Raw genomic sequence first — 144179 nt, 5'->3', positions numbered from 1 at the left:
AGGATTAGATACACGGCTCAGCAGTCAGTATCACACAGGAGAGGATTAGATACACAGCTCAGCAGTCAGTATCACACAGGATAGGATTAGATACACGGCTCAGCAGTCAGTATCACACAGGACAGGATTAGATACATGGCTCAGCAGTATCACACAGGAGAGGATTAGATACATGGCTCAGCAGTCAGTATCACACAGGATAGGATTAGATACATGGCTCAGCAGTCAGTATCACACAGGAGAGGATTAGATACACAGCTCAGCAGTCAGTATCACACAGGATAGGATTAGATACATGGCTCAGCAGTCAGTATCACACAGGAGAGGATAAGATACACAGCTCAGCAGTCAGTATCACACAGGATAGGATTAGATACACGGCTCAGAAGTCAGTATCACACAGGAGAGGATTAGATACACGGCTGAGCAGTCAGTAACACACATGATAGGATTAGACACATGGCTCAGCAGTCAGTATCACATAGGATACGATTAGATACACAGCTCAGCAGTCACTATCACACAGGAGAGGATTAGACACACGGCTCAGCAGTCAGTATCACATAGGATACGATTAGATACACAGCTCAGCAGTCAGTATCACACAAGATAGGATTAGATACACAGCTCAGCTGTCAGTATAACACAGGATAGGATTAGATACACAGCTCAGCAGTCAGTATCACACAGGATAGGATTAGATACAGAGCTCAGCAGTCAGTATCACACAGGAGAGCATTAGACACATGGCTCAGCAGTCAGTATCACAAAGGATAGGATTAGATACACAGCTCAGCAGTAAGTATCACACAGGAGAGGATTAGATACACAGCTCAGCAGTCAGTATCACACAGGATAGGATTAGATACACAGCTCAGCAGTCAGTATCACACAGGAGAGGATTAGATAAACGGCTGAGCAGTCAGTATCACACAGGATAGGATTAGATACACAGCTCAGCAGTCAGTATCACACAGGATAGGATTAGATACACGGCTCAGCAGTCAGTATCACACAGGATAGGATTAGATTCACAACTCAGCAGACAGTATCACACAGGATAGGATTAGATACACGGCTCATCATTCAGTATCACATAGGATACGATTAGTTACACAGCTCAGCAGTCAGTATCACACAGGAGAGGATTAGATACACAGCTCAGCAGTCAGAATCACACAGGACAGGATTAGATACACAGCTCAGCAGTCAGTATCACACAGGATAGGATTAGATACACGGCTCAGCAGTCAGTGTCACACAGGATAGGATTAGATACACAGCTCAGCAGTCAGTATCACACAGGATATGATTAGATACACAGCTCAGCAGTCAGTATCACGCAGGATTGGATTAGATACACAGCTCAGCAGTCAGTATCACACAGGATAGGATTAGATACACGGCTCAGCAGTCAGTATCACACAGGATAGGATTAGATACACGGCTCAGCAGTCAGTATCACACAGGATATGATTAGATACAAAGCTCAGCAGTCAGTATCACGCAGGATTGGATTAGATACACAGCTCAGCAGTCAGTATCACACAGGATAGGATTAGACACACGGCTCAGCAGTCAGTATCACACAGGAGAGGATTAGATACACAGCTCAGCAGTCACTATCACACAGGATAGGATTAGATACACGGCTCAGCAGTCAGTATCACACAGGATAGGATTAGATACACGGCTCAGCAGTCAGTATCACACAGGATAGGATTAGATACACAGCTCAGCAGTCAGTATCACACAGAATAGGATTAGACACACGGCTCAGCAGTCAGTATCACACAGGAGAGGATTAGATACACAGCTCAGCAGTCAGTATCACACAGGATAGGATTAGATACACAGCTCAGCAGTAACTATCACACAGGATAGGATAAGATACACGGCTCAGCAGTCAGTATCACACAGGATAGGATTAGATACACGGCTCAGCAGTCAGTATCACACAGGATAGGATTAGACACACGGCTCATCAGTCAGTATCACAAAGGATAGAATTAGATATACGGCTCAGCAGTCAGTATTACACAGGAGAGGATTAGATACACAGCTCAGCAGTCAGTATCACACAGGATAGGATTAGATACACGGCTCAGCAGTCAGTATCACACAGGAGAGGATTAGATACATGGCTCAGCAGTCAGTATCACACAGGATGGGATTAGATACACATCTCAGCAGTCAGTATCACACAGGATAGGATTAGACACACGGCTCAGCAGACAATATCATACAGGATAGGATTAGATACACAGCTCAGCAGTCAGTATCACACAGGATAGGATTAGATACAGAGCTCAGCAGTCAGTATCACACAGGAGAGAATTAGACACACGGCTCAGCAGTCAGTATCACACAGGATAGGATTAGATACACGGCTGAGCAGTCAGTAACACACATGATAGGATTAGACACATGGCTCAGCAGTCAGTATCACATAGGATACGATTAGATACACAGCTCAGCAGTCAGTATCACACAGGAGAGGATTAGATACACGGCTGTGCAGTCAGTAACACACATGATAGGATTAGACACACGGCTCAGCAGTCAGTATCACGTAGGATGCGATTAGATACACAGCTCAGCAGTCAGTATCACACAGGATAGGATTAGATACACAGCTCAGCAGTTAGTATAACACAGGATGGGATTAGATACACAGCTCAGCAGTCAGTATCACACAGGATAGGATTAGATACAGAGCTCAGCAGTCAGTATCACACAGGAGAGGATTAGACACATGACTCAGCAGTCAGTATCACAAAGGATAGGATTAGATACACAGCTCAACAGTAAGTATCACACAGGAGAGGATTACATACACAGCTCAGCAGTCAGTATCACACAGGATAGGATTAGATACACGGCTCAGCAGTCAGTATCACACAGGAGAGGATTAGATACACGGCTGAGCAGTCAGTAACACACATGATAGGATTAGACACATGGCTCAGCAGTCAGTATCACACAGGAGAGGATTAGATACATGGCTCAGCAGTCAGTATCACACAGGAGAGGATTAGATACATGGCTCAGCAGTCAGTATCACACAGGATAGGATTAGATACACGGCTCAGCAGTCAGGATCACACAGGATAGGATTAGATACACGGCTCAGCAGTCAGTATCACATAGGATACGATTAGATACACAGGTCAGCAGTCAGTATCAAACAGGATAGGAATAGATACACGGCTCAGCAGTCAGTATCACACAGGATAGGATTAGATACACAGCTCAGCAGTCAGTATCACACAGGATAGGAATAGATACACGACTCAGCAGTCAGTATCACACAGGATAGGATTAGATACATGGCTCAGCAGACAGTATCACACAGGATGGGATTAGATACACAGCTCAGCAGTCAGTATCACACAGGATAGGATTAGATACACGGCTCAGCAGATAGTATCACACAGGATAGGATTAGATACGCAGCTCAGCAGTCAGTATCACACAGGATAGGATTAGATACACAGCTCAGCAGTCAGTATCACACAGGATAGGATTAGATACATGGCTCAGCAGACAGTATCACACAGGATGGGATTAGATACACAGCTCAGCAGTCAGTATCACACAGGATAGGATTAGATACACGGCTCAGCAGATAGTATCACACAGGATAGGATTAGATACACGGCTCAGCAGACAGTATCACACAGGATAGGATTAGATACGCAGCTCAGCAGTCAGTATCACACAGGATAGGATTAGATACACGGCTCAGCAGTCAGTATCACAAAGGATAGGAGTAGATACACGGCTCAGCAGTCAGTATCACACAGGAGAGGATTAGATACACAGCTCAGCAGTCAGTATCACACAGGATAGGATTAGATACACGGCTCAGCAGTCAGTATCACACAGGACAGGATTAGATACATGGCTCAGCAGTATCACACAGGAGAGGATTAGATACATGGCTCAGCAGTCAGTATCACACAGGATAGGATTAGATACATGGCTCAGCAGTCAGTATCACACAGGAGAGGATTAGATACACAGCTCAGCAGTCAGTATCACACAGGATAGGATTAGATACATGGCTCAGCAGTCAGTATCACACAGGAGAGGATTAGATACACAGCTCAGCAGTCAGTATCACACAGGATAGGATTAGATACAAGGCTCAGCAGTCAGTATCACACAGGAGAGGATTAGATACCCGGCTGAGCAGTCAGTAACACACATGATAGGATTAGATACACAGCTCAGCAGTCAGTATCACACAGGAGAGGATTAGATACATGGCTGAGCAGTCAGTAGCACACATGATAGGATTAGATACATGTCTCAGCAGTCAGTATCACATAGGATACGATTAGATACACAGCTCAGCAGTCAGTATCACACAGGAGAGGATTAGATACACGGCTGAGCAGTCAGTAACACACATGATAGGATTAGACACATGGCTCAGCAGTCAGTATCACATAGGATACGGTTAGATACACAGCTCAGCAGTCAGTATCACACAGGATAGTTTTAGATACACAGCTCAGCAGTCAGTATAACACAGGATAGGATTAGATACACAGCTCAGCAGTCAGTATCACACAGGATAGGATTAGATACAGAGCTCAGCAGTCAGTATCACACAGGAGAGGATTAGACACATGGCTCAGCAGTCAGTATCACAAAGGATAGGATTAGATACACAGCTCAGCAGTAAGTATCACACAGGAGAGGATTAGATACACAGCTCAGCAGTCAGTATCACACAGGATAGGATTAGATACACGGCTCAGCAGTCAGTATCACACAGGAGAGGATTAGATAAACGGCTGAGCAGTCAGTATCACACAGGATAGGATTAGATACACAGCTCAGCAGTCAGTATCACACAGGAGAGGATTAGATACATGGCTCAGCAGTCAGTATCACACAGGATAGGATTAGATACACGGCTCAGCAGTCAGGATCACACAGGATAGGATTAGATACACGGCTCAGCAGTCAGTATCACATAGGATACGATTAGATACACAGGTCAGCAGTCAGTATCAAACAGGATAGGAATAGATACACAGCTCAGCAGTCAGTATCACACAGGATAGGATTAGATACACAGCTCAGCAGTCAGTATCACACAGGATAGGAATAGATATACGACTCAGCAGACAACATTACACAGGATAGGATTAGATACGCAGCTCAGCAGTCAGTATCACACAGGATAGGATTAGATACACAGCTCAGCAGTCAGTATCACACAGGATAGGATTAGATACATGGCTCAGCAGACAGTATCACACAGGATGGGATTAGATACACAGCTCAGCAGTCAGTATCACACAGGATAGGATTAGATACACGGCTCAGCAGATAGTATCACACAGGATAGGATTAGATACACGGCTCAGCAGACAGTATCACACAGGATAGGATTAGATACGCAGCTCAGCAGTCAGTATCACACAGGATAGGATTAGATACACGGCTCAGCAGTCAGTATCACAAAGGATAGGAGTAGATACACGGCTCAGCAGTCAGTATCACACAGGAGAGGATTAGATACACAGCTCAGCAGTCAGTATCACACAGGATAGGATTAGATACACGGCTCAGCAGTCAGTATCACACAGGACAGGATTAGATACATGGCTCAGCAGTATCACACAGGAGAGGATTAGATACATGGCTCAGCAGTCAGTATCACACAGGATAGGATTAGATACATGGCTCAGCAGTCAGTATCACACAGGAGAGGATTAGATACACAGCTCAGCAGTCAGTATCACACAGGATAGGATTAGATACATGGCTCAGCAGTCAGTATCACACAGGAGAGGATTAGATACACAGCTCAGCAGTCAGTTTCACACAGGATAGGATTAGATACAAGGCTCAGCAGTCAGTATCACACAGGAGAGGATTAGATACCCGGCTGAGCAGTCAGTAACACACATGATAGGATTAGATACACAGCTCAGCAGTCAGTATCACACAGGAGAGGATTAGATACATGGCTGAGCAGTCAGTAGCACACATGATAGGATTAGATACATGTCTCAGCAGTCAGTATCACATAGGATACGATTAGATACACAGCTCAGCAGTCAGTATCACACAGGAGAGGATTAGATACACGGCTGAGCAGTCAGTAACACACATGATAGGATTAGACACATGGCTCAGCAGTCAGTATCACATAGGATACGGTTAGATACACAGCTCAGCAGTCAGTATCACACAGGATAGTTTTAGATACACAGCTCAGCAGTCAGTATAACACAGGATAGGATTAGATACACAGCTCAGCAGTCAGTATCACACAGGATAGGATTAGATACAGAGCTCAGCAGTCAGTATCACACAGGAGAGGATTAGACACATGGCTCAGCAGTCAGTATCACAAAGGATAGGATTAGATACACAGCTCAGCAGTAAGTATCACACAGGAGAGGATTAGATACACAGCTCAGCAGTCAGTATCACACAGGATAGGATTAGATACACGGCTCAGCAGTCAGTATCACACAGGAGAGGATTAGATAAACGGCTGAGCAGTCAGTATCACACAGGATAGGATTAGATACACAGCTCAGCAGTCAGTATCACACAGGATAGGATTAGATACACGGCTCAGCAGTCAGTATCACACAGGATAGGATTAGATTCACAACTCAGCAGACAGTATCACACAGGATAGGATTAGATACACGGCTCAGCAGTCAGTATCACATAGGATACGATTAGTTACACAGCTCAGCAGTCAGTATCACACAGGATAGGATTAGATACACGACTCAGCAGTCAGTGTCACACAGGATAGGATTAGATACACAGCTCAGCAGTCAGTATCACACAGGATATGATTAGATACACAGCTCAGCAGTCAGTATCACGCAGGATTGGATTAGATACACAGCTCAGCAGTCAGTATCTCACAGGATAGGATTAGATACACGGCTCAGCAGTCAGTATCACACAGGATAGGATTAGATACACGGCTCAGCAGTCAGTATCACACAGGATATGATTAGATACACAGCTCAGCAGTCAGTATCACACAGGATATGATTAGATACACAGCTCAGCAGTCAGTATCACGCAGGATTGGATTAGATACACAGCTCAGCAGTCAGTATCACACAGGATAGGATTAGATACACGGCTCAGCAGTCAGTATCACACAGGATAGGATTAGATACACAGCTCAGCAGTCAGTATCACATAGGATACGATTAGATACACAGCTCAGCAGTCAGTATCACACAGGATAGGAATAGATACACGGCTCAGCAATCAGTATCACACAGGATAGGATTAGATACGCAGCTTAGCAGTCAGTATCACACAGGATAGGATTAGATACACGGCTCAGCAGTCAGTATCACACAGGATAGGATTAGATACGCAGCTCATCAGTCAGTATCACACAGGATAGGATTAGATACACAGTTCAGCAGTCAGTATCACACAGGATTGGATTAGATACACGGCTCAGCAGACAGTATCACACAGGATGGGATTAGATACACAGCTCAGCAGTCAGTATCACACAGGATGGGATTAGATACACAGCTCAGCTGTAAGTATCACACATGATAGGATTAGATACACGACTCAGCAGACAGTATCACACAGGATAGGATTAGATACACGGCTCAGCAGTCAGTATCACATAGGATACGATTAGTTACACAGCTCAGCAGTCAGTATCACACAGGAGAGGATTAGATACACGGCTCAGCAGTCAGCATCACACAGGATAGGATTAGATACACAGCTCAGCAGTCAGCATCACACAGGATAGGATTAGATACACGGCTCAGCAGTCAGTATCACACAGGATAGGATTAGATACACAGCTCAGCATCACACAGGATAGGATTAGATACAGAGCTCAGCAGTCAGTATCACACAGGATAGGATTAGATACACGGCTGAACAGTCAGTAACACACATGATAGGATTAGACACATGGCTCAGCAGTCAGTATCACATAGGATACGATTAGATACACAGCTCAGCAGTCAGTATCACACAGGAGAGGATTAGATACACGGCTGAGCAGTCAGTAACACACATGATAGGATTAGACACACGGCTCAGCAGTCAGTATCACATAGGATACGATTAGATACACAGCTCAGCAGTCAGTATCACACAGGATAGGATTAGATACACAGCTCAGCAGTTAGTATAACACAGGATGGGATTAGATACACAGCTCAGCAGTCAGTATCACACAGGATAGGATTAGATACAGAGCTCAGCAGTCAGTATCACACAGGAGAGGATTAGACACATGGCTCAGCAGTCAGTATCACAAAGGAGAGGATTAGATACACAGCTCAACAGTAAGTATCACACAGGAGAGGATTACATACACAGCTCAGCAGTCAGTATCACACAGGATAGGATTAGATACACGGCTCAGCAGTCAGTATCACACAGGAGAGGATTAGATACACGGCTGAGCAGTCAGTAACACACATGATAGGATTAGACACATGGCTCAGCAGTCAGTATCACACAGGAGAGGATTAGATACATGGCTCAGCAGTCAGTATCACACAGGAGAGGATTAGATACACAGCTCAGCAGTAAGTATCACACATGATAGGATTAGATACACGACTCAGCAGACAGTATCACACAGGATAGGATTATATACACGGCTCAGCAGTCAGTATCACATAGAATACGATTAGTTACACAGCTCAGCAGTCAGTATCACACAGGAGAGGATTAGATACACGGCTCAGCAGTCAGCATCACACAGGATAGGATTAGATACACAGCTCAGCAGTCAGCATCACACAGGATAGGATTAGATACACGGCTCAGCAGTCAGTATCACACAGGATAGGATTAGATACACAGCTCAGCATCACACAGGATAGGATTAGATACACGGCTCAGCAGTCAGTATCACACAGGATAGGATTAGATACACGGCTCAGCAGTCAGTATCACACAGGATAGGATTAGATACACGGCTCAGCAGTCAGTATCACATAGGATACGATTAGATACACAGCTCAGCAGTCAGTATCACACAGGATAGGATTAGATACACAGCTCAGCAGTCAGTATCACACAGGATAGGAATAGATACACGGCTCAGCAGACAGCATTACACAGGATAGGATTAGATACGCAGCTCAGCAGTCAGTATCACACAGGATAGGATTAGATACACAGCTCAGCAGTCAGTATCACACAGGATAGGATTAGATACATGGCTCAGCTGACAGTATCACACAGGATGGGATTAGATACACAGCTCAGCAGTCAGTATCACACAGGATAGGATTAGATACACGGCTCAGCAGACAGTATCACACAGTATAGGATTAGATACACGGCTCAGCAGACAGTATCACACAGGATAGGATTAGATATGCAGCTCAGCAGTCAGTATCACACAGGATAGGATTAGATACATGGTTCAGCAGTCAGTATCACACAGGATAGGATTAGATGCACGGCTCAGCAGTCAGTATCACAAAGGATCAGATTAGATACACGGCTCAGCAGTCAGTATCACACAGGAGAGGATTAGATACACAGCTCAGAAGTCAGTATCACACAGGATAGGATTAGATACACGGCTCAGCAATCAGTATCACACTGGAGAGGATTAGATACATGGCTCAGCAGTCAGTATCACACAGGAGAGGATTAGATACACAGCTCAGCAGTCAGTATCACACAGGATAGGATTAGATACACGGCTCAGCAGTCAGTATCACACAGGATAGGATTAGATACACGGCTCAGCAGACAGTATCACACAGGATAGGATTAGATGCACGGCTCAGCACACAGTATCACACAGGAGAGGATTAGATACACAGCTCAGCAGTCAGTATCACACAGGATGGGATTAGATACACAGCTCAGCAGTCAGTATCACACAGGATGGGATTAGATACACAGCTCAGCAGTCAGTATCACACAGGATAGGATTAGATACACAGCTCAGCAGTCAGTATCACACAGGATGGGATTAGATACACAGCTCAGCAGTCAGTATCACAGAGGATGTGATTAGATACACAGCTCAGCAGTCAGTATCACACAGGAGAGGATTAGATACACGGCTCAGCACACAGTATCACACAGGATAGGATTAGATACACAGCTCAGCAGTCAGTATCACACAGGAGAGGATTAGATACACGGTTCAGCAGTCAGTATCACACAGGATAGGATTAGATACACGGCTCAGCAGTCAGTATCACACAGGATAGGATTAGATACACGGCTCAGCACACAGTATCACACAGGATAGGATTAGATACGCAGCTCAGCAGTCAGTATCACACAGGATAGGATTAGATACACAGCTCAGCAGTCAGTATCACACAGGATAGGATTAGATACACGGCTCAGCAGGCAGTATCACACAGGAGAGGATTAGATACACGGCTCAGCACACAGTATCACACAGGATAGGATTAGATACACAGCTCAGCAGTCAGTATCACACAGGATAGGATTAGATACACAGCTGAGTAGTCAGGATCACACAGGATAGGATTAGATGCACAGCTGAGCAGTCAGTATCACACAGGATAGGATTAGATGCACGGCTCAGCAGTCAGTATCACACAGGATAGGATTAGATACACTGCTCAGCAGGCAGTATCACACAGGATAGGATTAGATACACGGCTCAGCAGTCAGTATCACACAGGATAGGATTAGATACACGGCTCAGCAGTCAGTATCACACAGGATAGGATTAAATACACGGCTCAGCAGGCAGTATCACAAAGGAGAGGATTAGATACACAGCTCAGCAGTCAGTATCACACAAGATAGGATTAGATGCACGGCTCAGCAGTCAGTATCACACAGGATAGGATTAGATGCACGGCTCAGCAGTCAGTATCACACAGGATAGGATTAGATACACGGCTCAGCAGTCAGTATCACACAGGATAGGATTAGACACATGGCTCAGCAGTCAGTATCACACAGGATAGGATTAGATACACGGCTCAGCAGTCAGTATCACACAGGATAGGATTAGATACATGGTTCAGCAGTCAGTATCACACAGGATAGGATTAGATGCACGGCTCAGCAGTCAGTATCACAAAGGATCGGATTAGATACACGGCTCAGCAGTCAGTATCACACAGGAGAGGATTAGATACACAGCTCAGAAGTCAGTATCACACAGGATAGGATTAGATACACGGCTCAGCAATCAGTATCACACTGGAGAGGATTAGATACATGGCTCAGCAGTCAGTATCACACAGGAGAGGATTAGATACACAGCTCAGCAGTCAGTATCACACAGGATAGGATTAGATACACGGCTCAGCAGTCAGTATCACACAGGATAGGATTAGATACACGGCTCAGCAGACAGTATCACACAGGATAGGATTAGATGCACGGCTCAGCACACAGTATCACACAGGAGAGGATTAGATACACAGCTCAGCAGTCAGTATCACACAGGATGGGATTAGATACACAGCTCAGCAGTCAGTATCACACAGGATGGGATTAGATACACAGCTCAGCAGTCAGTATCACACAGGATAGGATTAGATACACAGCTCAGCAGTCAGTATCACACAGGATGGGATTAGATACACAGCTCAGCAGTCAGTATCACAGAGGATGTGATTAGATACACAGCTCAGCAGTCAGTATCACACAGGAGAGGATTAGATACACGGCTCAGCACACAGTATCACACAGGATAGGATTAGATACACAGCTCAGCAGTCAGTATCACACAGGAGAGGATTAGATACACGGTTCAGCAGTCAGTATCACACAGGATAGGATTAGATACACGGCTCAGCAGTCAGTATCACACAGGATAGGATTAGATACACGGCTCAGCACACAGTATCACACAGGATAGGATTAGATACGCAGCTCAGCAGTCAGTATCACACAGGATAGGATTAGATACACAGCTCAGCAGTCAGTATCACACAGGATAGGATTAGATACACGGCTCAGCAGGCAGTATCACACAGGAGAGGATTAGATACACGGCTCAGCACACAGTATCACACAGGATAGGATTAGATACACAGCTCAGCAGTCAGTATCACACAGGATAGGATTAGATACACAGCTGAGTAGTCAGGATCACACAGGATAGGATTAGATGCACAGCTGAGCAGTCAGTATCACACAGGATAGGATTAGATGCACGGCTCAGCAGTCAGTATCACACAGGATAGGATTAGATACACTGCTCAGCAGGCAGTATCACACAGGATAGGATTAGATACACGGCTCAGCAGTCAGTATCACACAGGATAGGATTAGATACACGGCTCAGCAGTCAGTATCACACAGGATAGGATTAAATACACGGCTCAGCAGGCAGTATCACAAAGGAGAGGATTAGATACACAGCTCAGCAGTCAGTATCACACAGGATAGGATTAGATGCACGGCTCAGCAGTCAGTATCACACAGGATAGGATTAGATGCACGGCTCAGCAGTCAGTATCACACAGGATAGGATTAGATACACGGCTCAGCAGTCAGTATCACACAGGATAGGATTAGACACATGGCTCAGCAGTCAGTATCACACAGGATAGGATTAGATACACGGCTCAGCAGTCAGTATCACACGATAGGATTAGATACACAGCTCAGCAGTCAGTATCACACAGGATAGGATTAGATGCACGGCTCAGCAGTCAGTATCACACAGGATAGGATTAGATGCACGGCTCAGCACACAGTATCACACAGGATAGGATTAGATACACGGCTCAGCAGTCAGTATCACACAGGATAGGATTAGATACACGGCTCAGCAGTCAGTATCACACAGGATAGGATTAGATACACAGCTCAGCAGTCAGTATCACACAGGATAGGATTAGATGCACAGCTCAGCAGTCAGTATCACACAGGATAGGATTAGATGCACGGCTCAGCAGTCAGTATCACACAGGATAGGATTAGATGCACGGCTCAGCACACAGTATCACACAGGATAGGATTAGATACACGGCTCAGCAGTCAGTATCACACAGGATAGGATTAGATACACAGCTCAGCAGTCAGTATCACACAGGATAGGATTAGATACACAGCTCAGCAGTCAGTATCACACAGGATAGGATTAGATACACGGCTCAGCAGGCAGTATCACACAGGAGAGGATTAGATACACGGCTCAGCACACAGTATCACACAGGATGGGATTAGATACACAGCTCAGCAGTCAGTATCACACAGGATAGGATTAGATACACGGCTCAGCAGTCAGTATCACACAGGATAGGATTAGACACATGGCTCAGCAGTCAGTATCACACAGGATAGGATTAGATACACGGCTCAGCAGTCAGTATCACACGATAGGATTAGATACACAGCTCAGCAGTCAGTATCACACAGGATAGGATTAGATGCACGGCTCAGCAGTCAGTATCACACAGGATAGGATTAGATGCACGGCTCAGCACACAGTATCACACAGGATAGGATTAGATACACGGCGCAGCAGTAAGTATCACACAGGATAGGATTAGATACACAGCTCAGCAGTCAGTATCACACAGGATAGGATTAGATACACAGCTCAGCAGTCAGTATCACACAGGATGGGATTAGATACACGGCTCAGCAGTCAGTATCACACAGGATAGGATTAGATACACGGCTCAGCAGTCAGTATCACACAGGATAGGATTAGATACACGGCTCAGCAGTCAGTATCACACAGGATAGGATTAGATGCACAGCTCAGCAGTCAGTATCACACAGGATGGGATTAGATGCACGGTTTTTATGTGTAATATAATCATTATAATTTGCTATAACTAACCACAGTTGGTTACTATGCCCGGGCAGCGCCGGGCTCTTCAGCTAGTACTCAATAAATATGGTGCACTTAATCTCATTTGCACCTTTAGGCTGTGCCCACGTTGAGTATTTGAAGTGTTGTTGCCGGATCAGACGCTTCACAAACACTTTAAATAAGCATCCCGTTCATTTTAATGCATTTTGACCTTTTTGTGCCAATTGATGCATTTTTTTCCGCATAGGAAACGCTTAGCGGCTAAAAACGCAGCATGCACATTATTTTCCACATAAGTTCGCGGTTTTAGCCATTTCCTGAGTCCAGAAGACGTGCGGAAAAAACTGCATCAAAAACGCGCGTTTTCTGGGAAGGAGTCCAGTTTTGTGTCAGGTTTTAAATGCTAATGTGGGCACACAGCCTGATAGTGACACTCTCTTAGGATACATGTTACTCTATGATGGCACTTCTGCACATAGCCACTAGATGGCGCTACATTTGACATTTGCCTGAATTTTTATATCTACACATGGTTTACACAAATTATATTTTCTTGTGGTAACTCTATACTATTTACCATTAGAAGCTGAGTATTTCTGTAATTATTTGTATGTATACATGATTGATTACCACTTCTGTCTCTGTAAAAACAATCCCCTTTCCGACATTGGGTGTAAATGTACTTCCTCCCTTTGATGTGGGCTCCGGCGGTGAGCTCACATCTTTTACGGCACGTCAGCTGTTTTAAACATCTGCCATTTGCCCCGAACAGCCTCTGACAGCGGCACTTCCAGCAAGATTTCCGGAAATCCCACCCATCGGTGACCTCGTCACCAATGGGTTGGCATGATAACCAGAGGTCTCCAGCAGACCTCTATGCTTGTCACTGCCGGAATGCTATGAGCGCCACCCGCTAGCCAAAACCACATGGACCAGGGATCGTCCCGCTGAACTCCTGCTCTCCTTTTAACATGTTCAAAACGCTACTCAGACAACACAGGGTGAGGGTAAAACAGTGTGGGCGATGCTTTATTGTACAACAAAACAGGCAGATAACACATAGAACAGTCCCAGCACAGGACCCAAGATGGAGCACATTACAGAGTCTCACCCTCCACTGACCCGCTGGGATAATGGCAGCTGTGACTTCAGATCTTCCAGGGTCGCTACTCCACCTGTGGCACACACACAGAGAGGAGGTAATGACAGGTGTAGGAAGATGACAGTCCATTGAGACTATGCAAGGTGCAAGGCCAGTTGATCCAAAGATCACAATCTGGCTTCTCCGAACGTATCCATGGTTCAGTGATGGTCAATGGAGCAGAACTGTTTTCTTCCAACCGAGGCTGAAAACCCCTAGGTTGTTTATTATAGAATGATAGATCCATGTCCCTTGTGATAATATGGCTGCTGTCCTGTCTCTTGTCCTTTGGATGTATGGATGTCTTGGCAGAATCTCTCTGGCTGTTTCTCTCTCTCAGTCTCTTTATACAGAGGCATGTAACCTATTTTTAGACTTAAAAAGTGTCCCTCATTCAGTATTTACATAAAGGGTAAGAATGGAGATGAGATTATTACATTACTTGATTATTTAAGCTATTTGCATAGTTTTTCCCTCTCTGCTTTATAAGTCAACAAACTGGCTCCATAACACAATGTATAATTAGCATATCAGCAAACATCACTAGTGATCAAGGATAAGGGAACGATAAAAGTCAATATTATCGGCTTACACAAGGAAAAGTCTGTTTTCTTGTCCAACTAGAAATCAACACTTAAATTTAAAGCCAACATACAGATAACATTCTATTATTCTTCATTTGCTAAAAATAGTCATCTGGTTAATTAAGATACAATGCTGTAAGTCTTCACAATGCCAAAAGTAAAAAAGTTTTTAAAAATATTAAAAAAATATAAAAGTTCAAATCACCCCCCTTTCACCCCTTTCAAAATAAAACAATTAAAAAAATCAAACATACATATATTTGTTATAGCCGCGTTCAGAATCGCCCGATCTATCACTATAAAAAAGAATTAACCCGATCGCTAAATGGCGTAACGAGAAAAAATGTCAAAACGCCAGAATTACTTTTCTTGGTCACCACAACATTAAAATTCAGTAAAGGAAAGACCAAAAGATCGTATCTGCACCAAAATGGCATCCATTAAAAAAGTCAGCTTGGCACGAAAAATAAGCCTTCACCCAACCCGAGATCATGAGAAATGGAGAAGCGACGGGTATCGGAAAATGGCGCAATTCTTTTATACTTTACCTAATAAAGAGGAGTTATTTTTACTGATACAGTGGGTATGGAAAGTATTCAGACCCCTTTAAATTTTTCACTCTTTGTTTCATTGCAGCCATTTGGTAAATTCAAAGTCATACTATCTATTCCTGACACTGGAGGGGCTTATAAACTTACACAGTATATAGTTTGAGGTGTGGGATCTGCCAATATGGGGCTAGTTTTCTGACTGTTTCGGATAATATGATACATGATTATAGTTTTTTTTTTCGTTTAGTCTCGCTTGAATATAGGTCAATATTAAATAGTCTCTTGATGAGTCGCCTTTGGTGAGGACGATGAAACCCGTACAAATGAAAGGCTTGGAGAGTGAGTGTGTATACGTCACCTCACCCTATATACTGAGATGTGGGGTACATGTTTTTTCTATTAGTCACCTTCTGACTAATCTTCAGGGGGTGAATTATGGGTATAGTTTTACATTTGGAATTCATAAGGTTTAGTTTTATCCTTTTGTCAGCAAACATGAGGAATGACAAGAGACAACCCATTTAAGAAGATTCAATTTTGGTTAAAACTATTCCAACATTATGAATATAAAAAAGGCTTCTCCCCTACGTGACGTCTCTGATGTTTATTAACAGTTGATTTCCAAGTAAAATATTTCCCACATTAAGAAAATGAAAATGGCTTCTCCTCTGTGTGACTGCTCTGATGGCGATCAAGAAGCGCTTTCTGGTTAATAAATTTCCCACATTAACAGGAAAAAGGCTTCTCCTCTGCGTGGGTTCTCTGGTGCTGAACATAACTTGATTTCCTGCTAAAACATTTCCCACATTCTGAGCATGAAAAAGGCTTCTCTCCTGTGTGAGTTCTATGGTGTTCATCAAGACTCCTTTTCTGGTTAAAACATTTCCCACATTCTAAACATGAAAAAGGCTTCTCTCCTGTGTGAGTTCTATGGTGCTGAACATAATTTGATTTCCTGCTAAAACATTTCCCACATTCTGAGCATGAAAAAGGCTTCTCTCCTGTGTGGATTCTCTGGTGCGTAACACAATATGATTTATTGTTAAAACATTTCCCACATTCTACACATGAAAAAGGCTTCTCTCCTGTGTGGATTCTCTGGTGCGTAACACAATCTGATTTATTGTTAAAACATTTCCCACATTCTACACATGAAAAAGGCTTCTCTCCTGTGTGGATTCTCTGGTGCGTAACACAATCTGATTTATTGTTAAAACATTTCCCACATTCTACACATGAAAAAGGCTTCTCTCCTGTGTGGATTTTCTGGTGCTTAACACAAGCTGATTTACTGATAAAACATTTCCCACATTCTGAACAGGAAAAAGGCTTCTCCCCTGTGTGAGTTCTCTGGTGGGTAACACAAACTGATTTATTGACAAAACATTTCCCACATTCTGAACAGGAAAAAGGCTTCTCCCCTGTGTGAGTTCTCTGGTGGGTAACACAAACTGATTTAGTGTTAAAACATTTCCCACATTCTGAACAGGAAAAAGGCTTCTCTCCTGTGTGAGTTCTTTGGTGGGTTACAAAATATGATTTCTGTGCAAAACATTTCCCACATTCTGAACAGGAAAAAGGCTTCTCCCCTGTGTGAGTTCTCTGGTGGGTAACACAAACTGATTTATTGATAAAACATTTCCCACATTCTGAACAGGAAAAAGGCTTCTCCCCTGTGTGAGTTCTATGGTGTTCATCAAGATTCCCTTTATGATTAAAACATTTCCCACATTCTGAACATGAAAAAGGCTTCTCCGCTGTGTGAGTTCGTTGGTGGGTAACAAAATATGATTTATGTGCAAAACATTTCCCACATTCTGAACAGGAAAAAGGCTTCTCTCCTGTGTGGATTCTCTGGTGCTTAACACAAACTGATTTATTGATAAAACATTTCCCACATTCTGAACATGAAACAGGCTTCTCCCCTGTGTGAGTTCTATGGTGTTCATCAAGATTCCCTTTAAGATTAAAACATTTCCCACATTCTGAACATGAAAAAGGCTTCTCCCCTGTGTGAGTTCTCTGGTGTCTAACAAAATTTGATTTACATGTAAAACATTTCCCACATTCTGAACATGAAAATGACTTCTTTGCTTTAGGAGCAGTTTGTTTTTTATTGCCTCTTTTGTGACTTTGATTTTCCTTAGTAGTCAGTAATGAATCAGAAGATGGGACCTGTTTCATAGGATCAGATGACAGATCTTTGCTGTGAATGGATGATGATATATCTGGAGTAATAGCAATCACTTCAGTTGTATCTTGTAGGATCTCAAGATCATCAGATTTAAAAATTGAAGATGTCAGCTGTCCCTCTGATCTCCTGGTACAGTCATCTAACATAAAAAGCAATTTTTTTAAATAAAATATCCTTGAGTTTTATATTTTTCAACACTTCTACTTAAAAAATGGCAAGCAATGTAAAAAACTTTATTTACCAAGATAATGACAGTTCACAGTCTAATTGAAAACCTTGTTGGATGAGCCAGTAGTGTGCGGTGTTCAACTGTTTGTTCATTCTGCCTCCCAAATCTTCTATAATAATAAATGCGCTAAGCAGCTTCCGGGTTGTAACAACTTCCGTCCAGTTGTAACTGGTGACGTCACAGCACACCTCTTGCCATGTTAACCCTCAACACACCACTCCATCTCAACACACACCTCCTCAACACACACTCCTCTCACCTTTCACCATCTCCACTCACATCCCCCCCTCTTTCACTCCACATATGACCCTCTCTCACTCCGTCTCTCATACTCACGCCGTCATCGCCGCTGCTCCATGATCCCCGACATCTTCTTCCGCCGGCACCATCCTGGATCCAGACGTTGTCCACGCTGGTGACATGTTCTTGCGGCGACGCCATCTTGAGTATCGCGATATCCCGCGATGAGTGAGAGAAAGGGTTGTATGTGGAGTGAAAGAGGGGGGACGTGAGTGGAGATGGTGAAAGGTGAGAGGAGTGTGTGTTGAGGAGGTGTGTGTGTTGAGGGTTAACATGGCAAGAGGTGTGTCACTATCCTCCCGATGCGATAGCATCGGGCCTTAATCTAGTATATATATAATTGCCTTAAATTGTCTGTCGTCAACTTCCATCTGGATGTCCCTGAATCCCACTATCCACTGCGCCGCACCGGACGTACGCCGACCGCTATTTTGGTACACATAAGTGATGCCGCTCAGATCCAGGACGCAGCTGCGAACCCGAACACCCCTGGGATCCCAGCTGCCGCTTGGATCCAGGCTGCCACTGCGATCCCGACCGCCGCTGGGATCCTGACCGCTACTGGGATCCCGGCCACCGCTCGGATCCAGGTCGCCGCTGCGATCATGAGGCTGTGAAAGGGGTGTAACAAGGGGGTATAAAGAGAGAGGTGTAATAAAGGGGGTATAATGAGAGGGTGTAATGAGGGGGGAGTAATGAGAGAGATGCCGCCGCCAGACCCCTGCCTGGACCCACTGCCTGACTACATGCGCCGGATCCCACCGCTGCTTGCCCACCCACTTCCATGCAGTCACAGTCACCAGGAAAAACTGTGACTTGAGGCCTGTGCTGGAGATTGGGTGCAGCCACCTTCTGGTGGCGCCGCACACCATCTCCAGCACAGATCGCAAAACACAGGTCTTTCCTGCCAGTTGTGACTGCATGGAAGTGGGTGGGCCGCCACCCCCAGCACCACAAAGCTGCCCCCATCGTGATGTTACTGCCCTCCCGATGCGATAGCATTGGGCACACATCTAGTATCAAATAAAAAGAAACCAATCAATGTTATGTAGGCGAAAATAATACCAATTCTCATCTCACCAAAACAAGTCCCCACTCAGGTCCATCATCTGTCAATGGAAAAACAGAGGTTCCCGCACTATTAGTGGCTCAAAGGCTGTTGAAAAGCAACAAGATTTCTATAAACCAATCCAGCAAAATCCGCTCTCACTTCGGAGTCTTGCAGTGTGCGCAAACAACATTTAGGCTGCGTGCACACGTTGCAGATTTTGCCGCGGATTTTTCCGCACAAAATCCACAGCGTCTTTGATGCCTTTTTGCTCCGGTTTTTCAGGCAGATTTGTCTGCGTTTTTGTAAGCTAAATAAAGATATCTTATTTAACAAAAAAAAAGATTTGTGATGTCATTTCTGTCCAACCTCCTCATTTACATTTGTCCAACTCACACTCCATTACACACAGATACATAGATAATAGATAGAAGGATAGATAAATAGATAGAGAGATAGAAGGATAAATAAATAGAGAAATAGATAGAAAGATAGATAGAAGGATAGATATGGGATATAGATAGGATAGATAGATAGATAGATAGATAGATAATAGATAGATAGATATGGGACAGATAGATAGATAGATAGATAATAGATAGATAGATAGATAGATAGATAGATAGATAGATAGATAGAAGGATAGATAGATATGTGTTAGATAGATAGATAGAGAGATAGATAGATAGAGAGATAGATAGAAGGATAGATAGATAATAGATAGATGGTGACTTCTGTCCTCAACAGGATAAAATTTAGACTTAGCAGGTACGTTCAGGTGAAACCATTCATCTGTTTCTTCAGTATTTTCTGTGTTGGTTGGAGGGTTGGATTTATTTTCCTTAATAAAGAAATGTCTTTTAAGGTTTAATTTCCTTATGAAAATTTGTAAATCTAAAAATAAACTAAAATCCTTAGGTTTGTTGGAGAGACAGAAGGACAATCCTCTAGATAGGAGGGATTCCGCACTTTCAGAGAGTTTGTAGTCAGAAAGATTACAACTATTAGAAGTTAATTCATTAGCGATGGAGGGGTTAAGGTGGTATTTTTCCTCTTTTTCTCCCTCCCCTAGTTCCTCTGTAGTGCTTTTTATTTTTACGGTTTTGGGTACAAAAAATTGATTCAGTTGGGAGTTTTTTATTGCCCGGGGTAAAAGAGGAACCGTCCCGGATTTAGAGGCATCTGAATGATCCACTACAATAGTGTCATTGGTGGGGCTGGTGGAGTGGAGGTATCAGGGTCGTCAGGACCTAATGAGATAGTGGTTAGTGAAGGTACCAACATGCTTGGAGTGGTATCATGAATGGATAACTCAAGAAGTGAAAGAGGGAGAGAACTGGACAGATCCGAATTAGAGTTGGCTCCTTTGGTCCAGATTTATTATTACCTCTCAGTGTCTTCGGGGCAGCAGTGGTTTTATCTTTAAATTAGATTAATTTGTAATTTAATCTTTTCTTGATGTTTCTTGGCTTCGGATAGTGTTTGAGAATGATTTGGTACAATATTTGTGGTATGTCCTGATGAAGGGGTCACCTGAACCCCGAAACACGTAGAATAAACCACGTTAACACCTCTACAATTTCTGGAATTCTTCTTGCAGCAGCGCGGGGATGATCCTTCCTTCCAATCTAAGTGTATAAGCACTGACAGTGTAGCAGGCATAGCCCGATGGGACTTGTAGTACACACAGCCCCGCAGACCGCCCAATGACCCCCGCACAGCCCCGACATATGCCTAATGACCCCCGCACAGCACGGCAGACCGCCCAATGACCCCCGCACAGCCACGGCGTATGCCTAATGACCCCCGCACAGCCCCGGCATATGTCTAATGACCCCCGCACAGCCCCGGCATATGCCTAATAACCCCCGCACAGCCCGGCATATGCCTAATGACCCCCGCACAGCCCCGCAGACCGCCCAATGACCCTCGCACAGCCCCGGCATATGCCTAATGACCCCCGCACAGCCCGGCAGACCGCCCAATGACCCCCGCACAGCCCCGGCATATGCCTAATGACCCCTGCACAGCCCGGCAGACTGCCCAATGACCCCCGCACAGCCCCGACATATGCCTAATGACCCCCGCACAGCCCGGCAGACCGCCCAATGACCCCCGCACAGCCACGGCGTATGCCTAATGACCCACGCACAGCCCAGCAGACCGCCCGATGACCCCCGCACAGCCCCGACATATGCCTAATGACCCCCGCACAGCCCAGCAGACCGCCTGATGACCCCCGCACAGCCCGGCAGACCGCCCAATGACCCCCGCACAGCCCCGGCATATGCCTAATGACCCCTGCACAGCCCGGCAGACTGCCCAATGACCCCCGCACAGCCCCGACATATGCCTAATGACCCCCGCACAGCCCGGCAGACCGCCCAATGACCCCCGCACAGCCACGGCGTATGCCTAATGACCCACGCACAGCCCAGCAGACCGCCCGATGACCCCCGCACAGCCCCGACATATGCCTAATGACCCCCGCACAGCCCCGCAGACCGCCCAATGACCCCCGCACAGCCCCGCAGACCGCCCAATGACCCCCGCACAGCCCCGACATATGCCTAATGACCCCCGCACAGCCCGGCAGACCGACCGATGACCCCCGCACAGCCCCGGCATATGCCTAATGACCCCCGCACAGCCCAGCAGACCGCCCGATGACCCCCGCACAGCCCTGACATATGCCTAATGACCCCCGCACAGCCCCGACATATGCCTAATGACCTCCGCACAGCCCCAACATATGCCTAATGACCTCCGCACAGCCCGGCAGACCGCCCAATGACCCCCGCACAGCCACGGCGTATGCCTAATGACCCACGCACAGCCCAGCAGACCGCCCGATGACCCCCGCACAGCCCCGACATATGCCTAATGACCCCCGCACAGCCCCGCAGACCGCCCAATGACCCCCGCACAGCCCCGCAGACCGCCCGATGACCCCCGCACAGCCCCGACATATGCCTAATGACCCCCGCACAGCCCGGCAGACCGACCGATGACCCCCGCACAGCCCCGGCATATGCCTAATGACCCCCGCACAGCCCAGCAGACCGCCCGATGACCCCCGCACAGCCCCGACATATGCCTAATGACCCCCGCACAGCCCCGACATATGCCTAATGACCCCCGCACAGCCCCAACATATGCCTAATGACCTCCGCACAGCCCGGCAGACCGCCTGATGACCCCCGCACACACAGGCCCATACACGCACACAGTCACCGCCCACACACATACACAAGCACACAGTCTCCGCCGACACGCCGCCCCCACTCTTCCCCCCCTCCCGATCTGCAGCGTTTCATCCACAGCAAAAACGCAGATGTTTTTTAGATCTGCGGTTTTGCTCCGGATATGCCCGACTTAATGCAAGTCAGTGGGTGCAGAAACGCTGCAGATCCGCACAAAGAATTGACATGAACCCGCAGCGTTTCCACGCAGATTTTTCTGCAGCATGTGCACAGCGTTTTTCAATTTACATTCACTTTCATGGTACTGTACAACGCAGCTAACCTTATATAAGTCAGTTCAGATATGGTGTACCAAGATGGCGTCTGTGTCTTCAGACAACACCCTGGAAGGAATCCTTGGAATGCAGAAGCTGAGATACTGGATACCATATATGGAAGTGAAGCTGAAATGGACCTATCATAGACTGACACTGGCTACTCAGAAGATTGTGTGACACCCATTTCCTGTCTCTTTGTCTTGAGAATAAACTTCAGCTGTGTGCAAGCCTTTACTGAGAAAGGAGTAGACATCTAACTCTGTGTTCAGTGTGACTCTTTAAGTGCGCACTCGGCCTATATTGGGTCAGGTGCAAGCAATCATATAGATCTCGCTTTAAGGGATCACCCTCACACTAATCCCAGGGGGTAGGTGGATCCTCCAGGTTGTAAGTTCTATAGAAAAGGGCTTTCACTGCCCAAAGTCATTTGAACAGTTTTGGGTGGAGGAGAATGTTGTGGTCTAGAGGCAAAATGGTGATCATGGTAATACGGCCGAACTACACCACCGATAAAGCAGCCACAGCCGGTGACTGAGAGGAATCTGTGACTTCTCTGCATTCAGTGGTTACTACTCACCTGGGTAGTCATATGTGGGAATCTCCTCTTTACACCACTCATCATCTCTCACATATGTCTCTGTAGTATTAATATGGGTCAGATCTTCACCCTGAAACAAATATTGTAAAAGTCACAGACAGATGGAGAAGTCCCATCTATGATCAGCTCTAATCCTGCCATCTCCACCGTCCTCATTACACAAGTATAAAACATATAATACTGGTGGATAAAACAAGACTGAGCACAAGACCTTCACAGCCGTCTACACATCATAGGGGAGATCTCCTGACACCTTCTCTCCATCTACCTGATGATCCTGAGGAGCACTGGGATCTTCTTGGTTACAGTCCTGTGGAAGAAGAGGACGGGGACATCTCTCTGGTGTTGTCCTCTTACTGGATAGATCTGGAGGAAACACATACAGGGACTGAATTCATTCTCTACATACAGATAATTATAGGCCGTGTGTATTTAGTCCTGTCTATTACCTGGTGATGTGAGGGGCTGGGGAACCTCCATTATGACGTTCTTGTACAGATCTCTGTGTTCTTCTAAATACTCCCACTCCTCCATGGAGAAATAGACAGCGACATCCTGACACCTTATAGGAACCTGACACATACAATAATACCGTCATCCCCCCGATCCCTTCATAGTGTTACTGTATAATGTCCCAGCATTCCCAGCAGTGTCACCTCTCCAGTCAGCAGCTCAGTCATCTTGTAGGTGAGTTCTAGGATCTTCTGGTCATTGATGTCCTCATGGATCAGGGGGTGAGGTGGAGGCCCCGTGATTGGGCTCAGGGGTCTTCCCCATCCCTCAGACACAGGGTCCTGACAGCGATCACTAGAGGTCTTCTTCACCACTGTGTAATCCTGGTTATGGAGAGACACATTAATAAATCTCACTACAGACATTCCCAGAGTCCTCACCTCTCCAGTTCTGTCCATCTGTTATTCCCATAGATAAGAATGATGTAATGTGACGTCATCAGAATCTCTCACCTCTCCAGTGAGACGGAAGAGGATCTCTAGGGTGAGGTGTAACATCCTCTCCGCCATCTTGTCTCTGTCCATATCCATCCTTGATGGGTAAATCAGGAAAATTCTCTTCTGTAGAAGATCTTCACTGTGAGGATCCGATATTGTAGAGACCTGAATGAGAAGAAGATGATCCGATGTAACATCATAAGAATCCTGTGTAATAATACAATGAGAGCAGCAATCTGCAGAGTCGGGAGATATGACTCTGCCAAACATATATATATACACATACACACACATATATACAGAATATATCTATATATATAATTTCACCATCAAAGAAAGTAAGGACTGAAGCACTCACCGATCCATATTGAAAGTCCGTAGTTTATTTGTAGCAAAAGTTTAAAACTTCATGGCCGGGAGGCTGAAGAAAGGAGTGAGTAAACTCTGATGACGGCCTATCAGCGCTTCCACGGGTCAGCTATACATAATATATATATCTATTTATATAATCGTCTAACTCTGTCTGTCTGTAACGGAAATCCCGCGTCGCTGATTGGTCGTGGCCGGCAGGCCGCAACCAATCAGCGACAGGCGCAGTGCGCAGGCGCAGTCCGGAATTTGAAGGACACACGCCACCGCTACCGTCGGGAGATCAGCGGCGCTAGGAGTCGGGAGACTCCTCTGGACCCTGGGTACCATAAACCTGTAAAAATAGAATTAAAGCAAAAAATAGTGATATACTCACCCTCCGACGGCCCCCGGAGCTCTCCCGCCTCTAACCACACAGCCGGCATCTTCCGTTCCCAGTAATGCTTTGCGAGAAAGACCGCTGATGACGTCGCAATCTCGCAAGCATCGCGCTCTCACGAGAGTGACGTCATCTCCGGTAATTCGCGCTAAGCATAACTGGGAACGGAAAATGCCGGGAGCGTGGAGAGGAAAGAAAGAGTCCGGGGACCGTCGGAAGGTGAGAATAACCTTTTTTTAATTTTTTTTTATTCTTTTTTACATGCTATCTTTTACTATTGATGCTGCATAGGCATCATCAATAGTAAAAATCCACACTTGTGGACAAAAAAGAATATTACTCCTTCTTATCCAAAATGAAGCGAACCACAATTATATTAAAAACATGTAACTTTATTAAACAAAACAGAGATAATTGTCTGCTGTTTTTTTCCCCTTTTGGGGTAGGTTATCAGGAAACAATGAATATGTAGCCAATTTTAAATGTCTTTATTTTGTTTAATAAAGTTACATGTTTGTAATATAATTGTGGTTCGCTTCATTTTGGATAAGAAGGAGTAATATTCTTTTTTACCCGCAAGTGTGGATTCATGTGTTGAAGTGCCTATTTAAATACTTGCAAAAAATTGTGGTTTCAATCAATAGTAAAAAGTTGATCACAATTGTCAAAAACACTATGCTTCACAAGTGTGACCAACCTGTCAATCACATTCCAAGCGATGCTTCAAATTGTTTGGTATGCGCTTGAATTCCGCGTGTGAAAAATGCATGTTTTCTGCGGCAAAACGCATGCGAATTTGGCCATATTCTAGAATACCCGATGCGTTAGAATTGGGCCACCATCTAGTATATACATATATTCGTCTAATTCTGTCTGTAACGGAAATCCCACGTCGCTGATTGGTCGCGCCCGGGGATGACACTGAAGGTGGAGGAAGATGGCGCCGCAGCAGTCCTCCACAGGAACTTCACCATCGATGTGCCCTGCCTTAACTTGAGCAGAGGAGGGCGAAAAAAACCCGTTCGGCAAAGGGCAAGCATAAGGCAGGACGCAGATACTGTTCAGAAGGAAATCTCCACACCGGCCGAACATCGGGTAGCGGTGACGTCACCACAAAGGAAGAAGATGGCGCGTGCAGCAGGCAGAGAGGGAACCTTCACCAGCGGTGTGCCCATGGAAAACAAGGTCAGATGAGGGTCCAGCCCCCCAGGTCTGCAAGGGGCAATCCCAAAGTCGATTCCAGAAGCCTTTCCAAAGCAATTTTCTACACCGCCCGAACATTCATTGCATTATTCTTAAATCTTCATAAATAAACTACATACATATTCTAGAATACCCGATGCGTTAGAATCGGGCCACCATCTAGTATAGTATAATTATATATATATATATATATATATATATACACACACACATTATAGCAGAGTCATATCTCCCGACTCCGGAGATTACATGCTGTCGTTGTAGGCCCAGACCAGATAGTATGGAGATGAATGAGGGAGACCAAAGTTAAAAAATAGACTTTCCTTCACTTAACAAGAACTTGATGAGAAGTATATACATCAGATGGCAGGCACAACACTTTTGCTGATTTAATAGCAGAATATAGCCGATCATGCACAGCACAAAAGCCGGTGTTTCCCAAGCTGTGTGAAGGTGCGGTAAACACCGGTGTAGCGCTTCTGATTGGCGGTAAAATCATCCCCGCCGGTCACAGAGCCGTGGTTCCCACGTTGTCAGAACACAGCATAACCGCTCAGCTGTGATTGGAGGTAAAAAGTTTACCTCCGGTCACTGGTGTCAGCTCTAATCCTGCCATCTCTACCGTTCTCATCACACAAGTATAAAACATATAATACTGGTGGATAAAACAAGACTGAGCACAAGACCTTCACAGCCGTCTACACATCATAGGGGAGATCTCCTGACACCTTCTCTCCTCCTACCTGATGATCCTGAGGAACACTGGGATCTTCTTGGTTACAGTCCTGTGGAAGAAGAGGACGGGGACATCTCTCTGGTGTTGTCCTCTTACTGGATAGATCTGGAGGAAACACATGCAGGGACTGAATTCATTCTCTACATATATTATATGCGGTGTGTATTCAGTCCTGTCTATTACCTGGAGATGTGAGGGGCTGGGGAACCTCCATTATGACGTCCTTGTATAGATCTCTGTGTCCTTCTATATACTCCCACTCCTCCATGGAGAAATAGACAGCGACATCGTGACACCTTATAGGAACCTGACACACACAATGATACCGTCAATCCCCCCCGATCTCTTCATAGTGTTACTGTATAATGTCGGTCTGTCATTCCAAGGATGTCGTTCTAAGGATAACATCTGAAATATGCCTGAAAATGACTCCCTTGCTCTAGATGCTTCATTATTATTATTACTATGCTTCACTATTACTATCACTCTGACAATTGATCTGCTTCATCCACAGGTATGTGTTCTGGCTGCAATACCATCATCACCCATCTTTCCTGAACCTCAATCACCCCTGTATCTGTCTGCTATCAATGGTATGTATCCCGGCTGCAATACCATCATCACCCCTGTATCTGTCTGATATCAATGGTATGTATCCCGGCTGCAATACCATCATCATCCATCGTTCCTGAACCCCAATCACCCCTGTATCTGTCTGCTATCACTGGTATGTGTTCAGGCTGCAATACCATCATCACCCAGCTTTCCTGAACCCCAATCACCCCTGTATCTGTCTGCTATCACTGGTATGTGTTCTGGCTGCAATACTATCTCCCTTTGCATTTCCTCTTGTGACTTTAATTAATCGTCTCCTGTGTCTGCATCCAGTCTCCCTGCTGCTCCTCCCTTTCTGATCACACCTGGGCCCTTTCATGTGCTGTTAAGTTAGTATAAATTCAGACTAAGAGGTCTGTCTGACCTCGGTCTGTCATTGCAAGGATGTTTTCTAAGGATAACATCTGAAATGAGCCTGAAGTGACCAGAAGGTATGACTAACTGCTGCATTTAGATGTACTAAATTTCTTTTGCCTTTTATATTACTCTCACCATGCTGACATACGCACTAACAGTTTTGGCTCCACTACTCCTCACTCTCCTTCGCTATCCGCAAACCCCATCACACGCTAACCAAATAATAATCTCTCCTTCCCTCTTGCCTCCCCACCTGACCTCCTCTGCTGACCTGCTCCTTGACCTCAGAGCTCTCCTAATAAAATACAAAACAAGCCACCCACCCTCCTTCTCCCACATGCTCTCCCTCTCTCTGCTTCTCCTCACTGCTGGCGATATATCTCTCAACCCTGGACCCCCACAGCCCATACCTCCCATTATTACCCCCTTCTATCGTTCCCAAATCAACACAAACACCAGAAATCTTTCCCACCTCAAATCCATGCCCTTGACACCCACCACCCTGCTCCCACTCTTTGGATCACTCTGGAATGCCAGCTCCATCTGCAATAAACTCCATGTGATTCACGACCTCTTTACCTCTCGTAATTTTTCCTTCCTTGGCCTCACCGAAACATGGCTGACACCCTCCGACACTGCCTCCCCTGCTGTGCTAGGTTACGGCGGCCTCCACTTCACCTACACTCCTCGCCCTGGCAACAGACATGACGGGGGAGTGGGCCTTCTCCTTTCTTCCAATTGCAGCTTCAACCCAATCCAACCTCTACCCTCCCTTATCCTCCCCTCTTTTGAAGTCCACTCTGTCCGCATCTACTCTCCCTCCAACCTCCAAGTGGCCGTCCTATACCGATCTCCAGGTCCGACCACTGCCTTCATTGACCAATTCTCCACCTGGTTCCTTCACTTTCTCTCTGCTGACATTCCCACCATCATCATGGGTGACTTCAACATCCCCATTGACAACCACCATTCAGCAGCCTCCAAACTCCTGTCCCTTACATCATCCTTTGGACTTACTCTGTGGTCCTCCTCAGCCACCCACACAGACGGACATACATTAGACCTGGTTTTCACCCGCCTCTGCTGTCTTTCTAACTTCACCACCTCCCCTCTATCTGACCACCATCTACGCACTTTCTCATCCCTGTCCTCCTCACCTGTCACCCATGTCCAGCAGCATGCGCACCCCCGCAGAAACCTCACACATCTAGACACTCACAAACTCTCTTACTCTATTCTACCACTGTCCTCCATATCTTCACTCCACGACACAGACACTGCCACTAGTTTCTACAATGCCACTCTTGCATCAGCCATCGACTCGGTCGCCCCTATCATGCATAACAGAGTGCGACGAATCAATAGACAACCCTGGCACAATAACACCACTAAAAAGCTTCGGCAAGCATTCAGAATTGCAGAACGGCGCTGGAAGAAAACGCATTCGCAAGACGACTTCACTGCACTCAAACAAGCAACACTTGCATTCAAATCTGCCCTCACCTCTGCTAAACAGGCCTACTTTACATCCCTTGTATCTTCCTTATCCCACAACCCCAAACAGTTGTTCAGTACTTTTAACTCCCTCCTCCACCCACCACTGCCCCCTCCAACCTCCCTCATCTCTGCCGAGGACTTTGCGCACACTTCAAAAACAAGATGGCCCAAACATGGCATGTCTTTATTGCTCAACCACCACAACCCCTTTACACACCAGACCAAAGCCCAAACCCCATAACCTCCCTATATAACATCACTGAAGGGGAGCTTGCTCATCTCTCCAAATCACGCCTCACCACTTGTGCACTTGATCCTATGCCATCTCACCTCCTCCACAACCTCGCCACCACTCTTATTCCATCCCTAAACCACCTCTTCAACCTATCATTTACTTCTGGTACCTTCCCTTCTGCTTTCAAACATGCCACAATCACGCCTATCCTTAAAAAGCCGACCCTCGACCCAATAGCCACATCTAGCTATCGCCCAATATCGCTGCTCCCATTCGCTTCTAAACTCCTGGAGCAGCATGTCCACGCTCACCTTTCCTCCCTCCTCTCATCTAACTTGCTCTTTGACAATCTACAATCTGGCTTCCGCCCCCATCATTCCACTGAGACAGCTCTGACCAGAATTACCAATTACCTACTTACAGCCAAATCTATGGGACAACACTCTATACTCCTCCTTCTAGACCTGTCCTCTGCTTTCAACACAGTTGACCACTGCCTCCTACTACACATCCTCTCCTCCTTCGGCATCAAAGATCTCGCCCTATCCTGGATTTCCTCATACCTTTCCAACCGCACATTCAGCGTCTCCCACTCCCACACTACCTCCTCATCCCACCCTCTCTCTGTTGGAGTCCCCCAAGGCTCTGTTCTAGGACCCCTACTCTTCCCAATCTATACACTTGGCCTGGGGCAACATGGAGTCCCATGGATTCCAGTACCACCTTTATGCCGATGATACTCAGATCTACCTCTCTGGCCCAGACGTCACCTCTCTGCTCTCCAGAATCCCAGAGTGTCTATCAGCCATATCCTCCTTCTTCTCCTCTCGCTTCCTCAAACTCAATGTGGACAAATCTGAACTCATCATCTTTCCCCCATCTCACAGATCTTCCTTACCCGACATTTCTATAACAATTGACATCACGCTTTCCCCCCTACCGGAGGTCCACTGCCTGGGAGTAACCCTTGACTCTGCCCTGTCCTTCAAACCGCACATCCAAGCTCTCTCCACCTCCTGCCGCCTCCAGCTCAAAAATATTTCCAGAATCTGTCCCTTCCTCAACTCTCAATCTACTAAACTACTTGTGCATGCCCTCATCATCTCCCACCTCGACTATTGCAACATCCTTTTCTGTGGCTTCCCTGCTAACACCCTTGCATCTCTCCAGTCCATCCTTAACTCTGCCGCCTGACTAATTCATCTCTCTCCTCGCTACTCCTCTGCTTCTCCCCTCTGCAAATCTCTTCACTGGCTCCCATTCCCTCAGCGTATCCAATTCAATTTACTAATACTGACCTACAAGGCCATCTATAACCTGTCTCCCCCATATGTCTCTGAACTAATCTTCTGATACCTTCCCTCACGTAATCTCTGGTCCTCCCAAGACCTCCTTCTCTCCTCCACACTTATTCGCTCCTCACCCAACCGCCTCCAAGACTTCTCCCGAAGTGCCCCTATTCGCTGGAATTCTTTGCCCCAACACGTCCGGCTATCAACCACACTCGGATCCTTCAGACGGAACCTGAAAACCCACCTCTTCAAAAAAGCCTACAGCCGGCAATGACTCCACTACCTCTTAACCACTACCGCAGATATCACCTCAACCAACACCGGAACTGCTGCAACCCCCCAACCTACTGTCTCCTTCCCCACCATCCTGTAGCATGTAAGCCCGAAAGGGCAGGGTCCTCTCTCCCCTCTGTATCAGTCTGTCATTGTTAGTTTGTTTACTGTCGGTGATATCTGTAATTCTATGTAACCCCTTCTCATGTACAGCACCATGGAACCAATGGTGCTTTATAAATAAATAGTAATAATGTCCCAGCATTCCCAGTAATGTCACCTCTCCAGTTAGCAGCTCAATCATCTTGTAGATGAGTTCTAGGATCTTCTGGTCATTGATGTCCTCATGGATCAGGGGGTGAGGTGGAGGCCCCGTGATTTGGCTCAGGGGTCTTCCCCATCCCTCAGACACAGGGTCCTGACAGCGATCACTAGAGGTCTTCTTCACCACTGTGTAATCCTGGTAATGGAGAGACACATTAATAACTCTCACTACAGACATTTCCAGAGTCCTCACCTCTCCAGTTCTGTCCATCTGTTATTCCCATAGATAAGAATGATGTAATGTGACATCATCAGAATCTCTCACCTCTCCAGTGAGACGGAGGAGGATCTCTAGGGTGAGGTGTAATATCCTCTCCGCCATCTTGTCTCTGTCCATATACATCCTTGATGGGTAAACCAGGAAAATTCTCTTTTGTAGAAGATCTTCACTGAGAGGATCCGATATTGTAGAGACCTGAATGAGAAGAAGATGATCCGATGTAACATCATAAGAATCCTGTGTAATAATACAAGTACTGGAGATAATAAGGGAAACATATGAGATTTATTATCTTACAGGGTTTAGTTTTCTCCCCTGACATCTACTAATAAAACCTATATATTTAGGCCACAGACAACAAGCAGTTTCCTCCTCGGAGTCGGCAGCTGAACATGTTCCTCATAGACTCATCTTCCATAACGTTAATTCTCGTCTCATTACCGACACTGGAATCGGCATTAGCAATACTGCAGGAGAGATTCATTACACGCGACATGAGAAATAACTCCTTCATGGTGAGGACGACATCTTCATCTTCTACTGCGGCTCTAGAGACAGATTTGGCCAGAGTCGGTCACTGCCTCCATCCCCACCGGCCGTCTATATGAAGGTTTCCCGTCTTCCCCGCACTGGAATCTTCTATCCCGTTAGATCTCAGCTCTGAGTCACACACAGAAGTTTGAGGCTTTTAGAAAAGATTTTTTGTTTCCACATTCAACGCGGACAGAAATGATCTGATCCCAAAGTCTCCATGTACAGTGATTTATGGGGTTTATTTCTGGCCTTAGGCTTTCCTATGTTACAAGAAAAACTCCAGAAAAAGCCGAAATTTAAATGTTTCTAAGGAAAATTGGCTCCAACAATTCTTGTAAGAAGAAAAAAATATGTAAAAAGCAAAACACATTTTATAGTTTTTAACATGTTAAACATTTATTAAAAAGAAATTAATCTTTTTGGGCCCCAGGACATAGATGTACACCGCAGGGACGGCACAGATGAGGCTGCAACAAAAACCCTGAAAAGCAAACATGGCATCTTAAGGCCCTTTTACATTTAGCGATGCACCAGCGATCCAACCAGCGATCCGACCCGGTCAGGATCGCTGGTGCATCGCTAAATGATTGCTAGTGAGCTTTCATACAGAAAGATCTCACAGCGATGCAGCAGCGACGCAGCGCACGATACTTACCATTCACATACAGCGATCCTGCGTCCTCCCGCCCGCCTCCACGCATCGCTGGACGTCACAGCAGGAAGTCTCAGCAGGAAGCGCCCGACGAGAAATGGAGCCGGACATTCTCGCGCAATCAGCGATGGACAGCGGGGGAGCCGGTCGCTGGTAAGTATCACACATAGCGATATCGCTAGCAATATCGCTATAACGTCACAAAACCGGTGACGTTTTAGCGATATTGCTAGCGATATTGCTTAGTGTAAAACCCCCTTAAGAAGGTGTGACAGAGTTCGGCTGAATGCCCCCCGCCTCCAAATACTCGATAGTATGGGGCGGCCTAGTTACTGCGATACTTACATGCCTAATAATGGGGTCTGGGCTGCAATGTATGAAGGTCTATTAGGCCGGGCCAGAGGCAGCGTCCAATAAGTTACCTTATAACGCCCCCATACACATTAGACTAAAGTTCCATGAAAGCACTGACTTCGGGGGGTTTGGCCGACCATATAATGTATTTGGGGGCCTCCCGACAGATGATGTCAGGGCAGAGAAGGATCCAGCATCCTGAATTTCAGAGGATAATCCGTCTGTTCTTCCTGTAGATAATCCTCCTCTAGAGGAGTCTGGAGGCGACTCTCTCATACAGACCACAGGAAAGCTGGAATATTTGTGTGTATGGGGGAGTCGGGAGAGATCGCCGTCTGCCAAATGACCGTTCAGCCAACTCTGGTCTCATGTGTCTGGGGCCGTTAGTATTACACTGACAGGCAGTGATGATACACGGCACTACAGTAGTACAGGGCATCACCGGAGCCATCAGAGGCTTGTATGTTGTATGATCGCACTGATCAGAGGGGTTTAAAAAAGGTTTAAAGTGGAAAAAATATCACAGTTTCATCAACAAGAAATATCCATCACTATATGGAAAGCAGAGTCACTGCACAATGTTAGTTACGTCACATCCATAACTACTTTATTATACTCTATTATCCTGTACACAGTGGAGTAGATAGAAATCACAGATCACACAGCAATAGCTGGAATTGGGCCCTCCAACGTAAAGAAAAAAAAATCTATCTATCTATATACACTGTTCAAAAAAATAAAGGGAACACTTAAATAACAGAATATAACTCCAAGTAAATCAAACTTCTGTGAAATCAAACTGTCCACTTAGGAAGCAACACTGATTGACCATCAATTTCACATGCTGTTGTGCAAATGGAATAGACAACAGATGGAAATTATTGGCAATTATCAAGACACCCTCAATAAAGGAGTGGTTCAGCAGGTGGGGACCACAGACCACATCTCAGTACCAATGCTTCTGGATGATGTTTTAGTCACTTTTGAATGTTGGTTGTGCTTTCACACTCGTGGTAGCATGAGACGGACTCTACAACCCACACAAGTGGCTCAGGTAGTGCAGCTCATCCAGGATGGCACATCAATGCGAGCTGTGGCAAGAAGGTTTGCTGTGTCTGTCAGCGTAGTGTCCAGAGACTGGAGGCGCTACCAGGAATAGGCCAGTACACCAGGAGATGTGGAGGGGGCCGTAGGAGGGCACCAACCCAGCAGCAGGACCGCTACCTCCACCTTTATGCAAGGAGGAACAGGAGGAGCACTGCCAGAGTCCTGCAAAATGATCTTCAGCAGGCCACAAATGTGCATGTGTCTGTACAAACGGTTAGAAACTGACTCCATGAGGATGGTCTGAGGGCCCGACGCCCACAGATGGGGGTTGTGCTCACAGCCCAACACCGTACAGGACGCTTGGCATTTGCCACAAAATACCAGGATTGGCAAATTCACCACTGGCGCCCTGTGCTCTTCACAGATGGAAGCAGGTTCACACTGAGCACATGTGACAGCCGTGACAGAGTCTGGAGATGCCATGGAGAGCGATCTGCTGCCTGCAACATCCTTCAGCATGACCGGTTTGGCAGTGGTCAGTAATGGTGCGGGGTGGCATTTCTTTGGAGGCCACACGATGTTGGGCTGTGAGCACAACCCCCATGGAGACACAATTGTGCCTTTACCTGGAGATAAATTCCCAGTGGGGGCAATTTCCAAAATGCAATAACTTAAGTGGGGAATTCAGCTCTTTTCACACTTAAGGGATCTGTATATGGAGTCTACAAACTACAGTGTGGAAATAAGGATTTGTTACGCTGACAATTTTGGGGCTAAAGTCACATTTTTGTGAGGAAAAAAGTAAAATTGTCATTTTTTCCTTCCACATTGCTTAAATTCCTGTCACACTGTCCGAATTCAGATATTGTCCTGTCAGAAAGGAGAATACAGGGAGCGAAAGGGTTAATAGGACTCACAGGAGGAACCGGCCCAGAAAGCAGAAGATCCAGGAGTGTCTGCCACATATATGACTGCTCTGTGCACAGGACCTGTGATGAGGTCACAGGAGGGGAGGAGTCAGGGGTCACATGATCAGGGGCCTCAGTGTGTGCAGGACTCAGTGTGCTGGAGCGCTCCCGATAATCAGCTGCGTGTGTCGCGCTGTGTGATAGTCACAGCACCTGCATGGAGGGCGACACATGCAGCTGATTATCGGGAGCGCTCCAGGGATCCGGGGTCCCGATGCAGCTATTCGGTAAGTGATATTAGCCAATAACAACTTCTCCGACGATATTCGCTCATCTCTAGTAATAACAGCTCAAAGAAATTCACCAAACTTTTCATTAAGATTAATAGCAAGACCCTATTAAATATTGAGCACCAGCGGGATGAAGCATTGACAGCGGCATGTAAAAGTGTGGGCGCCCCGGGTCAAAATGACCGTTATTGTGAGCAGTAGTAAGATGAAGATGAAATGATCTCTAAAAGGCCGAACCTCTAAGATGGCACATGGCCTTTGTATTTTAGGCAAAAATAATAATAAAAATATATAGAGAGACTTTTTGACAATTTCATAATTGCAAAAAGGAAAAAGGGCGATGCAAAACTTTGGGCACCCTTGGAGATTTGTGTACTGAGATAATTTTGATCAAGATTTCACACCTTAATTCGCTTGTTAGGGTTATGGTGAGATCACATGGTGACCAGGAGCTACAGTCTGAGGAAAGGGCTAAAAAGCCTTCACTAGATCCCTGTACAGCTGTATAATGAGACCCAGGCTTTATAGCGAAGGGACAGGAGTGAGGGTCTGTTCCCAGGAGCTACAGTCTGAGGAAAGGGCTAAAAAGCCTTCACTAGACCCCTGTACAGCTGTATAATGAGGCCCAGGCTTTATAGTGAAGGGACAGGAGTGAGGGCCTGTTCCCAGGAGCTACAGTCTGAGGAAAGAGCTAAAAAGCCTTCACTAGACCCCTGTACAGCTGTATAATGAGGCCCAGGCTTTATAGTGAAGGGACAGGAGTGAGGGCCTGTTCCCAGGAGCTACAGTCTGAGGAAAGGGCTAAAAAGCCTTCACTAGACCCCTGTACAGCTGTATAATGAGGCCCAGGCTTTATAGTGACGGGACAGGAGTGAGGGTCTGTTCCCAGGAGCTACAGTCTGAGGAAAGGGCTAAAAAGCCTTCACTAGTCCCCTGTACAGCTGTATAATGAGGCCCAGGCTTTATAGTGAAGGGACAGGAGTGAGGGCCTGTTCCCAGGAGCTACAGTCTGAGGAAAGGGCTAAAAAGCCTTCACTAGTCCCCTGTACAGCTGTATAATGAGGCCCAGGCTTTATAGTGACGGGACAGGAGTGAGGGTCTGTTCCCAGGAGCTACAGTCTGAGGAAAGGGCTAAAAAGCCTTCACTAGTCCCCTGTACAGCTGTATAATGAGGCCCAGGCTTTATAGTGACGGGACAGGAGTGAGGGTCTGTTCCCAGGAGCTACAGTCTGAGGAAAGGGCTAAAAAGCCTTCACTAGTCCCCTGTACAGCTGTATAATGAGGCCCAGGCTTTATAGTGACGGGACAGGAGTGAGGGTCTGTTCCCAGGAGCTACAGTCTGAGGAAAGGGCTAAAAAGCCTTCACTAGACCCCTGTACAGCTGTATAATGAGGCCCAGGCTTTATAGTGAAGGGACAGGAGTGAGGGCCTGTTCCCAGGAGCTACAGACTGAGGAAAGGGCTAAAAAGCCTTCACTAGACCCCTGTACAGCTGTATAATGAGGTCCAGGCTTTATAGTGAAGGGACAGGAGTGGGGGCCTGTTCCCAGGAGCTACAGTCTGAGGAAAGGGCTAAAAAACCTTCACTAGACCCCTGTACAGCTGTATAATGAGGCCCAGGCTTTATAGTGAAGGGACAGGAGTGAGGGCCTGTTCCCAGGAGCTACAGTCTGAGGAAGGGCTAAAAAGCCTTCACTAGACCCCTGTACAGCTGTATAATGAGGCCTAGGCTTTATAGTGAAGGGACAAGAGTGAGGGCCTGTTCCCAGGAGCTACACACTGAGGGAAGGGCTAAAAAGCCTTCACTAGACCCCTGTACAGCTGTATAATGAGGCCCAGGCTTTATAGTGAAGGGACAGGAGTGAGGGCCTGTTCCCAGGAGCTACAGTCTGAGGAAAGGACTAAAAAGCCTTCATTAGACCCCTGTACAGCTGTATAATGAGGCCCAGGCTTTATAGTGAAGGGACAGGAGTGAGAGCCTGATCCCAGGAGCTACAGTCTGAGGAAAGGGCTAAAAAGCCTTCACTAGACCCCTGTACAGCTGTATAATGAGGCCCAGGCTTTATAGTGAAGGGACAGGAGTGAGGGCCTGTTCCCAGGAGCTACAGTCTGAGGAAAGGGCTAAAAAGCCTTCACTAGACGCCTGTACAGCTGTATAATGAGGCCCAGGCTTTATAGTAAAGGGACAGGAGTGAGGGCCTGTTTACAGGAGCTACAGTCTGAGGAAAGGACTAAAAAGCCTTCACTAGACCCCTGTACAGCTGTATAATGAGGCCCAGGCTTTATAGTGAAGGGACAGGAGTGAGGGCCTCTTTCCAGGAGCTACAGTCTGAGGAAAGGACTAAAAAGCCTTCACTAGACCCCTGTACAGCTGTATAATAAGGCCCAGGCTTTATAGTGAAGGGACAGGAGTGAGAGCCTGATCCCAGGAGCTACAGTCTGAGGAAAGGGCTAAAAAGCCTTCACTAGACCCCTGTACAGCTGTATAATGAGGCCCAGGATTTATAGTGAAGGGAGAGGAGTGAGGGCTTGTGCCCAGGAGCTACAGTCTGAGGAAAGGGCTAAAAAGCCTTCACTAGACCCCTGTACAGCCGTATAATGAGGCACAGGCTTTATAGTGAAGGGACTGGAGTAAGGGCCTGTTCCCAGGAGCTACAGTCTGAAGAAAGGGCTAAAAAGCCTTCACTAGACCCCTGTACAGCTGTATAATGAGGCCTAGGCTTTATAGTGAAGGGACAAGAGGGAGGGCCTGTTCCCAGGAGCTACACACTGAGGAAAGGGCTAAAAAGCCTTCACTAGACCCCTGTACAGCTGTATAATGAGGCCCAGGCTTTATAGTGAAGGGACAGGAGTGAGGGCCTGTTCCCAGGAGCTACAGTCTGAGGAAAGGGCTAAAAAGCCTTCACTAGACTCCTGTACAGCTGTATAATGAGGCCCAGGCTTTATAGTGAAGGGACAGGAGTGAGGGCCTGTTCCCAGGAGCTACAGTCTGAGGAAAGGGCTAAAAAGCCTTCACTAGACCCCTGTACAGCTGTATAATGAGGCCCAGGCTTTATAGTGAAGGGACAGGAGTGTGGGCCTCATCCCAGGAGCTACAGACTGAGGAAAGGGCTAAAAAGCCTTCACTAGACCCCTGTACAGCTGTATAATGAGGCCCAGGCTTTATAGTGAGGGGACAGGAGTGAGGGCCTGATCCCAGGAGCTACAGACTGTGGAAAGGGCTAAAAAACCTTCACTAGACCCCTGTACAGCTGTATAATGAGGCCCAGGCTTTATAGTGAGGGGACAGGAGTGAGGGCCTGTTCCCAGGAGCTACAGTCTGAGGAAAGGGCTAAAAAGCCTTCACTAGACCCCTGTACAGCTGTATAATGAGGCCCAGGCTTTATAGTGAAGGGATAGGAGTGAGGGCCTGTCCCCAGGAGCTACAGTATGAGGAAAGGGCTAAAAAGCCTTCACTAGACCCCTGTACAGCTGTATAATGAGGCCCAGGCTTTATAGTGAAGGGACAGGAGTGAGGGCCTGTTCCCAGGAGCTACAGTCTGAGGAAAGGGCTAAAAAGCCTTCACTAGACCCCTGTACAGCTGTATAATGAGGCACAGGCTTTATAGTGACGGGACAGGAGTGAGGGTCTGTTCCCAGGAGCTACAGTCTGAGGAAAGGGCTAAAAAGCCTTCACTAGACCCCTCTACAGCTGTATAATGAGGCCCAGGCTTTATAGTGAAGGGACAGGAGTGAGGGCCTGTTCCCAGGAGCTACAGTCTGAGGAAGGGCTAAAAAGCCTTCACTAGACCCCTGTACAGCTGTATAATGAGGCCTAGGCTTTATAGTGAAGGGACAAGAGTGAGGGCCTGTTCCCAGGAGCTACACACTGAGGGAAGGGCTAAAAAGCCTTCACTAGACCCCTGTACAGCTGTATAATGAGGCCCAGGCTTTATAGTGAAGGGACAGGAGTGAGGGCCTGTTCCCAGGAGCTACAGTCTGAGGAAAGGGCTAAAAAGCCTTCACTAGATGCCTGTACAGCTGTATAATGAGGCCCAGGCTTTATAGTAAAGGGACAGGAGGGCCTGTTTCCAGGAGCTACAGTCTGAGGAAAGGACTAAAAAGCATTCACTAGACCCCTGTAAAGTTGTATAATGAGGTCCAGGCTTTATCGTGAAGGGACAGGAGTGAGGGCCTCTTTCCAGGAGCTACAGTCTGAGGAAAGGACTAAAAAGCCTTCACTAGACCCCTGTACAGCTGTATAATAAGGCCCAGGCTTTATAGTGAAGGGACAGGAGTGAGAGCCTGATCCCAGGAGCTACAGTCTGAGGAAAGGGCTAAAAAGCCTTCACTAGACCCCTGTACAGCTATATAATGAGGCCCAGGATTTATAGTGAAGGGAGAGGAGTGAGGGCTTGTGCCCAGGAGCTACAGTCTGAGGAAAGGGCTAAAAAGCCTTCACTAGACCCCTGTACAGCCGTATAATGAGGCACAGGCTTTATAGTGAAGGGACTGGAGTGAGGGCCTGTTCCCAGGAGCTACAGTCTGAAGAAAGGGCTAAAAAGCCTTCACTAGACCCCTGTACAGCTGTATAATGAGGCCCAGGCTTTATAGTGAAGGGACAAGAGGGAGGGCCTGTTCCCAGGAGCTACACACTGAGGAAAGGGCTAAAAAGCCTTCACTAGACCCCTGTACAGCTGTATAATGAGGCCCAGGCTTTATAGTGAAGGGACAGGCGTGAGGGCCTGTTCCCAGGAGCTACAGTCTGAGGAAAGGGCTAAAAAGCCTTCACTAGACTCCTGTACAGCTGTATAATGAGGCCCAGGCTTTATAGTGAAGGGACAGGAGTGAGGGCCTGTTCCCAGGAGCTACAGTCTGAGGAAAGGGCTAAAAAGCCTTCACTAGACCCCTGTACAGCTGTATAATGAGGCCCAGGCTTTATAGTGAAGGGACAGGAGTGTGGGCCTGATCCCAGGAGCTACAGACTGAGGAAAGGGCTAAAAAGCCTTCACTAGACCCCTGTACAGCTGTATAATGAGGCCCAGGCTTTATAGTGAGGGGACAGGAGTGAGGGCCTGATCCCAGGAGCTACAGACTGTGGAAAGGGCTAAAAAGCCTTCACTAGACCCCTGTACAGCTGTATAATGAGGCCCAGGCTTTATAGTGAGGGGACAGGAGTGAGGGCCTGTTCCCAGGAGCTACAGTCTGAGGAAAGGGCTAAAAAGCCTTCACTAGACCCCTGTACAGCTATATAATGAGGCCCAGGATTTATAGTGAAGGGAGAGGAGTGAGGGCTTGTGCCCAGGAGCTACAGTCTGAGGAAAGGGCTAAAAAGCCTTCACTAGACCCCTGTACAGCCGTATAATGAGGCACAGGCTTTATAGTGAAGGGACTGGAGTGAGGGCCTGTTCCCAGGAGCTACAGTCTGAAGAAAGGGCTAAAAAGCCTTCACTAGACCCCTGTACAGCTGTATAATGAGGCCCAGGCTTTATAGTGAAGGGACAAGAGGGAGGGCCTGTTCCCAGGAGCTACACACTGAGGAAAGGGCTAAAAAGCCTTCACTAGACCCCTGTACAGCTGTATAATGAGGCCCAGGCTTTATAGTGAAGGGACAGGAGTGAGGGCCTGTTCCCAGGAGCTACAGTCTGAGGAAAGGGCTAAAAAGCCTTCACTAGACCCCTGTACAGCTGTATAATGAGGCCCAGGCTTTATAGTGAAGGGACAGGAGTGTGGGCCTGATCCCAGGAGCTACAGACTGAGGAAAGGGCTAAAAAGCCTTCACTAGACCCCTGTACAGTTGTATAATGAGGCCCAGGCTTTATAGTGAAGGGACAGGAGTGTGGGCCTGATCCCAGGAGCTACAGACTGAGGAAAGGGCTAAAAAGCCTTCACTAGACCCCTGTACAGCTGTATAATGAGGCCCAGGCTTTATAGTGAGGGGACAGGAGTGAGGGCCTGTTCCCAGGAGCTACAGTCTGAGGAAAGGGCTAAAAAGCCTTCACTAGACCCCTGTACAGCTGTATAATGAGGCCCAGGCTTTATAGTGAAGGGATAGGAGTGAGGGCCTGTTCCCAGGAGCTACAGTCTGAGGAAAGGGCTAAAAAGCCTTCACTAGACCCCTGTACAGCTGTATAATGAGGCTCAGGCTTTATAGTGAGGGGACAGGAGTGAGGGCCTGATCCCAGGAGCTACAGACTTTGGAAAGGGCTAAAAAGCCTTCTCTAGACCCCTGTACAGCTGTATAATGAGGCCCAGGCTTTATAGTGAGGGGACAGGAGTGAGGGCCTGTTCCCAGGAGCTACAGTCTGAGGAAAGGGCTAAAAAGCCTTCACTAGACCCCTGTACAGCTGTATTATGAGGCCCAGGCTTTATAGTGAAGGGATAGGAGTGAGGGCCTGTCCCCAGGAGCTACAGTCTGAGGAAAGGGCTAAAAAGCCTTCACTAGACCCCTGTACAGCTGTATAATGAGGTCCAGGCTTTATAGTGAAGGGACAGGAGGGAGAAAAGTGGGGAAAGGAGCCAGAAGAGCCGGACTGCCCATCACTAACCTGCAGAGCCGCACTCCACATATATGGCTGCTCTGTGCACAGGACCTGTGATGAGGTCACAGGAGGGGAGGAGTCAGGGGTCACATGATCTCCGGAGTGCAGACCTCCATGGAGGCTTCTCCTCAGTCAGTGACATTCCCGCCATTATTTGCCCCTCACTACTGGCACAATTACCCCGCGCCGCCTTCTCTACACAGTGTTGTGTGTGGAATGTAACGTGTGATTTCTCTGGAGGGAAATAGACCCCACACAGGAGGGAATTCTCACCGGTTACCGGCCGTCTACTATATGGCGGCATATGATTGTGCTATCGACTCCACACCAGGAGCTAAAATGCCCAAATCTCTAATGTAACCGCTATAAGAGAAGATATAACAAATTTCCCCTAAACTCACACAGCGGAGGAGGCCTCACTTGGAGCAAAGTGACTCGCGCACAGAAAATCTATTCCCGGTTCTGTGATAAGTTATCGGCCGACAGGAAGAAGAAAGGTCTGAATTACAGCCCAGACTGGAGGAGAAACTGCAGGAGTCAGAATTGGCCAATCAGCGCTCTTCACCCCTATACTTCTCTACACAAATACAAGATATGAAATGACAATTAGACGCCATTCTCACCACCAGAACGGAGAGGCGCTAACTTGGAGTAAAGCCGCGTTTTATCACCATGCCAATAAGCCTAATAAGATGCCGCTCGTAAGCTCAGAATGAGAGAGTCACTGCATATAATCTCCTCTATAACAGACCCTAAGGGTCAGACCTCAGCCCACCCCGATGTCATGTATAGCACTTATAATGAATACCCCCAGAGTTTGTATTCCCCCCACAATCACCCCCCCTCACTACTGGAGTCATTCCTTCACACACTACATCTACCTAACCTGACTGAGTCCGCGGCACAACAACTCCATTTACACATCTCTGAGGAGGAAATAGTTTCAACAACCAAAAAACTAAAAAGAGGAAAGGCCCCGGGGCCGGATGGTCTTACAGCAATATATTATAAAAAATGCAGCGATGTGCTGACACCACATATAAAAACCTCTGTAATTCACTACTAAATGGCTCACAGCTGCCCCCTGAGCTCTACGTGGCGCATGTAACCGTAATCCCTAATCCTAAGAAAGATCATCTCACCACAAATTATAGACCTATATCCCTCTTATACATTGACTTCAAAATCTTTACATCCATTGTGACTAACAGGATCAATAAAATCCTCCCTCACCTCATCCATCGGGATCAGGTTGGTTTTATACCAGCGCGACAGGCCCCAGATAATATTAGGAGAGCGTTAAATATTATTCATACAACTAACCTACAGCGAAAGCGACTTCTCCTGCTTGCATTAGATACTGAGAGGGCTTTCGATTCGGCGTCCTGGACATATCTCTTTACGGTTCTATCAGAAGTCAGATTCTCCCCTAAACTTATAAAGTGCCCCCAATTGTTATATGATAGCCCTATCGCTTATGTAAAACCCCCGTCACCACATCCCCCTCCAATTAATATTCAGAGGGTACCAGGCAGGGCTGTCCTCTATCTCCGGATCTTTTTGCACTTGTAATGGAACCCATTGTGGAAGCAATAAGGAGAGATCAGAATATCCTGGGCCCTGAGAATATGGGAGACCAATATAAAGTCAGCCTCTTTGCGGATGATCTCCTGCTAACATTAATACGTCCCCACACTACACTCCCTCACTTGTTTTCCCTCCTTCAAGAATTTGAGAAGATCTCAGGGTTAAAGATTAACATTGATAAATCCGAAGCATTATTTGTAAATTTTCCTAAGAGCAAACTAATATAGCCTCCCATTTTGGGTTTATATACAAAGAACATTATCTAACATATCTGGGTATCAACTTAACAGCCAACAGGTCACCTCTGTTTCGGTGGAATTACTCTCCACTGATCCAAAACTTCCAGAGGGACCTGGATAGATGGGCTTCCTCAAAGTTATCCTGGCTCGGCAGAATACAGGCATTAAAAATGGTGTCACTGCCTCGCTTCTTATATCTATTTAGGTCCCTCCCAATTATGGTACCAGCCAGAACGTTCACTCATTTACACTCTGTGAAGTCTAAGTTTCTTTGGCTTGAAAAACAACCCAGAATTGTGCAAAAACTTATGTTCCGTCACAGAAAAGAAGGGGGTTTATCCCTCCCTAATTTTACACTTTATTACAAGTCGGCACAGATTGCTCCATTAATAAGTGCGTGTTCATATCCCAATAGTCCGAGATGGGTTATTCTGGAATCATTTCTCTCCAAACCATTCTCTTTATCAGGCCTAATGTGGACCACAGACCGACTTCCACGGGGGTTAATGAATGTGGCTCCTTTTACAGTCCACTCGTTGCTTCTTTGGAGGAAAGTCCGGTTTAAATATAACTTACAATCAAGCCCTTCTCCCCTGACAGCTATATTACAAAACCCCATGTTCCCTCCAGGCTTTGAGCCACAATTTTTTTCTTGGTGGAAGCTGAAAGGTATTCATGTACTTAAACATTTGTGTTCCCCATTTAATATCCTACTTGACAGACAGGAATTTGTTAAAAAATTTGAACCTCCAGCTAGGAAGGTAATGCGACTGAACCAGATCTTCCACTTTGTAAAGCAGATCCTCCCGAGCGGTACTACTCTCAGGGCAATGAGTTTTGAAAATAAATGTCTAAATGACCCTTTGGGCAGGGGAACGATCTCATTGATCTACTATGCTATTAATTCTCCAAAAGATGATAAAAAATTGAAGTATACACTATGTTACAGTGGGAGGAGGATTTGGGGTTTGAACAGTCAATTGATGAATGGTATCGTAGCTGTGACACCATATCAGAAGGTAGTCACCAGACTTCCCTTGTGGAGACCTCCTTAAAACTATTGCACAGAGTCTATTATGTACCGGAAAAAATTCACAGCATTTTTACTAAAATCTAGGGAGACTGTTTTAGGGGCTGTGGAATATCTGGTGACATGAGACATATTTGGTGGTCTTGTATGGTGGTTTCTGGGCTTTGGGAGAAGGTGAAGCGTCTGATAGCACAGATGTATGGTGGACCGGTTGATCTGGAACCTTTTACCCTTTTACTGGGAACCAGGCATTCCCAGCTTCCAGAAAGCTTTCAGAAGCTTGTAAACTACTTATGTATGGCCACTAAAATCCACATTGTGGCAAAGTGGAAGTCGCCCTCACTGCCAATATCTATGGTGAAAGAGAAGATGAACGACATTATGTTATTCTCATTTGTGGCCCCAGCGTTTCTTGTAGAATAAATCCCTTTCTCACACAGTCCTGTAGTAATGACTTTGTTCTTACGTTTTGTAGGAGGGTTCTTCTGACTCCATCTTATTTTATCAGCATAAGTGCGAGAGATGAGAGGCCGATGACCGCAGTTTTACCGTGTGTGTCCGGCGTCAGTTCTACAGTGTGAGAGATGCAGGGTCTGTGACCAAAGCTGGGGGTATACGGGTGTATACAGCATACACAGAGGGGTCTGTGACCGAAGCGGGGGGTATACGGGTGTATACAGTATACACAGAGGGGTCTGCGACCAAAGCTGGGGGTATACAGGTGTATACAGAGTACACAGGGATTTGCGACCGAAGCTGGGGGTATACAGGTGTATACAGTGTACACAGGGGTCTGTTACCAAAGCTGGGGATATACGGGTGTATACAGTGTACACAGGGGTCTGCGACCAAACCTGGGGTTATACGGGTGTATACAGTGTACACAGGGGTCTGCGACTAAAACTGTGGATATACGGGGATATACAGTGAACACAGGGGGCTGTGACCGAAGCTGGGGGTATATGGGTGTGTATAGCGTACACAGAGTGGTCTGCGACCGAAGCTGGGGGTATATGGGTGTATACAGCATACACAGAAGGGTCTGTGACCGAAGCTGGGGGAATACGGGTGTATACAGCATACACACAGGGTTCTGAGACTGAAGCTGGGGGTATACAGGTGTATACAGTGTGAGAGACGCAGGGTCTGTGACTGAAGCTAGGGGTATACGGGTGTATACAGTGTACACAGGGGTCTGCGACCAAAACTGGGGATAAACAGGTGTATACAGTGAACACAGGGGTCTGTGACCGAAGCTGGGGGTATAGGGGTGTTTACAGCGTGCACAGAGGGGTCTGTGACCGAAGCTGGGGATATACGGGTGTACACAGCGTACACAGAGGGGTCTGCAACCAAAGCTGGGGGTATACAGGTGTATACAGCATACACACAGGGTTCTGAGACTGAAGCTGGGGGTATACAGGTGTATATAGTGTGAGAGATGCGGGGTCTGTGACTGAAGCTTGGGGTATACAGGTGTATACATTATACACAGGGGTTTGCGACTGAAGCTGGGGGTATATGGGTGTATACAGTGTGCACAGGGGTCTGCGACTGAATCTGGGGGTATACGGGTGTATACAGTGTACACAGAGGCGTCTGCGACCGAAGCTGGGGGTATATGGGTGTATACAGCGTACACAGGGGTCTGTGCCCGAAGATGGGGGTATACGGGTGTATACAGGGCACAATGAAGGGTCTGCGACCGTAGCTGGGCGTATATGGGTGTATACAGCGTACACTGTGGGGTCTGAGACCGAAGCTAGGGGTATACAGCGTACACAGAGGGGTCTGTGACTGAAGATGGGGGTATACAGAGTACACAGAGGGGTCCACACAAACACGGCTCCGCTCTGTACACCTCGTACACACAGGGCTCCGCTCCATACACCTCGTACACACACGGCTCCGCTCCGTACACCTCCGTACAAACAGGGCTTCGCTCCGTACACCTCCTACACACGCGGCTCCGCTCCGTACACCTCGTACACACACGGTTCCGCTCCGTACACCTCGTACACACACGGCTCCGCTCCGTACACCTCGTACACACACGGCTCCGCTCCGTACACCTCATACACACACGGCTCCGCTCCGTACACCTTGTACACACATGGCTCCGCTCCGTACACCTCATACACACACGCGGCTCCGCTCCGTGCACCTCGTACACACACAGATCGGCTCCGTACACCTCGTACACACACGGCTCCACTCCGTACACCTCGTACACACAGGGCTCTGCTCCGTACACCTCGTACACACACGGCTCCGCTCCGTACACCTCGTACACACAGGGCTCTGCTCCGTACACCTCGTACACGCACGGCTCCGCTCTGTACACCATGTACACACTCGGCTCCGCTCCGTACACCTCGTACACACGCGGCTCCACTCCGTACACCTCGTACACACAGGGCTCCGCTCCGTACACCTCGTATACACACGGCTCCGCTCCGTACACCTCGCACACACACGGCTCCTCTCCGTACACCTCGTATACACACGGCTCTGCTCCGTACACCTCGTACACGCACGGCTCCGCTCTGTACACCATGTACACACTCGGCTCCGCTCCGTACACCTCGTACACACGCGGCTCCACTCCGTACACCTCGTACACACAGGGCTCCGCTCCGTACACCTCGTATACACACGGCTCCGCTCCGTACACCTCGCACACACACGGCTCCTCTCCGTACACCTCGTACACACACGGCTCCGCTCTGTACACCTCGTACACACACGGCTCCGCTCCGTACACCTCGCACACACACGGCTCCTCTCTGTACACCTCGTACACACACGGCTCCGTACACCTTGTACACACACGGCTCCGCTCCGTACACCTTGTACACACACGGCTCCGCTCCATACACCTCGTACACACGGCTCCGCTCCGTACACCTCGTACACACACGGCTCCGCTCCGTACACCTCATACACACACAGATCCGCTCCGTACACCTCGTACACACGCGGCTCCGCTCCGTACACCTCGTACACACACGGCTCCGCTCCGTACACCTCGCACACCCACGGCTCCTCTCCGTACACCTCGTACACACACGGCTCCGCTCCGTACACCTCGTACACACACGGCTCCGCTCCGTACACCTCGTACACACACGGCTCCGCTCCGTACACCTTGTACACACACGGCTCCGCTCCGTACACCTCGTACACACGCGGCTCCCCTCCGTACACCTCGTACACACAGGGCTCCGCTCCGTACACCTCGTACACACACGGCTCCGCTCCGTACACCTCGCACACCCACGGCTCCTCTCCGTACACCTCGTACACACACGGCTCCGCTCCGTACACCTCGTACACACACGGCTCCGCTCCGTACACCTCGTACACATACGGCTCCGCTCCATACACCTCGTACACACACAGATCCGCTCCGTACACCTCGTACACACACGGCTCCACTCCGTACACCTCGTATACACACGGCTCCGCTCCGTACACCTCGCACACACACGGCTCCTCTCCGTACACCTCGTACACACACGGCTCCTCTCCGTACACCTCGTACACACACGGCTCCGCTCCGTACACCTCGTACACACACGGCTCCGCTCCGTACACCTCGCACACACACGGCTCCTCTCCGTACACCTCGTACACACACGGCTCCGCTCCGTACACCTTGTACACACACGGCTCCGCTCCGTACACCTCGTACACACACGGCTCCGCTCCGTACACCTCGTACACACACGGCTCCGCTCCGTACACCTCGTACACACACGGCTCCGCTCCGTACACCTCGCACACACACGGCTCCTTTCCGTACACCTCGTACACACACGGCTCCGCTCCGTACACCTCGTACACACACGGCTCCGCTCCGTACACCTCGCACACACACGGCTCCTCTCCGTACACCTCGTACACACACGGCTCCGCTCCGTACACCTCGCACACACACGGCTCCGCTCCGTACACCTCGTACACACACGGCTCCGCTCCGTACACCTCGCACACACACGGCTCCTCTCCGTACACCTCGTACACACACGGCTCCTCTCCGTACACCTCGTACACACACGGCTCCGCTCCGTACACCTCGTACACACACGGCTCCGCTCCGCACACCTCGTACACACACAGTTCTGCTACATCCACCCTGTAAACCCCTCCTGACCCCACACAGAAACTTCCCCTCATCCAGCACCATGACAACCAGCACAGCAGAGTCCTACACACACTGAGGCCCCTGATCATGTGACCCCTGACTCCACCCCTCCTGTGACCTCATCACAGGTCCTGTGCACAGAGCAGCTGTAGAAATCTCCGGCCTCGGGGGTCTCACCAGACTTCGCTCTTTTCTTGCAGGGGCCGCAGTGGATTTCATCCCGGATCCATAGAGCTGAATAGAGGAGCGATGTTCCTTCACTCTGATGGGAATTGATGGTGACGTTTGTCCAACGTCGACGTTACCGAGTAAATCCCCCCAGGACTGCAGCCGGTAAAGACCCCGATATCCACAGGTGTCCCCTCTAATTGGGGGAAAGGGATAGAAAAGCCTCTTATCCAGAGGGGAAACCCTGTACATGGAGACATCGGCCTCAGATCTCTCCTGTCCTGTTCTTCCAGAAAAGCCTCAGACTTCTGTGTGTGACTCAGAGCTGAGATCTAACGGGAGAGAAGATTCCAGTGCGGGGAAGACGGGAAACCTTCATATAGACGGCCGGTGGGGATGGAGGCAGTGACCGACTCTGGCCAAATCTGTCTCTAGAGCCGTAGTAGGAGATGAAGATGTCGTCCTCATCATGAAGGAGTTATTTCTCATGTCGCGTGTAATGAATATCTCCTGCAGTATTGCTAATGCCGATTCCAGTGTCGGTAATGAGACGAGAATTAGCGTTATGGAAGATGAGTCTATGAGGAACGTGTTCAGCTGCCGACTCCGAGGAGGAAACTGCTTGTTGTCTGTGGCCTAAATATATAGGTTTTATTAGTAGATGTCAGGGGAGAAAACTAAACCCTGTAAGATAATAAATCTCCTCATATGTTTCCCTTATTATCTCCAGTAATTGTATTATTACACAGGATTCTTATGATGTTACATCGGATCATCTTCTTCTCATTCAGGTCTCTACAATATCGGATCCTCTCAGTGAAGATCTTCTACAGAAGAGAATTTTCCTGATTTCCCCATCAAGGATGGATATGGACAGAGACAAGATGGCGGAGAGGATGTTACACCTCACCCTAGAGATCCTCTTCCGTCTCACTGGAGAGGTGAGAGATTCTGATGACGTCACATTACATCATTCTTATCTATGGGAATAACAGATGGACAGAACTGGAGAGGTGAGGACTCTGGAAATGTCTGTAGTGAGATTTATTAATGTGTCTCTCCATAACCAGGATTACACAGTGGTGAAGAAGACCTCTAGTGATCGCTGTCAGGACCCTGTGTCTGAGGGATGGGGAAGACCCCTGAGCCCAATCACGGGGCCTGCACCTCACCCCCTGATCCATGAGGACATCAATGACCAGAAGATCTTAGGCCTCATCTACAAGACGATTGAGCTGCTGACTGGAGAGGTGACACTGCTGGGAATGCTGGGACATTATACAGTAACACTATGAAGGGATCGGGGGATGACGGTATCATTGTATGTGTCAGGTTCCTATAAGGTGTCAGGATGTCGCTGTCTATTTCTCCATGAAGGAGTGGGAGTATTTAGAAGGACACAGAGATCTGTACAAGAACGTCATAATGGAGGTTCCCCAGCCCCTCACATCACCAGGTAATAGACAGGACTAAATACACACGGCCTATAATTATCTGTATGTAGAGAATGAATTCAGTCCCTGTATGTGTTTCCTCCAGATCTATCCAGTAAGAGGACAACACCAGAGAGATGTCCCCGTCCTCTTCTTCCACAGGACTGTAACCAAGAAGATCCCAATGTTTCTCAGGATCATCAGGTAGATGGAGAGAAGGTGTCAGGAGATCTCCCCTATGATGTGTATACGGCTGTGAAGGTCTTGTGCTCAGTCTTGTTTTATCCACCAGTATTATATGTTTTATACTTGTGTAATGAGAGCGGTGGAGATGGCAGGATTAGAGCTGATCATAGATGGGACTTCTCCATCTGTCTGTGACTTTTACAATATTTGTTTCAGGGTGAAGATCTGACCCATATTAATACTACAGAGACATATGTAAGGGGTGATGAGCGGTGTAAAGAGGAGATTCCCACATATGACTACCCAGGTGAGTAGTAACCACTGAATGCAGAGAAGTCACAGATTCCTCTCAGTCACCGGCTGTGGCTGCTTTATCGGTGGTGTAGTCCAGCCGTATTACCATGGTCACCATTTTGCCTCTAGACCACAACATTCTCCTCCACCAAAAAACTGTTCAAATGACTTTGGGCATTGAAAGCCCTTTTCTATAGAACTTGTCACCTAGAAGATCCACCTACCCTCTGAGATTAGGAGACGCTGACCAGACGACACAGACACCAGACGGAGGCAGATTTTGGTTGCAACAGGTCCGAGTTTATTGGCCATCCTCCTGACGACCGTAGCCATACACCGCAGCTCCTTTACAGCTCTCCGTATTCAGGCCCAGGTACCTTCACCTTCCTTCTGTTGTAGTGACGTTCCTTGCGGATCTTTTGCTGGGGCTGCCCTAGGCCTATCTACCGCCAACGCTTCACCAGTCCAAGGTCGTCGTCTGTCCTGCGGTTCTTTGTGTCAGGTCCACCCCCTGACTGTCTCTTCCTGTCAGTCCCCTGGTCGAGCTCTCCACCATCGTCAGTCCTCCGTACTGAGTCTTCTCCTCCTGAGCTCCTCCCGGGACTAGCCTAGCCTGGAACCCTGTCCTGTCCTATTTATCCCCTTCCTCAGGAATTTCCCTCCTGGGTTTCTATCTCCCCGCCCCCATGACTAAGTATTTTCTAAAGCCCTAAGCTGCTGTCAAGTCCTGAACTACGCTCCCCCTGCCATCTTGTGGTCAAATCTAGGTATTGCACTCCTTTTCTATCTTCCCCAGCTGTTTCCCTTCTGTCATTGCCAATATCCATCTATAGTGCACAAACCGTCCCTTCTTCCTTCAGTCAAGTCTATCCTTCAAGTCACCTTCCCACACTCTCCGTTCCTTTGTGTATTGTCATCCCCGACAATCATACTCCTTACCTACGTTGTCCTGAAGCTTGTCCACCGTCTGTTGTCGGACTGGTTGTTGGGCCAAACCCGCCACACGTGGGGGGGGCGCCGAACCAAACCGGGAGCACCATGCTCCGAGCAGCCTACTGCTACCCGCCGGCGCGCACGGCACGTGACAGCTTCTTTCAGGTTGGCGAGGTCCACCCGGACTACTCTACGGCATGTACCTCCCACTGCTCTCCGTTTCTGTTACCCTCTACTGTCCGGAACACCATGACCGAGGCCTTTCGCCTACCAGGCCATCGCTAGCGCCCGCCCATCCTTTTAGGGTGTCTGTGGTGTCGGGGACCCACTGACGGACCACTGTCTGGCTCAATATCTTCCGTCTCTTTGTCCATCAAATTAAAAAGAGTCATGGTCGGTGTTTTTATCCTACCCTGTACCCGGGACCTGTTACACTTTTTTATACATACTACACATTAAATCAACTTGTTAGCATACCATTACCTCTACTTTAATAACAGTATGAGTAACAACTTTTCTTTTTTTCCCGTTTTTCCTTTTTTTCTTTCAACACATTTTAAAACAGAACAGGAATACTCCCCCTTCCTTTAACATTAGCACTTTCTCCCCTGCATCCCCGCTTGGTCAGGAGAAAACAATAAACAGCAAAACATAAAAACATTTTCCTTCTCTGGAACACGAAACTGTCCTCTAGGCCTGCACAACGGTGCATCGAAATCCCGGTAGTCCGGGCCATCTCCTGATAGCCGGTGTTATGCCAATAGTAGGGGGCTTCACAGCTGTGGAGCTCCCGGGATGCTGGGAGTGTCTTTGGGGGTTCCTTTTTTTACGGGGGCGCGTGGCCTTCGGGTTCGACGATCACGGCTACCGCATAATAGCCGCGGGGACAGTATTCTTTATAGTATGACACAAGTCCCCCTCCCGCAAAGCCCGGCCGTGACGGATGGAAGTCACATTAAGATATACCTTTTGGCCGGTTGCGAGGTCTCGAATGAACCCGTATCCCTTCTCCAGGTTGGTATACACGAGCCACTGGTGGATCGGAAAGCCACCATGCCTGCCTCTCCTTTTTCGTGGAGCAGGCTCCAGATCTCCCACTCTCGGGCCTTCTTCTCTATGACTTCTGCTACCCATACGGAGGGTCCGTAGTAGGCCACGGAGTTCGGTGGGAGGGATGCGGCCGGGGTCGAGAGCGGGGGAAGAGGCGGCCACAGATTCCGGCGGCCCAGCAGCTGCTGGGGCCGGACGGTGGGCAGGGGCAGCCGTGGGTCCCGGTGGATAGGCTACAGAGCCCAACAAGTGGGCCGCAGCCAGCTTCGGGAGTGAAGTGGACGCGGCCGCGGGGCAGGCCGCAACTGGAGTCGCAGACGGAGCCGGAGTGGTGGCAGGCTTCGGTGGATAGGCCGCCGACTCTCGGTGGAACGTGGCAGGGACGGCCACAGGTGGGTTCCGCACTGGCGACACAAGACATGGCGCCGCCGGGCAGGGTGGCTCGGGGACATGGGCAGAGGCGTCACTCAGCCCAGCAGAGGCCGCAAAGCCCTCTCTCACCCCATTGCCACAGCCTCCGGCAGGCCACCCCGCAACCTCCGATCTTCACCCCGCCATACAGCAGGGTTAGCCTCCAGGCTTTTCGGTCCCACGGGGAGGCTCCCAGGCGATGTCTTCGGCGGCTGCTCCAGCAGGGCCCACAGTCGCTCCTCTTCTCCAACCGATGTCTGGGGTGCTGTCAGTGGCTCCCAGGGGCAGGTCTCCCGATGAGATTTGACCTCTTGACGCCACTGCCACTCCAGGCGTCCGAGATTGCGGCAGCTGCAATAGGTCTGAGTTTATTGGCCGTCCTCCTGACGAATGTAGCCATACACCGCAGCTCCTTTACAGCTCTCTGTATTCAGACCCGGGTACCTTCACCTTCCTTCTGTCGTAGTGATGTTCCTCGCGGATCTTTCGCTGGGGCTGCCCTAGGCCTATGCACCGCCACCGCTTCACCAGTCCAAAGTTGTCGTCCAATCTGTACCCCTGGGGCCTCGTCTGTCCTGCGGTTCTTTGTGTCAGGGCCACCCTCCTGACTGTCTCTTCCTTTCAGTCCCCTGGTCGAGCTCTACACCATCGTCAGTCCTCTGTACTGTGTCTTCTCCTCCTGAGCTACTCCCGGGACTAGCCTAGCCTAGAACCCTGTCCTGTCCTACTTATCCCCTTCCTCGGGAATTTCCCTCCTGGGTTCCTATCTCCCCGCCCCATGACTAAGTAGTTTCTAAAGCCCTAAGCTGCTGTCAAGTCCTGAACTACGCTCCCCCTGCCATCTTGTGGTCAAATCTAGGTATTGCACTCCTTTTCTATCTTCCCCAGCTGTTTCCCTTCTGTCATTACCAATATCCGTCTAGAGTGCACAAACCGTCCCTTCTTCCTTCAGTCAAGTCTGTCCGTCAACTCACCTTCCCCACACTCCCTACAAGACCAGGTCCAGTCTTTCTGGCCAAACTTCCCTTTTATGAGCGACAACAGTAAATGTGCCGTGAGGCCAAGTGTGAATTTCTGTCCAATAGCAGCAGAGTTTCCCTTTATCCTGACTTTTACATTTGTATTAAAACCAACTAACTTCCAGGAGGATTGTGATAATCTACAGGACAAACATTCCACCTGTGCCCTGATAGATCTCTAAGCTGTGCGTGGCTGAGGGCTGTAATATACATTTATTCCCGCCTGCAGGAGATGTGTTGGCTCCAGCCCTGGTGTCATGGATTCACTCCACGTCACAAATTCCATTATGTTTTCCATCCTAAAGAATTCAGATTACTGCACAATCTTTCCTCAAATGAGGAGAACTAATAGTTTCTCTACTCTTTTGGTCAGGACTCACAGTAGCTCAAATAGTTCACCAGAAATGAGTGCAACTCTGGTTTACTGTTCTCCCCTCATATTTACTGTACATTGTTGTTGGGGATGTAAAATAAGTTTTTACTCTGTCTTTTTCTACATCTTCATTCTGTATGATAGTTTGTGGTGGGATCGGCCTGTCTCACTTATGTAAGTCTGTAACTCCCTGATAGTCTTAACAAAAATCTCTCCATCGCCTCTTCCAAATGCCAAAGGGCTAAATTTAAAGGGAACCTGTCAGCAGGATTGTGCTCAGTAACCTACAGACACTGTCAGGTCAGTGCCGTTATACTGATTACAATGATACCTGGTGATGAAATCCGTCTTGTGGTTGTTGTTTAATCTGTATTTGTAGTTTTCAGTTAATGAGATTCTCGTGCTCTGGGGCGGGGCTGTGGGCGGGGCTTTATGTGGTGCTCTGATTATATATTCATTTGTATTGGCTAATGACAGGTCGCTGACCCCTCACTGACCTGCCCCCCATTATTACATAATGCATATAATAGCATTGATATTATTGGTGATAATGCCTATAATATTGTGGCTATTGTGAGGCTTAGAAAAAAATTACATCCAGCAAAATGTCACCGGCGATGGCGGCGCCTGCGCAGTAGCATCTATCTCTTATCAGGTGCTTCTGTGGTGTCAGATGGCAAGAAGAATAGTCAGGTAGCTGGGTCAGAACCAGAAGGACAGAACACAGAATCAGAAGACACAAGAGTAGTCAGTAAACGGGCCACGGTCACAGCAGGGAACAAATACACAAGCCGCAAGCTGAGCACAGAGGACTGAACCAGAGGAGAACAGCGCTGTATCTGGCAGATTCCGGCCATGTGCTTTGCGCTTTAGTAGGGTGTGGTACTTTCCAATTGGCTGAAGTAGGGAGCAGATTACTCCAGCTGGACAGCAGGAACAGATCCCAGATGAGATTGGACACACCATATGCAGAAGCCCTAATATAACTAAATGACAGAAAACCAGAATAGTAGAAATCCCCATAAAGTGATTCCATTTTACAAATTAATTCACTGAGGGTTATAATCCTTAGGAGGAGTGAATATTGTGACTCCACAGCCACTTTCCGGAAATTAACACGCAGTGGATGTTGGAGAGTGAAAATTACACATTTGCCATTTTATTACCCAGCACATAGTGCCCAGATTGTTCTCCAGGAGACACCGCAAATTAAGTGGGTTCTTCTCACTATAATATTGCTAAATACAGGGATCCTAAATGTTGTTTGCGCACACTGCAAGACTCCGAAGTGAGAGCGGATTTTGCTGGATTGGTTTATGGAAACCTTGTTGCTTTTCAACAGCCTTTGAGCCACTAATAGTGTGGGAACCTCTGTTTTTCCATTGACAGATGATGGACCTGAGTGCGGACTTGTTTTTTGTGAGATGAGAATTGGTATTATTTTCGCCTACATAACATTGATTGGTTTCTTTTTATTGGATATTTGGGAGGCAGAATGAACCAACAGTTGAACACCGCACACTACTGGTTCATCCAACAAGGTTTTCTATTAGACTGTGAACTGTCATTGTCTTGGTAAACAAGTAAAGTTTTTTTTACATAGCTTGCCATTTTTATGGACAGTTTAAATAGAAATGTTCAAAAATATAAAACTCAAGGATATTTTATTAAAAAATAATAATTATTTTTTATCTTAGCAGATGACTGTACCAGGAGATCAGAGGGACAGCTGACATCTTCAAATTTTAAATCTGATGATCTTGAGATCCTACAAGATACAACTGAAGTGATTGCTATTACTCCAGATATATCATCATCCATTCACAGCAAAGATCTGTCATCTGATCCTATGAAACAGGTCCCATCTTCTGATTCTTCTGATTCATTACCGACTACTAAGGAAAATCAAAGTCACAAAAGAGGCAATAAAAAACAAACTGCTCCTAAAGCAAAGAAGTCATTTTCATGTTCAGAATGCGGGAAATATTTTATCCAGAAATGTAATCTTGTTATACACCAAAGAACTCACTCGGGGGAGAAGCCTTTTTCCTGTTCAGAATGTGGGAAATGTTTTAAATGGAAATTGTTTCTTGTTAGGCACCAGAGAACTCACACAGGGGAAAAGCCTTTTTCCTGTTCAGAATGTGGGAAATGTTTTAACCGGAAATCAGTTCTTGATAGCCACCAGAGAACTCATACAGAGGAGAAATCTTTTTCATGTCCAGAATGTGAGAAATGTTTTGCACAAAAATCACATTTTGTTAACCACCAGAGAACTCACACAGGGGAGAAGCCTTTTTCGTGTTCAGAATGCGGGAAAGGTTTTATCCAGAAAGGAAATCTTGCTAAACACCAAAGAACTCACACAGGTGAAATCTTGAAGCCTTTTTCATGTTTAAAATGTGGGAAATGTTTTAAACAGAAATCAGACCTTGTTATTCACCAGAGAATTCACACAGGAACAAAACCTTTTTCATGTTCAGAATGTGATAAATGTTTTGCACAGAAATCAAATTTTGTTACCCACCAGAGAACTCACACAGGGGAGAAGCCTTTTTCCTGTTCAGAATGTGGGAAATGTTTTAACCGGAAATTGATTCTGGTTAAGCACCAGAGAACCCACACAGGGGAGAAGCCTTTTTCCTGTTCAGAATGTGGGAAATGTTTCAAATGGAAATCGTTTCTTGTTAAGCACCAGAGAACTCACACAGGGGAGAAGCCTTTTTCCTGTTCAGAATGTGGGAAATGTTTTAACCGGAAATCGGTTCTTGATAGCCACCAGAGAACTCACACAGAGAAATCTTTTTCATGTCCAGAATGTCGGAAATGTTTTGCACATAAATCACATTTTGTTAACCATCAGAGAGTTCACACAGGGGAGAAGCCTTTTTCCTGTTCAGAATGTGGGAAATGTTTTACCCGGAAATCAGTTCGCGATAGACACCAGAGAACCCACACTGGGTAGAAACCTTTTTCCTGTTCAGAATGTGGGAAATGTTTTAACCGGAAATCAGTTCTTGATAGCCACCAAAGAACCCACACAAGGGAGAAGCCTTTTTCATGTTCAAAATGTGGGAAATGTTTTAAATGGAAAAGAAATCTTGATAGGCACCAGAGATCCCACACAGGGGAGAAGCTTTTTTCTTGTTCAAAATGTGGGAAATATTTTAACCGGAAAGCGCTTCTTGATCACCATCAGAGCAGTCACACAGAGGAGAAGACTTTTTCATTTTTTTAATGTGGGAAATATTTTACCTTGAAATCAACTGTTAATAAACATCAGAGTCATCACATAGGGGAGAAGTCTTTTTTATGTTTATAATGTTGGAGTAGTTTTAACCAAAATTGGATTTTCTTAAAAGGGTTGTCTCTTGTCATTCCTCATGTTTGCTGACAAAAGGATAAAACTAAACTTTATTAACTCAAAATATAAAACCATACTCATTATTCACCCCCTGAAGGTCAGTCAGAAGATGACTAATAGAAAAAACATATACCCCACATGTCAGTATATAGGGTGATTAAATAGCAATTTGTATAGCAATTTGGTTATGGACATTCTTAATGATGTTGATACTTATAGGAAAGTAACAAGTTACCCTACTAGTGTTTGTAAAAATGTATTGGAATCTTTTGTAATGGAGGGAGAAAATTTAGGGGTAATTAATAAAAAAAAACTTTTTGAATAAAGATTTTCCTGTCACTCTGGTGTTTTACGGTCTCCCGAAAATGCACAAACAAATTTTTCCCCCTCCATTTCGTCCAATTATATCGAGTATAGGATCACTTAACGAAAGTTTAAGTGTTTGGATTGACAGACATCTACAAACCCTAGTTTCCTAGGGGAGGAAGGTGCCGGACAACGGCCGTTTCGTGATTACTCACTTCTACGGGTCCAGGTGAGGGGATTAGCTAAAGGTCATTCCCTATATAGGATCACAGACCTTACTAATTAACATACATAGCAAGTTGTGAAACAAACATTTACAAAAAAATATATAGTTATACAATATACAGAGTGCAAGATACTAGTAAGGAATAAATCTTTCCATATCGATTTACAAGATAATCTATATTTTTACAATATCATAGGAAGATTATAATCTAAATAACTTTACATACAATTTTTTATATAACATTTTTTATAAAAATACTGATAGTCCCAAAGGACTAAACGACCGGATCGATCTATCAGTATTTTTATAAAAAATGTTATATAAAAAATTGTATGTAAAGTTATTTATTCTGTATATTGTATAACTATATATTTTTTTGTAAATGTTAGTTTTACAACTTGTTATGTATGTTAATTAGTAAGGTCTGTGATCCTATAAAGGGAATGACCTTTAGCAATCCCCTCACCTGGACCCGTAGAAGCGAGTAATCGCGAAACGGCCGTTGTCCGGCACCTCCCTCCCCTAGCATTCCTCCACGTCCTGCATGTCCACACATTTGATGGAATTTATGTGAAATAAAGACGCACAGTTTTTCAGCTACATCGGTGAGTGCTGCATATTTCTTCTTTTTTCACTTCACATTGAAATATTCATGTTTTTTCATGCAAGCACCTCCATTTTTTGACTGAATCATATGCCGCAATACTTCAGATAAAGAGCGCTCCGTCTGGTAATGTGGTGATTTGTGTGCCCTAGTACGCCGTTCACCTGTTTGCTCTTTGCTGGGATCATTCAACTTGTGTAATTGAACTGAGCACAGGGTTTATTTCACTCACTTTTTATCCATACAATGGACACAGATGAAAATATGGAGCTTTCTGATATGAATGCGGTTGAACAGGGACTTTTAGCAGGACGAGAGGATGCAATCGTAAGGAAGAGCTGCATATTATCAGCACAAGATCACTTGAATTTAAAATACAATCATTAGCTGAGAAATCCGATCATTCTGGACTGTAAAATCATTGAAATCATACACTGAATGCAAGAGAGTCCCGAGAGGTTTACGTATCTTCAAGGAAATTTCACAATTTCAAGATGATCCTATTTTCCAAAAGAAATGGACTGATCTCCTTCACCAATGTTCTCTCAATTTATTACAATTGGTAGCAGAGAAAAATGAGCAGGAGTATGATCATCTGACTGAACAGTTGGAGAAAGCGAAATCAGAATTAAAGTCACGCTACACAGAAAACCAAAATACAAATTTTTACAAAAAATTGGATAAAAATCTCGTATTACAACAAATCGATATTAAGAAGAAGAAAAAATAAAAGTTTTTGAGAGATAAAAATGACTACGAAAATAACATGATTTTTTCCTGGAATAAAAATCGTTCCTCTTTTTCTAAAAAGCGGAGATACAACATGGCTCATAAAAATAACTATGAAGGATGGACCACGGATTCGGACTCAAGTGTTGCAGACGATCGAGAGGACTCAAGCATGCTTACTTTTCCTTCTACCTCTAATAATACGCCCGCTTTAGGAAAAAAACAAGACGAGGCCGGAAAATTACAAAATCAAGGAAAGAAACGCAAGCAAGTATCATGGAGGAAATAACACCTCCAAGGACAATCTACGTATAATAAACCTTTCAAAGCGCCAATTATCCAGTGAACATACTGAAGTTCTATCTAAAGGCTTAAATTTTTGTATTCCAGAAAAATTTGATTATGTCGATTTTAGGATTGAATTGTTTAAAAGTATAAGAAAGCTACATCTTAAAAAATCTTTTTCCAGTGTTTCAGCTGCAGTTTCTGTTCCTATACATGAAGGTGAGAAACCTCCAACTATTGGTCCTTTAGGCTTTATGCTAAATTCAGATATCTGTCCCAGACAATTTTTAAGTGATGTTGAAATGTTAATGAGTATAACTGAACCGGATTTCTCCCTGGAATCAGTTAATTCCAACGAAGAAATACCAATACCTTTTAAAGGAGGAATAAAATCAAATTTCATGCCTCCTATATCTCCTGGGAACAGTATCGATCTTTTCCATGATATGGTCATCAAGGATGTAGAAGCTTTACTCTATCCCATGTCAGAAAAAAATTTGAGAGCATCTGAGATGAAAGCTTTGCAAGAAATGAAGGGATGGAGTGATACTGTTTTCAGGAGATCTGATAAAGGAGGGAATTTGGTTCTTTTGGATAAGACATACTATATACAAGATGCCGTAAATCACTTGAATGATAGTAATACCTACTGTATGCTAAATGACAACCCTTTGCATAAATATAAGGACAGATTAAGATCTCTTTTAAGAAAGTATGTTCAATTGGGGATATTATCAAAAAAGAGAGCAGAAAAATTATTTCCAGAATACCCAGAAATTCCCTATTGGTATAGTGTGCCAAAAGTGCACAAGTCTTTAAAAGAGCCTCCGGGTCGCCCTATAATGTCAGGGAAAACTCTTTGACTGAACAACTTTCACAATACTTAGACTGGCTACTAAAACCTTTACTGAAAGCTGTGCCATCCTTTGTAAAAGATTCAGGAGATTTATTGAAAAAATTGAAAGATTTCCATTGGCAACCACATTTCTCCCTTGCATCTATTGATGTTGAGAGTCTATATACCAGCATCCCCCATGATAAAGGCATAGCAGCAATAAAGGAGATTTTACACAAACAAATGACAGGATTTTATTTCCTTTATTATTGAGTCACTTGATTATGTTTTGACACATAATGCCTTCAAATTTCTGGATAAGTGGTATATACAAAGGGTGGGCACAGCAATGGGCACGCCAGTCTCTTGTGTCATACAAAGAGTGGGCACAGCAATGGGCACGCCAGTCTCTTGTGTCATACAAAGAGTGGGCACAGCAATGGGCACGCCAGTCTCTTGTGTCATACAAAGAGTGGGCACAGCAATGGGCACGCCAGTCTCTTGTGTCATACAAAGAGTGGGCACAGCAATGGGCACGCCAGTCTCTTGTGTCATACAAAGGGTGGGCACAGCAATGGGCACGCCAGTCTCTTGTGTTTATGCAAATTTATTCCTAGCACGATTTGAAGAGTTTTATATAAAAACAGCCCTAAATCCACACTTAAGACATTTACAAGCATATTTTCGCTTTGTGGATGATATTTTTATTATCTGGGGGGTTCTCTGGAAGAATTTGCAGATTTTGTAAAATACCTGAACAATGTGAACAGTGACAACATGCGCTTCACATTTTCATTTGGGGGAAACACAATAGATTTTCTTGATGTCAAATTTAAAATAAAAAATGGCTCTTTAAAAACAGAAGTGTTTAGAAAAGAAACCGCAACAAATAATTACTTACATTATAAGAGCGCTCACCCATTACACACTAAAAAGGGACTTCCATATAGTCAAATGCTAAGAGTAAGAAAACTGAATAATGATGAAACCATTTTTAATGAACAAATTTCTGAGCTGAAACAACGTTTTTTGCAAAGGGGATACCCTATGACTTTATTAAATGAAGCATATGAAAGGGTAAAAAAATTTTCTCAGATGGATTTATTAAAGGAAAGGACTAAAAAATTAAATAGTGTAGTCAAACCTACAAAAAAATTTAATTTTTGTTTCAAACATAGTGCAATGGATAGAGCAATACATGCAGCAGTGAGAAAACACTGGCATCTCATTGATGCAGAAAAAACCTCACACACAGATGGTAAATTAGTTCCTCAATTTGCATACAAAAGGGCACATAATATAGGGGATTTATTAGTACATCATAGACTTCGTCCCCCTCAAAAAAATTGGCTACGAGATTTATCAATAAAAGGAAATTATAAATGTGGTCACTGCAGATACTGTCATCTTCACCTGACAGGGAATTCTATACATTTCGGCTCTATGGAACATAAGGTACAAAACTACATTTCTTGTCAAACTAAATTCGTGGTTTATATTATTTTTTGTCCATGTGGTTATTTTTATATTGGAAAAACTATAAGACCACTTACGATACGTTTTGGTGAACACTATAGATCTATTACATCAGGAAAGGGCTCACTGCGATTAATTAAGCATATTCAAGATGTGCATAAAGCTAACCCAGAAATTTTGAGTTTTGCAGGGATTGAAAAGGTCAATTTTCCACCTCAAGGAGGCAACCATGACAAAGCTTTACTGCAACAAGAAGCAAAATGGATCCTGAAAGCGAACGCACAAGGTCCTTTGGGACTAAATGACCGGATCGATCTATCAGTATTTTTATAAAAAATGTTATATAAAAAATTGTATGTAAAGTTATTTAGATTATAATCTTCCTATGATATTGTAAAAATATAGATTATCTTGTAAATCGATATGGAAAGATATATTCTTTACTAGTATCTTGCACTCTGTATATTGTATAACTATATATTTTTTTGTAAATGTTTGTTTCACAACTTGTTTTGTATGTTAATTAGTAAGGTCTGTGATCCTATAAAGGGAATGACCTTTAGTTAATCCCCTCACCTGGACCCGTAGAAGCGAGTAATCGCGAAACGGCCGTTGTCCGGCACCTCTCTCCCCTAGCATTCCTCTAACGTCCTGCATGTCCACACATCATATTGATGGAATTTATGTGAAATAAAGACGCACAGTTTTTCAGCTACATCGGTGAGTGCTGCATATTTCTTCTTTTTTCGCTTCACATTGAAATATTCATGTTTTTTCATGCAAGCACTTCCGTTTTTTGACTGAATTATATACCGCAATACTTCAGATAAATAGCTCCATCTGGTAATGTGGTGATTTGTGCACCCTAGTATGCCGTTCATCTGTTTGCTCTTTGCTGGGTACATATTGGGCTGTTATGAAAGAGTCACCGTAGGAGGCAGACACAAAAATAGAAGCTACGTCCAGAAAACCAGAGAAGTTGGCAACTATCAGATTGCAGACCCCTGAACCTATCAACACAACTAGCAGTAGCCGTGGGGGGTTCCTACGGTGCCCTAGACCCCTCGATCACAGCCGGAGAGCTAAATAGCCTAAAGACAGAAAAGGAAATCTAAACTGCCCCAGAGCAGACCCCAAAGTAAAAGGCAGCCCCCAACATATAATGACGGTGAAGCAAGATGAAAAAACACTCACACAGATAGAAAGATAGGCTGAGCAAACAATGGGGCCCAAACTAACTAAACAGGACAGGAAAGGAAGGTTGCTGTCTGCAATCTGCCAAAACCCTATCAAAGACATAAGCCAACAGGCTGATATGGAAAAAGACCCTGAAGCAGCTAGGCTTCAAAAGCTATATCAGCACTCAGGTACTTTCTGAAGACAGAGCTAAAGGAATTCAGCTCACCCCAGCAGGGAAATCCAGAAAAACAAAGCAAAACAAAGTCAAAGCCAAAATGCAAAAGGCAGAGCAGAAAACTTAGCTTTAGAGGAGCAGGAATTCAGACTGGTCTCCAAGGATCCCACAGAGAAATCACCCGCAGGGCAGAAGGGCGTCGGCGGCCTTATATCCAGTCAGTCACTCCACTCAGCCAGTCATCATCACTAGGCTCAGGTGCTTGATAATCAGGCTCACTACCTTTCTTTACCAGAAGAGGGAGTTCATCGGGCCTCAGTAGTGAAGGGGAAAATGAACTCACAACATTGGGCCGTCTGAAAACTGAGTTTAGTCTAGGACAATTTGTCTGCACTACTAACAGCAGTTACAATACCAAACTAGGGCAGACCCTATAGGAGAAAAACACAAGAATTATACTGTATTTTCACATACTATCTATTCCTGACACTGGAGTGGGTTATAAACTTACACAGTATATAGTCTGAGGTCTGGGATCTGCCAATATGGGGCTAGTTTTCTGACTGTTTCGAATAACATGATACATGATTTTATTTTTTTCTTTTGTCCAGTCTCACTTGAATATAGGTCAATATTAAATAGTCTCCTGATGAGTCGCCTTTGGTCAGGACGATGAAACCCGTAGAAATGAGAGGCTTGGAGAGTGAGTGTGTATACGTCAACTCACCCTATATACTGAACTGTGGGGTACATGTTTTTTCTATTAGTCACCTACTGACTAACCTTCAGGAGGTGAATTATGGGTATAGTTTTACATTTGGAATTAATAAAGTTTAGTTTTATCCTTTTGGCAGAAAACATGAGGAATGACAAGAGACAACCCATTTAAGAAGTTTCAATTTTGGTTAAAACTATTCCAACACTATGAACACAAAAAAGGCTTCTCCCCTATGTGACGTCTCTGATGTTTATTAACAGTTGATTTCCAAGTAAAATCATTTCCCAGATTAAGAAAATGAAAAAGGCTTCTCCCTGTGTGACTGCTCTGATGTCTAACAAGAAGCTCTTTCCGGTTAAAACATTTCCTACATTCTGAACAGGAAAAAGGCTTCTCCCCTGTGTGACTGCTCTGATGTCTAACAAGAAGCGCTTTCCAGGTAAAACATTTCCCACATTCTGAACAGCAAAAAGGCTTCTCCCCTGTGTGGGTTCTCTGGTGAGTAACAAGATTCCATTTCTGGTTAAAACATTTCCCACATTCTGAACAGGAAAAAGGCTTCTCCCCTGTATGGATTATCTGGTGCTTAACAAAATCTGATTTCTCGTTAAAACATTTCCCACATTCTGAACAGGAAAAAGGCTTCTCCCCTGTGTGGGTTCTTTGATGGCAATCAAGACTTATTTTCCATTTAAAACAGTTCCCACATTCTGAACAGGAAAACGGCTTCTCCCCTGTGTGATTTCTATAGTGAGTAACAAAATGTGATTTCTGGATAAAACATTTCCCACATTCTGAACATGAAAAAGGCTTCTCCCCTGTGTGACTGCTCCAATGGCGATCAAGACGTGCTTTCCAGCTAAAACATTTCCCACATTCTGAACATGAAAAAGGCTTCTCTCCTGTGTGAGTTCTCTGGTGTGTTACAAAATGTGATTTCTTGTTAAAACATTTCCCACATTCTGAACATGAAAATGACTTCTTTGCTTTAGGAGCAGTTTGTTTTTTAATGCCTCTTTTGTGACTTTGATTTTCCTTAGTAGTCGGTAATGAATCAGAAGATGGGACCTGTTTCATAGGATCAGATGACAGATCTTTACTGTGAATGGATGATGATATATCTGGAGTAACAGCAATCACTTCAGTTGTATCTTGTAGGATCTCAAGATCATCAGATTTAAAAATTGAAGATGTCAGCTGTCCCTCTGTTCTCCTGGTACAGTCATCTGCTAAGATAATAAAACAAAGTTTTTTAATAAAATATCCTTGAGTTTTATATTTTTGAACATTTCTACTTAAACTGTCCATAAAAATGGCAAGCTATGTAAAAAAACTTTAACCCCTTTCTGCCATATGACGTACTACCCCGTCCATGTGCCCTGGGACTTAATTCCCAAGGACAGGATAGCACGTCAGAGATCAGCGGCGCTCACAGGGTGAGCGCCGCTGATCGCGGCCGGGTGTCAGCTGATTATCACAGCTGACACGTTAGCCCCTGGCACACTGCGATCAAACACGATCGCAGTGTACCGGGGGTTTAGGGAAGCATCGACAGGGAGGGGGCTCCCTCCGTGCTTCCCTGAGACCCCCAGCGCAGCGCGATGTGCTGCGCTGGGGGCCTCCTTACCTGCAGGTCCCTGGATCCCATATGGCTGCGGGGACCTTCAGGGGCCTGCAGGGAGGCGGCTTCGTCAGTGCCTGCAAAGCGCAGGCATGATGAAGCCTTGGGCAGTGCCTATGTGAGATCGCTGATCTGTCACAGCGATCTGTGATGTGTCAGATCAGCGATCTCACACATGACAATGATTTCCCCCCTGGGACAGTATAATAAAGTTAAATAAAGAAAAATAAGAGTAAAAATAATTTATAAAAAAAATCGCTAAATTTAAAAAAAAAAAAATATTCCCTAATAAATTCATTTTTTGGAAATGAAAAAAAAACAAAACAATAAAAGTACACATATTTAGTATCGCCGTGTCCGTAACGACCCACCCTATAAAACTGTCCCATTAGTTAACCCCTTTAGCGAACCCCTTAAAGAAGAAAAATAAAAAAATTATGCTTTATTATCATACTGCCAAACAAAAAGTGTAATAACGCGCGATCAAAAAGACGGATATATATAAACATGGTACCGCTGAAAACGTCATCTTGTCCCGCAAAAAACGAGCCACAACACAGCATCATCAGCGAAAAAATGAAAAAGTTATAGCTCACAGAATAAAGTGATGCAAAAATAATTATTTTTTATATAATAAAGACATAAATGAGGTATCGCTGTAACCGTACTGACCCGAAGAATAAAGCCGCCTTATCAATTTTACCGCATGCAGAATGGTGTAAACGCACCCCCCCAAAAGAAATTCTTGAAATGCTGGTTTTTGTTCATTCTGCGTCCCAAAAATCGGAATAAAAATCGATCAAAAATGTCACGTGCCTGTAAATGGTTCCAATAAAAATGTCAACTCGTCCCACAAAAAATAAGACCTCACATGACTCGGTGGGTCAAAATATGGAAAATTATAGCTCTCAAAATCTGGTAATGCAAAAACTATTTTTACAATAAAAAGCGTCTTTTAGCGTGTGACAGCTTCCAAACATAAAAACCGCCATAAATAGTAAATCAAACCCCCCGTTATCACCCCCTTAGTTAGGGAAGAATAATAAAATAAAAAAAATGTATTTATTTCCATTTTCCCATTAGGGCTAGGGTTTGGGTTAGGGGTGTGTTGGGGTTAAGGTTGGAGTTAGAATTGGGGGTTTCCACTGTTTGGGCACTACAGGTGCTCTCCAAACGCAACATGACGTCTGATCTCAATTCCAGCCAATTCTGCGTTGAAAAAGTCAAACAGTGCTCCCTCCCTTCCAAGCTCTGCCATGCGCCCAAACAGTGTTTTACCCCCACATATGGGGTAGCAGCCTACTCAGGACAAATTGCAAAACAACTTTTGGGGTCCAATTTCTCCTGTTACCTTTGGGAAAATAAAAAAATTGGGGACTAAAAGATCATGTTTGTGGAAAAAATATGATTTTTTTATTTTCACGCTCGGGCGTTATAAACTTCTGTGAAGCACTGGGGGGGTTCAAAGTGCTCACAACACATCAAGGTAAGTTCCGTGGGGGGTCTAGTTTTCAAAATGGTGTCATTTGTGGGGGGTTTCCACTGTTTAGGCACATCAGTGGCTTTCCAAACGCGGCATGGCGTCCAATCCCAATTCCAGCCAAAAAAGTCAAATGGCGCCGTTTCCCTTCCGAGCTCTGCCATGCGCCCAAATAGTGGTTTACCCCCACATGTGGGGTATCAGCGTACTCAGGACAAATTGCACAATAACTTTTAGGGTCCTGTTACCCTTGGGAATAAAAAATTGGGGGGGAAAAGATCATTTTTATGGAAAAAGTATGATTTTTTTAATTGTACGGCTGTACGTTATAAACTTCTGTGAAGCCCTTGTGGGTTCAAAGTTCTCACCACATATCTAGATAAGTTCCTTGGGGGGTCTAGTTTCCAAAATCGGGTCACTTGTGGGGTTTCCACTGTTTAGGTACATCAGGGGCTCTCCAAACGTGACAAGGCGTCCGATCTGAATTCTAGCCAATTTTGCATTGAAAAAGTCAAATGACGCTCCTTCCCTTCTGAGCTCTGCCATGCGTCGAAACAGTGGTTTCCCCCCACATATCAGGTAGCAGCCTACTCAGGACAAATTGAACAATATCTTTTGCAGTCCAATTTCTCCTGGTACCCTTGGTAAAATAAAAAAATTGGACCTGAAGTATTTTTTTTGTGAAAAAAAGTTAAATGTTCAGTTTTTTTAAACATTCAAAAAATTCCTGTGAAGCACCTGAAGGGTTAATAAATTTCTTGAATATGGTTTTGAGCACCTTGAGGGGTGCAGTTTTTAGAATGGTGTCACTTTTGGGTATTTTCTATACTATTATATATATATATATATATATATATATATATATATATATATATATTTATTATGAGAGAGAGAGAGAGCCCTTAAAGTGACTTCAAATGTGATGTGGTCCCTAAAAATAAAATGGTGTTTCAAAAATAAGAAATCGCTGGTCAAATTTTAACCCTTATAACTTCCTAACAAAAAAAAATTTTGGTTCCAAAATTGTGCTGGTTTAAAGTAAACATGTGGTAAATGTTACTTAAGTTTTTTGTGTGGCGTATCTCTGTGATTTAAGGGCATAAAAATTCAAAGTTGGAAAATTGCAAAATTTTCACCAAATTTTCATTTTTTTCACAAATAAACGCAAGTTATTTGAATTAAATTTTACCACTAACATGAAGTACAATATGTCATGAGAAAACAATGTCAGAATCACCGAGATGCATGGAAGTGTTTCAGAGTTATTACCTCATAAAAGGACAGTGGTCAGAATTGTAAAAATTGGCCCGGGCATTAACATGCAAACCACCCTTGGGGCTTAAGGGGTTAATTATTTACCAAGACAATGACAGTTCACAGTCTAATAAAAAACCTTGTTGGATGAACCAGTAGTGTGTGGTGTTCAACTGTTTGTTCATTCTGCCTCCCAAATATCGAATAAAAAGGAACCAATCAATGTTATGTAGGCGAAAATAATACCAATTCTCATCTCACAAAAACAAGTCCCCACTCAGGTCCATCATCTGTCAGTGGAAAAACAGATAAGGCAGGTTACAGTTAGTGCCATAGTTAGGGTTAGTGTTGGGGCTAAAGTAAGGGTTTATTCTAAAGTTAGGGTTAGGCAAAAGAATTAGACTTTTCTCTATTGTCTCCCAAATAATTTGGTCACATCAGAGTTTTGTATTTCCGGAAAAAAATATTAAAAAAAATAAAAATGGCCCGTCAGTGTTATAGTGCAGAGGAGGCTTATCCACTTTCATGTTCTGACAGTGAAGAAAGTGCAGTGTCAGATGGCGATGTGGATTTCGAGGGCTTTAGTAGCAGCGACAGTGATAGTTCAGAAATGAGCAGTGATTCCGGTCCATCCTCACACACAAGGACCAGTACAACAAGAAGGGCAAATAGCGCTTCTGGAGAAATGTCTCCAACTCAGGGAACAATGCCCAGTACTGGCGCTGTCCCTAGTGCTCGGGAATTGCCGCACACCAATGTCCAAGGGGCTTTGCCTCTTGATGTAGCATTTCCCAGATGGGAGGCTTCGGATTCGGCTAAACCATTCATCGCTCATTTTAATGCCATTCCTGGTCTAAATGTGGAGGTGGTGGAAAATTTTGGACCAATTATTTCAAAGAGGGCAAGGTTCAGAATAAAGCTCTATAAAATGTGTGAGAGTTCAACCGGATACACATCAGCTTTTCATATTTATGAGGGGAAAGACAGCCAACTAAACCCACCAGGATGCCCTACTTATCTGGGGACATCTGGAAAAATCGTTTGGGAACTGATAACTCCATTTTTACAAAAAGGCTACAATCTGTATGTTGACAACTACTACACCAGCATACCTCTATTTAAAAGTCTGGTTGTACATAACATAGGGGCTTGTGGGACCATTCGCAAAAACAGTCAGGGGTTTCCACAATCAGTGGTCAAAAAAATTTCCGAAAGGGGCAGTCAGGGGTTTTACACAATAGAGAGCTGCTTGCCCTTAAGTATGAGGATAAAAAAGATATTTTTATCCTGAGCTCGATCCACACAGATGCCACAAGAGCCACTGCAGACCAACAGGGATCCACTACTCCAAAACCTGTGTCTGTCATTGACTACCACAAATATATGGGGGTGTGGACCTTGCAGATCAGGTTCTACAGCCATACCAGGTATCAAGAAAATCATATATCTGGTATATAAAGTTAGTCATTTATTTGTTTCAGGTGGCCACATATAATTCTTTTGTGTTATACAAAAAAGGTCACTGAAACAGGGATTTTTGTGATAAACTCACCGTAAAATCCTTTTCTCCGAGACGCTCATTGGGGGACACGGGTAATGTGGGTGTATGCTACTGCCGCCTGGAGGCTGACACTAAGTGAAAAAAAGAGGTTAGCTCCTTCTCTGCCGTATACACCCTCGCCCGGATTGCGGGCGGAAACCAGTTTAGTGCAAAAGCAGTAGGACAACAACAAAAATCAGCCTTAATGCAGTTAACAATATGTTTAGAAAAGAACCACCCTAATATCATCGAAAATGCATATTAATTAAATAAACAAGAGCTAACTGGCTATCAGGGTGGGTGCTGTGTCCCCCAATGAGCGTCTCGGAGAAAAGGATTTTACGGTGAGTTTATCACAAAAATCCCTGTTTCTCCCTCGCCTCATTGGGGGACACAGGTACTGTGGGACATCCTAAAGCAGTTCCTGGGTGGGAAGTTGACTCACCGATCCAAGCTACATGCACCTCCTGTCTAAAAGGTGCACCACCGCTGCTTGGAGAATCCTTCTACCTAGGCTCGCATCCACTGAAGCCTGAGTATGGGTATTGTAATGTTTGGCAAACATGTGCAGGCTGGACCAGGTTGCTGCCTTGCAAATCTTTTCCATCGAAGCCTGGTGCTGAAGTGCCAAAGAGGCGCCCACTGCCCGAGTAGAGTGTGCTCTGATCCCTGCTGGAACCGGCGCACCCCTGATGCGGTAGGACTCCTGAATAGTCAAATGAATCCACCTCGCTATGGCCGATTTTGAGGCCACGAGTTCCTTCCTGCGCCCCTCGGGGAGCAAGAACTGCGTGTCTGTCTGCCTAAAGGGTGCCGTCCGTGACACGTACCTCCTGAGGACTCTTACCAGGTCCAACGTGTGAAGGGGCTTTTCCACTCGGTGTGCCGATGCTGGACAAAATGAAGGCAAGACAATATCCTCATTAATGTGAAACGAGGAAACGACCTTCGGTAGAAAGGGGGGAGCTGGTCTGAGAACCACCTTATCCATGTGGAAAGTGAGAAACAGGGCTCGACAGGATAGGGCCGTCTGCTCTGAGACTTGCCTGATAGACGTTAACGCTACAAGGAATACCACCTTCCAGGAGAGGTATGACAAAGAAACATCCTGTAGCGTTTCAAATGGAGGTTCCTCCAGAATGCTTAGGACCAGGTTAAGGTCCCAGGCGTCCAGAGGCGCACTATAGGAAGGTACCAAGTGGGAGACCCCCTGGATGAAAGTCTTTACCTGCAAATTTACAGCAATTCTGCGCTGGAACAGGACGGATAAAGCTGATATCTGTCTCCTGAGGGAGCTCGGGGCCAACCCTGAGTCTAGGCCAGACTGGAGAAAGGCCAAGATGTTGGGAATAGAGAATCTCAGTGGAGAATAACTGCGGCCTCGACACCAAGAAAAGAAAACCTTCCAGGTTTGATGGCAAATTCGCGCCGAGGTAGGCTTCCGGGCACTAAAAATTGTAGCAACCACCTCGCGCCCAAACCCCACCTGGGTCAGAATCCAAGATTCAACGGCCATGCCATCAAACACAGGGCCCCTGAGCTCGAGTGGAAGATCGGGCCCTGGGACAGTAGATCTGGGCGCTCTGGCAGTCGCCAAGGAATGTCGGCGAGCAGCTGCACTAGATCCGCGTACCAAGCTTGACGGGGCCAGTTTGGGGCCAGGAGAATCACTGGAACCCCTTCTGTTTTGATCTTTTTGATGACTCTCGGAAGTAGTGGCAGCGGGGGAAATAGATATGAGAGGCAAAACGGGTTCCACGGCAGAACCAACACATCCAAAGCGACTGCCTGCGGGTCCCTGGACCGAGCGACAAACAGGGGCACCTTGGCATTCGCCCCTGAGGCCATCAGGTCCCTATCCGGTGTCCCCCACCATTGGAAAATCTGCTGGAAGATCTCAGGGTGTAGTGATCACTCCCCGGACGCAAGACACTGCTGGCTGAGGAAGTCTACTGTCAAGTTCTCCACGCCCGGGATGTGGACTGCCGATATCACCGAGTGGTTCCTCTCGGTCCAATGCAAAACGTGCCCTACTGTTGTGAGTTCATTTTCCCCTTCACTACTGAGGCCCGATGAACTCCCTCTTCTGGTAAAGAAAGGTAGTGAGCCTGATTGTCAAGCACCTGAGCCTAATGATGATGACTGGCTGAGTGGAGTGACTGACTGGATATAAGGCCGCCGACGCCCTTCTGCCCTGCGGGTGATTTCTCTGTGGGATCCTTGGAGACCAGTCTGAATTCCTGCTCTTCTAAAGCTGAGTTTTTGGCTCTGCCGTTTGCATTTGTGCTTTGACTTTGTTTTGCTTTGTTTTTCTGGATTTCTGCCATTCCCTGCTGGGGTGAGCTGAATTCCTTTAGCTCTGTCTTCAGAAAGTACCTGAGTGCTGATATAGCTTTTGAAGCCTAGCTGCTTCAGGGTCTTTTTCCATATCAGCCTGTTGGCTTATGTCTTTGATAGGGTTTTGGCAGATTGCAGACAGCAACCTTCCTTTCCTGTCCTGTTTAGTTAGTTTGGGCCCCATCGTTTGCTCAGCCTATCTTTCTGTCTGTGTGAGTGTTTTTTCATCTTGCTTCACCGTCATTATATGTTGGGGGCTGCCTTTTACTTTGGGGTCTGCTCTGGGGCAGTTTAGATTTCCTTTTCTGTCTTTAGGCTATTTAGTTCTCCGGCTGTGATCGAGGGGTCTAGGGCACCGTAGGAACCCCCCACAGCTACTGCTAGTTGTGTTGATAGGTTCAGGGGTCTGCAATCTGATAGTTGCCAACTTCTCAGGTTTCCTGGACGTAGCTTCTATTTTTGTGTCTTCCTCCTACGGTGACTCTTTCATAACACCCTACCTTGCGCATGGTTGCTCTGCTGCGGGTGCCCCCTTGATGATTTATGTAAGCCACCGCCGTGGCATTGTCCGATTGAATCCGGACTTGGCGGCCTGCTAGAAGGTGACGAAAATGTTGCAGAGCCAGCCAGATCGCTCGTATCTGCAACAAGTTGATCGGGAGGTGTGCCTCCTGCGGCGACCACCGTCCTTGGGTCGTGTGGTAGCGAAAAAACGCTCCCCAGCCGGGGAGGCTGGCGTCGGTTGTGACCACCAACCAATAGTCTGGGGGAAAGGGTTTCCCCTGAAACAGGGAGGAACTGGTTATCCAACACTCGAGTGACTGTCTGACCTGAGAGGACAACCGGCACCGATGATCGAGCGAGAATGGGTTCTTGTCCCAGGATGACAAGAGGGCGTGCTGCAGGGGGCGAAGATGGAACTGGGTGAACGATATTGCTTCCATCATTTTTCCTAGAATCCTCATCCCGAAACGGATGGTATGAGGGACTGGTTGATGAAATGTCCGGACTCCCTGCCGGAGAGCTAGGGCCTTGTCCTGATTGAGAATTACCAACCCTCGAAAGGTGTCGAAGATCATCCTAAAAGGAAATCCTCTGAGCTGGAACAAGAGATGATTTCTTCACGTTGACCAACCACCCTAAGCGGGAAAGAGTAACTAGCGTGATGTTGACACTTTCCTTGCATGCCCAAATAGAAGGGCCCTTGACCAAGAGGTCATCTAAGTAAGGCAAGACGACTATGCCCTGGGAGTGCAGGATGGTCATGACGACTGCCATGACCTTTGTGAACACTCTGGGGGCGGTGGCTAGCCCGAAGGGAAGTGCTGCGAACTGAAAATGTAGACTGTTGATGGCGAAGCGTAGAAATCTTTGATGCGGAGGAAAAATGGGGATATGTAGGTAAGCATCTTGGATATCGATAGAGGCCAAGTATTCTCCCTGCCCCATGGCCGATATGACTGAACGGAGAGCCTCCATTTGGAAATGTCTGACCCTGATGAATTTGATCAGGAGCTTCAGGTCCAAAACAGACAGTCCCGTCCCTCTCGGGGACCGTGAATAGGTTGGAATAGAAGTCATGAGCCTTTTCGTGTTCTGGCACGGGAATAATGACTCCATTGCGGTGGAGCGATTTGATGGCTCCTAGCAAAGCCCTTGCCTGGGTATCCACCTTGGGAAGATAGGAAAGAAAAAACCGTCTTGGGGGGGTACCTGACAAACTCTATCTTGTACCCTGAGGACACCAGCTCTCTTACCCATGTGTCGTGTGCGATGGTGAGCCAGACATGGCGAAACCAGAGTAGGTAGCTCAGTGGATAGCACTGCAGCCTTGCAGCGCTGGATTCCTGGGTTCGAATCCCACCAAGGACAACATCTGCAAGGAGTTTGTATGTTCTCCTCGTGTTTGTGTGGGTTTCCTCTGGATACTCCGGTTTCCTCCCACATTCCAAAGACATACTGATAGGGAATCTAGAATTGTGGGCTTCATCGGCGACAGTGATGATAATGTGTGCAAACTGTAAAGCGCTGCGGAATATGTTAGCGCTATATAAAAAAAATAAAGAGAAGATCTTTGGGACCTGGATCCCCTCGACCTGGGCTGGTGAGTATGCATTCTCCCCAAGGGGTTGGCTCTATATGAGACCTGTCGATCTCTATCCTGGTTGGGGCAACCTGAAGCGGCGGAATTGGCCGCTGTAGTCCACCCGGGGTTGCGAGAAGCCCGAAAACGTGCCTGAAACTGGTGACGAACTGGCGGTTTGACCTATTGTTGAGGGAGAAAACCGCTCTTCCCTCAGGTGGGATCAGAGATGAGCTGATCTAACTTCTCTCCAAAAAGGCTGCACTAATAAGGTAGAGAAGTCAAGGACTTCTTGGAGGCTGAATCGGCCCGCCATGTCCTCAATCATAGAGCTCTCCTAATGGAAATTGTGCTTGCGTCAGCAAGTGCCGCGCAATTGGCCGCATCCAAAGATGCATTGATTAAGTAGTCCCCAGCCATAGCGATCTGACTCGCGATCTCTGATAGTTCTGCAGGTAGGGCCCTATCCTGCAAGGCTTTGTTTAATGATTCTGACTAAGAAATCATGGCCTTGGCCACCCACGTTGCCGCGAACGAGGGAGAGAGTGAGTGCTGACCCTGATGCCTCAAATACTGAGTGAGCCAAGCTCTCTATGAGACGATCTGTGGGATCCTTCATAGAAGAACCACTAGCTACGGATAACAGGGTTTTAGAGGCCAAGCGTGACATGGGTGAGTCCACCGTTGTGGATTCCGTCCATCTTTTACAGAGGTCCGGGGCAAACGGATACCTCGCTTCGAGCGCCTTCTGGCCCGAGAAGCGTCTGTCCGGCCGTTCCCTGTGTCGTTGCACTATGTCCTCGAATTCTGGGTGAGTGCAAAATACTCTATGCGGCTGCTTAACTCGCTTAAATGACACCTTATGGCCAGAAGCCAAGGTGCAATCATCCTCAATCCCCAAAGTCTGGTTGACGGCTTCAATGAGGCTGTCCACTGTTTCTCAACACCCCGGAGTATCTAGGTCAAGGGGCTCGTCTGAGCATTGCTCGCTATCGACTACTGGTGAAGGAGAGCGAGAAGCAGAACTCACGGATGCCGAGGCACCGGATGAACCGGGAGACGCCGTGTGGGTTCGTTTCCCCCGCGTCTGCCTGGAGTGAGGGCGGCCCCTGCAGGCCGGATGCTCTTGTGAGGTAAAGGACCCCTCTAACACAGGCGAGCCACTGTCCCTGCCCCTATCTGGGGCACGAAGGGACTCGATTGCTCTCGTAAGCGACGCCATGGACTGCGACAGTGATAGGGCCCACTCGGGGGACTTGCACTGGGCTCAGTCGCAGGGTAAGGCTCCTGGGCGCGTTTGGAATCACAGGCTTCGCATAATCGCTTGCTCTGTGCCCGCGGAAACGCGGCCCGACAAGAGATGCATGCAGCGTATAGAAACGTGTGCGTCTTCGCTTTTTCAGACATGCTGTATCTACCCGGCATCAGCACTGCAGACCGCTGGGGGGGGCACTCCTCATTTTCCCGCAGCGTGGCCTCTCGGGTTGGGGGGCAGCACTTACCCCAGTCCTGTGCCCCCACGTGTCCTGGAAGTGCCGGGCATTGCTCCAGCTCAAAGAAGCGCGCGCCACAGCTGCGGGTGGGCCGTCAGAAGAAGAGGCATCCTTGGGACAGTCTTTCCAGTTTTGCGGCCTAGCGCTGGTCCGAAACCGGGGCCTCAATTTCTTCGGCGCCCGCCCAGGCCACAGGAGGCAGGCTGCCGGAAGTGACGCGAAGGAGGGACTTCTGCCTGCGGCCTAACGCCAACCGAAACCGCGGGCTAGATTTACATCGCCTGCCCGTGACGGGGGGTGGGCGGACCCGTCTCCCACGGAGTTCCAGGCCGAGGATACATGGCTGGACATCAGGACCCGCCACCGTGCGCGACGGGGGTGCTATCTTCGGATGCTGCCGCTCTGACCCCCGAGGAAAAGGCTAAGGGCTCCATCCCTGTGGACGCTGCTGCAGGAGCCCTCCCCGGCCATCCCCCTCCGTGACCATGCTTCAGCTTCCCAGCTCAGGTAGAGGGGAGGGGGGCCACATATAGGACAGTGCAGGCACCCTAGCTCCATCTTTCCCTCCAGGGATGAGGAGAGGGACCGTCCGCTGCCTTGCAGCACCGCAGTCTAGCATTGGTGGAGCAGTGGGAGCCGCACGGACTATGCTTGTGCCTCTGTACAGCCTAGGGTTTCAATACCTTAGGGAGGTCAGGGCTAAGTCCGGCATCATGTCCCACGTTGCGGGACAGGATACATGGAGGCGACACTCGCACGTGCTCGCCCGTTGATGGTTTGGGGAAATCGGACCCTTTCAATAGGATCCATTGCCCCTATCTCATCTTCATGGAAAAAATAAAAAAGTCTGGGAAAAAAGGACCAGATGTGTCCCACGTTGCGGGAGAGGATACGTGGAGGCGACACTCGCACGTGCTCGCCCGTTGTTGGTTTGGGGAGATCGGACCCTTTCAATAGGGTCCGTCGCCCCGGTCTCATCTTCATAGAAAAAGGGAAAAAGAAAAAAAAATAAGTCTGGAGAAAAAACAGGCATGTGCCTCCAACGGACACAAAACATGAACTGGTTTCTGCCCGCAATCAGGGTGAGGGTGTTTACGGCGGAGGAGGAGCTAACCTCTTTTTTTCACTCTTAGTGTCAGCCTCCAGGCGGCAGTAGCATACACCCACAGTACCTGTGTCCCCCAATGAGGCGAAGGAGAAAATCTTGTTTTTGAAAATTTTGTCCCCGCCAATCCTTTAGAATGTGAAGATGTCAGAAGACTCACCAAGTGACATTTTATTGCACTCATCCCAGTAACTGAAACAAGAAAGAACCCCCAGAGAAGATGTCGTTTATGTTCCTAGAGAGGAATGAGGCATGATCCCCGCTATTATTACCCACAATGCCCATCATTGCCAGCCTTATGCCTCCATGACGGCTTTACAATCTTCCACACAGAACCACGTTTTTTAACTGTTTTGACATTCAAGCATTTGGATTATTTAGTGACAGACACATTTGAGTAGAGCGGACTTAACAACTTCCGGGGGTAGGTGGGGGGAGGTCTCCAGAGACACAAGCTGGGCACAATATATTGGGCACTACAATGACTTTTTTTTGCAATTTTTGCTCTGAAACTTCCACTACGTGTTTCTGGAAATCATCCTTGTAGTGAAAATGGTCACTATATCCATAGATGAATTCCCAGAGGGGTGTCATTTCCAAAATGGGGTCACTTCAGGGGGAAAATTTTTGTGAAAGAAAAGTAAATGTTTATATTTTCATTCCACATTCCATTCATTCCTGTGAAGCATCTGAAGGGTTAATAAACTTCTTGAATGTGGTTTTGAGCACCTTGAGAGGTGCAGTTTTTAGAATGGTGTCATTTTTGGGTATTTTCTGTAATTTTGACCCCCTAAACTCACTTCAAATGTGAGGTGGTTCCTAAAAAAAATGGTTTTGTAAATTTTTTTGCAAAAATGAGAAATCGCTGTTTAACTTTTAATCCTTATAACTTCCTAACAATAAAAAGTTGATATAGATGCTACTGTGCAGGCGCCACCATCGCCGCTGACATTTTGCTGGATGTAATTTTTTTTCAAAGCCTCCCAATAGCCACAATATTATAGGCATTATCACCAATAATTTCAATGCTATTATATGCATTATGTAATAATGGGGGGCAGGTCAGTGAGGGGTCAGCGACCTGTCATTAGCCAATACAGATGAATATGTAATCAGAGCACCACATAAAGCCCCGCCCACAGCCCCACCCACAGCCCCGCCCCAGAGCACGAGAATCTCATTACCTGAAAGCTACAAATACAGATTAAACAACAGTAAACCAGAGTTGCCCTCATTTATGGTGGACCATTGGAGCTACTATGGATCCTGAGCAGAAGATTAGAGAAAATAATATTGCTCCCCATTTCAGGAGAGATTGTGCAGTAATCTGAATTCCTTAGGATCAAAAAAAAATGTAATTGGTTGTAAGTTCTATAGAAAAGGGCTTTCAATGCCCAAAGTCATTTGAACAGTTTTGGGTGTAGGAGAATGTTGTGGTCTAGAGGCAAAATGGGGATCATGGTAATGTGGCACCCCTGAGGGTTCAGTCGCCACAGAGGTACTGCACCTCCTCCTGAGGTGTGGTACCCCACCATCCAGGTAAGGTGAAGACACCTGACCACACTCCAACACCTACAACCCCACGCCACAAAGTAGTGTAGCAAAGCACCTTCGGCGGCTCCCTGCTTGGAGTGTAGCATAGCACCCCTTGATGGCTCCCTGCTTGGAACATGAAACGTGCTGGGAGGTGGGTGGAGTTAGTTCACATAAAAGAGCGGAAAGAGATGAGTCAGTCGTTCAGTCAGTCTTTCATTCAGTCAGTGAGTGAGGATGTAGAAGGACAGAGTATGAGACACAGAAGATCCCTGGGAGAGGGATGGAAGAAGGAAGTGCTGCAGCAGGCCACAGTGATCTGGGTCTGCTGGCACAGGAAAGAGACAGAGAAAGGAAGCTTGATTCTCCATTGGGAAGAAGGATTAGCACGGAACGTGAGGAGAATAAGACCAGGGTTAGAGGAGAACCCTTTTCAAGTTCTAAGCGCAAGGCCGGGGTCCGGTCCCCGAGGTTGTACGGATACTAATGGTCCTGCAGCAGACACCGGTGGAATAGAAGTAGTGACCACTTTATTCCCACTCAAGACTTGGGGGCACAACAGCAACATATTAGTGAGCCGGGACTTAGTAGCAAGGAGTCCCCGAAGCAGGCTACAGCTGTCTGCCGTAAAAAAATAAAAATAAAAACAAATCTGAACTGAGAAAGTAAGTTAATGTGTATGCACAATGTAAGTGCATATTAACACATGACCATTAACCAGAGAAAACAAAAAGCAAAAACCACAAATATCCTGAACTAAAAAGTAAAAAATATACTGCCAATAATGCATAAAGGTAGTAATAATAATAAGGGTATTTAGTAAACATAATTTTGATCAAAATAATGTACAAGCCATCCCGCCACGTCACGGCAACCCTTGTGGGACAGTCCCTACTCTAGTATTTAAAACCTTTTCACTTGCCAAGTGACGTGAATGTTAACAAGGATCGAGCAGCTGAACCACTAGTAACAGCTTAGGCCAGACTGGATGGCTTTCCCAGCTCAGAAGCTGCCGTACAAGAAGAGTTCATAGGAACATCTGATAGGAGGAACTCCAGTGTAATTCAGTACTGAGAGTACTTCACTCAAAGGCGCTATAAAGGAGACGTTCAGGAAAGGCACATATGTTGGCGGAGTGTTGGAAAGGAGTACTTCATCTTGCCTGGAAGTTGGCTGAGCTCCTGGCCCGGAGGACACGGCACAGATGCGGGCACCTGTACCTGCAACAGACTGAGTAAAGCTTTGGAACTACATGCCCTGGTGTCCTTATTCCTGCGCCAACCTGCCCAGCACTGCTACATCTCTTGCGCCTGACACTACACCATCTAAGTGTCACTTCACCTACACTGCCCGGGGACTACAGCCCTGCCTGTGGAGGGCTTTAACATCATTGCTGCACCACACCATCTGTCCCAGAGGATCTGTCTGCAGCGTCGGCTTACATCTCTATTGCCGAACACCACAGGTGGCGTCACGAATCACTCATCATAAGCACACTGAACATTTCCCTTTACAATGGGCACCCAGGGCCACGGGCCAGGTCCCAGCTGCTGTGACATCTGCCATTGAAGCTTATCGGGCCCGGTACCCCACAGCCCTGGGAGGGCGTCCCAGTAACACGGCCGGACTACACCACCGATAAAGCAGCCACAGCCGGTGACTGAGAGGAATCTGTGACTTCTCTGCATTCAGTGGTTACTACTCACCTGGGTAGTCATATGTGGGAATCTCCTCTTTACACCACTCATCACCCCTCACATATGTCTCTGTAGTATTAATATGGGTCAGATCTTCACCCTGAAACAAATATTGTAAAAGTCACAGACAGATGGAGAAGTCCCATCTATGATCAGCTCTAATCCTGCCATCTCCACCGCTCTCATTACACAAGTATAAAACATATAATACTGGTGGATAAAAAAAGACTGAGCACAAGACCTTCACAGCCGTCTACACATCATAGGGGAGATCTCCTGACACCTTCTCTCCATCTACCTGAAGATCCTGAGGAGCACTGGGATCTTCTTGGTTACAGTCCTGTGGAAGAAGAGGACGGGGACTTCTCTCTGGTGTTGTCCTCTTACTGGATAGATCTGGAGGAAACACATACAGGGACTGAATTCATTCTCTACATACAGATAATTATAGGCCGTGTGTATTTAGTCCTGTCTATTACCTGGTGATGTGAGGGGCTGGGGAACCTCCATTATGACGTCCTTGTACAGATCTCTGTGTCCTTCTAAATACTCCCACTCCTCCATGGAGAAATAGACAGCGACATCCTGACACCTTATAGGAACCTGACACATACAATGATACCGTCATCCCCCCGATCCCTTCTTTATAGTGTTACTGTATAATATCCCAGCATTCCCAGCAGTGTCACCTCTCCAGTCAGCAGCTCAATCATCTTGTAGGTGAGTTCTAGGATCTTCTGGTCATTGATGTCCTCATGGATCAGAGGGTGAGGTGGAGGCCCCGTGATTGGGCTCAGGGGTCTTCCCCATCCCTCAGACACAGGGTCCTGACAGCGATCACTAGAGGTCTTCTTCACCACTGTGTAATCCTGGTTATGGAGAGACACATTAATAAATCTCACTCCAGACATTTCCAGAGTCCTCACCTCTCCAGTTCTGTCCATCTGTTATTCCCATAGATAAGAATGATGGAATGTGACGTCATCAGAATCTCTCACCTCTCCAGTGAGAAGGAAGAGGATCTCTAGGGTGAGGTGTAATATCCTCTCCGCCATCTTGTCTCTGTCCATATACATCCTTGATGGGTAAATCAGGAAAATTCTCTTCTGTAGAAGATCTTCACTGAGAGGATCCGATATTGTAGAGACCTGAATGAGAAGAAGATGATCCGATGTAACATCATAAGAATCCTGTGTAATAATACAATTACTGGAGATAATAAGGGAAACATAGGAGGAGATTTATTATCTTACAGGGTTTAGTTTTCTTCCCTGACATCTACTAATAAAACCTATATATTTAGGCCATAGACAACAAGCAGTTTCCTCCTCGGAGTCGGCAGCTGAACACGTTCCTCATAGACTCATCTTCCATAACGCTAATTCTCGTCTCATTACCGACACTGGAATCGGCATTAGCAATACTGCAGGAGATATTCATTACACGCGACATGAGAAATAACTCCTTCATGATGAGGACGACATCTTCATCTTCTACTGCGGCTCTAGAGACAGATGTGGCCAGAGTCGGTCACTGCCTCCATCCCCACCGGCCGTCTATATGAAGGTTTCCCGTCTTCCCCGCACTGGAATCTTCTCTCCCGTTAGATCTCAGCTCTGAGTCACACACAGAAGTTTGAGGCTTTTCTGGAAGAACAGGACAGGAGAGATCTAGAAAAGATCTAGAAAAGATCCAGAAAAGAGCGACCAGAATGGTGACCGGTCTGCAAACCCTGTCTTATGAGGAAAGGTTGCAGGATTTGGGAATGTTTAGTTTGCAAAAGAGAAGACTGAGAGGAGACTTAATAGCTGTCTACAAATATCTAAAGGGCTGTCACATTGTAGAAGGATCAACTTTATTCTCATTTGCACAAGAAAAGACTAGAAGCAATGGGATGAAACTGAATGGGAGGAGACACAGATTAGATATTAGAAAAAACTTTTTGACAGTTAGAGTGATCAATGAGTGGAACAGGCTGCCACGAGAAGTGGCGAGTTCTCCTTCAATGGAAGTCTTCAAACAGAGGCTGGACAGACATCTGACTGGGATGATTTAGCGAATCCTGCTTTGAGCAGGGGGTTGGACCAGATGGCCCAGGAGGTCCCTTCCAACTCTACGATTCTATGATTCTATCTGAGGCCGATGTCTCCATGTTCAGGGTTTCCCCTCTGGATAAGAGGCTTTTCTGTCCCTTTCCCCCAATTAGAGGGGACACCTGTGGATATCGGGGTCTTTACCGGCTGCAGTCCTGGGGGGATTTACTCGGTAACGTGGACGTTGGACAAACGTCACCATCAATTCCCATCAGAGTGAAGGAACATCGCTCCTCTATTCAGCTCTATGGATCCAGGATGAAATCCACTGCGGCCCCTGCAAGAAAAGAGCGAAGTCTGGTGAGACCCCCGAGGCCGGAGATTTCTACAGCTGCTCTGTGCGCACAGGACCTGTGATGAGGTCACAGGAGGGGAGGAGTCAGGGGTCACATGATCAGGGGCCTCAGTGTGTGCAGGACTCTGCTGTGCTGGTTGTCATGGTGCTGGATGAGGGGAAGTTTCTGTGTGGGGTCAGGAGGGGTTTACAGGGTGGATGTAACAGAGCCGTGTGTACAAGGTGTACGGAGCAGAGCCGTGTGTGTACGAGGTGTACGGAGCAGAGCCGTGTGTGTACAAGGTGTACGGAGCGGAGCCGTGTGTGTACAAGGTGTACGGAGCGGAGCCGTGTGTGTACAAGGTGTACGGAGCGGAGCCGTGTGTGTACAAGGTGTACGGAGCGGAGCCGTGTGTGTACAAGGTGTACGGAGCGGAGCCGTGTGTGTACAAGGTGTACGGAGCGGAGCCGTGTGTGTACAAGGTGTACGGAGCGGAGCCGTGTGTGTACGAGGTGTACGGAGCGGAGCCGTGTGTGTACGAGGTGTACGGAGCGGAGCCGTGTGTGTACGAGGTGTACGGAGCGGAGCCGTGTGTGTACGAGGTGTACGGAGCGGAGCCGTGTGTGTACGAGGTGTACGGAGCGGAGCCGTGTGTGTACGAGGTGTACGGAGCGGAGCCGTGTGTGTATGAGGTGTACGGAGCGGAGCCGTGTGTGTATGAGGTGTACGGAGCGGAGCCGTGTGTGTACGAGGTGTACGGAGCGGAGCCGTGTGTGTACTCTATATACACCCGTATACCCCCATCTTCGGTCACAGACCCCTCAGTGTATACTGTATACACCCATATACCCCCAGCTTCAGTCACAGACCCCTCATTGTACACTGTATACACCCATATACCCCCAGCTTCAGGCGCAGACCCCTCAGTGTGCGCTGTATACACCCGTATACCCCCAGCTTCAGTCACAGACCCCTCAATATACACTGTATACACCCATATAACCCCAGCTTCAGTCACAGACCCCACATCTCTCACGCTGTAGAACCGACGCCGGACACACACGGTAAAACTGCAGTCGTCGGTCTCTCGTCTCTCGCACTTATACTGATAACATAAGATGGAAAAAGGGTGGGGGAACAAGAGGTGCAATAGTGCCCTATCACTAGTGACACTACGATGTGAGTGGTGTAATGCAGTTCCACTCACCTATTCCGGTTGTGTGACCCACAACTGGCTTGAAGACATAACACAGTATCAGCTGCTGCAGGACCTCCACCGACCACTCCAAAGTGGAAAAACTGCCAGAGAATATGGGAAGCAAGATGTGCCACAGTCCGCGCTGCTGAATCCACAAAATCACCTGGGATGCAAGATGTAGTAACAAAGTACTGCTTTATTCCTTCCTACGCGTTTCGGCGCCCTTCCTGGCACCTTCCTCAGGGATATTACACCAGCCATAGGAGCAGGGAATTTATAGCCCCTTCCATTAGCAATTATGGGTGTGTTCTGTTTACATATGATGTCATAATGGTCATCACTGGGGGAGGGGCCAGCATTTTTGGCACAATTTCACACAAATAACATAATAAAACAAGAAAATCCTTCAAAATACTTGCTAAAATGTACATAAAAATCCTACCAGTAAAATGATATAAAGACCTTCATAAAAATTGCAGCGGAAACATTGCCAAAGTATCCAGACTGTCAATGCAAAAACAAAAAAATTTTTTTTAAAAAATATTATCTCCCGACTTTCAGGGTAGTAGAACCCATGTGTTTACTGGTTTCATTTTTTTTCTCTTGTGACTTATGTTGAGCGCCACCGTTCTGCTGGTATCAGTGCCTTTGGAACATAGGTTCTATGAACTATTTTTTCACAAAACTATCCTGTTAAATATGTGATACTATGGTTTGTTAAAAAATTATTATAAAAAATTGCAATGAACAATTTTCTTTATTTTTGTTTTGTAGGAGGGAATCAAGGAGCGATGCCACTATTAAATAAAATGGATTATTTCTAAAATTAACTGCTTTTAAAAAACTTATTTTTATTTTCATTTTTATTTTTATTATTTATTATCAATAAAGAATTATCTAAAAATTACTATTATATAATCGTATTATTAAAAATGGCCTGAAGAAAGTATCTATCATCTTCCGTATAGTTATGGTCACTATTTTATATATTAATTGTGGTGGTGTCACCCATGAAACGTGTGTCTTTTGGTCTAGCACACCTGGGTTCAAGTCACAGGTCTCCATGCAGGCATAAATGACATTGTCTTTTGTAATATCAGGAAAAATTATAAATTGTTATGAGCTTATGCATATTAAATTAGGGAATTGTGAAATTCTAGATAGGATACCAACTTTGATATATATTTAAACAAAATAAATGTGTCATTAGGTGTATGTGAGACATTAAGTGTTTAGATATACCCGTGCGATCAAAAAAGTAGTCAGATGAAAAAATAAATAAAATGAAAAAAGATAGAATGAAAAAATAAAGTGAGGTTTGCTTAAGTGTGTGACATAAGGATGCAGGAATTCCTCCTACTATGGTGCGCCTTTCTTACCCACTCAGGATGTGACCAAGAGAGGGGGGGGGGGGGTTGGGGGATTATAATTTATATTAGTTCTGAAATTATGTTTAGCCCTCTCGGTTTTAATGTGTCCAGTTTAAACATCCAATATTTTTCACGTTTTTTGAGCAGCTTGAATCTGTTGGGTATATTCACTGCTATATGATCGATCGGGGTTATCTTGATTGCTGTTGCATCTCTGTTATGATACGTGTCATAATGGAATGACACTCCATGTGCTCTATACCCACTCTTTATATTTGAACGATGTTTGTTTAGCCGCTCATGAAGTGGTCTGATAGTTCTGCCAACATACTGCATGCCACATGGACACTCAAGCAGGTAAATTACAAACTCTGTAGAGCAATTCATGTCATGTTTAATGGTAAAGGATTCATTCGTTGATGCGGATTTAAAGCTGCTTGTCTGTTGGATGCTCCGACAACAAAGGCATCTATTTTTTCTACATTTTGATGTCTTTTTCTGCAGTACTTTGGCATAATTCGTGGTTGTCTTCTGTTTGAGCCTACTAGGAGCTATTATCCCTTTAATGTTTGGCGCCCTGCGGAAAGTAATTCCTGGTCTATCAGGTACAATGGATTTTAATATTGGATCACTTAGAAGTAAGTGCCAGTGTCTATGAAGGCATTTTTTGATTGACTTGTGACAATTATTATAAGTCGTTATAAAATTAAATGCTTTGTTCTTCTCTGTCCCTTTTCTGTCTTTCTGTATAAGGAGGGTTTCTTGCGGGATTTCTCCACTGTGCTTTTGTGTGCTGGATATCAATTTTTTTGGGTATCCTTTCTCTAGGAATCTTTTTCTGAGTATTTCAGATTGAGAAGCGTAGTCATCCTTGGAAGTGCAATTCTTCTTAATCCTTCTAAATTGATTGGCCGGTATATTACGCAGCCATTTTGTGTAATGTCCACTCCTGAAGTCAATATATGAATTCCTGTCCGTAGGCTTAAAGTATGTTTTTGTATGTATCCTTGTGCCATCAGAGAAAATTGTTAGGTCCAGGAAATTGATGCTTTCTTCATGTATTGTTCGTTCAAAATTTATCCCCCAGTGGTTATTAATGATGTCACTGAAAAACTCCTCCATGTCACCAACTTCCGTGTCCCAGATCAGGAATAAGTCATCAATAAACCTTTTATATAAAACCAAGCCATTCTTGTATTTGTTTCCATATATATGTATGTCTTCAAAAAGACCCATAAAAAGATTAGCGTACGAACAAGCTGTTTTCGAACCCATAGCTGTACCATACTTTTGATGGTACATGTCACCATCAAAGGTGAAAAAGTTATTGTTTAATATGAAATTTAGGCCATCCAGAATGAAGTTGATGTTCCTTATATCCAATTGTATGTCTCTTTTTAGGTAGTATTCAATACAGAGTAATCCTATTTCATGACCTATATTCGTGTACAATGATGTAACATCCATGGTGACAAATCTATATGATTTTTTCCATGTGATTCTTCCCAAAATCCTGATCATATCCGTAGAATCCTTAATATAGCTTTCTAATTTCACCACGTATTTCTGTAAATTTCTATCAATATAGGTGGCAAGGTTACTTGTCAGGGAATCAATTCCTGAGATTATTGGTCGCCCAGGGGGATTGTCCAAGCTTTTATGAATCTTGGGCAAGTGGTATAGGAATGGAATGGGGGGTTGCCTTTTTATTAGAAACTTCTTTAAGTCCTTATTAATTATCCCCTGTTGGAATGCCATGTTTATTTTTTGATTGTGTATTTTTGTTAATGTGGGGTACGGGTTATTTTTTACTTTCTCATAGTATTTAGTGTCCGACAATAATCTTAATGCTTCTTTTTTATAATCATTGGTGTTTTGTATCACTATGCCGCCCCCCTTATCGGCTGCCCGAATTACTATTTCACTATTCTTACCCAAATTTTTCAGGGCTTCTCTCTCTTTCTTCGTGAGATTATTCTTATCCCCCCTTAAGTTGCCGGCTTTCTTCATTAAGGTGTCCTTTTTAAGATCTTTTAATAGTAAGTCTTGGAACGTCTCTAGTATATGACCCCTACTTTCCAAGGGATAGAAATTGGATTTTGTTTTCAGAGTAGGATCAGATGGTGCTTCACTTTTGTTATCTTTCGTGTCATCTGGCTTTAATAAGAAATGCCTTTTGAGAGTCAACCTCCTAATATACTGATGCACATCTATAAAAAGTTTAAAATCGTCTGGTTGGTTCGTGGGGCAGAAAAGTAAGCCCTTATTCAGAAGCTCCTTTTCTTCTTCTGTCAATGAATAATCTGATAAATTAATGACATTATTATTAGTTACCGTTATCTGTTTCAATCCCGGAAAGTGATCTTTGCTTTTTTCTTTATTTCCTCTTCCTCTTTTTCCTCTTTTTTTCTTTTTCCAAGAGCGGGACTGAAAAATTTCGTTATATTTTGATTTGTTACGTTTACAGCAGCTAAAAAAGGAACTATGCCATTATTTTGATTTTTTGAGTTGTCTAATATAACCTTTTGTGTAGGGGTATTGCTACCTGTTTCTATAGGTGTTGGTGTTACTATACTGATTAAATCCTCCTGGTTCTGATCAGTTTCTGTAATAATCATTAAGTCGGGTACAGAGTTTTTATTGTTTTTCAATGGCTTATTATTGTCATGTAATATGATTGGGTCTAGGGGCCTCTCTCTGTTGATTCTATCGATGAGTTCTTTGATTTTGTTAAGATGTTCATCAACATTAACTGTTCCAGTTCCAACAGGTTTTGGATCCTCTGCATTATTATGTACTTGTGCTACAGTAATGACTTGATTGCTGCTAGCTGGCTCGTTATTGGATGCTTCTTTGTTTATATTCCTATCCCCATTGATTAATCTTGTCATGCTGCTAGGTAATTTCTCTATCACGATGAAACCCTCATCATCCAATATTTCATCTGGAAAAAGGCTTGACTCCTCTTTGCTATCTATTTCCTCCTCATCCATTGTCTCAATTTCATTAGTGCTCACAGTCACCGTAGATCTTAGGTTCAGTCCCTGTGTGCTGGATTTTTCAGGACCGTGCCTAGACACTGTTTTTGTCTCTGTCTGCATTTTGTTCCCAATAGGTGCTATCTCCGTATTATTCTTCCTAAAATCTATAGTATTTTGACTGTCTTGACTATTACTAGTGTTATTTCTTGTATCTCTCTCACCAGGGGTCTTACCCCTCCTGGAGCTGTTGGAGAAACTCCTTCCTCTATGCTCTTTGTGGTGTGTGGGAGTTCTATTCCTCCTATATGTATTATTCTCCATCTCAGGTTTGTACTGGGAATAGTCCTGTCTATCTCTGTTGAGCTTCCTGGACTTCCTAATTACTGTATCGTGTTCGATTTGCGTCAAACTAGTGCTGATATTAGAATATATTCTTTTAAATTCAGTACATGCATTAAACCTATTCAAGCTTGCACTGATTATGTTAATTTCTTCTGTTGCAGCATCTGCAAGTTTTGACCTTTTATCACATAAAATACTCAACAGCGTGTTCATACATTTTCTCAAAACAAAGTTCCAATTTGTAGTAAAGTCATTATCATCAGGAAATGGAGAATTCAATACCAATCTTAGCCCCCTGGGGCAGATGTTCTCCTCTATGTAAACAGCCAAAAACCGGGCATCAATGCCATACTGCACCTCCTTTTTGAGGGCATCCTCCAAAGCATGCAAAAGTTCCTTCATAGTCTTAAGTTCCTCATCGCCAAAGTTCTCACCACCAGTCACATTATCCTCAGAAGATGTTCGACCAGTACCTATGGTGCGTTGTATCAACTTCTCTCTGGAAGCAAATCTTCCACGCAAATAGTCCATCTTATCACGCAAAATTTATGCAGCACTCTGTTCCAAAATGGGATGCTAAGCCCCAACCACCGTCACTCTCCCACAGAAACGATGATTCACTGTATCAATACAAAAAGGGTGGGGGAACAAGAGGTGCAATAGTGCCCTATCACTAGTGACACTACGATGTGAGTGGTGTAATGCAGTTCCACTCACCTATTCCGGTTGTGTGACCCACAACTGGCTTGAAGACATAACACAGTATCAGCTGCTGCAGGACCTCCACCGACCACTCCAAAGTGGAAAAACTGCCAGAGAATATGGGAAGCAAGATGTGCCACAGTCCGCGCTGCTGAATCCACAAAATCACCTGGGATGCAAGATGTAGTAACAAAGTACTGCTTTATTCCTTCCTACGCGTTTCGGCGCCCTTCCTGGCACCTTCCTCAGGGATATTACACCAGCCATAGGAGCAGGGAATTTATAGCCCCTTCCATTAGCAATTATGGGTGTGTTCTGTTTACATATGATGTCATAATGGTCATCACTGGGGGAGGGGCCAGCATTTTTGGCCCGGTTTTTGGCTGTTTACATAGAGGAGAACATCTGCCCCAGGGGGCTAAGATTGGTATTGAATTCTCCATTTCCTGATGATAATGACTTTACTACAAATTGGAACTTTGTTTTGAGAAAATGTATGAACACGCTGTTGAGTATTTTATGTGATAAAAGGTCAAAACTTGCAGATGCTGCAACAGAAGAAATTAACATAATCAGTGCAAGCTTGAATAGGTTTAATGCATGTACTGAATTTAAAAGAATATATTCTAATATCAGCACTAGTTTGACGCAAATCGAACACGATACAGTAATTAGGAAGTCCAGGAAGCTCAACAGAGATAGACAGGACTATTCCCAGTACAAACCTGAGATGGAGAATAATACATATAGGAGGAATAGAACTCCCACACACCACAAAGAGCATAGAGGAAGGAGTTTCTCCAACAGCTCCAGGAGGGGTAAGACCCCTGGTGAGAGAGATACAAGAAATAACACTAGTAATAGTCAAGACAGTCAAAATACTATAGATTTTAGGAAGAATAATACGGAGATAGCACCTATTGGGAACAAAATGCAGACAGAGACAAAAACAGTGTCTAGGCACGGTCCTGAAAAATCCAGCACACAGGGACTGAACCTAAGATCTACGGTGACTGTGAGCACTAATGAAATTGAGACAATGGATGAGGAGGAAATAGATAGCAAAGAGGAGTCAAGCCTTTTTCCAGATGAAATATTGGATGATGAGGGTTTCATCGTGATAGAGAAATTACCTAGCAGCATGACAAGATTAATCAATGGGGATAGGAATATAAACAAAGAAGCATCCAATAACGAGCCAGCTAGCAGCAATCAAGTCATTACTGTAGCACAAGTACATAATAATGCAGAGGATCCAAAACCTGTTGGAACTGGAACAGTTAATGTTGATGAACATCTTAACAAAATCAAAGAACTCATCGATAGAATCAACAGAGAGAGGCCCCTAGACCCAATCATATTACATGACAATAATAAGCCATTGAAAAACAATAAAAACTCTGTACCCGACTTAATGATTATTACAGAAACTGATCAGAACCAGGAGGATTTAATCAGTATAGTAACACCAACACCTATAGAAACAGGTAGCAATACCCCTACACAAAAGGTTATATTAGACAACTCAAAAAATCAAAATAATGGCATAGTTCCTTTTTTAGCTGCTGTAAACGTAACAAATCAAAATATAACGAAATTTTTCAGTCCCGCTCTTGGAAAAAGAAAAAAAGAGGAAAAAGAGGAAGAGGAAATAAAGAAAAAAGCAAAGATCACTTTCCGGGATTGAAACAGATAACGGTAACTAATAATAATGTCATTAATTTATCAGATTATTCATTGACAGAAGAAGAAAAGGAGCTTCTGAATAAGGGCTTACTTTTCTGCCCCACGAACCAACCAGACGATTTTAAACTTTTTATAGATGTGCATCAGTATATTAGGAGGTTGACTCTCAAAAGGCATTTCTTATTAAAGCCAGATGACACGAAAGATAACAAAAGTGAAGCACCATCTGATCCTACTCTGAAAACAAAATCCAATTTCTATCCCTTGGAAAGTAGGGGTCATATACTAGAGACGTTCCAAGACTTACTATTAAAAGATCTTAAAAAGGACACCTTAATGAAGAAAGCCGGCAACTTAAGGGGGGATAAGAATAATCTCACGAAGAAAGAGAGAGAAGCCCTGAAAAATTTGGGTAAGAATAGTGAAATAGTAATTCGGGCAGCCGATAAGGGGGGCGGCATAGTGATACAAAACACCAATGATTATAAAAAAGAAGCATTAAGATTATTGTCGGACACTAAATACTATGAGAAAGTAAAAAATAACCCGTACCCCACATTAACAAAAATACACAATCAAAAAATAAACATGGCATTCCAACAGGGGATAATTAATAAGGACTTAAAGAAGTTTCTAATAAAAAGGCAACCCCCCATTCCATTCTTATACCACTTGCCCAAGATTCATAAAAGCTTGGACAATCCCCCTGGGCGACCAATAATCTCAGGAATTGATTCCCTGACAAGTAACCTTGCCACCTATATTGATAGAAATTTACAGAAATACGTGGTGAAATTAGAAAGCTATATTAAGGATTCTACGGATATGATCAGGATTTTGGGAAGAATCACATGGAAAAAATCATATAGATTTGTCACCATGGATGTTACATCATTGTACACGAATATAGGTCATGAAATAGGATTACTCTGTATTGAATACTACCTAAAAAGAGACATACAATTGGATATAAGGAACATCAACTTCATTCTGGATGGCCTAAATTTCATATTAAACAATAACTTTTTCACCTTTGATGGTGACATGTACCATCAAAAGTATGGTACAGCTATGGGTTCGAAAACAGCTTGTTCGTACGCTAATCTTTTTATGGGTCTTTTTGAAGACATACATATATATGGAAACAAATACAAGAATGGCTTGGTTTTATATAAAAGGTTTATTGATGACTTATTCCTGATCTGGGACACGGAAGTTGGTGACATGGAGGAGTTTTTCAGTGACATCATTAATAACCACTGGGGGATAAATTTTGAACGAACAATACATGAAGAAAGCATCAATTTCCTGGACCTAACAATTTTCTCTGATGGCACAAGGATACATACAAAAACATACTTTAAGCCTACGGACAGGAATTCATATATTGACTTCAGGAGTGGACATTACACAAAATGGCTGCGTAATATACCGGCCAATCAATTTAGAAGGATTAAGAAGAATTGCACTTCCAAGGATGACTACGCTTCTCAATCTGAAATACTCAGAAAAAGATTCCTAGAGAAAGGATACCCAAAAAAATTGATATCCAGCACACAAAAGCACAGTGGAGAAATCCCGCAAGAAACCCTCCTTATACAGAAAGACAGAAAAGGGACAGAGAAGAATAAAGCATTTAATTTTATAACGACTTATAATAATTGTCACAAGTCAATCAAAAAATGCCTTCATAGACACTGGCACTTACTTCTAAGTGATCCAATATTAAAATCCATTGTACCTGATAGACCAGGAATTACTTTCCGCAGGGCGCCAAACATTAAAGGGATAATAGCTCCTAGTAGGCTCAAACAGAAGACAACCACGAATTATGCCAAAGTACTGCAGAAAAAGACATCAAAATGTAGAAAAAATAGATGCCTTTGTTGTCGGAGCATCCAACAGACAAGCAGCTTTAAATCCGCATCAACGAATGAATCCTTTACCATTAAACATGACATGAATTGCTCTACAGAGTTTGTAATTTACCTGCTTGAGTGTCCATGTGGCATGCAGTATGTTGGCAGAACTATCAGACCACTTCATGAGCGGCTAAACAAACATCGTTCAAATATAAAGAGTGGGTATAGAGCACATGGAGTGTCATTCCATTATGACACGCATCATAACAGAGATGCAACAGCAATCAAGATAACCCCGATCGATCATATAGCAGTGAATATACCCAACAGATTCGAGCTGCTCAAAAAACGTGAAAAATATTGGATGTTTAAACTGGACACATTAAAACCGAGAGGGCTAAACATAATTTCAGAACTAATATAAATTATAATCCCCCAACCCCCCCCCCCTCTCTTGGTCACATCCTGAGTGGGTAAGAAAGGCGCACCATAGTAGGAGGAATTCCTGCATCCTTATGTCACACACTTAAGCAAACCTCACTTTATTTTTTCATTCTATCTTTTTTCATTTTATTTATTTTTTCATCTGACTACTTTTTTGATCGCACGGGTATATCTAAACACTTAATGTCTCACATACACCTAATGACACATTTATTTTGTTTAAATATATATCAAAGTTGGTATCCTATCTAGAATTTCACAATTCCCTAATTTAATATGCATAAGCTCATAACAATTTATAATTTTTCCTGATATTACAAAAGACAATGTCATTTATGCCTGCATGGAGACCTGTGACTTGAACCCAGGTGTGCTAGACCAAAAGACACACGTTTCATGGGTGACACCACCACAATTAATATATAAAATAGTGACCATAACTATACGGAAGATGATAGATACTTTCTTCAGGCCATTTTTAATAATACGATTATATAATAGTAATTTTTAGATAATTCTTTATTGATAATAAATAATAAAAATAAAAATGAAAATAAAAATAAGTTTTTTAAAAGCAGTTAATTTTAGAAATAATCCATTTTATTTAATAGTGGCATCGCTCCTTGATTCCCTCCTACAAAACAAAAATAAAGAAAATTGTTCATTGCAATTTTTTATAATAATTTTTTAACAAACCATAGTATCACATATTTAACAGGATAGTTTTGTGAAAAAATAGTTCATAGAACCTATGTTCCAAAGGCACTGATACCAGCAGAACGGTGGCGCTCAACATAAGTCACAAGAGAAAAAAAATGAAACCAGTAAACACATGGGTTCTACTACCCTGAAAGTCGGGAGATAATATTTTTTAAAAAAAAATTTTTTGTTTTTGCATTGACAGTCTGGATACTTTGGCAATGTTTCCGCTGCAATTTTTATGAAGGTCTTTATATCATTTTACTGGTAGGATTTTTATGTACATTTTAGCAAGTATTTTGAAGGATTTTCTTGTTTTATTATGTTATTTGTGTGAAATTGTGCCAAAAATGCTGGCCCCTCCCCCAGTGATGACCATTATGACATCATATGTAAACAGAACACACCCATAATTGCTAATGGAAGGGGCTATAAATTCCCTGCTCCTATGGCTGGTGTAATATCCCTGAGGAAGGTGCCAGGAAGGGCGCCGAAACGCGTAGGAAGGAATAAAGCAGTACTTTGTTACTACATCTTGCATCCCAGGTGATTTTGTGGATTCAGCAGCGCGGACTGTGGCACATCTTGCTTCCCATATTCTCTAACATAAGATGGAGTCAGACGAACCCTCCTACAAAACGTGAGAACAAAGTCATTACTACAGGACTGTGTGAGAAAGGGATTTATTCTACAAGAAACGCTGGGGCCCCAATGAGAGAATCCGGGCCCCGTGGCTGGATACTCCAGGCCCCCAGCGTGTTAGGACCAGACGGGGTCTTTGTCTCTGGAGCTTCTCTACTCGGGATAATGAGACTCTGATCTTGGTCATCCGCGTGGATAATGGAAATGGAATTACAAAGCTTCTCATAGACTTTCCATGTTACACACGGACGGCACATGTACAGCACACGGACGGCACATGTACAGCACACGGATGGCACATGTACAGCACATGGACGGCTCATGTACAGCACACGGACGGCACATGTACAGCACACGGACGGCTCATGTACAGCACACGGACGGCACATGTACAGCACACGGATGGCACATGTACAGCACATGGATGGCTCATGTACAGCACACGGACGGCACATGTACAGCACACGGACTGCACACATACAGCACACGGACGGCACATGTACAGCACATGGACGGCACATGTACAGCACACGGACAGCACATGCACAGCACACGGATGGCACATGTACGGCACACGGACGGCACATGTACAGCACACGGACGTGTTATGAACGAGTCACCGTAGGAGGCAGACCCCTGAGTAAAAGGCAGCCCCCAACATATAATGACAGTGAAGCAAGATGAAAGAACACTCACACAGATAGAAAGATAGGCTGAGCAAACAATGGGGCCCAAGCTAGCTATACAGGACAGGAAAGGACGGTTGCTGTCTGCAATCTGCAAAAACCCTATGAAAAACATAAGCCAACAGGCTGATATGGAAAAAGGCCCTGAAGCAGCTAGGCTTCAAAAACTAAATCAGCACTCAGGTATTTTCTGAAGACAGAGCTAAAGGAATTCAGCTCACCCCAACAGGGAATGGCAGAAATCCAGCAAAACAAAGACAAAGCACAAATGCAAAAGGCAGAGCAGAAAACTTAGCTTTAGCAGAGCAGGAATTCAGACTGGACTCCAAGGATCCCACAGAGAAATCACCCGCAGGGAAAAAGGGCGTCGGCGGCCTTATATCCAGTCAGTAACTCCACTCAGCCAGTCATCATCATTAGTCTCAGATGTTTGATAATCAGGCTCACTACCTTTCTTAACCAGCAGAGGGAGTTCATCGGGCCTGAGTGGTGAAGGGGAAAATGAACTCACAACAGTACCTCCCCCTTGAAGAAGGGTCACCGAACCCTCAACCAAGCCACCAGGGCGATCAGGGTGAGCCCGATGAAAGGCACGCACCAATCTTTTGGCATGAATATCAGAGGCAGAGACCCAGGAATTATCCTCCTGACCATAACCCTTCCACTTAACCAAATACTGGAGTCTCCGTCTAGCCAGACGGGAATCCAGTATTTTCTCTACCTCATATTCCATGTTACCTTCCACCAATACAGGGTCTGGAGGTGCCACCCCCGGAACAACAGGTTCAGCAAACCTCTTCAACAAAGACTTATGGAACACATTATGGATTTTAAATGTGACAGGAAGAGCCAACCGAAAAGAGACCGGATTAATAATCTCCAAAATCTTGTAAGGTCCAATAAATCTAGGCTTAAACTTAGGAGAAGCCACCTTCATAGCAATATTTTTTGATGATAACCACACCATATCACCAACCTTAAACTGGGGACCGATGGTCCTATGTCGGTTGGAAAACCGCTGGGCCTTTTCCTGGGAGAGAGATAACTTATCCACCACTTGGTCCCAGATCTGGTGCATTCTCTCCACCACAGTGTCAACACCTGGGCAGGCAGAGGGCTCCACCTGCCCTGAGGAAAATCGAGGATGAAACACAAAGTTACAAAAAAAAGGTGACATCAAAGTGGCAGAACTAGCTCTATTATTTAAAGCAAATTCGGCCAAGGGCAAAAATGAAACCCAATCATCCTGATCAGCGGAAATAAAACATCTCAAATACGACTCCAAGGTCTGGTTTGTTCTCTCTGTCTGCCCATTGGTCTGAGGGTGAAAAGCAGAGGAGAAGGACAACTGAACTCCCAGCTTGGAACAGAAAGTTCTCCAAAATCTAGACACAAACTGAACTCCTCTGTCAGATACAATGTTCTCAGGAATCCCGTGCAAGCGAACCACCTGTTGCAAAAACAGGGGCACCAACTCAGAGGAAGACGGCAACTTAGGGAGTGGTACAAGATGAACCATCTTAGAGAACCTATCACAAATCACCCAAATAACAGTCATCCTTTGAGAGACAGGCATATCAGAGATGAAATCCATTGAAATATGGGTCCATGGCCTCTTGGGGACAGGCAAAGGTATCAACAACCCACTAGAGCGAGAACACGATTTAGACCGGGAGCAAATCCCACAGGACTGCACAAAATTCCTGACATCACGAGACAAGGAGGGCCACCAAAAAGACCGACTCACCAAATCTCTAGTACCAAAAATACCAGGATGACCAGCCAAAGCAGAGCAATGAACTTCAGACATCACTCTCTTCTTCCACTGGTCAGGAACATACAACTTTCCACTGGGACAATGCTCAGGTTTGTCCTCCTGGAACTCTTCCAGAGCACGACTCAAATCGGGCGAGATGGCAGAAAGAACTACCCCTTCGCCTAAGATGGTAGCAGGTTTGGTCACCACAGGAGAATCAGCAAAGAAGCTCCTAGAGAGGGCGTCTGCCCTGACATTCTTAGTTCCAGGAAGAAAAGAAACCACAAAATCAAAACGTGTAAAAAACAAGGCCCACCTAGCCTGTCTAGGGTTCAAGCGCTTAGCCGACTCTAGGTAAATCAAATTCTTGTGGTCAGTGAGGACCACGACTTGATGCTTAGCTCCCTCCAACCAATGTCTCCACTCCTCAAATGCCCATTTCATGGCCAACAGTTCCCGATTCCCCACATCATAGTTACGTTCAGATGGAGAGAACTTTCGGGAAAAGAAAGCACAGGGATTCATTTTAGATGTTACAGGATCCTTTTGGGACAAAACAGCTCCTGCACCAATCTCAGAAGCATCCACCTCTACCTGGAACGGAAGTGAGACATCAGGTTGCCGCAAAACCGGGGCGGAGGTGAATCTTCGCTTCAACTCCTGAAAGGAAGAAACAGCCTCTGGAGACCAATTCAACACATCAGCACCCTTCTTAGTCAAATCAGTCAATGGCTTGGCAATACTAGAAAATTTTGCTATAAATTTCCGATAAAAATTAGCAAAACCCAAAAACTTCTGAAGGGCCTTCAAAGAAGTGGGCTGAGCCCAATCGTAAATGGCCTGTATCTTGGCCGGGTCCATTTCAATAGTTGACGGAGATAAAATAAATCCCAAAAAAGAAATCCTCTGTACTCCAAAAAGGCATTTAGATCCTTTGACATACAGGGAATTCTCCCTCAAGATCCGGAACACAGTCCGAATATGTTCCACATGAGAATCCCAATCCTTGGAGAAGATCAAAATATCATCCAGATAGATAGTCAAAAATTTATCGACAAAATCTCGGAAAATATCGTTCATGAAGCACTGGAAGACAGAAGGGGCATTAGTGAGCCCAAAAGGCATCACCAGGTACTCAAAATGTCCCTCTGGAGTATTAAACGCCGTCTTCCATTCATCCCCATGCTTAATGCGAATAAGATTATACGCCCCCCTGAGGTCAAGCTTGGTAAACCAGCAAGCACCTTTAACTCTAGAGAATAGATCCGAAATCAGGGGTAACGGATACTGATATTTAACAGTAATTTTGTTGAGGGCACGATAATCAATACAAGGTCTTAATGATCCATCCTTTTTGGCTACAAAAAAAAAACCGGCACCTAAGGGTGACGAGGATGGTCTAATATGACCCTTCTCCAACACCTCCTTAATATAGGATCGCATAGCCTCGTGCTCAGGTACAGATAAATTGAAGAGCCGACCCTTGGGGAATTTACACCCCGGGCTCAGTTCAATTGCACAGTCATAACTCCTATGAGGAGGCAGAGACGCAGACTCATTCTCACTAAATACATCATAAAAGTCCGCCAAATAGTCAGGAACATCATGTGACTGAGGAGAGGTGGAAAACACCGGAGCCTCACTAAAGGCACACCGACAACCCCAACTCACCACAGACACAGATTTCCAATCCAAAACTGGATTATGAATCTGCAACCAGGGAAACCCTAGAACAATGGTATCATGAAGATTATGCAACACCAAAAATCTGCAATTTTCTTGATGGTCTGGGGCGACCCGCATTACCACCTGGGTCCAAAACTGAGGTTTATTTTTTGCCAAAGGAGTAGCATCAATCCCCCTCAAAGGGATAGGCGTCTGCAGAGGTGTCATCGGAAATCCACAACGTTTAGCAAAATCCAAGTCCATTAGGTTTAGAGCTGCTCCAGAATCCACAAAAGCCTTGGCGGAAAATGTGGACAGGGAGCAGATCAGAGTAATAGCCAGAAAAAACTTAGGTTGAACACCACCAACAGAAAACGTGTGTGCAAAGCGTTTCTCTCGTTTGGGACAGACAGAAATAATATGCGAGGCATCTCCACAGAAAAAACACAACTTATTACGCCTTCTGAACTCCTGACGCTGCTCTCTGGACAAAACTCTATCACATTGCATAGGTTCAGACATTTGTTCAACAAGTGGCAACACTTCTCGTGCAGTTTTGTGTTCGCGCAAACGCCGATCAATCTGAATGGCTAATGACATAGAATCGTCAAGACCAGAGGGAACAGGAAATCCCACCATAGTATCTTTTACGGCTTCTGACAAACCCTTCCGAAAGAGAGCAGCCAGGGCATTATCATTCCAGGTAGTAAGTACCGCCCACTTTCGGAATTTTTGACAGTACGATTCTGCAGAATCTTGACCCTGGTTCAATGCCAGCAGGGTCTTTTCAGCCTGATCAATGGCATTAGGTTCGTCATAACAACAACCCCAAGGCTTGAAAAAATGCGTTCACATTAGTCAGAATAGGATCATCAGGTTTCAAAGAAAACGCTCAATCCTGGGGATCGCCACGCAGCAAAGAGATGACAATTTTAACCTGCTGCGCGGAGCTCCCTGACGAGTTAGGCTTCAAGGCAAAAAATAATTTACAATTATTTTTGAAATTCAAAAATTTAGACCGATCCCCAAAAAATACATCAGGTGTGGGAATCTTTGGTTCAGCAGCATGTGAATGAGCAAGGTAGGCGGAAATTCCCCGCACTTCCGCAGCGAGCTGCTCCACGCGATCAGACAATTGCTTTATCTCCAATGAGAGAAAAAAAAAAATTCCCCCTACGGTCTCAGAGGTATAGAGGAAGAAAATTAACACACTTTTTTTTTTTTTACAATTCTTTCCTGCTATTGAGTACCCTAGGATCTGCGGTATGGCGGGTGATTCTGTTATGAATGAGTCACCGTAGGAGGCAGACCCCTAAGTAAAAGGCAGCCCCCAACATATAATGATGGTGAAGCAAGATGAAAAAACACTCACACAGATAGAAAGATAGGCTGAGCAAACAATGGGGCCCAAGCTAGCTATACAGGACAGGAAAGGTCGGTTGCTGTCTGCAATCTGCAAAAACCCTATGAAAAACATAAGCTAACAGGCTGATATGGAAAAAGGCCCTGAAGCAGCTAGGCTTCAAAAACTATATCAGCACTCAGGTATTTTCTGAAGACAGAGTTAAAGGATTTCAGCTCACCTCAGCAGGGAATGACAGAAATCTAGCAAAACAAAGACAAAGCACAAATGCAAAAGGCAGAGCAGAAAACTTAGCTTTAGCAGAGCAGGAATTCAGACTGGTCTCCAAGGATCCCACAGAGAAATCACCCGCAGGGCAGAAGGGCGTCGGCGGCCTTATATCCAGTCAGTAACTCCACTCAGCCAGTCATCATCATTAGTCTCAGATGTTTGATAATCAGGCTCACTACCTTTCTTAACCAGCAGAGGGAGTTCATTGGGCCTGAGTGGTGAAGGGGAAAATGAACTCACAACACGGACGGCTCATGTACAGCACACAGACGGCACATGTACAGCACACGGACAGCACATGTACAGCACACGGACGGCACATGTACAGCACACGGACGGCACATGTACAGCACACGGACGGCACATGTACAGCACACGGACGGCTCATGTACAGCACACAGACAGCACATGTACAGCACACGGACGGCTCATGTACAGCACACGGACGGCACATTTACAGCACACGGACGGCTCATGTACAGCACACGGACGGCACATGTACAGCACACGGACGGCTCATGTACAGCACACAGATGGCACATGTACAGCACACGGACAGCACATGTACAGCACACGGACGGCACATGTACAGCACACGGACGGCCCATGTACAGCACACGGACGGCTCATGTACAGCACACAGACAGCACATGTACAGCACATGGACGGCTCATGTACAGCACACGGACGGCTCATGTACAGCACACGGACGGCACATGTACAGCACACGGACGGCTCATGTACAGCACACGGACGGCACATGTACAGCACACGGACTGCACACGTACAGCACACGGACGGCACATGTACAGCACACGGACTGCACACGTACAGCACACGGACTGCACACGTACAGCACACGGACGGCACATGTACAGCACACGGATGGCACATGTACAGCACACGGACGGCTCATGTACAGCACACAGACAGCACATGTACAGCACACGGACGATGGCACATGTACAGCACACGGACGGCACATGTACAGCACACGGACGGCTCATGTACAGCACACAGACAGCACATGTACAGCACATGGACGGCACATGTACAGCACACAGACGGCACATGTACAGCACACGGACTGCTCATGTACAGCACACTGACAGCTCATGTACAGCACACAGATGGCACACGTACAGCACACGGACGGCACGTTTACACGGACTCATAGACTTGTATTGGCCCTTTGTCATCTGTGCCAATGGGGAAACATGGACATGAGAGCAGCACCGTAGATCAAATAGGGGACACGTGGCGTCTGTGAAAAACATGACAGGTCGTGTGAAGGGGCCGTACAGTCACATAATAGAAAACATTAGCAGACTTGCCGTCTTTTTCTACATCCTACCTCGCAAACAGCAGAATAAAAAGTGATTAAAAACAAGTCCTACATGTCCCCCAAACTACTCTGCTAAATCCCCTCTGGCTCCGTGGCCGATGGTTCAGGGGCCCTGATGGTTATTATTCACTTCGCAGCTATAATATAAGGTGAAGCCACAAGACCCCTGCAGACCAGTGCTGAGGCTGACGGAGACCCCTGGAGCCAAAAGACACCTGCAGCCCAGTGCTGAGACTGAAGGAGACCCCGGAGCCACCAGACACCTGCAGCCCAGTGCTGAGACTTACGGAGAACCCCGGAGCCACAAGACCCCTGTAGCCCAGTGCTGAGACTAGCAGAGACCTCCCGGAGCCACAAGACCCCTGCAGCCTAGTGCTGAGACTGGCAGAGACCCCCAGAGCCACAGGACCACTGCAGCCCCGTGCTGAGACTGGCAGAGACCTCCCGGAGCCACAAGACCCCTGCAGCCTAGTGCTAAGACTTGCAGAGATCCCCAAAGTCACAAGACCACTGCAGCCCAGTGCTGAGACTGGCAGAGAAGCCCGGAGCCACAAGACCACTGCAGCCCAGTGCTGAGACTGACGGAGACCCCCGGTGCCACAAGACCCCTGCAGCCTAGTGCTAAGACTCGCAGAGACCCCCGCAGCCACAAGACCACTGCAGCCCAGTGCTAAGACTGGCAGAGACCCCTGGAGCCACAAGACCACTGGAGCCCATTGCTGAGACTAGCAGAGACCCCCAGAGCCAAGACCCCTGCAGCCCAGTGCTGAGACTGATGGAGACTCCCGGAGCCACAAGACTACTGCAGTCCAGTGCTAAAACTGGCAGAGACCTCCAGAGCCACAAGACCCCTGCAGCCCAGTGCTGAGACTGATGGAGACCCCCAGAGCCACAAGACCCCTGCAGCTCAGTGCTGAGACTCGCAGTGAACCCCAGAGCCACAAGACCACTGGAGCCAAGTGCTGAAACTGACAGAGACCCCCGGAGACCCAAGAACATTGCAGCCCAGTGCTAAGACTGACGGAGACCCACGGAGCCACAAGAACACTGCAGCCCAGTGCTGAGACTGTCGGAGACCACCGGAGCCCCAAGACCACTGGAGACCAGTGCTGAGACTGACACAGAACCCCGGAGCCACAAGACCATTGCAGCTCAGTGCTAAGACTGAAGGAGACCCCCGGAGCCACAAGACCATTGCAAACCAGTGCTAAGTCTGGCAGAGACCCCCCGGAGCCACAAGATCACTACAGCCCAGTGCTAAGACTGGCAGAGACCCCCAGAGCCACAAGACCACTGGAGCCCAGTGCTGAGACTGGCAGAGACCCCTGGAGCCACAAGACCCCTACAGCTCAGTGCTGAGACTGGCGGAGAAGCCCAGAGCTACACGACCATGCAGCCCAGTGCTAAGACTGACATGAGACCCCCAAAGCCACAAGACCATTGCAGCCCAGTGCTAAGATTGACGGAGACCCCTGGAGCCACAAGACTATTGCAGCCCAGTGCTAAGACTGACAGAGACCCCCCGGAGCCACAAGAACACTGCAGCCCAATGCTGACTGGCAGAGACCCCCGGAGCATCGGTGCTTGAGCAACGGGGGATGTATCAGTTCATGCTAATTATTTTTACATTCTCAGAAATCCCATGCAGTGTCTGTTCACACCCACCATTGCTGCTGTGGATTGATCTACAGTGTTGGCAGGAAATATTTTGCTTTCTTGCAGCCTTTTCACTTACAATTTTGTGTCCCATTCATTTGAACAGGGAAAAAAACACTGCAGAAACTCTGAAAGACGACAGCAACAGATTTATAAAAAAAAAGTGTCGTCTGGCCAGTGTCCGTGTTTGGCTGCTGTCCGTGTCTGGCCGCTGTCCGTGTCTGGCCGCTGTCCTTGTCTGGCTGCTGTCCGTGTCTGGCTGCTGTCCGTGTCTGGCCACTGTCCGTGTCTGCCCGGTGTCTGTGTCTGCCTGGTGTCCGTGTCTGCCTGGTGTCCGTGTCTGGCCGCTTTCCATGTCTGCCCGGTGTTCATGTCTGCCCGGTGTTCGTGTCTGGCCAGCATTCATGTTTGCCCGCTGTCCGTGTCTGGCCAGCGTCCGTTTCAGCCCAGTGTCCATGTCTGCCTGGTGTCCGTGTCTGCCTGGTGTCCGTGTCTGGCCGCTTTCCGTGTCTGCCCGGTGTTCATGTCTGCCCGGTGTTCGTGTCTGGCCGGTATTCATGTTTGCCCGGTGTCCATGTCTGGCCAGCGTCCGTTTCTGCCCAATGTCCATGTCTGCCCGATGTCCGTGTCTGGTTGGTGTCCGTGTCTGGATGCTGTCCATGTCTGGCCGATGTCCGTGTCTGGCTGCTGTCCATGTCTGGCCGGTGTCCGTGTCTGGCTGCTGCACTGGGACAGTGTGAATAGTATAGTAGACGGCACTATTCCACACAATAGGATATTAAGCCCTGTTCACACTGCGCTTCTGCAGTGCGTCCGGGGGCTCTGCCTGAATCCCCCTAAAATAGGATTCACATAAATCCCCGTTGGGGCCACATATGGCACTGACACCAGCAGAGGTCAAAGGAATTTTTTTTTTTTCTGAAATTGACTGATTTATGTCCTTAGGCCGGGTCACACGATCAGGAATTGGCAGCGCTTTGGACGCAGCACATATCCGCTGCCGGCTACTGAACACAGGTGACTCCACATGTGATCACTGAACCGTACGGATTCACTGCATACAATACATTGTACGGGTGAGATTTATCGCGTCTCCACAAGATAAATAGACATGTTGTGATCTGGAAAGATGTCCTATGTCCGTCTCTAAAGATAGGGAATGTAGATTGTGAGCCTCATTGGGGACAATGCCACTAATGTCTGTAAAGCGCTGTGGAATTAATAGCGCTATATAAATGAGTAAATATAAATATATAAACTGCGGGGGTTCTGGCCTTTCACAAAATGTCGGCAGAGCCCCCGCAGCACCGTACACCCGCAGCGGCGCGCCACACATTCGAACGACCCCTCATCCCAGCCTGCGGCCTGCAGCAACGCTCTACTCTTGCCTCCTCTAGCAGCGACCCTGGGACCCCGCTTCACCGCAGCCACCACCCCCGGTAAGTAATTTATTAAAAATAAGTTATTTTCCTTTTCTTCTCCTCAAAATTTGGGGTGCGTCTTATAATCCAGAGCGTTTTATAACCTGTAAAATACGGTAAACTACTGATTCCTATTATGGCGACACTACAATTACAGAACTATATATGCAGCACATATACACAGATACACACTATACATGTACACACATTATATATATGGGTCGCCCCTCACACCCAGGGCAGCAGGGTACTCGGTACCGGGCCGGTGTCAGGGGGAAGGTGTCACAGCAGCGGTGACCCGGTCCGTGGCCCTGGGCGCCCAATATCAATGGCAGTGATGTAGTTAATGGTAGAATAGTTCGTGACGCCACCCGTGGTGTTTGGCAAGTAAGATGTTGAGCCAACGCTGCATGCAGATCCACTGGGACTGATGATGTGGTGCAGCAAAGATGGTGTAGCTCCCCACAGGTGGAGCTGTAGTCCCAGGGCAGTGTGGGTGCAATGGATGAGGAGAGGCGCAGAATGGTATAGATGCTGGTACCCAGATGTAGCGGTGCTGAAGGTATAAGCAACAAATGAATGGAGGACACCAGGGCTCGTAGTTTCAAAGCTTTACTCACAGTTCGTGGTACCCACTGGTGCCCGCTTCCGTGCTGTGTCCTCCGGGGTAGAGACTCAATCAACCTCCCGGGCAAGTCAGGGTTCTCCTCTCCAACACTCCGCCAACATGTGCCTTTCCTGAACGACTCCTCTATTGCGCCTTTTAATGTGAAGAGCTCCAGTACCGTAGTTCTCTGGAATTCCTCCTGTCAGATGTTCCTAGAACCTTACTTGTATGACAGACAGCTGTAGCCTCTATCGGGAACTCCTCTCAGAGTCCTGGCTCGCAAATCGGTTGCTGTTGTGTCCCAAGTCTTGGATGGGAGTAGTGCATTTACAGCCAACTACTCCACCGGTGTCTGCTGCAGAACCATAAGTGTCCATACAACCTCGGGGATCGGGCCCCGGCCTTGCGCTGAGAACCTATAGGCAGGGTTCCTCTTCCAACCCACAACTCCTCTCTGTTCTCCTACTCCTTCGTTCCGCGCTGTTCCTTCTCCCTCTTATGGAAGCTTAGGTTGCAGGTCTACGTCTTTCTCCTTCTCTTCTCTTTCCCGTGCCAGCTGAATCAGATCACTGAGGCAGCTGCAGCACTCTTTCTAAACTGAACTCAAACTGAACTCAAAACTAACTTCAGAACTGAACGCCTCTCGCCTGACCTCCCGTCAGACTGACCTACTATCCTCAACTTTCCCTCTCTTTTATACTAACTCCACCCACCTCCCAGCACATCTCGTGTTATGAAGCAGGGTTCCACGAAGGGTGCTCTGCTACCCCCAGCCTGAAGCTGCTAGGCGGACCTACTGAACTATCCTGTGTGTGGGATGCAGGTGTTGGAGTGTGGAAAGGAGTTCCCAACCTACCTAGTTGGTGGGGCACTACACCTTAGGAGAAGGTGCAGTACCTTTGTGGCGACTGAGCCTCAGGGGCGCCACATATACTTTATAAATATAGAAACATACACTATATGCTGTATATACAGTACACACATACTGTGTATAAGCACATATATAAAGTATATATACACAGAAACATTCAGTTTATATACAGTATATACAGTATGCTCATATATATGTACAGTTTATATATTTACACAATATAGTGCACACATGCAGTATACAAATATAATATACATACACATACTATATACTGTATGTACATGTACAGTATATGTATATATATACTGCATATATATTATATACAGTATATACTCATATGCACCGCAGATATACACAATAATACTGTATACTGTATATATGCACACACACTATATACTGTACATGTACACACACAGATACACATATACATGTATATTTACCAGGTTCTATGGCTTCACTTGTACAGATCCATTCCCAGGATAGTGCTTTATGAGCAGCCATGATGAGGACTCAGGAGGAGATGACACAGACACACAGGGCTGCAGGCATCTTCCTGGCCCTGCTCTGATCTCTGCTGTGCTGTAATCGTCCCCTCCCCCTCACTCTCAACTTCTAGCCTGACTGTATGGAGAAAGAGAGAGGGGGGCTGGAGAGGAATTTGGGAGAAACACTCTGGGACTACAGAGGATGCACAGCGCTATTCACTGCTGTATACTTCATAAAGGAGCTGCAGATGCAGGGGGCCCCCTTTGTGGTTGGGGGCCCTAGGCATCTGCCTGCCCCAATTGCCGGCCCTGGACATGGTAATATTGATGACTACTGGAAGGGGGTGTTCACTCTTGTACTTTCTGCATTTGGGATACAACTTCAGTAGGAACCTAAAATATTTCTCCTAGGACTCCCGGGAGAGGGTGTAGACCCAGACTCCCATATGGCAATAGCTCAAGAATATTATTCTAGCCAGAAAATTGTTGGCTCTACATTGGATAGACAATTCTCCCCAATGATAAGAGGGCTAAAATCCAGGATAAATGTCACTCTATGCTTGGAAAGGGGAAGCTTATATTAAAGGAACGCTCTCAAGAAATCCATCCACATATGGAACAATGGGTAATTACCCAAGGTATTGCTTCAGAAAACCTTCTCAGAAATCCTACACTGGACCGTTTCTCCATTCCCTTACAGTAAACTGGGAATTTATATATTTATACCCAAGATGTCCGCAGATAATAATTCTCTCAGACCACACAATTGCCCCTTCTTAGATATATTCTTTTTCTTTTGATGCCCCAATAGGGAAAAATTAATCAGTCAGGAAGTATTCAGATATTATGTCTGTACAAATGTAAAATTACTATTCCAAAGCTTTATACTATAGAGCGAAATCGGGATTTATCTCATTGTAACCGGTTGTTGTATTGTTTACTGGTTTTTCTCTCTTTTTATTGTTTTTCTCACAATATTTGTATAAGAAAAATAAAATGTTGGTAATTCTTTGTTTTCTTTAATAAAAATTATCTGATTGAAAAAAGAAAGGTGATAAAGTTGTTAATAGATGAAACGTATAGAAAATACCAAGATCACATGAGAAGGTGCTCGTAAGAATTCACTGATAAATGTGGTCGCTGATTGGCAAGGAGGTTATATCCATGTATGCAAGGGACATAGGTATCCAAAATAAAAGGGGCACCCGGGCCAGAAAAGCATAACCCCTCTGACATAGCTGAGGCACGTTGTTGCTGTTATAGCTCGCTCTATAATATCCATGGATAATACCACGACATGCCACCTAATATTCTGGAAAGAAAAATTGACAAATATATTATGGACGCTGCTCTTCCTTCCTTACAGACCCCTGAGCAGGAGAAACTAGACAAAGCTGTCACTGAGGAAGAGATCGGAGAGGCCATTACATCATTCCCTATCGGGAAGAGCCCTGGGCCGGATGGGGGCAATAATAGATTTTATAAGATGTTTGCACCCCAGTTATTACCATTTTAGGAGAAGTGATCAGTAATATCTCAGAAGACCCCCTCTCTGCCCCTTAATTATTGGAGGCTGACATAACATTGTTTCTGAAAGCCTGGAGAAGAACCAAATGTCTGCCCTAATTTTCATACAATGTCACTAATTACTGTAGATGTGAAAATATTCTCTAAAGTGATTACAGCCCGGCTCTCCCACTACCTGCCCCCAATTGTTACCGACCATCAGGTTGGCTTTATTAAGGACAGAGAAGCTCGTGAGAAAACATTGTTATTAATGTCACATGCGGAAACCCCGGGGATCCCAATGTGCCTTGTTTCTGCAGACACTGAAGAAGCGTTGGACATAGAGCCCGGACTTTCTTGAAGATCACCCTACGACATATTGGGTTGGGCCTTTTCTTGTTATCTATCATTCTCTCCTTATACACTGACCCTAAACTGATAATTAGGGGAGACGGCCTTCTATCTGACACATTATCTATTAATAATGGGACGAGGCGAGGGCGCCCCTCATCACTTCTCCTATACACACCGGTGATGGAGCAGTTAGTGGTGGCATTACGTATAAATCCCGATATTAGTGGGTTACTATAGGCTCACAGCTCTATACACTCGCTCTATACACAGGTGACTTGTGGCTCTATGTTTCACCCCAATGATCTCATTTCCCTCTGTAAAGGTACTGTCACACTTAGCGATGCACCAGCAATCCCGACCAGCGATATGATGCGGACAGGATCGCTGGTGCATCGCTAAGTGGTCGCTAGTGAGCTGCCACACAGGCAGATCTCACCAGCGACGTCGCTGGGGACGGGGGTTGCTACTTACCTGTCACACCAGGTGATCCTGCGTCCTCCCGCCCAGCTCCACGCTCGTCGCTCGTCTCTCCACAGGAAGTGCCGCAGGAAGCTGACGACGAGAAACAGTCCTGGACGTTCTCGCACGATCAGCGATAACCAGCGGGGGAGCGGGTCGTAGGTAAGTATCAGACACAGCGATATCGCTAGCAATATCGCTATAACGTCACAAGTTATAGCGATATTGCTAGCGATATCGCTTAGTGTGACAGTACCTTTAGTAGCAATGGACAATATAGTAAGGAGCAGAAAGACAGCGATCAGATAGCAGCACATAGGAAAACAAGCGCTGATCCCACAAATAACGAGAAGGAACAACTAAGATCTTCTCTGAGATTTCACATAGAGAAGGGACGATTGTCTAAGAAATATCAGAGAAACTCTTCCCTGAATTTCCACACAAGCCGCATTGGCATTATATTCCTAAAGTCCACAAAGACGCAGCGCCCCCACCAGGTCGCCCGATAGTGTGCGGGGTCGGATCAGTAACAGAATCTTTATCTACATTTATAGACCGGTGTCTGAGACCATTACTGAGAATAGCACCTGCTCACATCAAGGACACCGGAGATTTATTGTCATGTCGGACACTGTTCGCACCAGGGTGTCCGGCAGACAGCGGTAATACCCCATCCTACCACTTTGTTCTCAGCGGCGCTGGTTGTTCCTCTGATCCGGCTTGGATTGGGTTAACCAGGTTGTCATTCTGGCTGGGGTCTTAGCCACGCCCACTGTCTTTAAATTGTCCTGCGTGACTATGGGCGTCGCCGACTATAGCTCTTGCCTTGTGCTAAGCGATACCGGTCTGGAGTGGTGGTCTAAGGAGCATACAGTTGCTGGTGTAGTATATTCCATTGTTGCCATTTTGCCTCCCTGTGTTGTATTATTTGGTCGCCCTTGCACATTATTGTATTCCCCTGTGTGTACGCGGTGTGGTGCATTTCCGTTATCCCTGTCCATACTTATTTGTGGGGTCTGGTGTTTGGTCTCCTCACTGGGTGGAGGGTGGTGGGTTCAGCTTAGGGCTGGACAGGAGACAAGGACAGGGTGGAGGCCGAGGCAGGCACACCTTCAGTGTAAACCCTGGGTTGAGGGACAGACAGGGTTTCCCCTAGTCTGAGGGACACCGCAGGGGCCCCGGGGTTTTAGCCTAAAGTCACCTAGGCTTCCCATGACATTATAGTCGGCCCAAAAAAAAAAAAAAAGGGGTTATTTACCATGGATCCCATAGTCTCCATTACTAAGCAGCTGGAGGCTCTGTCCACACAGGTCACTGAACTGAGGGGGGCGGTCCAGCAACAAGGCCTGTCAGTTCCTGTTGTGCAAACTGAGACAGCAGCCAGGGCAGCTGAACCCAAGTTACCTCTCCCTGAACGATTTTCTGGTGATCGCTGTAAGTTCGTTGTATTTCGTGAATCCTGCAAATTGTATTTTCATATGCGTCCTCTCTCCTCAGGAAATGAGGCTCAGCGTGTGGGCTTGGTAGTTTCCTTGCTGGGTGGTGACCCACAAGCATGGGCCTTTTCACTACCTTCTGATTCACATGCATTTGAGTCCGTAGACCTTTTTTTTTCTGCTCTTGGTTTAATCTATGACGATCCAGACAGACTGGCGTTAGCAGAGTCTAAAATCCGCTCTCTGCTCCAGGGTGAGCGACTGGCGGAGGATTACTGCACTGAATTTCGTCGCTGGGCTGTGGACACTCAATGGAATGACCCTGCTCTAAGAAGTCAATTTTTGCATGGGGTTTCTGGAAGGGTTAAACAAGCCCTGCTAATGTATGAGACTCCCGCCTCTCTGGTGGCTGCTATGGTACTTGTTGTACGCATTGATCGCCACTTTCGTCAGAGGTCGCAGGAGACATTGCCTGTGGGGGGGGCAGTTTCTGGTGAGGTTGCTTCGGGTGAATCCGTGGAACCTATGCAGATCACTGGTATATCTCATATACATAATAACAAACATAAATGTCCCTTGCCCAGAAAGCAAGGGGTCTGTTTTTTTTGTGGCAAAAAAGGACATTTTATTAATGCATACCCCCTGGTACCTAAGAAGGACGCGTCGGCGGAAAAACTGCTAGGCTCAGAGGGTTTGGAGGAGTCTAGTCTGAGCCTTTGCATATCCTCCGTGGTGGTCTCCCAGTGCATGCTCCCTGCCAAGGTAGTTATCGGGGGCCAAGAGCTGTCAATTACTGTATTTGTAGATAGTGGTTCAGCTGCTAATCTCATTGATGAAAAGTTTGCGCGTACAGCGGGATTTAAGGTGGAAGAGCTGCCTAATCCTATCCGGGTGGTTACCATCAATGCCTCCCCTCTCTCACAAGGGGAGATTAAAGAGTTTGTGGCTGATGTAAAACTCCACATTGGGGTCCTACACTCTGAGCGGGTAACATGTAAGGTGCTCAGTAATTTACCTGCTCAGATAGCTCTGGGGTTTCCATGGTTGTCTATGCACAATCCGGTGATTGATTGGAAAACCCAGGACATAATTCAGTGGAGCAGATACTGCCAGGAGAGTTGTCTGGCCACGTGTATCTCCGCTGTGACTCCCAGCATCCCGGAGCCACTGCTGGACTTTGCTGATGTATTTTCTGAAAGAGGTTGTTCTGAGCTGCCACCGCACCGACCCTATGACTGTGCTATTAGATTAAAACCGGGGGCCAAGTTACCGAAAGCCAGGATGTTTAATATCTCAGGTCCTGAGAGGCAAGCGCTCAAGGAATACATTGCAGAGAGTCTAAGCAAAGGGCACATCAGGCCCTCATCATCTCCATTGGCGGCTGGGTTTTCTTTGTCAAGAAGAAAGATGGCAGATTACGTCCGTGTCTGGATTTCAGGAAACTCAACCAGATCACGGTTCGTGACCCATACCCGATGCCACTGATACCCGATTTGTTCAACCAGGTGTCTGGTGCCAAATGGTTTTCCAAGCTTGACCTCAGGTGGGCATACAATCTCATAAGAGTCCGTCGAGGGGATGAATGGAAGATGACATTTAATACCCCTGAGGGTCATTTTGAGAGTTTGGTGATGCCATTTGGGTTGACGAGCGCGCCAGCAGTATTTCAACATTTCATAAATGATGTCTTTTCTCATCTCTTGGGGAAATTTGTTATTATATACCTTGATGACATTCTTATTTACTCACGCGACCGTGATGCACCCATAGAGCATGTTAGGCAGGTATTGCAGTTACTCAGGGAAAACAAGCTCTATGCCAAGCTTGAGAAATGTGTATTTGTCATCCAAGAGTTACCTTTTTTGGGTTATGTAATTTCCGCCGCAGGGTTTAAAATGGACACCGCTAAGGTGCAAGCGGTGCTGCAGTGGGAACGGCCTGATAATCTCAAGGCGCTTCAGCGATTCCTGGGCTTTTCAAACTATTATAGGAAATTTATTAAGAATTTTTCTATGATTGCTAAACCGCTCACCGACATGACTAAAAAAGGTACCAATTTTTCTGACTGGTCTGAGGCTGCTGTGCGCGTGTTTGAATTCCTGAAAAACAGTTTTGCTTCAGCTCCCATCCTGGTTCAGCCTGATGTCTCCCTACCATTTACTGTGGAGGTGGATGCATCCGAAGTTGGAGTGGGGGCGGTACTGTCTCAGGGTCCATCCTTGGGCAAATTGCATCCGTGTGCCTACTTCTCCAAGAAGCTGTCGCCTGCCGAGCATAATTACGATATTGGTAACAGGGAATTGTTGGCCATCAAGTTGGCATTTGAGGAGTGGCGACTAGTGTTGAGCATTCCGATACCGCAAGTATCGGGTATCGGCCGATACTTGCTGTATCGGAATTCCGATACCGACTTCCGATATTTTTTCAATATCGGAAGTCGGCATCGGAATCGGAAGTTCAAAGTTGATTGACAGCCGAAATGACGTCATCATGATGCGCGGTGTGTGCGCATCATGATGCGCCGTCATTTCGGGCCTTCCGGGGGTCTCTGCCGGCCTGCCGGGGGGCTGTGTGGACTGCCCGGGGTCTGTACCGGCCTGCCGGGGGGCTGTGCCGGCCTGCCGGTGGTCTGTGCACCCTGTGGGGGTCTGTACCGGCCTGCCGGGGGGCTGTGCCGGCCTGCCGGTGGTCTGTGCACCCTGTGGGGGTCTGTACCGGCCTGCCGGGGGGCTGTGCCGGCCTGCCGGGGGGCTGTGCTGATGTCCGGGGGTCTGTGCAAGCATCGTCCGATGGGACTATAAGTCCCATCTGGCGATGCCTGCTACCATGACAGTGATTGACACATTAGCCAATGATGGGACAGTAGTAGTCCCATCATCCGGCTAATGTGTTAAATGTTAAAAAAAAAAAAAAAAATACTACATACATACTACATACATACTACATGCATGCTACATACATACTACATGCTACATACATACTACATATATACTACATGCATGCTACATACATACTACATGCTACATACATACTACATATATACTACATGCATGCTACATACATACTGCATGCTACATACATACTACATACATACTACATACATACCACATATATACTACATACATACTACATGCATGCTACATACATACCACATACATACTACATACATACTACATACATACCACATATATACTACATACACTACATGCATGCTACATACATACTACATACATACTACATACATACTACATGCATGCTACATACATAACACATATATACTACATGCATGCTACATACATACTACATGCTACATACATACTACATATATACTACATACATACTACATACATACTACATGCATGCTACATACATACTACATGCTACATACATACTACATATATGCTACATGCATGCTACATACATACTACATGCTACATACATACTACATATATACTACATACATACTACATACATACTACATGCATGCTACATACATACTACATGCTACATACATACTACATATATACTACATGCATGCTACATGCTACATACATACTACATATATACTACATACATACTACATACATGATACATACATACTGCATGCTACATACATGCTACATACATACTACATACATACCACATATATACTACATACATACTACATGCATGCTACATACATACCACATACATACTACATACATACTACATACATACTACATGCATGCTACATACATAACACATATATACTACATGCATGCTACATACATACTACATGCTACATACATACCACATACATACTACATACATACTACATACATACTACATGCATGCTACATACATACTACATGCTACATACATACTACATATATACTACATGCATGCTACATACATACTACATGCTACATACATACTACATATATACTACATACATACTACATACATACTACATGCATGCTACATACATACTGCATGCTACATGCATGCTACATACATACTACATACATACTACATGCTACATACATACCACATATATACTACATACATACTACATACAATACATTCATACAATACATACATAGACATACAGTACGTACTGTATAACATAGAGTAACATACTTACCAATACTTGTCACATTGTTCCCCGAAGCCATTGTCTTTTACGGAATAAATATTAACATAACAAACCACAAAAATACTCACCCACGATCCGAAGCAGTCCACGAGTGTGTCCCACGACGATCTTGGGTAGAGAACTGCAGCATCAGCTGATGCTGCCGTTCTCTACGGGCTGCAGGAATCCAATGACGGAAGGTAGGTATCCTTCCGCACTGTATTCCTCCGCCACTTAAAAAAAAAAAGTCCCTAGTCTCACTTTATGCCATTGCTGCGTGGGAAATTCCCACACAGCAATGGCATAAAGTGAGACTAGGGACTTTTTTTTTTTTAAGTGGCGGAGGAATACAGTGCGGAAGGATACCTACCTTCCGTCATTGGATTCCTGCAGCCCGTAGAGAACGGCAGCATCAGCTGATGCTGCCGTTCTCTACCCAAGATCGTCGTGGGACACACTCGTGGACTGCTTCGGATCGTGGGTGAGTATTTTTGTGGTTTGTTATGTTAATATTTATTCCGTAAAAGACAATGGCTTCGGGGAACAATGTGACAAGTATTGGTAAGTATGTTACTCTATGTTATATGTACTGTATGTCTATGTATGTATTGTATGGATGTATTGTATGTAGTATGTATGTAGTATATATGTGGTATGTATGTAGCATGTAGTATGTATGTAGTATGTATGTAGCATGCATGTAGCATGCAGTATGTATGTAGCATGCATGTAGTATATATGTAGTATGTATGTGGTATGTATGTAGCATGTAGTATGTATGTAGCATGCATGTAGTATGTATGTAGTATGTATGTAGTATATATGTAGTATGTATGTAGCATGTAGTATGTATGTAGCATGCATGTAGCATGTAGCATGCATGTAGTATGTATGTAGTATGTATGTAGCATGTAGTATGTATGTAGCATGCATGTAGTATATATGTAGTATGTATGTAGCATGTAGTATGTATGTAGCATGCATGTAGTATGTATGTGGTATGTATGTAGCATGTAGTATGTATGTAGCATGCATGTAGTATATATGTGTTATGTATGTAGCATGTAGCATGCATGTAGCATGCATGTAGTATGTATGTAGTATGTATGTAGTATGTATGTGGTATGTATGTAGCATGTAGCATGCATGTAGTATGTATGTAGTATATATGTGGTATGTATGTAGCATGTAGTATGTATGTAGCATGCAGTATGTATGTAGCATGCATGTAGTATATATGTAGTATGTATGTAGCATATATGTAGTATGTATGTAGCATGTAGTATGTATGTAGCATGCAGTATGTATGTAGCATGCATGTAGTATATATGTAGTATGTATGTAGCATATATGTAGTATGTATGTAGCATGTAGTATATATGTAGTATGCATGTTGCATGCATGTAGTATATATGTAGTATGTATGTTGCATGTAGTATGCATGTTGCATGCATGTAGTATATATGTAGTATGTATGTTGCATGTAGTATATATGTAGTATGTATGTTGCATGTAGTATATATGTAGTATGAATGTAGCATGTATGTAGTATGTAGAATGTATGTAGCATGTAATTTTTTTTTTATTTTTTATTTTTTTTTACATTCAACACATTAGCCGGATGATGGGACTACTACTGTCCCATCATTGGCTAATGTGTCAATCACTGTCATGGTAGCAGGCATCGCCCGATGGGACTTGTATCCCATCGGACGATGCCTGCACAGACCCCCGAAGCCCTGCACAGACCACCGGCAGGCCGGCACAGCCCCCCGGCAGGCCGGCACAGCCCACCGGAGCCTGCACAGACCACCGGCAGACCGGCACAGCCCCCCGGCAGGCCGGCACAGACCACCGGAGCCTGCACAGACCCCCTGGCAGGCCGGCACAGCCCCCCGAAAGGCCCGTACAGACCCCAGAGAGGCTGTACAAGGCAAAAACAGGGTTTTTCTTATTCCGATACCGGAAGTCCCATAGACTTGAATGGGACTTCCGGTATCGGAATCGGCGATACCGATACTTTTTTTTAAGATCGGCCGATCCATTCCAATCCGATACTTTGAAGTATCGGACGGTATCGCTCAACTCTAGTGGCGACACTTCTTGGAGGGGGCTGTCCATCAGATTACTGTTATAACAGACCATAAAAATCTGCTTTATTTAGAGTCTGCTAAACGCCTGTCCCCCAGACAGGCTCGCTGGGCGTTATTCTTCACCCGGTTCAATTTTTTTGTGACATACCGACCAGGTTCTAAGAATATTAAGGCGGACGCCTTGTCCAGATGTTTCCCGGGTGGAGAGCCACGTGAGGATCCGGTGCCTATCCTCCAAAAGGGTGTTGTGGTCTCGGCTCTCACGACAGAAGTTGAGGCAGACATTGCTGAGGCTCAGGAGGAGGTACCGCCGGATCTGCCTCCTAATAAATCGTTTGTGCCACTGCACCTACGCTTAAAGGTGTTAGGGGAACATCACGATACTGTCCTGGCGGGCCACCCAGGGGTTAAGGGCACTCTGGAACTTGTATCACGTCGTTTTTGGTGGCCCAAAATCCGGCAGGACGTGGCCTCATATGTGTCAGCCTGTACCACGTGCGCACGGGCCAAGACACCACGCTCCCGTCCTGCTGGCACATTGCATCCTCTCTGTGTGCCCAGTAAGCCATGGACTGATATTTCCATGGATTTCATTACTGATTTGACCTCCTCGGCTGGGAACACGGTCATTCTGGTATTAGTTGATCGGTTCTCTAAAATGTCGCATTTCGTTGCTTTGCCATCTTTGCCCAATGCAAAGACCCTTGCTCAGGTATTTATTCACGAGGTGGTCAGACTTCATGGTGTCCCGTCTGACATTGTATCTGATAGAGGTACACAATTTGTGGCAAAATTTTGGAGAGCTTTTTGTTCACGCCTAGGGATTAAATTGTCTCATTCATCGGCTTTCCATCCGCAGTCGAATGGGCAGACTGAGCGTATGAACCAAAACCTAGAACAATACTTACGCTGTTTTGTGTCTGACAATCAGGAGGAGTGGTCGGCGTTTCTTCCTCTGGCTGAATTCGCGATAAACAATCATTGTCAGGAATCGTCTGGGGAATCTCCCTTCTTTTGTGTTTATGGTCAACATCCCAATTCTGTACCTTGCGCCAAGGGTGCTCGGCAGGCGTCCCTGAGGAGGACCAGTTGGGAGCACAATTGTCATCCGTTTCGAGGAGAGTAAAGCAGCGCTTGCTGAATGTAGGTTCTAGGTACAAACGTGTGGCTGACGGTAGACGTGTGCCAGGTCCGGACCTGTGTGTGGGTGATTGGGTGTGGTTGTCTACAAGGAACATCAAACTCAAAATACCATCGCTTAAGTTGGGTCCCAGGTTCATTGGTCCATTTAGGATCTCCGCAATTATCAACCCTGTGGCATTTCGTTTGGAGTTACCTGCCGTATACAAGGTACATAATGTGTTTCACAGGGCGTTACTTAAGAAGGCCGTGGGTGCGGTTGATGTTTCGCCCGTGCCACCACCTCCCGTCTTGGTGGATGGCACATTGGAGTTTGAGATGTCCAAGGTGGTTGACTCTCGGGTAGTGCGTCGCACTCTACAGTACCTGGTCCACTGGCATGGCTATGGTCCGGAGGAGAGGACTTGGGTGCCGGCTTCGGACATACATGCGGACCGACTGGTTACAATGTTTCATCGCCGCCATCCGGACAAGCCGGGTCCTCGACATTGTGAGGTTCCTGGGGTCCCTCGTAGAAGGCGGGGTACTGTCATGTCGGACACTGTTCGCACCAGGGTGTCCGGCAGACAGCGGTAATACCCCATCCTACCACTTTGTTCTCAGCGGCGCTGGTTGTTCCTCTGATCCGGCTTGGATTGGGTTAACCAGGTTGTCATTCTGGCTGGGGTCTTAGCCACGCCCACTGTCTTTAAATTGTCCTGCGTGACTATGGGCGTCGCCGACTATAGCTCTTGCCTTGTGCTAAGTGATACCGGTCTGGAGTGGTGGTCTAAGGAGCATACGGTTGCTGGTGTAGTATATTCCGTTGTTGCCATTTTGCCTCCCTGTGTTGTATTATTTGGTTGCCCTTGCACATTACTGTATTCCCCTGTGTGTACGCGGTGTGGTGCATTTCCATTATCCCTGTCCATACTTATTTGTGGGGTCTGGTGTTTGGTCTCCTCACTGGGTGGAGGGTGGTGGGTTCAGCTTAGGGCTGGACAGGAGACAAGGACAGGGTGGAGGCCCAGGCAGGCACACCTTCAGTGTAAACCCTGGGTTGAGGGACAGACAGGGTTTCCCCTAGTCTGAGGGACACCGCAGGGGCCCCGGGGTTTTAGCCTAAAGTCACCTAGGCTTCCCATGACATTTATAGAGAATTGTGTCCGATATAGATTGGCAGGAGGGTTATAAATTGGCTTTGATCGACGTCGGGAGCTTGTACGCACGAATTCCACAAATCACAGGACTGGAAGCAATAAAAAATCTATGGAAAAAACTGCTGAAACAGATGACTATATTGGATTCATCCTGGAAAGCCTGAATGTTATATTGTCCCATAAGGCCTTCTCTTTTGGGGGCAGCTGGTCCACCCAGATGACGGGGACAGCGATGGGGGCGCCAGAAGCTGCAGTTTCACTAATTTGTTCTTGCCAGACTTTGAAAATAAATATATTTATAGTGTAAAACCCCCACCTGACACCTCTGTGTGGACCACCAGTACGTGGATGATGTGTTTCTGGTGTGGGCTGGGACAGAAAGGGGTACAGAAAGGGGTTAATGATTTCATTAAATATATGAACGAGGAGAATAAGGTTAATATGAGATTTATTCACAATTTGGATGGAATAACTTTTTTTCTCAGATGTGAATAATAAAATAGTGGATGGTAGAATAATAACCAGCACCTATAAAAACCTGCAGCCATCAATATGTCCCTCCATTCTAATAATGCGCACCTGGAACATACTAACAGAGGCCGACCATACAGCCGGTATCTGAGGCTGAGAACAATGAATAGTAGAGAAGAAGGTTTCCTACAACAAGCGAATGACCTGACAGACGACTTATTACACAGAGGTCATCCGCCAACATTATTACACTGTGCTAGAGCGATGGAGGAAACCCATGTGGGTCTAGTTACAAGATCCAGGAGGAAGAGCAGAAAGAAGGACGAGATAATAAAAGGTTTATTGTTACTTTTACACCTAATCCCAATATGAATGTAATAAAATCAGCGATAAACAGGAATTGGCATTTGTGAGGAGATGAAGATTTAGCCGTAGCAGCAAAGAACAACCCTCGATTGCTTCTAGAAGAAGCGGTGACTTAGATGACTTATCGCTACAGGAAAGATTCCAGGAGAAGAACAATAAAGTCACCTGGTTACATGGAAGACGTCCAAGAGGCCATTTCCATTGTGGGGATTGCTCCTTCTGTCATCTCCATCTTACAGGAGAAATCTGAGGATCGGGGCGATGACGGTAGATAAACTAATCACGGGCCGCACAGAGCAAGTGCTTTATGTCATATACTGCCCAGGACGATTATTATATTGCCCAGACTATTAGACCGCGGCACATCAGGCTCAGAGAACATTTCCATTCAGTCACACAGGGAAAGGATCTGTGACATTAATGATATAAGAGAGGTCCATAATGCGGACCCCAATGTGCTGAGATCTGCAGGAATTGAGCCCGCTGATTATCCTGTACAAGGCGGTGACCAGAATAGATTACTACTAACAAGAGAAGCAGCATGGATGGTGGATTGCGATGCACAAGTTCCCCTTGGCCTCAATGATACATTGAATATGTCTGTGTGGCTGTGATCTATGTTATATTTCTTTACATTTTTTATATTAATCATCTCACTGTACTCACTTTAAATGTTTTGCACTTCTCAGTTAACCATTCCCTAACCCTTGTTAAAAGGAAGTGGTGTAACCCCCTGACAAGCATGGACCGGTAGAAGTGCTAAGCAAGTGCGAAACGGCCATAGTCCGTCAGGCTCTCTCCTCTGTATAGCTCCCTGCTACCTGCACGCCGCACTTTAATATGGTTTGATGTCACGTTTCACCATGGAATAAAATTGCAAGAAGGATCTGGGTGACAATTCTTTCAATCTCTTATGATTTCTCTTACATGTATACACAAGGGTGACGAATGGAAGGCCGCATTATATTGTAGATTGTAAGCTCTCATGAGCAGGGGCGTCTTATTTTGCTTTAATTATTGTATTGTTAACGTTGTTACTTATGACTTGTGTTTTGAAACTGTTAAACTGTAAAGCGCTGCGGAATATATTGGCGCTGTATAAATAAAGATTATTATTATTATTATTATTATTAAACCGGAGGGGCATAGTGAAAATTTGGTGATGCCATTCAGATTAAACAATGCTCCGGCAGTCTTTGAAAATGTCATTTTTTTTCTCCCCGATGGGTAGATTTGCGGTAGTTTACCTGATGATATATTGAGTTACTCATGTCCTCTGCAGGAGCATCATGAGCATGTCAGACAGCTGGAGTGGGAAAAACATTACCCAGCAATCCCTTTTTGACATTTTGAAGATTTCTATAATTGAAAAATGTCCTAGCACCAAGAAACATAAAAGAGAAGAAGGAAGATTTGCTAAAAATCGCCTGTCTCCCGAATAAACTCATTACATGCAATCTGAAAACTTGCCTCTGTTGTGACTCGATCTGCCATGGTCTCTCTGATCTCACCCTTATTTCTACTGGTGAAATTTTCTCGACCAAATGTCCCATGTCATGTCCCACCAGTTCTGTTACACACGTGATTATATGCTCATACCAGAAATTATATGTGGGAAGGACGACCCAACCCCTCCACAAAAGGCTGAACTCACACCGCTCCAATACTCCATAGGGTTTTCTCCAACATGGGCTTTCACGTCACTGCACCATCAAACACCAGAAAGATTCCACACAACTGAGAATATTCCCCACAGAGGAGATTCCCCCACAGGGTCAGAATCGCATTGGACAACTACATCGGGAAGAAATCTTCTGGATTTATAAACTAAACCCCCTTACTCCAAATGGCCTCAGTGAGATTACAGATGTTACAGAGCCTCCTGCTGCACCAGCCTGGGATAAGTCAGATCATTGCCGGATCCCCGAACACCTCCTGTGACCCGGCTCCACCAGCGCTGCCGATCCCCCCCGGGTTTACTGAATTCAGACTGTGGGACAGACCCCCATTTGACACATTAACTTTTACCCTATTTTCCTCCTGAATATTTGGGGTGCGTCTTATGGTCCGGTGCGGCTTATAGTCAGAAAGATACAGTATATCTTTATTCATTCTTTTAGGTGACCTCACTTCATTCATAGGCACTTTATAATATAATTATTGTATGTAAGTGTGTTCTGTTTTCTCAGGAACTATAATTTATCTTTGTGTGACGGACTTTCTCATGAACTTTGACATTTTGTGCTTTGTTGGCGTTTTTTCATTCCAGAGACATACTGATAGGGAATTTAGATTGTGAGCCCCATCGGGGACAGCGATGATAATGTGTGCAAACTGTAAAGCGCTGCGGAATATGTTGGCGCTATATAAATAAAAAGATTATTATTATTATTATAAAGACTGCATATAAAACGTTCCAGGCTCGACATGTTTATCCGCTCTCAGGTTTCGTCCTGAGGAAGACGTCCTGCGTGACTGTGAAACGCGTTGACTTTGAAAACCTGTTTGAATAAACATTTTTAGTGAAAATCTCCATCTCCGATCGTCTCCATCAGCAGCGCAGGTACAGACACATTATACCCGGATCAGCTCTTCTGCTCGGTCTTTGGCCCCGGGTCCTGCAGCAGCTGATTTATGCATTGAGCATGGTGTAAAGGCGCCACTCCATCAGATGAGTGTAATACTCCCCTACTCTCATTACATCTGGTTATCAGGTAAGACCCTATTTTTCGCTTGTTTGTTCCTCAGTATCTCGACTACAAGAAATCTCTGTAACACTTTCAGGTTACTTGGATAAAACCAATGAAGGGACTGCTGGGACCGTAACGGGGTCCATCTGAGACCCCAATGCAGAAGCCACATGTCCTGAGAACTGGACCTGCTGGACCACAAATTGTCATTTCTCCAGGTTACCAAATAAATAGTTGTCACGTAGAACCCGGAGAACCTGTCTGACATGCTCAGCATGCTCCTCCAGAGGACGGGAGTAACTCACTATATCATCCAGGAAAATTACCACAAATCTACCAATCAGTGAGAAAAATATGATTACTGACATTGTCACAGACTGCCGGAGCATTGGTTACCCCGAATGGCGGCATCAGGTTGGGTTTTCTTACAGCGAATATTGGATTTATGTTGGGGCCCCCTGTCCCTGACAGCCGGTGTCGTTTCCCCTACAGAGGCTAATCCACAAGGGCCCTGAGGTGCGAGACTCGGGCGAGTTTCTCCCAAGTGTGACCCCGGCCTCAGCCGGACTCTGGAAGGGGGGAAATAACCGAGATTTGGGCATTTTAGCTCCTGGTGTGGAGTCGATAGCACAATCATATGACGCCATATAGTAGACGGCCGGTAACCGGTGAGAATTCCCTCCTGTGTGGGGTCTATTTCCCTCCAGAGAAATCACACGTTACATTCCACACATAACACTGTGTAGAGAAGGCGGCGCGGGGTAATTGTGCCAGTAGTGAGGGACAAATAATGGAGGGAATGTCACTGACTGAGGAGAAGCCTCCATGGAGCCTCTTCACTCCGGAGATCATGTGACCCCTGACTCCTCCCCTCCTGTGACCTCATCACAGGTCCTGTGCACAGAGCAGCCATATATGTGGAGTGCGGCTCTGCAGGTTAGTGATGGGCAGTCCGGCTCTTCTGGCTCCTTTCCCCACTTTTCTCCCTCCTGTCCCTTCACTATAAAGCCTGGGCCTCATTATACAGCTGTACAGGGGTCTAGTGAAGGCTTTTTAGCCCTTTCCTCAAACTGTATCTCCTGGGAACAGGCCCTCACTCCTGTCCCTTCACTATACAGCCTGGGCCTCATTATACAGCTGTACAGGGGTCTAGTGAAGGCTTTTTAGCCCTTTCCTCAAACTGTAGCTCCTGGGAACAGGCCCTCACTCCTGTCCCTTCACTATAAAACCTGGGTCTCATTATACAGCTGTACAGGGGTCTAGTGAAGGCTTTTTAGCCCTTTCCTCAGACTGTATCTCCTGGGAACAGGCCCTCACTCCTGTCCCTTCACTATAAAGCCTGGGCCTCATTATACAGCTGTACAGGGGTCTAGTGAAGGCTTTTTAGCCCTTTCCTCAGACTGTATCTCCTGGGAACAGGCCCTCACTCCTGTCCCTTCACTATAAAGCCTGGGCCTCAATATACAGCTGTACAGGGGTCTAGTGAAGGCTTTTTAGCCCTTTCCTCAGACTGTAGCTCCTGGGCACAGGCCCTCACTCCAGTCCCTTCACTATAAAGCCTGGGCCTCATTATACAGCTGTACAGTGGTCTAGTGAAGGCTTTTTAGCCCTTTCCTCAGACTGTAGCTCCTGGGAACAGGCCCTCACTCCTGTCCCTTCACTATAAAGCCTGGGCCTCATTATACAGATGTACAGGGGTCTAGTGAAGGCTTTTTAGCTCTTTCCTCAGACTGTAGCTCCTGGGATCAGGCCCTCACTCCAGTCCCTTCACTATAAAGCCTGGGCCTCATTATACAGCTGTACAGGGGTCTAGTGAAGGCTTTTTAGCCCTTTCCTCAGACTGTAGCTCCTGGGAACAGGCCCTCACTCCTGTCCCTTCACTATAAAGCCTGGGCCTCAATATACAGCTGTACAGGGGTCTAGTGAAGGCTTTTTAGCCCTTTCCTCAGACTGTAGCTCCTGGGCACAGGCCCTCACTCCAGTCCCTTCACTATAAAGCCTGGGCCTCATTATACAGCTGTACAGGGGTCTAGTGAAGGCTTTTTAGCCCTTTCCTCAAACTGTAGCTCCTGGGAACAGGCCCTCACTCCTGTCCCTTCACTATAAAACCTGGGCCTCATTATACAGCTGTACAAGGGTCTAGTGAAGGCTTTTTAGCTCTTTCCTCAGACTGTAGCTCCTGGGATCAGGACCTCACTCCTGTCCCTTCACTATAAAGCCTGGGTCTCATTATACAGCTGTACAGGGGTCTAGTGAAGGCTTTTTAGCCCTTTCCTCAGACTGTAGATCCTGGGCACAGGCCCTCACTCCAGTCCCTTCACTATAAAGCCTGGGCCTCATTATACAGCTGTACAGGGGTCTAGTGAAGGCTTTTTAGCCCTTTCCTCAGACTGTAGCTCCTGGGCACAGGCCCTCACTCCAGTCCCTTCACTATAAAGCCTGGGCCTCATTATACAGCTGTACAGGGGTCTAGTGAAGGCTTTTTAGCCCTTTCCTCAGACTGTAGCTCCTGGGAACAGGCCCTCACTTCTGTCCCTTCACTATAAAGCCTGGGCCTCAATATACAGCTGTACAGGGGTCTAGTGAAGGCTTTTTAGCCCTTTCCTCAGACTGTAGCTCCTGGGAACAGGCCCTCACTCCTGTCCCTTCACTATAAAGCCTGGGCCTCATTATACAGATGTACAGGGGTCTAGTGAAGGCTTTTTAGCCCTTTCCTCAGACTGGAGCTCCTGGGAACAGGCCCTCACTCCTGTCCCTTCACTATAAAGCCTGGGCCTCATTATACAGCTGTACAGGGGTCTAGTGAAGGCTTTTTAGCCCTTTCCTCAGACTGTAGCTCCTGGGAACAGGCCCTCACTTCTGTCCCTTCACTATAAAGCCTGGGCCTCAATATACAGCTGTACAGGGGTCTAGTGAAGGCTTTTTAGCCCTTTCCTCAGACTGTAGCTCCTGGGCACAGGCCCTCACTCCAGTCCCTTCACTATAAAGCCTGGGCCTCATTATACAGCTGTACAGGGGTCTAGTGAAGGCTTTTTAGCCCTTTCCTCAAACTGTAGCTCCTGGGAACAGGCCCTCACTCCTGTCCCTTCACTATAAAACCTGGGCCTCATTATACAGCTGTACAAGGGTCTAGTGAAGGCTTTTTAGCTCTTTCCTCAGACTGTAGCTCCTGGGATCAGGCCCTCACTCCTGTCCCTTCACTATAAAGCCTGGGTCTCATTATACAGCTGTACAGGGGTCTAGTGAAGGCTTTTTAGCCCTTTCCTCAGACTGTAGATCCTGGGCACAGGCCCTCACTCCAGTCCCTTCACTATAAAGCCTGGGCCTCATTATACAGCTGTACAGGGGTCTAGTGAAGGCTTTTTAGCCCTTTCCTCAGACTGTAGATCCTGGGCACAGGCCCTCACTCCAGTCCCTTCACTATAAAGCCTGGGCCTCATTATACAGCTGTACAGGGGTCTAGTGAAGGCTTTTTAGCCCTTTCCTCAGACTGTAGCTCCTGGGAACAGGCCCTCACTCCTGTCCCTTCACTATAAAGCCTGGGCCTCAATATACAGCTGTACAGGGGTCTAGTGAAGGCTTTTTAGCCCTTTCCTCAGACTGTAGCTCCTGGGCACAGGCCCTCACTCCAGTCCCTTCACTATAAAGCCTGGGCCTCATTATACAGCTGTACAGGGGTCTAGTGAAGGCTTTTTAGCCCTTTCCTCAGACTGTAGCTCCTGGGAACAGGCCCTCACTTCTGTCCCTTCACTATAAAGCCTAGGCCTCAATATACAGCTGTACAGGGGTCTAGTGAAGGCTTTTTAGCCCTTTCCTCAGACTGTAGCTCCTGGGCACAGGCCCTCACTCCAGTCCCTTCACTATAAAGCCTGGGCCTCATTATACAGCTGTACAGGGGTCTAGTGAAGGCTTTTTAGCCCTTTCCTCAGACTGTAGCTCCTGGGAACAGGCCCTCACTCCTGTCCCTTCACTATAAAGCCTGGGCCTCATTATACAGATGTACAGGGGTCTAGTGAAGGCTTTTTAGCCCTTTCCTCAGACTGGAGCTCCTGGGAACAGGCCCTCAGTCCTGTCCCTTCACTATAAAGCCTGGGCCTCATTATACAGCTGTACAGGGGTCTAGTGAAGGCTTTTTAGCCCTTTCCTCAGACTGTAGCTCCTGGGAACAGGCCCTCACTTCTGTCCCTTCACTATAAAGCCTGGGCCTCATTATACAGCTGTACAGGGGTCTAGTGAAGGCTTTTTAGCTCTTTCCTCAGACTGTAGCTCCTGGGAACAGGCCCTCACTCCTGTCCCTTCACTATAAAGCCTGGACCTCATTATACAGCTGTACAGGGGTCTAGTGAAGGCTTTTTAGCCCTTTCCTCAGACTGTAGATCCTGGGCACAGGCCCTCACTCCAGTCCCTTCACTATAAAGCCTGGGCCTCATTATACAGCTGTACAGGGGTCTAGTGAAGGCTTTTTAGCCCTTTCCTCAGACTGTAGCTCCTGGGCACAGGCCCTCACTCCTGTCCCCTCACTATAAAGCCTGGGCCTCATTATACAGCTGTACAGCGGTGTAGTGAAGGCTTTTTAGCCCTTTCCTCAGACTGTAGCTCCTGGGCACAGGCCCTCACTCCTGTCCCCTCACTATAAAGCCTGGGCCTCATTATACAGCTGTACAGGGGTCTAGTGAAGGCTTTTTAGCCCATTCCTCACACTGTAGCTCCTGGTCACCATGTGATCTCACCAGAACCCTAACAAGCTAATTAAGGTGTGAAATCTTGGTCAAAATTATCTCAGTACACAAATCTCCCAGGGTGCCCAAAGTTTTGCATCGCCCCTTTTTCCTTTTTGCAATTATGAAATTGTAATAAATGTCTATATATATATATATTTTATTATTATTTTTGCCTAAAATACAAAGGCCATGTGTCATCTTAGAGGTTCGGCCTTTTAGAGATCATTTCATCTTCATCTTACTGCTGCTCACAATAACGGTCATTTTGACAAGGGGCGCCCACACTTTTACATGCCACTGTCAATGCTTCATCCCGCTGGTGCTCAATATTTAATAGGGTCTCACTATTAAACTTAATGAAAAGTTCGGTGAATTTCTTTGAGCTGTTATTACTAGAGATGAGCGAATATCGTCGGAGAAGTTGTTATTGGCTAATATCACTTACCGAATAGCTGCATCGGGACCCCGGATCCCTGGAGCGCTCCCGATAATCAGCTGCATGTGTCGCTCTCCATGCAGGTGCTGTGACTATCACACAGCGCGACACACGCAGCTGATTATCGGGAGCGCTCCAGCACACTGAGTCCTGCACACACTGAGGCCCCGATCATGTGACCCCTGACTCCTCCCCTCCTGTGACCTCATCACAGGTCCTGTGCACAGAGCAGTCATATATGTGGCAGATACTCCTGGATCTTCTGCTTTCTGGGCCGGTTCCTCCTGTGAGTCCTATTAACCCTTTCACTCTCTGTATTCTCCTTTCTGACAGGACAATATCTGAATCCGGATAGTGTGACAGGAATTTAAGCAATGTGGAAGGAAAAAATGACAATTTTACTTTTTTCCTCACAAAAATGTGACTTTAGCCCCAGAATTGGCAGCGTAACAAATCCTTATTTCCCCCACTGTAGTTTGTAGACTCCATATACAGATCCCTTAAGTGCGAAAAGAGCTGAATTCCCCACTTAAGTTATTGCATTTTGGAAATTGCCCCCCACTGGGAATTTATCTCCAGGTAAAGGCACAATTGTGTCTCCATGGGGGTTGTGCTCACAGCCCAACATCGTGTGGCCCTCCAAAGAAATGCCACCCCGCACCATTACTGACCACTGCCAAACCGGTCATGCTGAAGGATGTTGCAGGCAGCAGATCGCTCTCCACGGCGTCTCCAGACTCTGTCACCTGCTTCCATCTGTGAAGAGCACAGGGCGCCAGTGGCGAATTTGCCAATCCTGGTGTTTTGTGGCAAATGCCAAGTGTCCTGTACAGTGTTGGGCTGTGAGCACAACCCCCATCTGTGGACGTCAGGACCTCAGACCATCCTCATGGACTCAGTTTCTAACCGTTTGTGCAGACACATGAACAATTCTGGCCTACTGAAGATCATTTTGCAGGGCTCTGGCAGTGCTCCTCCTGTTTCTCCTTGCACAAAGGTGAAGGTAGCGGTCCTGCTGCTGGGTTGTTGCCCTCATACGGCCCCCTCCACATCTCCTGGTGTACTGGCCTGTCTCTTGGTAGCACCTCCAGCCTCTGGACACTACGCTGACAGACAAAGCAAACCTTCTTGCCACAGCTCGCATTGATGTGCCATCCTGGATGAGCTGCACTACCTGAGCCACTTGTGTTAGTTGTAGAGTCCGTGTCATGCTACCACGAGTATGAAAGCACAACCAACATTCAAAAGTGACCAAAACATCAGCCAGAAAGCATTGATACCGAGATGTGGTCTTTGGTCCCCACCTGCAGAACCACTCCTTTATTGAGGGTGTCTTGATAATTGCCAATAATTTCCATCTGTTGTCTATTCCATTTGCACAACATCATGTGAAATTGATTGTCAACCAGTGTTGCTTCCTAAGTGGACAGTTTGATTTCACAGAAGTTTGATTTACTTGGAGTTATATTCTGTTGTTTAAGTGTTCCCTTTATTTTTTTGAACAGTGTATATAGATAGATAGATTTTTTTTTCTTTACGTTGGAGGGTCCAATTCCAGCTATTGCTGTCGGATCTGTAAACCCCTCTGATCAGTGCGATCATACAACATACAAGCCTCTGATGGCTCCGGTGATGCCCTGTACTACTGTAGTGCCGTGTATCATCACTGCCTGTCAGTGTAATACTAACGGCCCCATACACATGAGATCAGAGTTGGCTGAACGGTCATTTGGCAGATGGCGATCTCTCCCGACTCCCCCATACACACAAATATTCCAGCTTTCCTGTGGTCTGTATGAGAGAGTCACCTCCAGACTCCTCTAGAGGAGGATTATCTACAGGAAGAACAAACAGATTATCCTCTGAAATTCAGGATGCCAGATCCTTCTCTGCCCTGACATCATCTGTCGGGAGGCCCCCAAATACATTATATGGTCGGCCAAATCCCCCGAAATCAGTGCTTTCATGGGACTTTAGTCTAATGTGTATGGGGGCGTTATAAGGTAACTTATTGGACGCTGCCTCTGGCCCGGCCTAATAGACCTTCATACATTGCAGCCCAGACCCCATTATTAGGCATGTAAGTATCATAGTAACTAGGCCGCCCCATACTATCGAGTACTTGGAGGCGGGGGGCATTCAGCCAAACTCTGTCACACCTTCTTAGATGCCATATTTGCTTTTCACAGCAGCAAGGGGTTAAACTGCCAGGGTTTTTGTTGCAGCCTCATCTGTGCCGTCCCTGCGGTGTACATCTATGTTCTGGGGACCAAAAGAATTAATTTGCAAAAAAATTGTTTCACTTGTTGAAATATAGTAAAATGTGTCTTCTGCTTTTTACATATTTTTTTCTTCTTACAAGAATTGTTGGAGCCAATTTTCTTTAGAAACATTTAAATATCGGCTTTTTCTGGAGTTTTTCTTGTAATATAGGAAAGCCTAAGGCCAGAAATAAACCCCATAAATCACTGTACATGGAGACTTTGGGATCAGATCATTTCTGTCCGTTGTGTTTGTGGAAACAAAAAATCTTTTCTAAAAGCCTCAAACTTCTGTGTGTGACTCAGAGCTGAGATCTAACGTGAGAGAAGATTCCAGTGCGGGGAAGACGGGAAACCTTCATATAGACGGCCGGTGGGGATGGAGGCAGTGACCGACTCTGGCCAAATCTGTCTCTAGAGCCGCAGTAGGAGATGAAGATGTCGTCCTCATCATGAAGGAGTTATTTCTCATGTTGCGTGTAATGAATATCTCCTGCAGTATTGCTGATGCCGATTCCAGTGTCGGTAATGAGACGAGAATTAGCGTTATGGAAGATGAGTCTATGAGGAACGTGTTCAGCTGCCGACTCCGAGGAGGAAACTGCTTGTTGTCTGTGGCCTAAATATATAGGTTTTATTAGTAGATGTCAGGGAAGAAAACTAAACCCTGTAAAATAATAAATCTTCTCATATGTTTCCCTTATTATCTCCAGTAATTGTATTATTACACAGGATTCTTATGATGTTACATCGGCTCATCTTCTCATTCAGGTCTCTACAATATCGGATCCTCTCAGTGAAGATCTTCTACAGAAGAGAATTTTCCTGATTTACCCATCAAGGATGGATATGGACAGAGACAAGATGGCGGAGAGGATGTTACACCTCACCCTAGAGATCCTCTTCCATCTCACTGGAGAGGTGAGAGATTCTGATGACGTCACATTACATCATTCTTATCTATGGGAATAACAGATGGACAGAACTGGAGAGGTGAGGACTCTGGAAATGTCTGTAGTGAGATTTATTAATGTGTCTCTCCATTACCAGGATTACACAGTGGTGAAGAAGACCTCTAGTGATTGCTGTCAGGACCCTGTGTCTGAGGGATGGGGAAGACCCCTGAGCCCAATCACGGGGCCTCCACCTCACCCCCTGATCCATGAGGACATCAATGACCAGAAGATCCTAGAACTCATCTACAAGATGATGGAGCTCCTGACTGGAGAGGTGACACTGCTGGGAATGCTGGGACATTATACAGTAATACTATGAAGGGATCGGGGGGATGACGGTATCATTGTATGTGTCAGGTTCCTATAAGGTGTCAGGATGTCTCTGTCTATTTCTCCATGGAGGAGTGGGAGTATTTAGAAGGACACAGAGATCTGTACAAGAATGTCATAATGGAGGTTCCCCAGCCCCTCACATCTCCAGGTAATAGACAGGACTAAATACACATGGCCTATAATTATCTGTATGTAGAGAATGAATTCAGTCCCTGTATGTGTTTCCTCCAGATCTGTCCAGTAAGAGGACAACACCAGAGAGATGTCCCCGTCCTCTTCTTCCACAGGACAGTAAACAAGAAGATCCCAGTGCTCCTCAGGATCATCAGGTAGATGGAGAGAAGGTGTCAGGAGATCTCCCCTATGATGTGTAGACGGCTGTGAAGGTCTTGTGCTCAGTCTTGTTTTATCCACCAGTATTATATGTTTTATACTTGTGTAATGAGAACGGTGGAGATGGCAGGATTAGAGCTGATCATAGATGGGACTTCTCCATCTGTCTGTGACTTTTACAATATTTGTTTCAGGGTGAAGATCTGACCCATATTAATACTACAGAGACATATGTGAGAGATGATGAGTGGTGTAAAGAGGAGATTCCCACATATGACTACCCAGGTAAGTAGTGACCACTGAATGCAGAGACGTCACAGATTCCTCTCAGTCACCGGCTGTGGCTGCTTTATCGGTGGTGTAGTCCGGCCGTATTACCATGATCACCATTTTGCCTCTAGACCACAACATTCTCCTCCACCCAAAACTGTTCAAATGACTTTGGGCATTGAAAGCCCTTTTCTATAGAACTTACGACCTGGAGGATCCACCTACCCCCTGGTATTAGTGTGAGGGTGATCCCTTAAAGCAGTACCTATATGATTGCATGTACCTGACCCAATATAGGCTGAGTGCATGCTTAAAGAGTCACACCGATCACACAGTTAGGCCGGAATCACACTTCTTTGTGTGATACGAGAAACTCGCACGAATCTCTCGTAATCAACATCCAGCACCGCTGCTGGTACTCAGGAACGGAGCTGCGGCTGCATAGAAATGCATAGAAATACATGCAACCACAGCTCCGGTCCTGAGTGTCGGCGGCCGGGTGTTGATGCGAGAGACTCGTGCGAGTTTCTCACATCACACACAGTAGTGTGATACCGGCCTTAGATGTCTACTCCTTTCTCAGTAAAGGCTTGCACACAACTGAAGTTTATTCTCAAAAGAAAGGAAATAGCCATTCTCTCCTTCACATTAGGAGACGCTGACCGTTACCTGCCCAGATCTGTAACTATAAAGCCAAATGACAGCGTACGTAGAATGTGCTGACAAGTTAGAAAATCACTTGAAGAAAAATCTTATGCTGGGCCTGTAAGAGAAAGCGGAGGGTAATGATGCTGTTGGCTTCCTAGATCCCTGAGATCTTATCGGATGAATCTTCTCTCCCTTCTGTGCTGCTGAATGTCTTATGGTTCCTACAAGACCAGGTCCAGTCTTTCTGGCCAAACTTCCCTTTTATGAGCGACAACAGTAAATGTGCAGTGAGGCCAAGTGTGAATTTCTGTCCAATAACAGCAGAGTTTCCCTTTATCCTGACTTTTCAATTTGTATTAAAACCAACTAACTTCCAGGAGGATTGTGATAATCTCCAGGACAAACATTCCACCTGTGCCATGATAGATCTCTAAGCTGTGCGTGGCTGAGGGCTGTAATATACATTTATTCTCGCCTGCAGGAGATGTGTTGGCTCCAGCCCTGGTGTCATGGAGTCACTCCACGTCATAAATGACATTGTTTTTGGTCCTAAGGAATTCAGATTACTGCACAATCTCTCTTGAAATGGGGAGCAATATTATTTTCTCTAATCTTCTGCTCAGGATCCATAGTAGCTCCAATGATCCACCATAAATGAGGGCAACTCTGGTTTACTGTTGTGTAATCTGTATTTGTAGTTTTCAGTAATGAGATTCTCGTGCTCTGGGGCGGGGCTGTGGGCGGGGCTGTGGGCGGGGCTTTATGTGGTGCTCTGATTACATATTCATCTGTATTGGCTTATGACAGGTCGCTGACCCCTCACTGACCTGCCCCCATTATTACATAATGCATATAATAGCATTGATATTATTGGTGATAATGCCTATAATATTGTGGCTATTGTGGGGTTAGGCCGGGGTCACACTGGCGAGGAATATGGCCGAGTGAGAGGCACTAAAAGCACGCATTAGACGCGGACCAATGATTCTCTATGGGGTCCCTCGCACCAGCCGTATATTTCTCATCCGTATTCTACGCTCCGTGCCAATCACAGCATGCTGGGACTGTCAGCGTACTACGGCCGTAATACGCCAATGCAAGTCTATGGGTGCGCAAAAAATACGGTTTACACACGGACCACACATGTGACCTGCGAGAAATACGCACCCGGTGTCTTTTAGAAAAGCCGGCAATTCAGTGCGCTATACAGTAAAATCACACTGACAGGTTTAATAAAGAAACGAAAGAATAGATATAGACACATAGAATACATTATATATATATATATACACACATGTCATTGAGACACACATATATATATATATGCATTCTATGAGTATATATCTATTCTTTGGTTTCTGTTAGAAACCCTGTCATAGGGCTCCATTATATGTCCATTTTGCAAGCCTGCGAGAAAATCTCACCATACGGATGCCATACGGATTACATACGGATGCTGACATGCGCAAAATACGCGACCACACCTTGATTACAGATGACATACGGAGCACTATTTAGGGGTCATTCATCTGTATTACGCATGTAAAATACTGACCGTATTTTGCGTCGGTTAGTGTGACCCCGGCCTTAGAAAAAAAATACATCCAGCAAAATGTCACCAGCGGCCCCTGTCCAGTAGCCTCTGTGTCTTACTTATAGATGCTACTGTGCAGGCGCCGTAATCACGGTGACATTTTGCTGGATGTAATTTTTTTCTAAGCCTCACAATAACATATTGTGCCCAGCTTGTGTCTCTGGAGACCTCTAACCCCACCTACCCCTGGAAATTGTTAAAGGGAATCTGTCCCCCTTTTTTGAGATATCCTATAATGATATCTTTCAATTGTGTGTCACCTAAGGATTCTCTTAGTACTTTTGCTTCCCCCTGACCCCGCACCTTTCATGCATAAATACCTTGTTTATATCGGTTCAGATGTATGTAAACTGCCGCTGTCCGGTCCGCTGGGCGGGGCTTATTCACCTGCTCCCCCCTCCCTGTCTTGCTCTACACATTTCTTTTTGTGTAGAGCAAGACAGGGAGGGGGGAGCAGGTGAATAAGCCCCGCCCAGCGGACCGGACAGCGGCAGTTTACATACATCTGAACCGATATAAACAAGGTATTTATGCATGAAAGGTGCGGGGTCAGGGGGAAGCAAAAGTACTAAGAGAATCCTTAGGTGACACACAATTGAAAGATATCATTATAGGATATCTCAAAAAAGGGGGACAGATTCCCTTTAAGTCAGCTCTACTCAAATGTGTCTGTCACTAAATAAACCAAATGCTTGAATGTCAAAACAGTTCAAAAACGTGGTTCTGTGTGGAAGATTGTAAAGCCGTCATGGAGGCATAAGGCTGGCAGTGATGGGCATTGTGGGTAATAATAGCGGGGATCATGCCTCATTCCTCTCTAGGAACATACACGACATCTTCTCTGGGGGTTCTTTCTTGTTTCAGTTACTGGGATGAGTGCAATAAAATGTCGCTCAGTGAGTCTTCTGACATCTTCACATTCTAAAGGATTGGCGGGGACAAAATTATCAAAAACAAGATTTTCAGTGACCTTTTCCTGATAATCAAGGAAAGTGTCTGCATTTCCGGCTTTTTTGTATAACACAAAAGAATTATATGTGGCCACCTGAAACAAATACATGACTAACTCTTTATACCAGATCTATGATTTTCTTGATACCTGGTATGGCTGTAGAACCTGATCTGCAAGGTCCACACCCCATATATTTGTTGTAGTCAATGACAGACACAGGTTTTGGAGTAGTGGATCTCTGTTGGTCTGCAGTGGCCCTTGTGGCATCTGTGTGGATCGAGCTCAGGATAAAAATATCTTTTTTATCCTTATACTTAAGGGCAAGCAGCTCTCCATTGTGTAAAGCCCCTGACTGCCCCTTTCGGAACTTTTTTTTGACCAATGATCGTGGAAACCCGTGATGGTTTTTGCGAATAGTCCCACAAGCCCCTATGTTATGTTCAACCAAACTTTTAATTAGGGGTATACTGGTGTAGTAGTTGTCAACATACAGATTGTAGCCTTCTTGTAAAAATGGAGTTATCAGCTCCCAAACGATTTTTCCAGATGTCCCCAGATAAGTAGGGCATCCTGGTGGGTTTAGTTGGCTACCTTTCCCCTCATACATGCGAAAAGCTTTCATAACAGGTCCTAAGAAGAACAGAAGAAAACATAGCGGTGGCTTGAACAGGGCGGTTGGACCAATAGGACCGAATGCTCGTTTTTTAACAAGCCCATAGCGAATGTAAGTCCTAAAATGTTTTCATTTCTAGGACATTAGTTGGTGTCCATAAATTTGACCTAGCATAATAGGATCGTGGATTCTGGCTGATGAATTGGGACACATATGAATTTGTAGGACAATATGCTCTAGCAAGCTATCTGTCAGAAACAAATTAAAAAAATAATTGGTGCAAATTTTTCCACCTCCACATTTATACCAGGAATGGCATTAAAATTAGGGATGAATGGAGTAGCTGAATCCGAAGCCTCCCATCTGGGAAATGCTACATCAAGAGGCAAAGCCCCTTGGACATTGGTGTGCACCAATTCACGAGCACTAGGGACAGCGCTAGTACTGGGCATTGTTCCCTGAGTTGGAGACATTTCTCCAGAAGCGCTATTTGTCCTTCTTGTTGTACTGGTCCTTGTGTGTGAGGATGGACCAGAATCACTGCTCATTTCTGACCTATCACTGTCGCTGCTACTAAAGCCCTCGAAATCCACATCGCCATCTGACACTGCACTTTCTTCCCTGTCAGAGCATAAAAGTGCATAAGTCTCCTCTGCACTATAATACTGACGGGCCATTTTATTCGTTTTTATTTTTTTTTTCTGGAAATAGAAAACTCTGATGTGACCAAATTATTGGGGAGACAATTGAGAAAAGCAAAATTCTTTAGCCTAACCCTAACTTTAGAATAAACCCTAACCCTAACTTTAGCATAACAGTAACCCTAACTATAGCATTAACTCTAACCTGCCTTATCTGTTTTTCCATTGACAAATGATGGACCTGAGTGGGGACTTGTTTTTTGTGAGATGAGAATTGGTATTATTTTCGCCTACATAACATTGATTGGTTTCTTTTTATTCGATATTTGGGAGGCAGAATGAACCAACAGTTGAACACCGCACACTACTGGCTCATCCAACAAGGTTTTCTATTAGACTGTGAACTGTCATTGTCTTGGTAAATAATTAAACTTTTTTACATAGCTTGCCATTTTTATGGACAGTTTAAGTAGAAATGTTCAAAAATATAAAACTCAAGGATATTTTATTAAAAATAATTGTGTTTTTATCTTAGCAGATGACTGTACCAGGAGATCAGGGGGACAGCTGACATCTTCAATTTTTAAATCTGATGATCTTGAGATCCTACAAGACACAACTGAAGTGATTGCTATTACTCCAGATATATCATCAAATATTCACAGCAAAGATCTGTCATCTGATCCTATGAAACAGGTCCCATCTCCTGATTCATTACTGACTACTAAGGAAAATCAAAGTCACAAAAGAGGCATTAAAAAACAAACTGCTCCTAAAGCAAAGAAGTCATTTTCATGCTCAGAATGTGAGAAATGTTTTGCACATAAATCACATTTTGTTAGACACCATAGAACTCACACAGGGGAGAAGCCTTTTTCATGTTCAGAATGTGGGAAGTGTTTTGCACATAAATCACTGCTTGTTACTCACCATAGAACTCACACAGGGGAGAAGCCTTTTTCATGTTCAGAATGTGGGAAGTATTTTGCACGTAAATCACTGCTTGTTACTCACCATAGAACTCACACAGGTGAGAAGCCTTTTTCATGTTCAGAATGTGGGAAATGTTTTGCACGTAAATCAAATTTTGTTATTCACCATAGAACGCACACAGGGGAGAAGCCTTTTTCCTGTTCAGAATGTGGGAAATGTTTTAATGAGAAATCTAATTTTGTTACACACCACAGAATGCACACAGGGGAGAAGCCTTTTTCCTGTTCAGAATGTGGGAAATGTTTTAATGAGAAATCTCATTTTGTTACACACCACAGAACGCACACAGGGGAGAAACCTTTTTCCTGTTCAGAATGTGGGAAATGTTTTAATGAGAAATCAAATTTGGTTAATCACCATAGAACTCACACAGGGGAGAAGCCTTTTTCCTGTTCAGAATGTGGGAAATATTTTAGCCGGAAAATGATTCTTGTTAGACATCAGAGAACTCACACGGGGGAGAAGCCTTTTAAATGTTCAGAATGTGGGGAATGTTTTAACTGGAAGCAAAGTTTGGTTGATCACCATAGAACTCACACAGGAGAGAAGCCTTTTTCCTGTTCAGAATGTGGGAAATGTTTTAACCGGAAAGGGAATCTTGATGAACACCAAAGAACCCACACAGGAGAGAAGCCTTTTTCCTGTTCAGAATGTGGGAAATATTTTAACCGGAAAGCGCTTCTTGTTAGACATCAGAGCAGTCACACAGGGGAGAAGCCTTTTTCATTTTCTTAATGTGGGAAATATTTTACTAGGAAATCAACTGTTAATAAATATCAGAGACGTCACACAGGGGAGAAGCCTTTTTTATGTTCATAATGTTGGAATAGTTTTAACCAAAATTGAATCTTCTTAAATGGGTTGTCTCTTGTCATTCCTCATGTTTGCTAAAAAAAGGATAAAACTAAACTTTATTAATTCCAAATGTGAATCTATACCCATAATTGACCCCCTGAAGGTTAGTCAGTAGGTGACCAATAGAAAAAGCATATACCCCACATCTCAGTATATAGGGTGAGGTGACGTATATACACTCACTCTCCAAGCCTCTCATTTCAATGGGTTTCATCGTCCTCACAAAAGGCGACTCATCAGGAGACTATTTAATATTGACCTGTATTCAAGCGAGACTAGACAAAAAGACTGAAATCATTTATCATGTTATCCGAAACAGTCAGAAAACTAGCCCCATATTGGCAGATCCCAGGCTTCAAACTGTATAATTCGTAAGTTTATAAGCCCCTCCAGTGTCAGGAATAGATAGTATGTGACAATACACTATAATTGTTGTTTTTCTCCTATAGGGACTGCCCTAGTTTGGTAATGTAACAGCTGTTAATTAGTAGTGCAGACAAATTGTCCTAGACTAAACTCAGTTTTCAGACGGCCCAATATGTACCACTCAGGGAAAACTTACCTGCTCCAAAGATCATTAGCAGCTTCTAACTAATGGCCATGCTGCGGTCTGTCAGGGAATGAGTGCAATATTATTATAAAGACTAGGGATATGTGCAACCATAATGTCTGGGAGATCTGTGCCATTATTTAGTATGAATATGGAAATTATCTCTGAAAGTAAAGTGTTCCCTGAGTGGTATATACGGTATTTTCACATACTATCTATTCCTGATACTGGAGTGGCTTATAAACTTACGAAGTATGTACACTGCTCAGAAAATTAAAGGGAACACTTAAACAACAGAATATAGCTCCAAGTAAATCAAACTTCTGCAAAATCAAACTGTCCACTTAGGAAGCAACACTGACTGACAATCAATTTCACATGCTGTTGTGCAAATGGAATAGACAACAGATGGAAATTATTGGCAATTATCAAGACACCCTCAATAAAGGAGTGGTTCTGCAGGTGGGGTCCACAGACCACATCTCGGTACCAATGCTTTCTGGCTGATGTTTTGGTCACTTTTGAATGTTGGTTGTGCTTTCACACTCGTGGTAACATGAGACGGACTCTACAACCCACACAAGTGGCTCAGGTAGTGCAGCTCATCCAGGATGGCGCATCAATGCGAGCTGTGGCAAGAAGGTTTGCTGTGTCTGTCAGCGTAGTGTCTAGAAGCTGAAGGCGCTACCAGGAGACAGGCCAGTACACCGGGAGATGTGGAGGGTGCTGTAGGAGGGCAACAACCCAGCAGCAGGATCGTTACCTCAGCCTTTGTGCAAGGAGGAACAGGAGGAGCACTGCCAAAGCCCTGCAAAATGACCTCCAGCAGGCCACAAATGCGCATGTGTCTGCACAAATGGTTAAAAAACAACTCCATGAGGATGGTCTGAGTGCCTGACGTCCACAGATGGGAGTTGTGCTCACAGCCCAATACCGTGCAAGACGCTTGGCATTTGCCACAGAACACCAGGATTGGCAAATCCGCCACTGGTGCCCTGTGCTCTTCACAGATGAAAGCAGGTTCACACTGAGCACATGTGACAGACGTGGCAGAGTCTGGAGATGCCGTGGAGAGCGATCTGCTGTCTGCAACATCCTTCAGCATGACCGCTTTGGCAGTAGGTCAGTAATGGTGTGGGGTGGCATTCCTTTGGAGGGCCGCACAGTGTTGGGCTGTGAGCACAACCCCCATCTGTGGATGTCGGGCACTCAGACCATCCTCATGGAGTTGGTTTCTAACCGTTTGTATAGACACATGCACATTTGTGGCCTGCTGAAGATCATTTTGCAGGGCTCTGGCAGTGCTCCTCCTGTTCCTCCTTGCACAAAGGCTGAGGTAGTGGTCCTGCTGCTGGGTTGTTGCCCTCCTACGGCCCCTTCCATGTCTCCTGGTGTACTGGCCTGTCTCCTGGTAGTGCCTCCAGTCTCTGGACACTACGCTGACAGACACAGCAAACCTTGCCACAGCTCCCATTAATGTGCCATCCTGGATGAGCTGCACTACCTGAGCCACTTGTGTGGGTTGTAGAGTCTGTCACATGCTACCACGAGTGTGAAAGCACAACCAACATTCAAAAGTGACCAAAACATCAGCCAGAAAGCATTGGTACTAAGATGTGGCCTGTGGTCCCCACCTGCAGAACCACTCCTTTATTGAGGGTGCCTTGATAATTGCCGATAATTTCCATCTGTTGTCTATTCCATTTGCACAACAGCATGTGAAATTGATTGTCAATCAGTATTGCTTCCTAAGTGGACAGTTTGATTTCACAGAAGTTTGATTTACTTGGAGTTATATTCTGTTGTTTAAGTGTTCCCTTTATTTTTTTGAACAGTGTACTTTGCAGAGGTCATTTTCACACCTTCAGGAACCTTAAAGGGCCCTACCAGCTGTTTCCCCATGATTTCGGCCCAAAACTTGACTCCTCCACCTCCTTGCTGATGTCGCAGCCTTGTTGGGACATGGTGGCCATCCACCAACTATCCACCACTCCATCCATCTGGACCATCCAGGGTTGCTCGACAGTCATCAGTAAACAAGACTGTTTGAAAATTAGTCTTCATGTATGTCTGGGCCCACTGCAACCGTTTCTGCTTGTGAGCACTGTTTAGGGGTGGCCGAATAGTAGGTTTATGCACCACAGCAAGCCTTTGAAGGATCCTACACCTTAAGTTTCGAGGGACTCCAGAGGCACCAGCAGCTTCAAATATCTGTTTGCTCTTTTGTAATAGCTAGCCGACCCCAGACTTCAAACTATATACTTTGTACATTTATAAGCCCCTCCAGTGTCAGGAATAGATAGTATGGGAAAATACCGTATATACCGCTCAGGGAACACTTAATTTTCAGAGATAATTTCCATATTCATAATAAATAATGGCACAGATCTCCCAGAAATTATGATTGCACATATCCCTAGTCTTTATAACGATATTGCACTCATTCCCTGACAGACCGCAGCATGGCCATTAGTTAGAAGCTGCTAATGATCTTTGGAGCAGGTAAGTTTTCCCTGAGTCGTACATATTGGGCCGCCTGAAAACTGAGTTTAGTCTAGGACAATTTGTCTGCACTACTAATTAACAGCAGTTACATTACCAAACTAGGGCAGTCCCTATAGGAGAAAAACACAAGAATTATACTGTATTGTCACATACTATCTATTCCTGACACTGGAGGGGCTTATAAACTTACACAGTATATAGTTTGAGGTCTGGGGTCTGCCAATATGTGGCTAGTTTTCTGACTGTTTTGAATAAAATGATACATGAATTTAGGGTTTTCTTCGTCTAGTTCCGCTTGGATATAGTTCAATATTTAATAGTCTCCTGATGAATGAATGAATCCAATGAATATTGATTTCTCTTAATTAGCGGCACACGTGACCGCCGGCAGCAGCATGAAGCCGTTGGCTGACACTGCGCGCTACTGAAGAGCAATGAATACTCTCCACGATCTCCGATGAACAGTCCCGGTGACTACTCCAGCACCTGTGCTCTGCTTGGGAGCAGTGCATGACGTCCCTGCCATGTGCTGCTTACAATCATAAAGCAGTTGCTGGCAACGGAGCAGGATGCCGTGAGGGAGCGCCGGGTAGGTAAGTGTAAATTTTTTTTAATGTTTTCTGGTGGGGCCATGTATACGAGAATAGGGGTGGGGGCAATAGGGATGGGGCCGTATATACTAGGATGAGATGGGGAACCCAGCATACCAGGATAGGAATGGGGCCATGCATACTAGTATAGGGATGAGGGCGATCATTCCTGCCAGGATAGGGATGAGGGGGCCATGCATACTAGGATAGGGATGAGGCATCCATGCATACCAGGATAGGGATGAGGGGGCCATGCATACTAGGATAGGGATGAGGGATCCATGTACACCAGGGTAGGAATGAGATGACCATGTGTATCAGGATGGGGGTGAGGGGACCATATATACCAGGATAAGGCATACTGTATTAGGTACAGAATTGACCACATTGTTTGCTTTATTTTTTTTTTCCTAATTTCCTGCACTAGAACCTAGGTGTGTCTTAGGCTACTTTCACACATCAGGTTTTCGGCGTCAGGCGCGATCCGGCGTCGTGCCGGAATGCCGGATCCGGCAAATGTTTTTTAAAACCTGATGTGCCGGATCCGGTTTTCTGCCGGATCCGTCTTGTTCTTGACAGACAAAACCGGATCCGTCTCATCCGGTTCATCCGTTTTTCTATCCGTTTTTCGACGGACTACGCCGGATCTGGTTTTTAAAATTGACCCTTGTGTCCTTCCGAACGGGATTGGCTACTGGAAAACTATATATAGCATGTTCCTACAGCCCTTCTTTGACAGGTTGTAGAGGAGAAAGTGCAGGTTGGAGAGAAGAGCAAGTTACTGGCGAAGATGGATGTTGTCATTGGAAATATTACCACTAGAAGTTCTGTGACGGTTTGAGGGACAATTTTGCACTATACTTTATGTCACCTCAAGGCAGAGTACACTGGCAGGATGACAGAGTGTGAAAGATTTGTGCCCTAACCAAACTTGTGTACCTTCTGGACCAACAGTATATACCTTTGCCAACCAAAGTTGGCTATCTTGTCATGGTCTTACTATTTTTAGCTTTAGGCCACAGGTGTGTACCTGGTTGTGTTTTATGCAAAGTATTTCACCTTTTAACAAAAGTTGTGTACATTGTTAGGAAATCACCAACAATAAACACAACTTTTTAGGTGAAATACTTTGCT

At 45.8% G+C, this 144179-nt stretch overlaps 1 protein-coding gene, 1 long non-coding RNA gene and 1 pseudogene across 2 annotated transcripts; 1 reads left to right on the top strand and 2 right to left on the bottom strand.

Annotated features, from left to right (window-relative positions):
• Positions 1 to 14779: 14779 nt before the first annotated feature.
• Positions 14780 to 19406, bottom strand: LOC141076427 (uncharacterized). The gene has a single exon (XM_073563879.1). It carries the CDS (start codon positions 18391 to 18393, stop codon positions 16780 to 16782), a length of 1614 nt encoding a protein of 537 aa, XP_073419980.1. The 5' UTR covers positions 18394 to 19406; the 3' UTR covers positions 14780 to 16779.
• A 4511-nt stretch (positions 19407 to 23917) lies between these two features.
• On the bottom strand, positions 23918 to 24449 carry LOC141076434 (uncharacterized). Its single transcript, XR_012227484.1, has 3 exons — positions 24392 to 24449; positions 24211 to 24308; positions 23918 to 24012 (listed from the first exon to the last, which is right to left on the bottom strand). It is a non-coding gene; the product is annotated as an uncharacterized lncRNA (long non-coding RNA).
• Positions 24450 to 54471: 30022 nt separating this feature from the next.
• Positions 54472 to 139632, top strand: LOC141076417 (uncharacterized; annotated as a pseudogene).
• Positions 139633 to 144179: the final 4547 nt, after the last annotated feature.

Source organism: Dendrobates tinctorius, unplaced genomic scaffold (genome assembly GCF_039654945.1).
Source record: "Dendrobates tinctorius isolate UK_male_01 unplaced genomic scaffold, ASM3965494v1 ptg000404l, whole genome shotgun sequence".
Classification (NCBI taxonomy): Eukaryota; Metazoa; Chordata; class Amphibia; order Anura; family Dendrobatidae; genus Dendrobates; species Dendrobates tinctorius.
The sequence above is the reverse complement of the archived record's forward strand: the minus strand, read 5'-3'. Positions and strand labels throughout refer to the sequence as shown.

Coding starts and splice junctions, on each gene's coding strand:
- LOC141076427 (XM_073563879.1), bottom strand. CDS start 18,393: ATGTTAGATGACTGTACCAGGAGATCAGAGGGACAGCTGACATCTTCA.